A 144,179-nucleotide genomic window follows, 5' to 3' on the forward strand; every position below is an offset into this window, starting at 1 on the left:
GGGGGTCATCCCAATCCTGCCTAGCCTCCCTCTCGTAGAAAATGTCCTGAAGTCTGGACTGTGCAGGGCTCCCGAAGTCAGGCTCTGCAAAGGACTCCCATAACAGGCCAGGACCATCAAACTCCTCTCCCTCTGGCTTGTCATGCACAGCTGTCCAGGGTATATACTGTGCCATATACCACCAGAGCGCCTTGTAGGCATCCTCCAGCCATAGCTCCTGCCATACCCGGTGCTCTAGTTCCTTCACCCATTCCTCCAGGGGCTGCTCTCCCAGGAAGGGCATCCGCAGGGCCACTTGCTTCTGCAATCGCTGCTCTTCATTGGGGAGACTCTCGCCTCGCTGGTATTGTACATTATCCAGGGCCTGGTACCAGATCCCTTTCCTTAATGCATCCCGGCCATCCAGGTCTTCCTCATCGTACTCCACTGCTGGTTCCATTCTGTTGCTGTCAGGGTCGCTGTACTGGGACATGCGTTGCTCTTAAATTGTAAAGTCCATGGAATGGTGTCTCCTGTAGCTGTCCTTCTGGCTGTGGGAACGATCCCGCCGCTTGCCACCAATTGTAACGGCATACAAGGGAATGCTCCAAACTCCGAACAGAACCTCACGAATAGCTGCTAGCAGACGAATAGGAAACGCACCCAAGCGGCTTACACTCCTAGCAATCAGTCTCTAACAGCATGCAGTGAATCTCCCCCAAGAACGAGACGAGGCTCCGTGTTGAGGGTCAAGCAGTGGTCACCCATAGCTGTGTGTTTATTGATCTTATATAACATTGTTACACACCAGTACCACCCACAGGGTTTTGTAAAAACAACCAATAAACACGTACAATACAGTAAAACACTCCCACACAAAATCCTCCGCTCTGCCTGTGATACAATTACCTTACACAATGGGTTGATGTAATTATCACAGGCAGGAGAATACACAATGTCTTCTGACCTGGAGACAACCGAGGAGTAATTCAATTATCTCTCAGGACAAAGTGAAATCGCCAATACACATGTGGAGGCAATAGGACAGACATCACTACTCAAATATACAATGTCCCACCCATTACAGTACACATAGACATTTAACATATCCCAAAATGGCACGAATTAGACCCGGGGTTCAAAAGTTAGTAAAAGTCCTTTGTGAACAAAGGAAGCATGGCGTTTTTTTGCCCAGAACCAGTTTTTACAGAGTTAGGCTGTGTGAGATAATTGGCTTAACTGGGTGTGGTAAGCCAACTAGGTACAGAAAATACCTCTATTCACAACAGCAAAACTACACAAAAATACATAACGCCTATCAAACTGAACAGAACCCCCACATTCAAATTATCCCCAGATGGCTTGGATCTGAGCGCTCAATATATCTGAACAGCGCTCAGATGCCACAAACACAGTCAAATCGCCATGGGGTTTAAGTTCAGCATGGGCTGATGAGAGGGCCCATAATCCTGGGGCAAGAGGCTGGCAAACAGGCCCCTCCAAAACCCAGTGGCGAGGTTAGTTTCGCCACAGCGTTTAAGATGGCGGAGCACCATATTGCGCTTGTGTGGAGAACGGAGACCCTTCACATTCCATGTTATTACCTTAACCATGATATATAGTACCTAGTTCTGACTTGTAGAACTTAAGAAACAATGAGGTAAATTCTGGTAATTTCCTGAAAATGTAAGATAACAAACAAGAAAAGAATATACTAATGCACTTCACTTTTTTTCTGGCATTAAACATCCCTCCGCCCCTCCATAGCTGATCTGAAAGTGCGGGTAAATTAACATACAAATCAGAAGAATATAGACCCTATATGTGTGAGAGGGGTATTCCCCACCTAGGCCAAAAGATGTACAGATAGAGAGTACATAAGAAATCTCACGGCAGTCCTTGCGTTAAGATGGCCTGAGCTGTTCTCCACGTCATAGAGTCTGTCACAAGGACCCCAATGAGACTGTGAATAAACGTCTTGATGTAGAAAGCGAGGACCCGTGGAGAGTCCTATCCCGCTAGTGTTTCAATCCTCATTGACGTTGTTTCCTCTGTTCTTTGGAAGCAGTATTCCCCAGACCCGTTTCTTGCGCTCTTGGCGCTTGCGATGGTGTAGACGGTGGGTATCGCGGCGGGCGCGACCTGTCATTACTTTGATCCCCAGAGGCGTCTTTTTCAGGGAGGTAGGGGCCTTGTGCGAAGAAAATCTCTGCCTCTGAAGGTGATTCAAAAGTCTTAAAGGAGCCATCGGCACATTTAGCCCTCAGCAGAGCCGCGTACAGCAATTGGAAGCGTATGTTACGTTTGAAGAGTGATGATCAGATGCCGCTGAAAGCTCTCCTCTTTTTGGTAACTGCCGTTAAAGACCATGACCTTGTAGCCTCTGAAAGTAAGCAGTTCCTTGCGCACGCGATAAGCACGGATTATCTCCTCTTTATCCGTATAGTCAAGGTACTTCATTATGACTTGTCTTGCTTTGGGAGACGTTGTGTTGCTATCTGGCGTGCTTCAGGGAGCATTTAAGTTTGGGCCCAATCTGTGCGCCCTCTCCACTTTTCTAGGAGTAGAGAGTCCCAGGGCTCTGGGTAAGTCTATTTCGCAGATCCATCGCAGCTCTGAAGCCGGTACCTCCTCAGGTAAGCCCACAAGACGGAGATTGCTGCGGCGGGAGCGATTCTCCAAGTCGTCCAACTTCTCTCTCAGTTCCCAGATCTCCCTTTGCATTTTTTCAACTTTTGTATGGGTGCCGCCTAGATCCTCTTCCATGCACGAGGTCCTTTGCTCCAATTCATCTATGCGGCAGCCCTGTTGGGTAAAGGCGTCCTGCAGATCCGTTAATGCTGACTGGATAGTTACAGCCAGGGATTCTTTTAAATCTGGAGCCAGGCGATTGGCCACCTCTATGGCCATCTGTTGGAGGTCCACAGCAGGGATCGGGCTAGAAGAAGCGGCTGCGGGTCCTGTTGTGTGGAGTGGGACGCTGCACTTAATTCCTCAGTCGCCGCCATCTTAGCTGCTGCCCCGTACGGCGCGGCCCCCTGGTCTTCTCCCTCTTCTGACATCTTATCCATGTGTCTCGGAGTGGTGTTGTAAGCGTCCCAACCTTTCGGCAGGGGAATAGAGCCTTTCGGCGGTGTTAGGCCTCTTTCACACGGGCGTCACGGATTTGGGCCGGATGCGTTCAGGGTGCGTTCAGGGAAAATTGTGCGATTTTGCTTGCGAGTGCTTCAGTTTTGTATGCAATTGCGTCGCGTTGTTGTTTTTCCCGCGCGTGTGACATGCGGATGGCATGCGTTTTTCACGCACGTGAAACAAACCTGATCCATCCTCTACATTCACCTGTGACTGCAAACACATATAAATACCCCCAGCGTGCATAGTTTTGTTGGACAGCGCCATTTTCTTGTCGTGTGGTTGTTGTGTATGTGTGTCTGGTGTTGGATTTCCCTTTGCAGGACGTCCACTTTCACCGTGTCATCCACTGACCGTGTCTTCTTGCACTGCCTGGTCTTCCGTTGTTTTGGAGAGCGGCCAGAAATGATGGAGGAGGAACCGCGGAGGAAGCGGGTGTGGGTGCAGCCTATCATTTCGCAGCGGGCCGGCACAGGTCTCTTTGTTGGCTTGTACTCTGACCTCCGTGCGCACCCTCCGAAGTTCTTCAATTATTGCCGCATGTCGGGGGCTACCTGCGATCGGCTGTTGGGGGAGTTGCGGCCTTGACTTTCCAGGACACCAACATTCGGCGGAGTGCGTCCCCTGAGGAACATCTCATTACTACTTTAGGGTAAGACTATATTATCAGACTCAGACATGAATACACAGCAGTTCTGTCCATGGCCGGTGTCCTCAGAACTTTACCTCCTCTATGTAGAAGTACTTCATAGTAATAAACACGGATTGTATATAGTTATATTTATACATAAACTGCGTGTGGTTTTGGGGCCGCCACTTTGTATAAAGTCACTTGGTGCACTAACAAGTCGTTGATTAGTCACAGCAGATTCCAGTTCCGCGGGGGTTAATTATTCTAATCCTGCCAGTAATGATGAGGATAGTCACCTGTGTGTATCTGCCAATGGTCTGGAAGTATCTATGACTATAAAGTATTGAGTCCCAGTCTTGGAGTTTGGGGTATTTTAATTTCAACTTGCCCGACACATCGCTATTAAATGATGTAAAGTAATGTACTCGATTTTTAAACTTGTGCTAAGTAGTGTATTCATTTGTTTTTGTTTTTTTTCAGATATCTTGCGGCAGGAACTTCTTTTCCGTCGTTACATTTTGTTTTTAGAATGGGGACCTCCACAATTGCTGGCGTGGTACGGGCTACATGTGCCGCCATTTGGTTGACACCGAAGGCTCCAACCAGGCCGCAGTGGCTGATACAGCCCAGGGCTTCCTGGAGAAAGTGTATTGGTGCCCTTGACGGGGGCACATACGGGTTAAGACGCCACCGAACCAGGGTCCCGATACTATAAGTATAAGCAGTTTTTCTCTGTAGTTTTGTTGGCCTTGGCTTATACAGCCAGGTTTATAACTGTAGATATTGGGTCCTATGGAAGTTCTGCAGATGCTCGCATCTTCAGGGCTTCCAGAATGGGTCGGTGGCTTCAGTCCAACCAACTGGACGTACCACAGCCAGCAGACCTTCCTCCTCTGGCCCAGCAGCGCCTTATGTGGTTGTAGGGGACCAGGGTTTTGCCCTTTATACCCACCTCATGCGGCCCTTTCCTAGGCGAGGTTTGGATGCTGAGGCGCAATTTTAATTATCGGTTAACCACTTGCCATCTGGGCCATTTGCCCCCTTCCTGACCAGGCCAAATTTTGCAAAACTGACATATCTCACTTTATGTGGTAATAACTTTGGAACGCCTTTATTTATCCAAGTTATTCAGAGATTGTTTTCTCGTGACACATTGTACTTCATGATAGTCATAAATTTGAGTCAAAATATTTTACCTTTATTTATGAAGAAATCCCAAATTTACCCCAAAATTTGAAAAATTTGCAATTTTCTAAATTTCAATTTCTCTGCTTTTAAAACAGAAAGTGATACCTCATAAAATATTTATTACTTAACATTCCCCATATGTCTACTTTATGTTGGCATCATTTTGGAAATGTCATTTTATTTTTTTAGGATGTTAGAAGGCTTAGAAGTTTAGAAGCAATTCTTCACATTTTTAAGAAAATTGCCAAATCCCACTTTTTAAGGACCAGTTCAGGTCTGAAGTCACTTTGTGGGGCCTACATAGTGGATACCCCCATAAATGACCCCATTGTAGAAACTACACCCCTCAAGGTATTCAAAACCGATTTTACAAACTTTGTTAACCCTTTAGGCGTTCCACAAGAATTAAAGGAAAATGGAGATCAAATTTTTAAATTTCACTTTTTTGGCAGATTTTCCATTTTAATCAATTTTTTTCTTTAACACATCGATGGTTAACAGCCAAACTAAACTCAATATTTATTACCCAGATTCTGCGGTTTACAGAAACACTACACATGTGGTGATAAACTGCTGTATGGGCACACGGCAGGGCGCAGAAGAAAAGGAACTCCACATGGTTTTTAGATGCCATGTCCCATTTGAAGCCCCCTGATGCACCCTTACAGTAGAAACTCCCTAGAAGTGATCCCATTTTGGAAACTAGGGGATAAGGTGCCAGTTTTATTGGTAATATTTTTGGGTACATATGATTTTTTGATCATTCATTATAACACTTTATGGGGCAAGGTGACCAAAAAATTGGTTGTTTTAGCACAGTTTCTATTTATTTATTTTTACAACGTTCACCTGAGGGGTTCAGTCAAGTGACATTTTTATAGAGCAGATTGTTACGGACGTGGCGATACCTAATATGTATACTTTTTCTCATTTATTAAAGTTTTACACAATAGCATTTTTGAAACAAAAAAATTATGTTTTAATGTGTCCATGTTCTGAGAGCTATAGTTTTTTTTTTTTTTGAGAGATTTTCTTATGTAGGGTCTCATTTTTTGCGGGATGAGGTGACGGTTTTATTGGTACTATTTTGTGGGACATACGTGTTTTTGATCACTTGGTGTTGCACCTTTTGTGATGCAAGGTGACAAAAATTGCTTGTTTTGACAGTTTTTTTGTTTTTTTTACGGTGTTCACCCGAGGGGTTAGGTCATGTAGTATTTTTATAGAGCTGGTTTTTACGGACGCGGCAATACCTAATATGTATACTTTTTTTTATTTGTTTCACTTTAACACAATAATAGAATTTTTGAAACCAAAAAAATGATGTTTTAGTGTCTCCATGTTCTAAGAGCTATAGTTTTTTTATTCTTTGAGAGATTATCTTATGTAGGGGCTCATTTTTTGTGGGATGAGGTGACGGTTTTATTGGTACTATTTTGTGGGACATACGCATTTTTGATCACTTGGTGTTGCACCTTTTGTGATGCAAGGTGACAAAAATTGCTTGTTTTGACAGTTTTATTTTTTTTTTACGGTGTTCATCTGAGGGGTTAGGTCATGTGATATTTTTATAGAGCTGGTTTTTACGGACGCGGCAATACCTAATATGTATACTTTTTTTTATTTTTAACTTTTTTTTCATTCCTTACTTGGGGACTTTTTTTTTTTACATGTGAAACTTTTTTTTATTTTTTTATTTTCAACCTTTTATTTTTTTTATTTTACACTTTTCGTCCCCCATAAGGTCATACAAGACCTCTGGGGGACATTTAGTTCACTTTTTCTTTTTTTTTTCACTGTTGATTTCTCCTGTAACTGGGGCTGACATGGTAGCCCCAGTTACAGGACAAATGCACCCCTATAGAGGCTGTACAGCAGCAATCCAGCGCTGTACAGCCTCAGAGCAGGGCTGATCGAGGTCTCTGAGAGACCTCACACAGCTCCTGCACTCTCCGGTCACGGCGGTCACATGACCGCCGGGCCGGAACAGGAAGCGCATAGCTGTGTCTGCAGCGATCCAGAAGTCAGGGACACCTGGGCACTGTCCCTGCCTTGTCTTAGGGTTGCCCTGCTGTCACTGACAGCGGGCAACCCGATCAGCAGCTGCACGATTAGCGTGCAGCTGCTATTTCTGAAAGGACGTTCTAAAACGTGCTTTCAGAAATAGAGGTCCACCCATAGGACGTTTATATCCTATGGGCGGACGTAAAGCGGTTAAGTAGGACCAGAAGGTTTGTGGGATTTTTTCTCATAAATGGCGTGTTTTCCTGTCGCCCATCCAGCTGGCCCCACAAAATGTCAATGTGATCAAGTGCTGCACAACTACATACGCACCTATGAGTCAACACCCAAGTCTCCAGTCCTCCATCAGAAAGAGACACTTTACCACTTGGAGGATCTGGATCTGCTGGACTGAGAGTGCGGGAGTTATTTTCGGATTATTTTATGTCCCCTATCGGTTCTTTCCCTTTCAGCAGTAGACCTCGACTCATGGACGTGTATTTTTGCCAGTTTTTTGTTTTACCTGGATGGATATCTTTTAGTCAGCTTTTGTTTTTGGTCGTTATGGACTCGAAAAATAATGAGGACCCTTGACGTGGGTTGCGAGCTTAGATATTTTGCTGACATATATATTGGTTACAACACAGTATGTGAAATATGTACTAATACCTCATTCATACACATTTAGTAAATTTCGCTACACATGTATGCATGCTTTCCCATCATCATTACTAAAGTTGGACTTGGGCGCATTATGATGTACCACAAAAATATCAATAACATGTGTCATGGCACATAACTCCATCTGTATTGTGTTTACTATAGTGTGCCTAAAAGGACATTATATTGTGGAAAACATGTTATGTATATATGTATAAAAATTAAAAAAATGTTAAATAAAGTTTAGAAAAGTTAAGATATAGGTGAAATATACATTTATAATAGTCTGTGTACAGTTATCCTCAAAACAATCTACACAACAAGTACATAACTATATATATATATATATATATATATATATATATATAGTTAAGTGTATTTGGGTAAGATTACTGTATAGTATATTACTATACAGTATACTTAGAGTCCTACAGTATTGTACTTTAGTAATAAACAATACACCACTATACAGTAGACTGTTATTAATGTTGTGTATGTGTTGCTGATACATAAATATAAATATGCAATGTATATAATAAAGAGAAGTTACAATATAATTCAGTTAAATAAAACTCTGTTTATTATAACATAAACTTATTAGTTATATCGACTTTTTTTTAAATAATACTGTTTTGTAAATAAAAGAAAGATATTTTACATTTACAAATTTGTATAACGCCCAGATGGCGAGGGTGGGGCCTGAAACTGTGGCCCAGGGTAGGCTGGTTGGGGAGGGGGGCCCCCGAGTACTGCGATGGGCCAGGTTGAGATGTGATGGGTGCAGACTGCCCATATGCCAACTTCACATTATAATGTGGGTCATATGGGCGAGTAGGTGGCCCATAATGTCCCCTTGGAGGGTGGAATTGTGGAGGAGGTGGTGGTGGAGGCTGTGAGGCCTGGGAAAATGGCATTTTCTGGGGGCCATACAAGTTCCCATGGAGGCGCCAATTTTCTAGGGCCCAGTAAATGTCGGTCAGGTCGTTGGGGTGAGTGGCTGCATCCAGAACAATATTGAGAGCTGACTGTGTTCTCAATACTCGTTCTGAAGGCAGCCGGCGCAAATACGAGGCCAGACTATGGGCATAAAAGTCAAACTCATCCTCCTGCCGGGCTCTCGATAAAAATATCAAGAACCCGAGTACTGATATTAGTCTCGGCAGGAGCCATTGCCCGTCGTCTGGCCCTGCTGGGTAGAGCCAAATGGGTGGGGGGAATCTGCTCCCGAAACAGGTGGTGGTCTGGATGGTGCGGTGCTTGGTCCTGGTGCAGTATCCACCTGGACAGCTTTGGTGCTGACTTCTCCAATTCCTCCTTAGGTTGTCCTCCGTTCTTTAAAAATAATACAAAAATAGTACATTAGTAGATGAACAGTATTTTCGCTTATTACTATTCACGTCACATATTACTATAAACCTCAAATTATTTATAGCACATAGTACTACATGAACTACCCAACATATTACGTTTTGGAAATTAGAAGTGTCACAGCTGCCCATAAAAATCCTAATCCACTTGTCATGTTGTTCAACAACTTTTGCTCATGATAAGGAGTAATTTCTATGGTTGCTAGTGATTTGCAAATATGCCTTTTGAACATGAACATATTTAACCTATATAACATTAAAGGGGATTTATTATCTCAGACAATGGGGGCATATCGCTAGGATATGCCCCTATTGTCTTATAGGTGGGGGTCCGACCACTGGGACCCGCACCTATATCGAGAACGGAGCGCCGAAAGTGAAGTAGAGCGCACTGCGCATGTGAAGCCGCCCTGCATACATTTCTACGGGAGAGGTGGGGATTAGCGCTTGGTGGTGGACGGACCCCGGGAAATCTGAGGTCCTCCAGCCACAGCGCTCCCCGCTTTGTTCTCAATATAGGTGCTATCAGAAAATGGGGGCATATCCTAAAGATATGCCCCCATTGTGTAAGATGGGAATACCCCTTTAACTACATAGTCTACAAACAGTGTATATGGATAAACATGTAGTGGTCATTGTGTAGAATTGACTTACGGACGCAGCTCCATGACCTCATGGAGGAACATCAGTTGGTCCCGAAACATATATGGTCTTTTCTTGGTGGCCCCAGAACCACTCTTCGCCTGGTGTTGCATTTCCTTGCGGAACTGATCCCTGCAGCTCCGCCAACGATTCTTTACCTCATCCACTTGTAATAAAAAGACAAGAAAGGAAAATTAACCAAAATATACAATCCTACAAATGATAACATATGACATGTGCTATGCTAGGGAGGATAACATATGAGATGTGCTGTGCTAGGGAGGATAACATATGACATGTGCTATGCTAGGGAAGATAACATATGACATGTGCTATGCTAGGGAGGATAACATATGACATGTGCTATGCTAGGGAAGATAACATATGACATGTGCTATGCTAGGGAGGATAACATATGACCTGTGCTATGCTAGGGAAGATAACATATGACATGTGCTATGCTAGGGAGGATAACATATGACATGCTATGCTAGGGAGGATAACATATGATGTGCTATGCTAGGGAGGATAACATATGACGTGCTATGCTAGGGAAGATAACATATGACATGTGCTATGCTAGGGAGGATAACATATGACATGTGCTATGCTAGGGAGGATAACATATGACATGTGCTATGCTAGGGAGGATAACATATGACATGTGCTATGCTAGGGAGGATAACATATGACATGTGCTATGCTAGGGAGGATAACATATGACCTGTGCTATGCTAGGGAAGATAACATATGACATGTGCTATGCTAGGGAGGACAGCAAGGATCACACATGTATACATTGGGTACTTACCCAAATTCTGGCGACTTTTCCCATGTGTTTTATCCCACATGGTTGCAAAAAGCTCCTTGGTCATTTCCACCCAGGCCTCATCTTTTTTGTAACGATCGTGGTAGTCCCCACTTCGCGTATCCCAGATGCAGGGCCTCTCTTGGATGAAGACTATCAGCCTCTCTACATCCATAGGCCATGGTGTCCTCGGAATGGCTTTTTTGATAAAGCAATGGTCCGCAAGGGCTGGAAAAGTGTGCTGCAAACAAACGCCTGCCTCATGTGCTGCCTGGAGCCAGACACTGAGCAACTCAACTTCCTGTCTTAAATCCATTCTGTGTTGCCAAGTTACTTGCGCTAAAAACGCAACGCAACGCATGCCATCCGGATGAAATGCGATTTTTCACGCAGCCCCATTCATTTCAATGGGGCCTGTGTTGCGTGAAAAACGCACAAAATAGAGCATGCTGCGATTTTGACGCAACACACAAGTGATGCATTAAAAACCACGCTCATGAGCACAGCCCCATAAAAAATGAATGGGTCCGGATTCAGTGCGGGTGCAATGCGTTCACCTCACACATTGCACCTGCGCGGAAATCTCGCCCGTGTGAAAGAGGCCTTAGGAGGGTATCGGGTTCTTGAGGGTAGCGGAGCTCAGCTGGATGCTTCACTCCATGCCAGCGCTGGAACCGGAAGTCTAAAGATTTTAGTCAATCAATAAATTGTCCCGGAATACCGTACTTTGACAAAGTGGCCCATAGATTTTTGCCAAAATCTTTGTAGTGTCCCACTAGGTAAAGGTGGGCACTACACAAGGGTCAATTGGTGTGTGCGTTACTCCTACTCACAAGGGACAGAAATGTTATATTTAAGTGTGCATTCAATGTATTTTATAATGTGTTTTTATATGCAATGTTCCCCTGTATGATGCAATAGCAGGCCTAGCTGGGTGTAGTTAGACATCCCAGACACTAGAGGGAGATAGGGAGCCCCTAGTATAAATGTCCAGGCCCAGACAGGGAGAGTTAGTTCAGAGTCAGGAGTCCGCAGAGACAGAAGTTAGAAGGCACCAGCCAGAGACAAGCTGACGGCCTCCTCCTGTCATGCAGCTAGACAGCCCAGGCTACTAGTTGTTACCAGGAGGCTAGTAGAGGGATCCTAGCCTACCTGCGGATCAAGAGAGCCTTAGTAAGCTCTGAAGACACCCCAGTGGCAGGACAGCACCTCCTGGGAGAAACCACAGCCCGTCATCAGTAAAGCAAGTATATTACAGGCAAAGATAAGTAACCCTGATAGGCAGATGCTTTAGGAAGAAAAGCAAGGATTTAATACGAGAGGAAGCTATATATATACCAAGGATTTACCCTCTGAGTATCTTGCATAATTAATACCTGCCATCTTGTGGAATAAGCCTGCTTGTAAAGCTGTGATATAAAGGGACTGTATAACTACCTTACTGTACAAAGTTGGACTGTTCAGTAAAGAAACGTTTGGTTCTCTATACCATCTGTGTACCTCAGTTATTCCAACCATAAATCGGTGTGCCACCGTTACAGGCACTGGCGTCACGAATCCAAAAGGGACCTTGCCCCAGGCACTCAAAATACCTGCAACATCCAGGGCACCTCATCCACCATCAGGCCTGGTCCCTACATACAGAGTGTGCCCCAGAGGAACTGTGTCTACCTCTCCTTCACTGCCGCATGCCTGCCCAGGGTTCTCCAATACAGTGAGCAACCCTCGATTGCCCATAACCGTGACCTCGCTTCGCTATACCCTGCAGGTCTGGCGTGCTGCATCTTCATGTCGACATTCAAGAGGGCAATCGGCCTCCAGTTCTTGATGTCACTCGGCTCTTTACCGTTAGACAGCAGATTTAGGCTAGTTTCACACTAGCGGCAGCCTTCTCCGGCAGGCTGTTCAGGCGGATGAGCTAGATCCATGTTGCCACTAGTGCACACGTGCCGCAGGAGGTCCACTCCGGCCCCATTGACTATAATGGGGGCGGACCGGAGTATAGCAAACATGCCAAGAGGTGGCCGGAATAAAACTACGACATGTCCACTCTCTGTAGCTGAACCTGAAAAAGGCAGTGGACACATTCCTGGACACAGACATCATCCAGGATGCTGGAATTAAGCCTCCATAGCCCCCTACCAATATCAGAGCGTTAAGTGGCTCCCAAGCAGAAAACCAAAGCCAGGTGGTCAGAGTAGGGGACGACCTTCTCACTCATCCCGATAATAGTCTCTGTAGGATTCACAAACGCCATGTCTATTCTACTGCTCCTGTCAGCACAAGGATAAGTGAAGTTTGGCTTCCTACCACCCAATGAGAAGACATCACTTAGGCCAGCCTGAAGTATTATGTTATGTAAGACTCTGGAGTCTCTGACCACCGCTCTGCCCGAGGACCTATCACCTGATGACAAAGTAACATTAAAGTCCCCCGCCATCACCACAGGTAAAGAGCGGCAAATATACTGCTTCATGTCATTGAATAGCTGGATTCTCTCAGCCACTGTCTATGGGCCGTAGATGTTAATGAAGCGGAGCCGTCTACCATGGATGGTCACTTCCAGCACCAGGCACCTTCCCATAGCTACCTCCGTTAACCTGTGTCACGTCATTGGTATTAAACAATATGGCCACCCCGGCATAAGGCTCCACAGCCAGTGACCAGTAAGAAGGACCAGACCGCCATTCACTCTTAGCCTCTCGTAGATGCCCTAAGGTGGTCAAACGTGTCTCCTGTAGAAAGATTACATCTGCATCTAGATATCTGAGGTGATCGTTTACCGCGTGTCTGGTCCTTCTTACTTTGATGCTGTTCACATTGCTTGAAGCAACTTTTAGAGAAAACCCAGCCATCATAAGACAGAGAAAGAGCAGATAAGTGACTCCCATCATCATAGGTCAGAATCAGAGGCTCCCTGCCTACCACCAGTCTCCATATCTGACTCTATAGGAGCTTCTACAGGAGGGGGCTTCTTCTTTGTGGGGGGTCCCCTGTGTCTGCTTCACATTCGTTATCTATTCTCTGCAGCTTATGCTCATAATCACCATCTGACTCTGATAAAGCCTCATATCTGTTTGATAGGACCACGACTCCTGCACCGTTACTGACTTTTTCCTGATGTTTTGGCCCAGGTTATGTTCCTCCTCAGACTTACGGGAAGACTTATCTTTTTTCCTTCTTTTGTTCCTCTTGGCCTCTTCATATACAGAAGGTGACACATGTCCGCTGGAGAAAACCCCATCTGGTGGCACATGAGTTTCCTCACCACAAACCTCCTATCTGGGAGGTCTTCTTTGGTGCCTTGGTGTTTAAACCTCATCACGTTCCTCCTCTTAAACGCCTGGCCTGTATAGCCTGCGGCAGAGGTGAAGGATGGAGCGCCGCGGCTCCAGGCGTTTCTGGGAGGATCCTGACGGTGCTCACTACATCTGTGTATTGGGGTGTGTGTCTGCACTAGAGGGGCTCATCTCATCCGGTATGGGTTTTGTTAAAGGGGTATTCTCATGACGCCGTTTAATACTTACCTGCTCCCGGCGCGCTGTCCACTTCCTGGTTTCGGCACTCGGCGGGCTCCATCTTGATTGATGTCTTCTCCCGACCAGGCCGCGCGCTGTACTGAACGCGCATGCCCGAGACCGCGCATGCACCCTGGTGACTTCTTCCTGGCAAGTATACTATACTGGCCAGGAAGAAATCACCATAGCGCATGCGCGGTCTCGGCGTGCGCGTTCAGTACAGCTCGCGGCCGGCCGAAGATAAGAAGTCGTCGGCACACGCGCGGCCACCGCGATTCCTGAGAAGAGCGGTGGCCGTAACCAGGGGAGACGGAAGACAACAGTCAGGTAAGTATAGGTTTATTTTCTTCTAAGAGGTGGGAATTTGTTAATTAAATATATTTAGAAAAATGATCATTGTTAAATCATTAACAGATTAAGATGATAATACCCCTTTAAGGGGAAGAATTTACACACATCGTTATGTACACTTTCCTGCCCCCCGTCCACCTCAGATGGCTGCACATCCCACACCGACTGTACGTTATCACCAGCAGTGATGGCCAGTTCGCAGTGTTCGCCAGCGAACACATGCGGGCTGCCATCTTTTTTCACAAGTCTGGCGATGCACAGGTAAGTCCTTACCTGTGCCGCGAGCCGATCTGAAACAAATGCGGTCACCGGGAGCAGGCAGTTCCGAGAACAGCCAGATAAAGGCCCCCGGCGGCTGATCTCGGAACTGCCTGCTCCCGGTGACCGCATTTGTTTCAGACCGGCTCGCGCACAGGCACAGGTAAGGACTTACCTGTGCATCGCCGGACTTGTGAGTTAAGATGGCAGCTCGCATGTGTTCGCGGGCGAACAATGCAAACTGGCCATCACTGATCACCAGCCCCCGACCAGGGTACATTATCACTGTCCCCTGTCTGTGCCCCAGTAACAGATCTCTCCTGCGTCTCCGCATCACCCTGACCCATTGATACATGTCCACTGTCCTGCTGTTTCACTGTCTCTGCTGGGACTTGTGGTGCCACAGCTTCATGATGTTGCTCAGGGACAGCTGAAGGTGTTTGCTGATCTTGCCCACCTCCCTTCTGGAAAGAGAAACTTACAGGCTTCAGTATTGGTTGTGTGACACGCCGGGTCTCATCTGGGGACACAGACCCTGATTGTGCTCTAGAGGAGCCAGAGTCACAGCTCTGTCTCTGCTGGGAGAACCGTTCCTGGTTCCTGTAGGACTCGGCCCCATCCTCTCCAGGACACAGTCCATCTCCTTCACCACCTCCGCCAGCTCTATGCTCAGTGAGTGCAGCTTGGTATCGTACAAGGTGTTACTATCGGGGTGCGCAGTTTTCAGGTTGTTTGTGGTGCTCTAACTCCCCTATTCTCCTTACCAGTGCTGGGATCATCTCCGCCATCTGCAGCTCAGGTGCTCGCATGTAGGGTGACCACGTGTCCCGGATCGCCCGGGACAGTCCCGCCTTTGGAGAGTCTGTCCCGGGGGCGCTGTCAGAAGGGGGGCGCCGGCAGGGCCTAGCAGGAGATGAGCACTGCGCTTCCATTGTGGTAGCGCTCACTCATCTCCATAGTCATCTGTATCGCCATCCTCAGGACGGCGATACAAATGTCTGTGCTGCGGCAGCCGGCAGGGGAGGGAGAGGTGTGTCCCCTCCCTGTTCCTCTGATAGGCTGCCGGCCTAGTGCTGCCAGCCTATCAGAGGCTGGTGCAGGCGGCGCAATGACGTCATCGCGCCGCCTGAGCCAACGAGGGACACAGGCCGGAAGAGGCCTGCATCGCATCCTGGAGGAGGTAAGTATACGTTGTTTTTTTTATATATAATATATATATATATATATATATATATATATATATATATATATACGAATTACAATACTGGCACAAAAGGGGGGCTGCTGGCACAGACATAAGGGGGGCTACTGGCACATGATAGGGGGGGCTACTGGCGCATAAGGGTGACTACTGGCACATAAGGGGGACTACTGACACATAAGGGGGACTACTGGCACATAAGGGGGGGCTACTGGCACATAAGGGGGGGCTACTGGCACATAAGGGGGGGCTACTGGCACATAAGGGGGGGCTACTGGCACATGATGGGGGGCTACTGGCACATGATGGGGGGCACTCTGGCTACTGGCACATGATGGTGGGGGGGCTCTTATTACTGGCACATGATTGGGGGCATCTATAGGGGCACATCTTACTGGCACATGATTAGGGGGCATCTATGGGGGCACATCTTACTGGCACATTATTGGGTGGCACTATAGGGGCATCTACTGAGGCTAAAAAGAAGGGGTATTTTATATGGGGGGTTCTGTATAGGGGCATTTTATACTGGGACACATTATGGTGACTGGGACACTATGGGGAAGGGGGGAGAGGAGCACTATGGGGTCATCTACGGGGGGCACTAAGAAGGAGTGTTTTATACTGGCACATTATGGGAGCATTAGTTCAACTGGGGGCATTACAAGGGGGTATGTTTTTCACATTATAAGGAGAATTATTTCTACTGGGGGGGGGGGGGAGCATTATGGTGGGCTTTATTACTCCCCCATGGTATGACCCCCTAGTAGCAGCACCAGCCTCTCCCTGCTCTGCTATCCCTCTCCCTCTTCTCCAAATCCTTATTATTAAATCTTTCTCATTAGGATAAAACACATCAGCTCCGCCGAGTCGCCGGCCAAAGTGTGGAAGTGGCGTCCGAGATCCCCAAGGGCCAAGTCAAGTAATTGTAAGTATTCATGTGAAATATGTTTGCTATACACATATAGCATACACTGTGCCACACAATATACAGTATACCTCTACACTGTGCCACACAATATACAGTATACAGCTACACTGTGCCCCACAATATACAGTATACCTCTACACTGTGCCCCACAATATACAGTATACCTCTACACTGTGCCACACAATATACAGTATACAGCTACACTGTGCCACACAATATACAGTATACCTCTACACTGGGCCACACAATATACAGTATACCGCTACACTGTGCCCCACAATATACAGTATACCGCTACACTGTGCCACACAATATACAGTATACCTCTACACTGTGCCACACAATATACAGTATACAGCTACACTGTGCCACACAATGTACAGTATACCGCTGCACTGTGCCACACAATATTCAGTATACCTCTACACTGTGCCACACAATGTACAGTATATCGCTACACTGTGCCACACAATATACCTCTACACTGTGCCACACAATATACCTCTCCACTGTGCCCCACAATATACAGTATACGGTATAAATCTATTTCTTAAGAGATGTCTAAATATCCAGTTAATGTGTGCAGAAATACTGAACAATGCACAGGCAGATATGTTTTTGCCAGTCTCAAGTATAAGTTTGACGAAATGCACTTGTGAAAGTAAGTGTCCCTGAATGGCAGTTAGGAAATGTGGTCACCCTACTCGCATGGTCTCCTTCACCTGCTGTCCTGGTCGGGGCAGGGTTGTAGGCTGTGTGGAGTCACTGGTCTCCTGCAGCTTTGCCTTTCCAGCTTTGCTGCTTACACCTCCAGTTGCATCTGCTGAGGCCAGTTCACACTTTGCAGTGTTTGCAGACAAGGGATGTTTGGGAACTCTTTGAGGCATTGCTACCGGTCTAGTGCGGCCTTGGCAGGCCATGCTGGAAACCACAACTTGTTGTTTTAGGTTTTCTTGCAAAGTCTGTTTCTCCAGAGATACAGAGATGTCCGTCTCTGTCTGTGTGCAGGAGGGGGGAGCTGCTCACCTGCTGCATGGCCTGTGCTCATCATCACCTCTGCACCTTGCTGGCTGGGCCTGGAATCTGCTGCAATCTTCACTGCACTCACCTTCTTTCTTCAGAATAACAAGTCATCCATTCTTTTCCTTCTGCTGCTTACTGGGAGCTCTGGGATTTGCATCCACATTAGGAATAGTTTGGGAGTTTTCTCCCAGTGTAGGCCTGGAAGCCTGGGCCTTGCTGAGGGAAGTTCCCTGCCCAGGGTGACCCCTCCCTGGGCTTTCTCCAGACATCAGGAGAACACTAACACACGTCCTCACAGCTAGGAGGCAGTATTATAGTAGTTATATTCTTGTACATAGGAGGCAGTATTATAGTAGTTATATTCTTGTACATAGGAGCAGTATTATAGTAGTTATATTCTTGTACATAGGAGCAGTATTATAGTAGTTATATTCTTGTACATAGGAGGTAGTATTATAGTAGTTATATTCTTGTACATAGGAGCAGTATTATAGTAGTTATATTCTTGTACATAGGAGGCAGTATTATAGTAGTTATATTCTTGTACATAGGAGCAGTATTATAGTAGTTATATTCTTGTACATAGGAGCAGTATTATAGTAGTTATATTCTTGTACATAGGAGGCAGTATTATAGCAGTTATATTCTTGTACATAGGAGCAGTATTATAGTAGTTATATTCTTGTACATAGGAGGCAGTATTATAGTAGTTATATTCTTGTACATAGGAGGCAGTATTATAGTAGTTATATTCTTGTACATAGGAGGCAGTATTATAGTAGTTATATTCTTGTACATAGGAGGCAGTATTATAGTAGTTATATTCTTGTACATAGGAGGCAGTATTATAGTAGTTATATTCTTGTACATAGGAGGCAGTATTATAGTAGTTATATTCTTGTACATAGTAGTTATATTCTTGTACATAGGAGCAGTATTATAGTAGTTATATTCCTGTACATAGGAGGCAGTATTATAGTAGTTATATTCTTGTACATAGGAGGCAGTATTATAGTAGTTATATTCTTGTACATAGGAGGCAGTATTATAGTAGTTATATTCTTGTACATAGGAGCAGTATTATAGTAGTTATATTCTTGTACATAGGAGCAGTATTATAGTAGTTATATTCTTGTACATAGGAGCAGTATTATAGTAGTTATATTCTTGTACATAGGAGGCAGTATTATAGTAGTTATATTCCTGTACATAGGAGCAGTATTATTGTAACAATCCTACAGGCTCACCTGAGTCAGAGGACCGCTGGCTGGAGGTAGGAGTGGAGCCCAGTGGCAAGGACCGCAGGCAGGTAGTAGGTAGGGACAAGCAGAAGAGTAGTCGGCAGGCAGGCGGTGGGTCAGGGCAGGCGGCAGTAAGCGTGGTCAGACAATCCGGATGGCAACGGTGGTAGCAGTTCAGTAGGTAGGGACAAGCAGAAGAGTAGTCGGTAGGCAATTCCTGGTCAGCAGTGGACTTTCAGTAATAGCAGGAGCAGCAGATGAGGAGAAGCTTGATCAAGGCTCAGGAGCTCAATAATCAGCAAGCTAGAGTGCAAGGGGCTGGACTTATATAGGGAAGTACCAGGTGTGGGGAATCAAGGGTGATGAGCAAGGCTTGGCAAGACTGAGGTTACATAATAGGTTTCAGGGAGTAATGTCCAGAGAGGACGGTAGCCTAGTAAGCAGGGCTACCGCCTGGGATGTGGCTGGTCATGGGTTCGAATCCCGACAGTACTCCCCCCCCTTCCAAGGTGACCTCTGGGCACCGCAGGGGCAGGCTTACCGGGGTGCCGTTGGTGGAACTCTTTTACCAGTCTGGGGGCGTGGACATTTTCTTCTGGCTCCCAGGAGTTATCCTCGGGAGGGTAACCCTCCCACCCAATTAGGTATTGTAGTCTTCCCCGGTGGATCCTGGAGTCGAGGATCTTTGCGACAACGTATTCTTCTTCACCCTGTACCCTCACGGGTGGTGGAGGGGGCGAGTGGCGGCCTGTGAAGGTGTTCTCCACGTATGGCTTGAGGAGTGAGCAATGGAAGACAGGGTGCACCCTAATGGAGTCCGGAAGGTCGAGCCGGAACGTGACCTCGTTGATTTGTGCGGTGATCCGAAATGGACCCATGTATCTTTGGGCCAACTTTTTGGAGGGGACCTTCAATCTGAGGTTCCTGGTGGACAGCCACACCTTGTCTCCCACATGGAAGCCCGGGGTGGGTTTGCGACGTCTGTCTGCTCCCTGTTTAAAACGCCTCTGGGCGAGCTGGAGGTTTTCTATAATGTTCTTTTGTGCCTCCTGTAGGGTTGTTAGGCGTTCGGCCACTGCTGGGAGGGTGGAGGCGACGGGCAGGTGGGGAATGAACACCGGGTGCGAGCCTGTGTTAGCAAAGAAGGGGCTGTGCTTGGTTGAGCTATGCTCAGCATTGTTGTAGGCGAACTCGGCCGTGGGGAGATGGTCAAGCCAGTCATCCTGCAGGTGGGAGCTGAAACAGCGTAGGTACTGCTCTAGGGTCTGATTAGTTCTCTCAGTCTGCCCGTTTGACTGAGGGTGGAAAGCGGAGGATAGGTTCACTTTAACCCCGAGCGCCAGGCAGAAGTTCTTCCAGAACTTTGAGGCAAATTGTACGCCTCGGTCGGAGACCACGTCGTCCGGGATCCCATGCAGCCTGAAGACCTCTCTGAGAATTAGATCGGCCGTCTGTTTGGCGGTGGGTATGCCTTTGTAGGGGATGAAATGGGCCATCTTGGTGAGACGGTCGACCACGACCAGGATAGTGTTCATCCCTTTTGAAGGAGGAAGGTCTACCACAAAGTCCATGGAGATCGAGCCCCAGGGGCGGGAGGGAATAGGGAGGGGTTGTAACAGACCCACGGGGGAGGAACGAGGAGTCTTATTGCGGGCACAGACCGCGCACGAGGAGATGTACCTCTTGATGTCCTCCTTGTATGTTGGCCACCAGAAGGAGCGGGAGAGAAGCTCCTGGGTCTTTCTTGTGCCAAAATGGCCGGCCAGCTTGGAGTCATGGTTGAGTTTGAGCACTTCGAACCGTGCGATTTCTGGTACATATAGTTGTAGGTTCTGATGAAACCAATGACCGTTCTTAAACGTAAGGCTGACATTCCCTGTGGGGTGGGCGAGGAAGGGGTCATTTTCGTATCCTTCTTTGATTGTGCCCAGGAGTTCTTTAGAGTAGGTGGCCCCTACGACCCTTCTCTCAGGTAAGATGTTATTTTGGCCCTTGTTACTCTGTGAGGGCTCGGAAAACATTCTGGAGAGGGCGTCAGCCTTGCCGTTTTTTGATCCAGGGCGATAGGTGATGAGATAGTTGAAGCGGGAAAAGAATAGGCTCCATCTGGCCTGTCTGGCTGAGAGTCTCTTAGCGCTGCGGATGAACTCGAGGTTCTTGTGGTCAGTTAGTACGATTATGGGGTTGGTGGCTCCCTCCAGCAGGTGTCTCCACTCGGAGAAGGCATCCTTGATCGCCAGTAGTTCTTTGTTCCCGATGTCATAGTTCTTCTCGGAGGGGGACATCTGGCGGGAGAAATGTGCGCACGGGTGTAATAGCATCCTCTCCCCTGTCCGTTGTGACAAAACTGCCCCCACCGCAGAGTCTGATGCATCCACTTCGACTATAAATGGGAGCTCGGGGTTCGGGTGGATTAGGATTGGGGCAGAAGTGAAAAGGAGTTTCAACTTGGTGAAGGCCTCCTGGGCCTCGGGTGTCCAGGAGAAGGGGACTGCCTTCTTGGTGAGTTGGGTGATTGGTGCTATGACCTTGGAGAAGTTCCGGATAAACTTCCGATAGAAGTTGGCGAAGCCAATGAATCTTTGTATCTCCTTCTCGTTTTTCGGAACGGGCCAGTTCATCACAGCTTGGACCTTCCCCGGGTCCATACTTAGGCCCTCTGGGGAGATGATGTATCCGAGGAACTGAGTGGTGGTTCGCTCAAACTCGCATTTCTCTAGCTTGATATAGAGAGAGTTCTGTCTGAGTCTCTGCAGTACCCTGCCGACGTGTTCGCGGTGCTGCTCGAGGTCTTCAGAGAAGATCAAGATGTCGTCCAGGTAAACGACTACAAACAGATCCAGCATGTCCCTGAGGACGTCGTTAATGAAGTGCTGGAAGGTGGCGGGAGCATTGCAGAGTCCGAAAGGCATGACCAGGTACTCGAAATGACCATAACGTGTCCGGAAGGCAGTCTTCCATTCGTCCCCAGGGCGGATTCGGACGAGGTTGTAGGCCCCTCGAAGGTCGAGTTTGGTGAAAATCTTCGCTTCCCGGAGTCTCTCAAGGAGTTCGGAAATCAGTGGGAGTGGGTACCGGTTTTTTACGGTTATGTCATTAAGCTTTCTGTAGTCTATGCAGGGACGCAGGGAGGAGTCTTTTTTCTCTACGAAGAAAAAGGGGGCTCCCGCGGGGGAGGTGGAGGGCCGGATGAACCCCTTCCTCAGGTCCTCGTCCAGGTACTCTTTCAGAGCCTCGAGTTCAGGCTCTGAGAGGGAGTAGATACTGCCAAAGGGTATTTCGGCCCCGGGCAACAGTTCTATAGGGCAGTCGTAGGGTCGGTGTGGTGGCAGCTTGTCTGCGTTTTTCTTGTCGCAGACATCCTGGAACTTGCGGTATTGAGGGGGTAGCAGATCCTTGACGGATAGTTTTGAGATGGTGGTGTCTTCGGGTGGAAGGACGGGTTTGTGGGAGAAATTTAGCGTGCAGAACTCGGATGGGAATCGTATGCAGCGGGTTTCCCAGTCCACCGAGGGGTTGTGGGTGGCCAACCATGGGATGCCCAAGATCACTGGGAACTTAGGGGAGGCGATCAGAGAGAAGTGGATCTTTTCACAGTGATCTGGTTCTATGAGGAGTTGTAGTTCGGTGGTCTCGTGAGTGGCCGGCCCCGAGGAGAGTGGGGATCCGTCGACGGTTTCCAGGTCAACAGGGGCTGCCTTGATTGTCAGTGGAATGTTCTTTTCGCGGGCGAAGGTTAGGTCCATGAAGTTGCCTCCCGCCCCGGAGTCTAACATCGCTGAACAGGGGAGTTGTCGCCCCTCAATGTCGATGAGGATGGGGACGATGAAGTGGGATCCATGAGCCGCCGTGTTGTTATTTTCAGGGGCTGCTGGCGGGGTTGGAGTCTGTGGTTGCTCCTTTAGCTCCGTGACGGCAATAGTCTTTCGGATCTTATGAGGACATTTGATGGCAAAATGACCCGGCTCCCCACAGTAGAGGCAGAGGTTTTCGGCCAGCCTTCTCTCCTTCTCAGCTGTGGATAGAGACCTACGTAGAGCGTCGACCTGCATAGGTTCAGTTACTGACTGGGGGTCGCGCTGGGCGGTGGAAGAGAAGGAGTAAGTGGGTCTGTGGTCCGAGGACCAGAGTCTTTCTTTCTTCCTCTCGGAGAGTCTTTGATCTACCCGGATGCATAACTGAATGAAGTCATCCAGATCGTCCGGGGCCTCAACTCTGGCGAGTTCGTCCTATATTAATTCTGACAGGCCTCGCCGGAATTGGCTTCTCTGTGCCGCTGGGTTCCAGGTGGTGTCCGTGACCCAACGGCGAAACTCGGCGGTGTATTCGGCGACGGAGCGTCTCCCTTGCCGCAGACCATGTAGTCGCGCCTCGGCTGTCGCACAGCGGTTGGGGTCATCGAAGACTTTGCTCATGGCGGTGATGAAGTTGTTTAGGTTGTCCAGGAGCTGACTGTTAGTCTCCACGTATGGTGATGCCCATGCTAATGCTTCATCTGTCAGGAGATTGACCACGAATAGCACCTTCTTTTTCTCGGTGGTGAAGGGGGCCGGGTACATCTGAAAATAGATGCGGCATTGGTTTAGAAACCCCCGATACTGGCGTCTGTCGCCGCTGAATCTTGATGGGAGTGGCATGCGGGTGTCTGCGGGTGCGCCGCGGACGTCCAGGAGTTGCCTCTGTAGTTCAATAATCTCCCTCTGTTGGCTTTGGACTACGCCTTGGAGCTGGGCAAATTTCTCCTGATATGTAGTACCAAATTCTTGAAGTTCGGAGACCTGCTTACGCAGAGTGGCCATTGCGGACTCCATAGTGGGGCTGATTATTCTGTAACAATCCTACAGGCTCACCTGAGTCAGAGGACCGCTGGCTGGAGGTAGGAGTGGAGCCCAGTGGCAAGGACCGCAGGCAGGTAGTAGGTAGGGACAAGCAGAAGAGTAGTCGGCAGGCAGGCGGTGGGTCAGGGCAGGCGGCAGTAAGCGTGGTCAGACAATCCGGATGGCAACGGTGGTAGCAGTTCAGTAGGTAGGGACAAGCAGAAGAGTAGTCGGTAGGCAATTCCTGGTCAGCAGTGGACTTTCAGTAATAGCAGGAGCAGCAGATGAGGAGAAGCTTGATCAAGGCTCAGGAGCTCAATAATCAGCAAGCTAGAGTGCAAGGGGCTGGACTTATATAGGGAAGTACCAGGTGTGGGGAATCAAGGGTGATGAGCAAGGCTTGGCAAGACTGAGGTAAATAATAGGCTTCAGAGAGACATGTCCAGAGAGGACGGTAGCCTAGTAAGCAGGGCTACCGCCTGGGATGTGGCTGGTCATGGGTTCGAATCCCGACAATTATAGTAGTTATATTCTTATACATAGGAGCAGTATTATAGTAGTTATATTCTTGTACATAGGAGGCAGTATTATAGTAGTTATATTCTTGTACATAGGAGCAGTATTATAGTAGTTATATTCTTGTACATAGGAGGCAGTATTATAGTGGTTATATTCTTTTAGCTACGGACAGTATTATAGTAGTTATATTCTTGTAGTTAGGAGCAGTATATTTTTTCTTATACTTTGATACTGAGGGGTCAGTAGTTACCTCCCATTACATTGGGGGTGCATGTTTGGTGCACCATTTTATACTCACAATTTACATTTTCTCGTGACACAGTGCTGCCCATAAAAATTCATACCCCTGGCAAATTTTGACTTAAAGTTACTTTTATTCAACCAGCAAGTAATTTTTTGACGGGAAATGACATAGGTGTCTCCCAAAAGATAATAAGACGATGTACAAGAGGCATTATTGTGGGAAAAAAAAACATTTCTCAGCTTTAATTTACATTTGAGAAAAAAGTGTCAAGTCCAAAATTATTCCTACCCTTCTCAATAATCAATAGAAAAGCCTTTATTGGCTATTACAGCAATCAAACGCTTCCTATAATCACAGACCAGCTTTTTGCATGTCTCCACAGGTATTTTTGCCCATTCATCTTTAGCAATGAGCTCCAAATCTTTCAGGTTGGAGGGTCTTCTTGCCATCACCCTGATCTTTAGCTCCCTCCACAGATTCTCAGTTGGATTCCAGTCTGGACTCTGGCTGGGCCACTCCAAAGCGTTAATGTTGTTGTCTGCTGACCATTTCTTCACCACTTTTGCTGTGTGTTTTGGGTCATTGTCATGTTGAAATGTCCACTGGTGCCCAAGGCCAAGTTTCTCTGCAGACGGCCTGATTTTGTCGGTAAGAATCCTCACGTATTGCTCTTTATTCATGGTGCCGTTTACTGTGATTAGGTTCCCTGGTCCATTGGCTGAAAAACACCCCCAAAGCATTAGGTTCCCACCATCATGTTTGACAGTGGGGATGGTGATATTTGGGTTAAAGGCTTCTCCTTTTTTACGCCAAATGAAGGAAACATCATTGTGACCAAACAATTAAATTTTTGTTTCATCTGACCATAACACAGAAGACCAGAAGTCTTCTTCTTTGTCCAGATGAGCTTTTGCAAAGGCCAAGCGATCTTTTGTGTGCCTTATCTGGAGAAGTGACGTTGTGGCGAAAGCCACTTCGCCACGGTGTTTTGGAGGGGGCTGTTTGCCCGCCTCCTGCCCGAGGATTATGGCCCATACTAACTTTGAAGGAGAAGACAGACCAGCCGCACAGCTTAAATCTGTGGAACTGTTTTGGGCAGGAAAGCCATGCTTGCGGCCGGCCAAATGCGACTTCCATGGAATTCGGGAACCCCTGCTTGGATCTGGGTGATTTTTGGATATGTTGTTCACCCAGATCAGAGCTATCCATGGATGTATACATTATGGGGATATGTGGGGTTTTGGGGTGTTTTCTGTGTTTGGGGGGAAAATGTGTGTTTTCTGTCTGTGAGTGATTAAGTTAGCCCATTACGTTTGGTAATTGTATTTTGTGGATTGCGTCTCAGACAATGCGAGTGTGTTAGTTAATTGCGTCACAGACAATGCTCATTGTATTTTGTTGATTGTGTTACAGACAGAGGGAAGGGGATTTTGTGTATAATTTCTGGTAAGGTTTCAATACTGTAAATGCGTGTGATTGGCTAAAATATAAACTGTCACAGTCTTTTACAAGGGCCCCAGGGAGAGTGTCCCTTGCTAGGAGACTTGCATAAAAGGCTGAAAAATAACCCATTACAGAGTTCTGCTTAACCCTCAAGTGAAGTGTCGTCTCGTTATTGGGGGAATTAGATTGTATGCTGATTGCCAGGAGTGTAAGCCGATTGTATGCTTTTCCTGTTCCGCGGTTTCCAGTGTTCGTGTAGTTTGCAGTTCGGCAGACTGGTGCTTGTAGTAGCTCCCTGTCAATCTGAAAGGAGGATATCGTCTGAACGGAGTTGTGTGCTGAACGGTCCGTTACAGACGTCCTCCTTGGTCTGCATTGTGCAGTGTCCGTTGGATTGTCTGCCTTGAGACATTGCCACCAGCAGAGCCCAGATTCACCAGGATGGCCTTGGTGGTGATCCTTGGATTCTTTTTCACCTCTCTAGTTATCCTCCTGGCAGCACAGGTGTCACTTTTGGCTTCCGACCATGTCCTCTTGTATTTTTTGCTCAAATGTTTTTTTTCCACAATAATGCCTCTTGTACATCGTCTTAATATCTTTTGGGAGACACCGATGTCATTTCCCATCAAAAAATTACTTGCTAGTTGTATGAAAGTAACTTTAAGTCAAAATTTGCCAGGGGTATGAATAATTATGGGCAGCACTGTATATACGAAAGGGTTGAAGGTGGATGTGCCTCTACATCATTGTACACACCGTGCAGTTACTATGTAATCATATGTAGCTCCATTCGTCCTCTAGTGCATAGTTAATCCGTGTTGTGTGTTGCAGGCCTGATTGTGTACGATATAGTATCAGTATGGAGTTAAACTTGGTAATTGAGCGGTTTAACAAATGACTCACGTTCCTCATTTACATTCAAGTATTCAGACCCAACCTGTGATTGATTTCTAATTTGCATTTTGTCATATTTATAGCATTCTCTAGGATCAGTCAGTATGGGGTGTGAGGACTTATGAATGGTTTATTATTATCAGAGCGACAGGTAAGAAATATTGTATCATTCAGGAAGTGAATTCTCTAGAATTATTTCATCTTCCTCTAGAACAGCTAGATTTGAACGTCATATGATAATGATCATCTTTAACGGATCTCACTGCCATAAATGATCAGAGAAGCAGCCAAGTTCTACCTTCAGAAATTAAAGGGATTATTGGGTTCAAAACAAAATAACAAAAGAAAAAAAGGAAACATTGGACAATGCAAAAATGCTAAAAGCAGCGCTACTTACGCAATAAACCCAGTGGCCCCTCCAGTTCTCCCCACTGCGCTTTGTTTGCATGTCTTCAGTGATGATGCAATGTTGAAAACATGAGACCTCTTCAACCAATCACTGGCCGGTGCTTGGCTGTTGCTGTCATGTGTTTTTTTTTATGCTTTATTAAACAAAAGGTAAGAATACATACATCGGAGGTGTAAACCGAGATCCTCCAAAAAATTGAATAGAGACATTAACAACAGGTGGAGGATCACGAAACTCCAATAGGAAATATTATTACTAAACCATAACATGTCGGTAAGTCAATGGAAAGTTGCAGGTCATATGGTAATTCAAAAATGATCACTGTTCTGGAGCGGGTCAGGCATTAGTTATCCAGCGATCACTCTTATATGCAGGGTTGACAGCAGCATGTCGGAATATTTTCCATAAGTGTTAATATCGTATTTTGGGTTTACTGTACTCCAATACCTCTGTAAGTTTTCCAGTTGTGCCAGATTTTTGTGAATTTGTGAATCGATCTCTTTTCCCAGGAAGAAATTTCTTCCAATCTGTATATCTGATCTACTTTAAGTAACCAATGTTTGCTAGATGGGATGTCGGGGGAGAGCCAGTGCTTCGGGATGAGAAGTCTGGCTGTGCTGGTTAAATGCCTGAACAGACCTACGTTTGATACTCGTGGGCCCCGTGTGAATAAGTATAAAAGGGCTATTTCCGGGGAGGGTTGGAACGTTGTTCCACATATTTGGTTGCTAATTTGGAAAATTCCTTCCCACCATTGAAGTCTTTTAGGACAGCTCCACCAGATGTGGAAATAAGTGCCCCTAGCTCTTGAGCATCTCTAGCATGTATCCGAGGCCGACATGGAGTATAGGCATGTTTTGTCTGGGGTCTTATACCATCTTGTGATGGTTTTATATCCATTCCCCTGTACTTTTACGCATCTGGACATTTTGTGTGGCGAGATAAAGATATTGTCTACTTCCCGGCTGTTGACAGTTTTTTTTTTTAGGTCTTTTTCCTCTAGCCTAATAAAAGCCGGAGTGGTAGAGTTAGCTGGGGTTCTCAATCTGCTATAAAGCTGTGAGATGGTTTTGGTAGGAGATTGTGCTTGACTAATCAGGCTTTCAAACCAAGTAAGGGGCCGGAGTAGGTTTCTCAAATCAACCTATTGGTTTATGTACGCCTGGAAAAAATATAGTGAATTAATATTAGGTGAAGAAGTGCCCAGAAGACAGCTCATGTCTTCTATGGAAAGGAGGTGATTGTCCCGGTATAGGTCAATAATCCGGAGGTCAGAGTTCTTGATAAAAGATGGAAGACTGTCGCGAAGGGCCTTAGGGGCTAGTTAAAGTACATCTCTGACTAATAATGTTGGGGAGGGGTGAGGAATCCTGTATTGTGAACCCTGTAATCTATCCCAAACTTAATAGGTAGCCTTCTGTCACGGAACCATGAACCAGACGTACAACAAGAGATAAGTGAAAATAAGAAGGCTTTATTGAAAATAAAGCTGTAAAGCAAAAGTCCAAACGAATGGTGAAACCGAAGCAGAGTCTTTGAGAGGCCAGAGATCAGGAACCAGAAGGGTAGTCAGACGAAGCCAGGATCAGGAACCAGCAGGGTAGTCAGACGAAGCCAGGATCAGGAACCAGCAGGGTAGTCAGACGAAGCCAGGATCAGGAACCAGAAGGGTAGTCAGACGAAGCCAGGATCAGGAACCAGCAGGGTAGTCAGACGAAGCCAGGATCAGGAACCAGAAGCAGCAGCAGTCTTAGAAGCATGTGAACACAGGAGGACCAAGCAAGGAACTGAAGCCACAGACCTCCTATATATATGAGCTAGGCATCCAGCTCCTCCCAGTGGGAAGGAGGAGCCGCAGGGTGGAAGGCTACAAGAAACCCAGAAACCAAGATGGCCGCCAGCACATGTCAAACGAAGGAGAACAGCAAGAAGGTAAGACCATGACAGTACCTCCCCCTCAAAGGCCCCTCCTCCGCGGAGCAAAAAACGGTTTCTGAGGGAAGCGTGCGTGGAAGGCTCGGAGCAAGGCAGGAGCATGGACATCTGCGGAGGAAACCCAGGAACGCTCCTCTGGACCATAACCACGCCAATGGACCAAAAACTGCACCCGACCGCGGACCAGGCGTGAGTCCAGGATATTGCTCACCTCATACTCCTCATGATTGCCCACTCGGACCGGACGAGGCCGAGGAACCGAGGAAGTGAAACGATTGCACACCAGTGGCTTCAACAGGGAGACATGAAACACGTTAGAGATCCGCATGCCAGGAGGAAGCGCAAGGGCATAGGCTACCGGGTTTACCCTGCGAAGCACTCGGAAGGAACCAACAAAGCGAGGCGCCAGCTTGGGAGTGGGCACTCGAAGGTTGAGGTTGCGGGTGGACAACCATACACAGTCTCCGACCTGGTAGGAAGGAGCAGGCGCTCGTCTGCGATCAGCCTGGAGTCTCTGGCGCTGCGCAGAGGCCTCAAGGGACTTCTGGATCTGTACCCAAGAAGCACGTAGGACGGAAAGGTGATCCTCCACAGCCGGAATATCCTGGGGAGAGAATACCTCCGGTAACACGGCAGGTTGGAACCCATAATTGGCCATGAAGGGAGACGTCCCAGAGGAAGAGTTCACCGCCGTGTTCCTGGCAAACTCAGCCCAAGGCAGAAGGTCAACCCAATTGTCTTGGTGATCGGAGACATAGCAACGAAGGAATTGCTCCAAGGCCTGATTGGATCGTTCTGCGGCCCCATTGGACTGAGGGTGGTAGGCCGAGGAGAAGGAGAGATGAATCCCCAACTGGGAGCAAAAGGCGCGCCAGAACCTGGACACAAACTGACTCCCCCGATCCGACACAATCTCCTTGGGCAAACCGTGCAACCGGAAGACCTCCCTGGCAAAAATCGTGGCCAACTCTTGTGCAGAGGGTAACTTCTTGAGAGGAACACAGTGGCACATTTTGGAAAACCGATCCACAATCATGAGAATGACCGTATGGCCTCGGGATGCAGGGAGGTCCACAATGAAATCCATCCCCAGGTGTGACCATGGGCGCTCCCCGGTGGCTATGGGTTGCAGAAGACCCAACGGAAGGTGCCGAGGGGACTTACTCTGGGCACAAACGGAGCATGCCGCTACATATGCGGCGATGTCGGAACGTAGGGAAGGCCACCAGAACAGACGTGAAACAGCCCAGGACAGCTGATTCTTTCCAGGATGCCCCGCGGTCTTGGAGTTATGGTAGGTTCGCAACAACCGAGTGCGCAAGGCACAAAACATCTGCCGTTGGGTCTCCCAGAGGGAGCACCAGATTGAGCCGCCAAAATCTGCTCACCCAGGGGAGAGGTCAGGCTGGTGCGAATGGCGGCCAGGATCTGATTCGGAGGTATGACCGAAGTCGGAATCGACTCCTCCCTGGACAGCTCGGAGTACTGCCGTGATAGGGCATCCGCCCTGATGTTCTTGGAACCGGGTAGGTAGGAGACCACGTAATTAAAACGTGACAAGAACAGAGCCCATCTGGCCTGACGTGGTGTCAATCTCTTGGCCTCAGAAAGGTAGGTCAGATTCTTATGGTCCGTCAGGATGAGAACCGGAACCACCGAACCCTCGAGCAAGTGCCTCCATTCTTTAAGGGCCTGCACGATGGCCAATAACTCCCTGTCACCAATCTGATAGTTGCACTCCGCGGAAGACAGTTTCCGGGAGTAAAACCCACAAGGAAGCAGAGGACCCTCTGGTGTTCTACGCTGAGACAGAAGGGCGCCTACTCCCGTCTCAGACGCGTCCACCTCGAGGACAAAGGGAAACCCAGGGTTGGGATGCGACAGAATCGGAGCCGACACAAAAGCGGACTTTAGGGCCTCAAAAGCTCGGATGGCCTCGAGCGGCCAGACCTGGGAATTACTGCCCTTCCTGGTCAGATCCGTGAGAGGCTTGGCCAGCATGGAAAAGTCCCTGATGAACTTCCGATAATAATTGGCGAAGCCCAAAAAGCGCTGCAGGGAACGAAGACCACTGGGCTGGGGCCACTGTAAGACAGCCGAAACCTTCTCAGGATCCATGGAGAACCCCTCAGCGGAAATTATGTAACCTAAGAAGGTTACCTGGGATCGGTGAAATTCGCATTTCTCAAGCTTACCGAACAGCTTGTTCTCTCGTAACCGTTGCAACACTCGTCTGACATCCAGAATGTGGGCCTCCATGGATTCAGAATATACCAAGATGTCATCCAAATAGACCACCACACACTGCTGCAACAGGTCACGGAAAACATCGTTGATGAATTCCTGAAAGACTGCGGGCGCATTGCACAACCCAAAGGGCATAACCAAGGATTCATAATGACCGGTCCTGGTGTTAAACGCGGTCTTCCACTCATCGCCCGCCTTGATCCTTACCAGGTTATATGCCGCCCTCAGGTCGAGTTTGGTAAAGACCGTGGCCCCTTTAAGGCGATCGAACAGCTTGGAAATCAAGGGTATCGGGTAAGCGTTCTTGATCGTGATGCGATTGAGACCCCTGTAATCGATGCAAGGCCTCAACTCACCGCCCTTCTTTTTCACAAAGAAAAATCCAGCCCCTGCCGGGGACGAGGATTTGCGAATGTGTCCGCGTGAAAGCGCCTCCCTCACGTACTCCTCCATGGCCTCATTCTCCGCTACCGACAGTGGATAGACTTTGCCACGAGGAGGAACGGCACCAGGTTGTAACTCTATGGCACAATCGTATGGGCGGTGCGGAGGTAGGGCAACCGCGCGCACCTTATCGAATACATCCCGGAACTCCTCGTATTCAGGGGGCAACAGAGAGTCCGAGGAAGTACACAGCAACTTGACAGACCCATGGATGCAACTAGCCCCACACTGCGGTGACCACGAGAGGATCTCGGCCGATCTCCAATCGAAAGTCGGATTATGCTTCTGGAGCCAGGGGTACCCCAAGACCACCGAGTAGTGTGGAGACGAAATAACCTGGAGGCAGACCGACTCTCTGTGAACGGCACCAATGGCTATCCCCACTGGAAGGGTCTCATGAGTCACGTGTGACGACAGAAGGGGTCTGCCGTCTATCGCCTCAAGAGCCAGTGGGGAACCTCGAGCCTGCAGAGGAATGGAATTGGCGGCCGCGAACACACTATCAATGAACAAACCACCAGCACCAGAGTCCACCAACGCCTGGGTCGTCACTGAGCCCCCGACCCAGGAGAGGACAACAGTGATCAGTGGTTTGTCAACACGGGAAACCGGGGACGAGGAGACTCCACCCAAGATCTGCCCCCGACAGGATCTCAGGTACGAGCGTTTCCCGGACGGTTCGGACATGCCAACCGAAAATGCCCACCGAGACCACAGTACATGCATCGACCCTCGCGTCTCCGGAGTACCCTCTCCCCCTCGGACAGGCGAGCAAACCCCAGCTGCATGGGTTCACCCCCAGACAAGTCATCCCCAGGAGGCGTGGGAGGAGAGGGAGGCACGGGTGGGACAGCAAACGTAGGCGCCAATCTGTTAGAAGACCTCCGCAGGCTCTCCTTAAAGGAAGGTCTCTCCCTGAGTCTGGTGTCAATCAAAATCAGGAAAGAAATAAGAGACTCGAGCTCCACTGGTAGGTCCTTAGCTGCAACCTCATCCTTCAAGGCATCCGAGAGACCATGAGAGAAAGCAGCGACCAGAGCCTCATTATTCCAGCCCACCTCTGCTGCCAGGGTACGAAACTCAATGGCGTATTCAGCTAAGGATCGTGAACCCTGTCTGATGGACATAAGGAGCTTCGCGGCAGAGGCAGCACGAGCCGGCACATCGAATACCTTCCGAAGAGAAGCAACAAAACCGGAAAACTCGGCAACCACCGGATTGTTGTTCTCCCATAAAGGTCTGGCCCAGGCCAAGGCCTTGTCCGAGAGCAGCGAGATCAAGAAGCCCACCTTTGATCTCTCAGTAGGAAAGGCATGTGGCAGCAACTCAAAATAAATGCCCACCTGGTTAAGGAAACCTCGGCACAGAGTTGGCTCTCCCCCAAAGCGCTGTGGAAGAGGGGCAGAACCGGTCATACCCCGAAACACCGCAGGCGCAACAACAGGTGCCGGGGTAGACTCTGGCGCAACAACCGGAGCGGCAGTAGGAGCGACAACCGACCCATCGGCAACCGGAGCGAAATGAGCCGTGCGTTCAAGCAGGGTTTGCAACACCACAGCGAACCGACCCAACAGGTGATCCTGCTGATCAAGTCTGGCAACCAGCATGGGTAGCGAGGATGGCCCTGTACCGTCAGAACTCATGGCTTGGTCCTAATGTCACGGAACCATGAACCAGACGTACAACAAGAGATAAGTGAAAATAAGAAGGCTTTATTGAAAATAAAGCTGTAAAGCAAAAGTCCAAACGAATGGTGAAACCGAAGCAGAGTCTTTGAGAGGCCAGAGATCAGGAACCAGAAGGGTAGTCAGACGAAGCCAGGATCAGGAACCAGCAGGGTAGTCAGACGAAGCCAGGATCAGGAACCAGCAGGGTAGTCAGACGAAGCCAGGATCAGGAACCAGAAGGGTAGTCAGACGAAGCCAGGATCAGGAACCAGCAGGGTAGTCAGACGAAGCCAGGATCAGGAACCAGAAGCAGCAGCAGTCTTAGAAGCATGTGAACACAGGAGGACCAAGCAAGGAACTGAAGCCACAGACCTCCTATATATATGAGCTAGGCATCCAGCTCCTCCCAGTGGGAAGGAGGAGCCGCAGGGTGGAAGGCTACAAGAAACCCAGAAACCAAGATGGCCGCCAGCACATGTCAAACGAAGGAGAACAGCAAGAAGGTAAGACCATGACACCTTCATGATAGAAGAGGTATTAGGTTAGGAGAGGTGAGGAGTTTTTTGTCCCAATAAGAAGGCTCTAAACGTGGATCCTAACATAGCTTGTTTCATAGGGACCCACGATTTTTGAGGAGGGGCTCTCAGCCAATCGACCATTCCGGCGAGAAGGACTGCTCTACCGTATAAATCAGGGTCTGGGAGCGCAATTTCCCCTTTCTCTCTAGGGTAGGTTAAGGCTTTATAAGATATACAGGCTTTTTTCTTATTCCAGATGAAGGTCCTAAAAAGGGATCTCAACGTTGCATAGAATGAAGATGGGACAGGGATTGGTAGTGCTTGTTGCAGATATGTTAGTTTAGGTAGTTTAGTAGGATGTTTTTTCTACCGAACCATGATAGTATGGGTACTTAACGGCATACAAGGGAATGCTCCAAACTCCCGAATGGAACCTCACGAATAGCTGCTAGCAGACGAATAGGAAACGCACCCAAGCGGCTTACACTCCTAGCAATCAGTCTCTAACAGCATACAGTGAATCCCCCCCAAGAACGAGACAAGGCTCCATGTTGAGGGTCAAGCAGTGGCCACCCATAGCTGTGTGTTTATTGATCTTATATAACATTGGTACACATCAGTACCACCCACAGGGTTTTGTAAAAACAACCAATAAACACGTACAATACAGTAAAACACTCCCACACAAAATCCTCCCCTCTGCCTGTGATACAATTACCTTACACAATGGGTTGATGTAATTATCACAGGCAGGAGAATACACAATGTCTTCTGTCCTGGAGACAACCGAGGAGTAATTCAATTATCTCTCAGGACAAAGGTAAATCGCCAATACACACGTGGGGACAATAGGACAGATATCACTACTCAAACATACAATGTCTCAACCATTACAGTAAACATAGACGTTTAACATATCCCAAAATAGCACAAATTAGACCAGGGGTTCAAAAGTTAGTAAAAGTCCTTTGTGAACAAAGGAAGCATGGCTTTTCTGCCCAGAACCAGTTTTTACAGAGTTAGGCTGTGTGAGATAATTGGCTTAACTGGGTGTGGTAAGCCAACTAGGTACAGAAAATACCTCTATTCACAACAGCAAAACTACACAAAAATACATAACTCCTATCAAACTGAACAGAACCCCCACATTCAAATTATCCCCAGATGGCTTGGATCTGAGCGCTCAATATATCTGAACAGCGCTCAGATGCCACAAACACAGTCAAATCGCCATGGGGTTTAAGTTTAGCATGGGCTGATGAGAGGGCCCATAATCCTGGGGCAAGAGGCTGGCAACCAGGCCCCTCCAAAACCCAGTGGCGAGGTTGGTTTCGCCACAGGGTATATCAAGGTTGGTAAGTTCTTCCATGATCTTCTTTAGGACAGGTGAATAATTTAGAGTGAAAAGTTTGCTAGGATCTGTGCTTATCTTCACCCCTAAATTAGTCAGGTGGGGAGAGGACCAGTTAAGGCTACTTTCACACTGGTGTTTTGGCGTTCCGTTTCCGAGATCCGTTCAGGGCTCTCACCAGCGTCCAAAACGGATCAGTTTTGCCCTAATGCATTCTGAATGGAAAAAGATCCGCTCAGAATGCATCAGTTTGCCTCCGTTCATTCTCTATTCCGCTCTGGAGGCTGCCTGCAGCGTTTTGCTGTCCGATTGACGAAACTGAGCCAAACGGATCTGTCCTGACACACAATGCAAGTCAATGGAGACGGATCTGTTTTCTCTGACACAATCTGGCAAAATAGAAAACGGATCCGTCTTCCATTGACTTTCAATAGAGTTCATGACGGATCCGTCTTGGCTATGTTACAGATAATACAAAAGGATCCGTTCATGACAGATGCATGCGGTTGTATTTTTGCAACAGAAGTATCTGTGCAGATCAATGAACGCTAGTGTGAAAGTAGCCTTAAAGTTGAGTCTTGTTCCAGACGTTGTTTCTGAGATGCGAGTGCATATTATCAGGGATTTATTGTGGTTAACTTTGAAGTTAGAATGGAGCCTATAATTTTCTAAATGTTTTTAAGTCTTGTGAAGTGCTGTATCTGGATTACTAACCATTATTAACATGCAGCTATTTTGTGCTCTTGATCACCCAGTACTATCCCTTTAATATCTGTATCTAGTCTAATAGTTTGTAGTAAAGGTTCAAGTGTCAGAACAAAAAGAAGGGGAGAAAGAGTGTCATTGCTAATTCTGAAGGGGTCAGAAATAATATCATTAGCTGATATTGAAGCAGAGGCATTTGAATACATGGCATCTATTGCGTGTATGAAAGGGTCTGGAAAATTTAGAGAACGTAAAATTAGATTCATGAAAGACCAGCGAACCCTGTCAAAAGCCTTCTCAGCATCAGTGCTGAGAAGGACTAGAGGCAAGGATTCTTTTTAACGTAGTGCAGAATATTGAGAATGTGACGTCATTGATCCGGCCTGGAAAACTGCAGTGGCACAACTGGATTTAAAGGGGTTTCCCAATGAGTTTAACACTGATGGCGTATCCTCAGGATAGGTCATCAATAGCTGATTGGTGGGGGTCAAATACCCGGAACCCCCGGTGATCAGCGTTTGAAGGAGGTTGCAGTGATTGCAGGAGCGCAGCGGGATCCTCGCAGCGAACCCGGTACGGCGCTGTCCATTAGATATCGGCTGTGCTTGTCTCGGAGTCCTGCTCTCAGCTGTTTCTGCATCCATAGCGCACTGATTCAGCTTATCTGCCGGCTCCTCCTACAACGCCCAGCAGCGTGCTGTGTATCTTGCTACCGCTGGAGAGCGCAGATCATCGGAGGAACTAGGTGAGAATTTACTGTTTACTTCCTGTGAAGGGGGCACATATCTGGGCATCACTATTGTGAAGGAGGCACAATGTGGCATAAAGGGAGAATAATTACTATGTGGGGTCATTAAAGAGACTGGGCGGGATTGGGTTTGTATAGTTATGTTTTAGGCGTAGATAGAAGCGTTTGGCACGGCGAGCTACGCTCCCTGCACATATTGTCCCTCCTATTGTGAACACGTGCAGCACCCTCACTATGTGCCCAGATACAGAAGTAGGGGCTCCTTAACTGGATTACAACCCTTAACATCCATCCCTATAGAGAGAGAGATTTGTTACATGTCTTGAAACATTGTATTCCATGACCCAGCAACCAATCAAATACTTCCCTGAATCCAATTCCTGATTGGTTGACATGTCACCCCTGTCTGATTGGCCGACGCTCAGCCCTGGCTCCTCCAAGCTCGGCTGAGTGTTGTTTCTGTAGGGGACAAGGGGCGGCCAGACACATGACACCTCTTATCTCAGGGGGAAAAAAAGGATTGAATGGTTGAAATCCAACTTACCAGACCCTTTCTCGTGATTTAAGATAAAGAGCTTCTAGACAATGGATATTCACTAACCCCCCTCCACAATGTAGTCAGAGGACAGGAGATCCCGCTTCACAAGGTGTCACAGGAATAACACTATTGATTAGAATATTGATTTCCAGCCACAAATTGTCATGTTACCCTCCCCCCCCCCCCCCCCCCCCCCCCCAACTATGTCTGTAATGATGAATCTTATTATACAAATCCGGCTCCTGGGGACAAAGATAAATAATCCTGGAATCACTGCGCAGGGAAACCTCACGCAAACTGGTCCAGAGCCGACCGCTCTAATGAGATGCCATCTTAAAGGGACAAGCCCGGCAGTCTGCGTTCCCATAAACGTCTGTGCAGTTCAGTATCAGCTATTGCTCCCTGTTATCAGACATTTCAGGGGAGAGGATGACTGTAGGACAGGAGAATACAGTCTATTGCCCCCTGTTATCAGCCATTTCAGGGGAGAGGATGACTGTAGGACAGGATAATACAATCTATTGCTCCCTGTTATCAGCCATTTCAGGGGAGAGGATGACTGTAGGACAGGAGAATACAGTCTATTACCCCCTGTTATCAGCCATTTCAGGGGAGAGGATGACTGTAGGACAGGAGAATACAGTCTATTGCCCCCTGTTATCAGCCATTTCAGGGGAGGATGACTGTAGGACAGGAGAATACAATCTATTGCCCCCTGTTATCAGCCATTTCAGGGGAGAGGATGACTGTAGGACAGGAGAATACAGTCTATTGCCCCCTGTTATCAGCCATTTCAGGGGAGAGGATGACTGTAGGACAGGAGAATACAGTCTATTGCTCCCTGTTATCAGCCATTTCAGGGGAGAGGATGACTGTAGGACAGGAGAATACAGTCTATTGCCCCCTGTTATCAGCCATTTCAGAGGAGAGGATGACTGTAGGACAGGAGAATACAGTCTATTACCCCCTGTTATCAGCCATTTCAGAGGAGAGGATGACTGTAGGACAGGAGAATACAGTCTATTGCCCCCCTGTTATCAGCCATTTCAGTGGAGAGGATGACTGTAGGACAGGAGAATACAGTCTATTGCCCCCTGTTATCAGCCATTTCAGGAGAGAGGATGACTGTAGGACAGGAGAATACAGTCTATTGCCCCCTGTTATCAGCCATTTCAGGGGAGAGGATGACTGTAGTACAGGAGAATACAATCTATTGCCCCCTGTTATCAGCCATTTCAGGGGAGAGGATGACTGTAGGACAGGAGAATACAATCTATTGCTACCTGTTATCAGCCATTTCAGGGGAGAGGATGACTGTAGGACAGGAGAATACAGTCTATTGCTACTTGTTATCATCCATTTCAGGGGAGAGGATGACTGTAGGACAGGAGAATACAGTCTATTGCTCCCTGTTATCAGCCATTTCAGGGGGGAGGATGACTGTAGGACAGGAGAATACAGTCTATTGCCCCTTGTAATCATCTATTTCAGGGGAGAGGATGACTGTAGGACTGGAGAATACAATCTATTGCTCCCTGTTATCAGCCATTTCAGGGGAGAGGATGACTGTAGGACAGGAAAATACAGTCTATTGCTCCTTGTTATCAGCCATTTCAGGGGAGAGGATGACTGTAGGACAGGAGAATACAGTCTATTGCCCCCTGTTATCAGCCATTTCAGGGGAGAGGATGACTGTAGGACAGGAGAATACAGTCTATTTCCCCCTGTTATCAGCCATTTCAGGGGAGAGGATGACTGTAGGACAGGAGAATACAGTCTATTGCCCCCTGTTATCAGCCATTTCAGGGGAGAGGATGACTGTAGGACAGGAGAATACAATCTATTGCTCCCTGTTATCAGCCATTTCAGGGGAGAGGATGACTGTAGGACAGGAGAATACAGTCTATTGCTCCCTGTTATCAGCCATTTCTGGGGAGAGGATGACTGTAGGACAGGAGAATACAGTCTATTGCCCCCTGTTATCAGCCATTTCAGGGGAGAGGATGACTGTAGGACAGGAGAATACAGTCTATTGCTCCTTGTTATCAGCCATTTCAGGGGAGAGGATGACTGTAGGACAGGAGAATACAGTCTATTGCCCCCTGTTATCAGCCATTTCAGGGGAGAGGATGACTGTAGGACAGGTGAATACAATCTATTGCCCCCTGTTATCAGCCATTTCAGGGGAGAGGATGACTGTAGGACAGGAGAATACAGTCTATTGCCCCCTGTTATCAGACATTTCAGGGGGGAGGATGACTGTAGGACAGGAGAATACAATCTATTGCTCCCTGTTATCAGCCATTTTAGGGGAGAGAATGACTGTAGGACAGGAGAATACAATCTATTGCTACCTGTTATCAGCCATTTCAGGGGAGAGGATGACTGTAGTACAGGAGAATACAATCTATTGCTACCTGTTATCAGCCATTTTAGGGGAGAGAATGACTGTAGTACAGGAGAATACAATCTATTGCTACCTGTTATCAGCCATTTTAGGGGAGAGAATGACTGTAGGACAGGAGAATACAATCTATTGCTACTTGTTATCATCCATTTCAGGGGGGAGGATGACTGTAGGACAGGAGAATACAGTCTATTGCTCCCTGTTATCAGCCATTTCAGGGGAGATGATGACTGTAGGACAGGAGAATACAGTCTATTGCTCCCCTGTTATCAGCCATTTCAGAGGAGAGGATGAGTGTAGGACAGGAGAATACAATCTATTGCCCCCTGTTATCAGCCATTTCAGGGGAGAGGATGACTGTAGGACAGGAGAATACAGTCTATTGCCCCCTGTTATCAGCCATTTCCGGGGAGAGGATGACTGTAGGACAGGAGAATACAATCTATTGCCCCCTGTTATCGGCCATTTCAGGGGAGAGGATGACTGTAGGACAGGAGAATATAATCTATTCCCCTATGTTATCAGCCATTTCAGGGGAGAGGATGACTGTAGGACAGGAGAATACAGTCTATTGCTCCCTGTTATCAGCCATTTCAGGGGAGAGGATGACTGTAGGACAGGATAATACAGTCTATTGCTCCCTGTTATCAGCCATTTCAGGGGAGAGGATGACTGTAGGACAGGAGAATACAGTCTATTGCCCCCTGTTATCAGCCATTTCATGGTAGAGGATGACTGTAGGACAGGAGAATACAGTCTATTGCCCCCTGTTATCAGCCATTTCAGGGGAGAGGATGACTGTAGGACAGGATAATACAGTCTATTGCTCCCTGTTATCAGCCATTTCAGGGGAGAGGATGACTGTAGGACAGGAGAATACAGTCTATTGCCCCCTGTTATCAGCCATTTCATGGTAGAGGATGACTGTAGGACAGGAGAATACAGTCTGTTGCTCCCTGTTATCAGCCATTTCAGGGGAGAGGATGACTGTAGGACAGGAGAATACAATCTATTGCTACTTGTTATCATCCATTTCAGGGGAGAGGATGACTGTAGGACAGGAGAATACAGTCTATTGCTCCCTGTTATCAGCCATTTCAGGGGAGAGGATGACTGTAGGACAGGAGAATACAGTCTATTGCTCCCTGTTATCAGCCATTTCAGGGAGAGGATGACTGTAGGACAGGAGAATACAATCTATTGCTCCCTGTTATCGGCCATTTCAGGGGAGAGGATGACTGTAGGACAGGAGAATACAGTCTATTGCCCCTTGTTATCATCTATTTCAGGGGAGAGGATGACTGTAGGACTGGAGAATACAATCTATTTGTCATGCCCCACTCTGACGATGTGCGGAGATCTGCCAGGATAGCAGCACGAGTTTAGTGTTTGTTTTGGAGCCGTGATGGATCCGCCTCTCATCAAGTGCACTGGGTGGGGTCATTAGTTTAAATAGTATACCAGCCCAGTGCTCTGAGCGGATTATACTCATCATTGTGGTCTTGGAAGCTAGGAAGGAAGGTTGGCTGTCTGTTCCAGCTCAGAAATGTTATTTCAAGTTTGGTTGTTTTGTGTCATCAATCCCATCCAGGTTCTGTGCGAGCAGGCTGCTCCTATTTCCCCACTTCACCATTTCAGGGAATTAAGGGTTTTGTCAGCCCAGGCACGGGGACACCTCATACCTACCTTAAAGGTCTGTAGGTGGGCTGAGCAGTGCAGGGAAAGAGGTCAGGGATTAGCTAGGAAGCGACCCTTACCCTGTCTCTCGCCCAGAGCCTGGTTTGTGCGTTTTCTGTTACACTATGTGCACGCCCATCGTGACATTATAATCCGCCATACTGTGACTGCCATCACTCAGCGCTTTTGTGATAGCGTCGATTGATGCACTGGGTGACTGCATGCAGGGTTTATCCCTAGAGGTTGCGGATCTGCGTAGTTCGGTCACACAGTGTCAGAGGGTTCTGGCATCAGGTACAGGTCAAATTGGTGGGGAGCATAAAGTCGCTCTTCCCGAGAGATTTACAGATGATTTTTTCCGCTTTAAAGAGTCATGCAAATTGTACTTTCGACTGCGTCCATTTTCGTCAGGTAATGAAGATCAGAGGGTTGGTATCGTCATGTCTTTGCTTAAAGGGGGCGCGCAATCCTGGGCTTTTTCTCTGCCCCCCGGTTCTCTGGCTCTCCGGTCGGTGGAGAAATTTTTCTAAGCCCTGGGATTGATTTACGATGACCCAGATCGGGTCTTGATGGCAGAATTGAAATTGCGTAACTTACTACAGGGTAAACATACTGCAGCTGGTTACTGCACAGAGTTTAGGAGGTGGGCTACTGAGTCGGGGTGGAATGACCCCGCCTTACGTAGTCAGTTTTGTCAGGGGTTATCTGAAAGGTTGAAGGATGCCCTGGCTTTTCATGAGTATCCGGATACTTTAGAGAATGCAATGTCTTTGGCTATACGGTTGGATAGACGTATCAGAGAGAGGTGTAAGGGTCCCTCCGTGCAGGGGATCCCTCCTGTGTGTGGTTTTGTTTCTCCTACTGCCCAGGGTGATATTACTTATAACTCTGGGGTAAGGGAGGAACCCATGCAGTTAGGTCAGATATCTTGCCATTCTGATAGTAGAGACTTTAGAAAAGTGCACAATCTGTTACTATTGTGGAAAGAGGGGTCATTTTATTTTTTCTTGTCCTTATGTTAAAAGGTATGCAAGCTCCCTGCAGTTCCCGTTTTCTCCTTTCAGCTATGGTGGCGCTAGAGTCAAAAAATGTGTTTGTTGATGTATTACTTGATTGTGGTGCTGGGGTAAACTTAATTGACTTTCTTTTTCTTCAAGGCCTGGGACTAAGTACTTGCACGTTAGAGAACGAGATTCGTGTTTTTGCAATTGATTCTTCCCCTCTTTCTCAAAGGAGCCTTACTCACATTGTTCATGGTATTCACTTAAGGGTGGGTGATTCACATGCGGAAATTATTTCTTGTTTTGTCATGAAGGATTTGCCAGCTCCTATAGTTTTGGGGTTGCCATGGTTGACTAGACATAACCCAATTATAGACTGGCAAGCGAAACAAATCATTGGTTGGAGCGAGTTTTGTTCGGATAATTGTCTTGGCACATGTATCTCTGGTGTGTCCATTACGGCTTTACCTCAGTATCTCTCGGATTTTGCGGATGTCTTTTCGGAGGGTGGGGCTCAGGAATTGCCCCCTCATCGAGACTATGATTGTCCAGTTAATCTCATTCCTGGGGCTAAGTTGCCAAAGTCTTTACAACCTCTCTCAACCCGAAAGAGAGGTCATGCGAAAGTATGTCGCCGAGAGTTTGGCAAAGGGTCATATTAGACCATCTAAGTCTCCAGTGGCAGTAGGTTTGTTTTTTGTAAAGAAAAAAGATGGATCGCTGAGACCGTGTTTGGATTTCCGGGAATTGAACTGTATTACAGTCCGGGATCCATATCCCCTGCCCTTGATCACTGATCTTTTTGATCAGATTGTTGGAGCCAAGGTGTTCTCCAAGTTGGATTTGAGAGGAGCCTACAATCTGATCAGGATCAAGGAGGGGGGTGAGTGGAAAACGGCCTTCAATACGCACGAGGGTCATTTTGAGAACCTGGTGATGCCTTTTGGGTTGACGAACGCGCCAGCAGTATTTCAGCGATTCGTCAATGACATTTTTCATCACTTGGTGGGGAGGTTCGTAGTAGTTTACCTGGATGACATTTTAATTTATTCTCCTGATCTGAAGACCCATCAGGTTCATGTGAGACAGGTTTTGACGATCCTTTGGGAGAATAAGTTATATGCCAAATTGGAGAAATGTTTGTTTGCGGTGCAAGAGCTTCCGTTCTTGGGATACATGCTTTCTGATTCCGGTTTTCGTATGGACCCCGAAAAGGTCCGGGCGGTTCTGGAGTGGGACCGACCAGAGAATCAGAAAGCTTTGATGCGGTTCTTGGGGTTTACGAATTATTATAGAAAATGTATTTCGAATTATTCTACCCTAGTAAAACCTCTTACTGATATGACCAAGAAGGGCGCCGATGTCTCTGTCTGGTCGGATGAGGCATTGCAGGCCTTTTCGGCGGTTAAGGAGCGTTTTGCGTCTGCTCCCATTCTGGTGCAGCCGGATGTGTCTCAGCCATTCGTAGTAGAGGTTGATGCATCAGAGGTGGGGGTTGAGGCGGTGCTGTCACAGGGTTCATCTCCTGGCAAGTGGGTCCCGTGTGCCTTCTTCTCCAAGAAGCTCTTGGTCGCCGAGAGGAATTATGATGTTGGAGATAGAGAGTTGTTGGCCTTTCAGGAATGGCGTCACTGTTTGGAGGGGGCGTCTCACCCCGTTACGGTGTATACTGACCATAAGAATTTGGCTTACCTGCAATCTGCCAAGCGTCTGAACCCTAGGCAGGCCAGATGGTCACTGTTTTTTACCAGGTTCAATTTCGTGGTTACTTTTCGCCCAGGGGTCAAGAACGTCAAGGCAGATGCCTTGTCTCGCAGCTTTCCTGGGGGAGGTGATTCAGAAGATCCGGCGCCGATTTTGGCGGATGGGGTGGTGGTCTCCGCTCTGTACCCTGAATTGGAGATGGAGGTGTTGGGAGCCCAGGAGGGGGCTCCTGGTTCTTGTCCCCCAGGGAGGTTGTTTGTTCCTGAGGGCCTACGATACAAGGTGTTCAAGGAACATCACGATACTGTTCTCGCTGGACATCCTGGTGGTAAGTCCACCTGTGATCTAGTATCCCGGAGGTTCTGGTGGCCAGGGTTACGTAAGAGCATTGAGAATTACGTGACAGCTTGTGAAATCTGCGCTTGGTCAAAAGGTTGCTCATACGCGACCGCCTGGTTCACTTCTTCCATTGTCTATTCCATCTCGTCCTTGGACGCATTTGTCTATGGACTTTATTACGGATCTGCCGAGTTCCTCCGGGAGAACAGTGATTTTGGTGGTAGTTGACCGTTTCAGTAAAATGGCTCACTTTATACCACTAACGAGTCTGCCTAACGCTAAGACTCTTGGGCAGATTTTTGTGGATAATATTGTGAAATTGCATGGTATTCCTTCGGATGTGGTCTCTGATAGGGGCACGCAGTTTGTCTCCAGGTTTTGGGGGGCGTTATGCTCTCGGCTTGGCATTCAACTTTCATTCTCTTCGGCTTTTCATCCGCAGTCGAATGGTTAGACGGAGCGTACTAATCAAAACCTGGAGACCTACTTGAGGTGCTTTGTGGCTGAGAATCAGGAGGACTGGTCCTCATTTTTGTCTTTAGCAGAATTTGCGTTGAATAACCGTAGGCAGCAGGGCCGTCTTTAATATTGATTGGACCCTGGGCAAGGATTTCCTTGGGCCCCCTGGATCCCGCCTTCCCACACCCTAGCATGCAATCACGCCCTCCACCACAACATATTATATGTGCACATTGAGCAGCAGTAGTGTATGGTTGCTAATCACTGCAGTATTATTCATTTAGGGACTGTAAGGCCTCATGCACACGACTGTGCCGTTTTTTGCGGTCCGCAAAAAACATAAGCCGCACGTTTGCCTTCCACAATTTGCGTAACGGAACGGGCATCCCATTGTAGACATGCCTATTCTTGTCGGCAAAACGGACAAGAATAGGACATGTTCTATTTTTTTGGGCGGGGCCAGGGAACGGAGCAACAGATGCGGACCCAAACAACGGCCGTGTGCATGAGGCCTAAGCACATGCAGTCTCAGGAGTGGTCCAAACCACACCCCTGCCTTGCAGCCTCACAGGAGTACAGGACCAGTATCTGCACACGTATTTATGGCATAATTGGGATGCACATCACACATGACACAGGTCTTTACCAGACACATTATTATTGCCACATGTGTCACATGCCACTACCGACTGTACAGCCATTCAGAGTTCAGACAGTTCACAGTTCCACTGCCTGCCGTGCACTCCAGCGACTTACAGATAGAGGCAGTGCCGTTGCTATGGCTGGTGTCACCCTTTGCTCAGGGGGGGCCCTCATGGTGTGGACTTGTCATTTTTTTCTAAGGAATATAGTTTAACCGTTTATGTTCAAAAGAGAAAAAAAGAGGTCACTAAGTCAGCTCCAATCAGATATCTGCATAGACCCAGAGTCTTGGTCTATGTGCAGATATCTGATTGGAGCTGACTTCTTATTTTCTCTTTTGCACATAAATGGTTAAACTATATTCCTTAGTGAAAATGACCAGTCCAGTCCACATCATGAGGGCCCCCCAGGCCACCCCTGAGCAAAGATTAGTAAATGTGGCAGGTGGTGGCCCCAGGCCACAGTTCAGCAGACAGAGAGAACCCAACTCCTTTGTCTCCCGTCTCTCTAATAATCCACCAGTAATTTAAATAACCCCATTAGTGGGGGATTATTATAGAGATGGGAGACAAAGGAGTTGGGTTCTCTCTGTCTGCTGAACTGTGGCCTGGCCTGGGGCCACCACTTGCCACATTTACAAATCTTTTCTCAGGGGGGCCCTCATGGTGTGGACTTGTCATTTTTTCTAAGGAATATAGTTTAACCGTTTATGTGCAAAAGAGAAAAAAAGAGGTCACTAAGTCAGCTCCAATCAGATATCTGCACATAGACCAAGACTCTTGGTCTATGTGCAGATATCTGATTGGAGCTGACTTATTATTTTCTCTTTTGCACATAAATGGTTAAACTATTCCTTAGTGAAAATGACCAGTCCAGTCCACACCATGAGGGCCCCCCCTGAGCAAAGATTAGTAAATGTGGCAAGTGATGGCCCCAGGCCACAGTTCAGCAGCAGAGTCAGACAGAGAGAAGAACCCAACCCCTGCCCTTGTCGCCTGGGGCTCTCTATAATATTCCCCCATAAATTTATGAATGGTCGGATCTGGTGACCTGACCGGTTTCTTCTAATATAAAATAAAGTCAATCAGTGGCGTAACTAGAACTGACTGGGCCCCACACCAAATTATTGAATGGGCCCCCCCCCCCTCATGGGCCCCAGTCCTGCAGCTAGTCAAAATCACTCACTCAGACCAGGCCCTGCTGCGACTTCGTCCATTTCCCACACATATACTGCATATCATGTCACTGTATATAATACTATTGTGGGGGCCCTTTTACAATTTAGTCCTCATCTCAGGTGGGCCCCTTTTGAGTTCAGGCCCCGCAGTAGCTGCGTCCCCTGCTTCCACTATAGGTACGCTCCTGCCTTTCACAATATTACAGCTATACACACTATACAATGCCAATAAATATAATTAGGGAGAGTTTACATTTCCGTTTCATTTTCCGTTCTTATGATGTGTCTGAAGAATGAAAAAAAAAAAAAAAATGGATGTATCTTGTAATAAAAAATATAAAAAAAGGATCCTGTGAACAAATTGATCCTGTTGCATCCATTATGCACATTTGGCATCCGTTTGAGCCATTTCTGAGATCTGTTCTATCAGACGGAAAAAAGTACTGCGTACAGGAGTTTTCTTTCTGTCCAAAAAAACGGATCTCAGGTAGAAATGGCTCAAACGGATGCCAAATGTGCATAATGGATGCAACAGGATCCATTTGTTTACAGGATCCTTTTTTTCTGTTCTTCTGACGGATCAGAAGAACCGAAAATGAAATGGAGATGTGAACTCTTGCTTACTTGAATACACAGAATAAAATAGCATAACCAATTTCAAGCAAGTACAGGAATAGCATCCACTGGGCGGTGTATTTCCCCTATGCATCCTCAGTATGGGGCTGAATGTATAGATATACACAGACAGTCATTATATAGTCTTAGGCCTGTTTCTTATTTCACATATGCATTTTATGCATTGAAATTTCCACCAAATGCCTCCACTGGTGAGATAACTAGGTTCTGTTACATATATATATACAGTATAATAGATAGATAGGAGATAGATAGATAATCACATCCATACACTTGCCTTTTATGCAGGCTAGATGGATTTGTCAGGCTGTGGAGGATCCAGAAGAGTTTCTAACCCCCCCCCCAGCACATGGCTGGTGTCTCCTCCTCAGAGAGCAGTGCAGCCCCCCCCCCTCACTCTGTCCCGACTAGACACTGATAGAAGAGCAAAGAGCATTACTACTGCCCTGCCGTAATATGACAGTAAGTGAAGAGGAGCAAACTGGGGAGGGGGGGGGGGGTCTTAAGGAAGCTCCAGGGAGATTTTTTTAAGGTAGCAGCATAAGCTGCTGCTGACAAGAGCTGCTGTTATCTTCAGTGCGGCCCTCCATTATACACTGCCTGAAGTTTACATCATAGTACATGCAACCCTGCCCTGCTGACACCCCTGCTACTGCTCCCGGGCCCCTTCTAAGCTCGGGGCCCCGAAGCAGCTGCTTCCCTGATAGTTACGCCCCTGAAGTCAATATATGCCTATGCGCAGCGTGCCACTACTTTTTGCTTACCTCCTCCTCAGTCCTGTCCTCCCCTCCTGGCGCGGCAGTGTCAGGTCGACTCTGGCTGGCTGCCTGACTGTACTATTATTAGGTAGGTCAGGTCAGCAGGTCAGTGACTTGAGACTGGTCTGGTTCTTGTCTGGTAGTAAGTGGTCACGTGAGGCTGTGACTCACTCACCACCGCCACCCAATCCCTTTAGCCTCCGGACCGGAGGCGGGGACTTAGTCCCTACTGATGCCTGCTCCGCCGTGGCGCTTCACCAGGCTGCGGTGACTCACACAAGACACACCCCCTTTTACCACGTGAGTGACGGGGGCTGGGGGCCGAAGTGCTTCGCCTTCGCTGTAAGTTCAAGTTGTCTAGTCTGTGAAGAGTAGACTGTGCTGCGCTGCTGCATATTAGATACATAGAGTCAGAGTCGCGAGTTGGGCCAGGGCCCCAATGAGCAACTGGGCCCGGGGCAGCTGCCCCTTTTGCCCTGCGGCAAAGACGGCCCTGGTAGGCAGGAGTCCACGGGTAAGTCGCCATTTTTTGGCGCATACGGTTTCCATCCTCAGTTTGGTACCTTTTCTGGGTCTGGTTCCTCTGGGATGCCAGAGGAGGAGAGATTCTCTTCTGCCTTATCCTCTATCTGGCGGAGGATTCAAGGGAATTTGGAGAAGATGGGTGAGAGGTATAAACGAATGGCTGACAAGAGACGTATGACTGGTCCGGACCTGTGTGTGGGTGATCTAGTTTGGTTTTCCACTAAGAATATCAAATTGAGAGTGCCATCTTGGAAACTGGGTCCAAGATTTATTGGTCCGTTGTCATATATCTTCTATATGAAAAAGACTCTTCATATAAAAGAGAGGATAAAAAAATAAATAAAAATATATTATCCTTCAGGCGGACATAAAAAAAACGCCTCTAAGTTCTTTTTATCAAGTATCTTAATTTGATTTGTGCAAGCAGTGAAACAAAGGAACAATTGTATATGCAAAAATATATAATCGTTTATTATAACAACAAAGAATATAAAAACAATACGATTGCAAAACAAATGATGAAGTTACAACGTAACATCTAAAATGTACCACACGGTGGTGTTCACACACCCCTATCTGATCAGCACAGTATGATTTATTGATTCATGACAACCAGTGTCATACTTTTAACAAACGGACTCATATACCTAGAGAAACTTAGGATCTTCTGTTATCAAACAGGCTATAACAATAAAACACGGATTTACAGGAAAATTAACTTGACTCTGTTTTCCTATGACCAATCAAAAATATATGATATTAATATGATAAAATATTCAGCTCGGTAATCAGACTAAGGAAAATAACTTTCCAAGGGTTTAGTCCTCTTTTCAAATAATGTCAGATCTTCCATTAACAATATGCATCTTTGCTAAGAGAATAATCAGCATTATGGAGGCACCTATCACTATATATTCCCACAATATGGGAACTCTTGACTATATACCGAGAGAAATATCTTATTAATATCACGAGTAGTAAACAAAATATACGTTACCGGGTCAAAGGTAGACAGAGTTCAGATGGGACCAGTTCTGAAGAACTTTCCTAGTAATCCAAAAAGAATAATCCAAGTTTCTTCTGGTAAAATTTTCTTTTTGATTGAATGAATGGATGGATCAATGGATATATGGATCTTTTCTCTAGCTTTCTTTTTTTCTCTTGCTAACCTCCCATGCTACCCCGCACACGAGTAATTATTCCCTCCCTTATCTAAGAATCATCCCCTTTAGATTATGGATTCCCAATCAGGTAGGGTGGGTGTATTCGCATGCTAATAACCTCATGACGTTATCTCAACTCCTAATATGGTATAGGACAAATAACGAAATAATATAATGTTGCCCATCTGCCTCCAGATGGCACTGCGGTACCGTAGGTGAACATCCCAACTTTTAAGCATTAAAATTAAATATCTAATAATACGTTCTCAGGACCTCGTTGACCTTTCCATATAAATCATCGAGGAAGGTCTTTCCCTGACACTTTTAATTACCTATATCCTGGACTTGTTGGAGTTGACTGTCTTCTCCTATCTTTTGAAATATAGGTTGACTTGATGAAAATTTTATATAGCGGCTTTGATGCTTGGCATTGGAACTTGTACATTTCATTTATCTACATCCATGAATAACTACTATTTTGAAATGGCATTTACTTCTCCCAGAAACCCAATTAACATAAACTTACTGGTTTCTGTATCTTCTACAGTACCTTTTAAATGGTAAATGCATGGTATGACATATATATAAATCGATACATTGTTACACATAGATAACACATTATATGAATTATTGATTAACATATGTTGTAAACTAAATATACCATGCAAAGATATATATATATAATATAATTATGAATATATAAATTGAATCTCATGCAGCAGGTGTGTGATACGGACATGAGTCCTTATCAAGTAACCTTGTTCCCTCCAGACAGACATGTTTTAGGGAGTTGACTTACTCCTTAACAGATGGTCTCATATCTTTAGTAATAACTTTTATGTCCGCAATTATTTTTTTTTTTATATAGACTGAACTTGCCATGAACTCATCTTGGCTTCCTCAGCCACATAATATAACTTTGGTTCAGGCTGATCTTATTCTTAAAGGCAATGAGATGAGCATTCATTTTGATTATAATGTCATTAGATAATATTGTATACGTATGAAAATGCACAACAAATCCCCCTTCATTCCAAAATGTTCCATAACGTGTGAATATATTTGGAATGCATAAAAGGGCTTTTCATATGTCTTCTTCTAAAGGTTGGGTGCGTGAACCTTGTTTGTACCATAACTTGGCCAAAATCTTTTTGAAGAATCTTATCCAACGCACCACTTGGATGGTTAACAAACTTAACCATCCTATTATGATAATAAACAATATGCCCCATATATAATCTCCCCCCCGTGTCCAAACGGAGGGATACAATATATCATTGTCCGCTGGCGAATACTGTAATGTGTCCATGGTGACGTTGTCCTTCCTGATTACCATTCGAATAGTATGGCTAGGTTTGTTATCTAGCAAAAATCTTAAGTCTGGGTTTATGGCAATCTCCTGGTTTTGGAAGGCATCAATACTCTCCACTTCTCCCTCAATGTCCTCTAGGTCAACAGGATATAGAGTACGATTTCCAATCATAATCCTGGAATTTTGAGGTACTTTTATAATAGATACACGAGAAGGCAGGGCGATGACTTTCACCATTACGTGGTCATTTGAGAAAACAGTCATGTCTGGTAGGCGAGTACTAACAAGCCACTTATTTTTAATTAAGACCGCATTTACCACGTTTCCCTCCTCGATTTTTGACAGGGTCACCTGGCATTTTTCTGATCTATGTTTCTCATATTCGAGGCCACACAACGCGTTAGTCGCATCATAGTTAAATGGATCACCCTCGCATTGAAAATTGTTGTCCCGGAACATCACACAATTATCCAGAATTGGGACAGAAAACCACTCCGGTTTCCATGGTTGGTAGGCTACAATATCAGGAGCTTGGATTCTAACGTGAATGTTCTCTTTCCAGGTGCCTACGTTATGAATCTTTTTCATCTGGTATACATTGTTCTTAGTAACAACGGGAATCGACAATAAGAAACAAATCTCAATTTTTATGGGATCGACATATAATGGTATGGCAATCCCCATGTTGAACGCTAGGTTCAATTGAATATATTCTATCTTATCCTTACTGATGTTCTGTAACATCCTACGAATGACGTCATAGGATACGAAATAAAGGGGAATGCGTCCTTCCCTCAGATCTTGCATCCCACTCTGCACTTCGTCATGGTAAACTTGAGTTCGAAAGTCAATACGCTCTTTCAATAATATAAGTTCCTGTTTAAATTGTTCATTACTTTTGTGCAGATTTATTGAATGAGATAGCAATTCAGAGTGTAAGTTTGTGGTGACGACAGTATCTTGCACAACAGTATATAAATCAGATAAGTGCTTCTTCTGCTTCTCCATCTCCGCATGTATACTTAGTAGGTTACTCTTTAATGCACCGATTTCAAGTTCCAATGTTTTGATAGAGATGGAATTGGCAACTGTTACACCTGTGGCAATGACAGCGCCTATTACGCTAAAAATTATAGCAGCTACGATTGCAGAAATGAATCGCTTTGGTCTCTGGTTTGTAGAAAACGTCTCTCTGGTCAAGGTCTTTCTCGCTTGCTCCAGGATTTGCGTAATCCGTTCTTGGGAATACCCGATGTGCGTCTGGTACCAGGCTTGGATTTCCGGCGACATGATCTCAGACACGTTGAATTGTCTTTCAACGAAAACGTGTGGATCCAGACTGATGTAGATCTTTTGGGATAGAATCCTCTTGTTCGTCAGTATGAATCCTGCGGTGTCCAGCAGCATGATCCCGGATGAAGGACCTGGCACAGCAATCGGCTCAGCGTGGAACTCCTTTCCCAAGATTAGGATGATATAAACGATGGCGATCATCTTAGTCGGCATCTTGTACCTATAAAATTATATGACACATATGAATACATACATCTTTCACTTTTTATCCTGCAAGAAAAGAGTTAATGCTATCATGTATCTTTGATTGGCATAGGTTATTTTCTTGAACAGAGCAAGTTCTCAGTTTTAGAGGTAAGTTAAGAGATGTTTTGTTACGGAGGAAATACACATGAGGATGGTTAGTATACATGTTTGTTCATACAATACCAATCCTGGTTTCCGTCTTTAGCTGGAACCGTAAAATCTTTTCACCTCTCTTCATCCAACTCCTTCTATCTCGCGAAGTCGTGAGCTAGGATGGCAAACACGTAACTGGTTAATGTGCACCCATTTTTCTACAAATTCATCCCCCTTAGGGATTTTTATCTTGTAGACCACAGGTGACAACTTGTCAGTGATTACATAAGGTCCTTTCCAGGAAGGTAAGAATTTTCTCTCCTTCACTTGATCCCGAGCAAAGTTATAGAGATAAACCTGATCGGAAATTTGATATTCCTTTTGTGTAGTCTTCAGATCGTAGTACGTCTTAGCACTGATTGCGGCTCTCTCTATATTCTTCTGGGCGAATGCAAAAGCATGTTGAAGGTGCTTGCGTAGATTTTCCACACATTGATGAGATGTTGTAGCATTTATTAGATTGTGGTCTGTCGTCCGGTATAGCAAATGTTGGGGTAACACCATCCTCCTGCCTGTGATCATTTCGAAGGGAGAAGTTTGGTTGCTGCGCTTGGGGTGGCTCTGATGGCCATAAGAACCAAAGGCAATTTGACATCCCAGTCCTTACCAGATTCATTGACAAACTTTTTTAGGATGTTCACAATGGATTGGTTGTAGCATTCCACTCCACCACTAGAGGCTGGCCGATAAGCTATATGTAACTTTCTTTTTACCCCCAGTATCTCCCACATCTTTGTCATCACCTCACTAGTGAAATTACTTCCACGATCAGACTCGATGCGTTGGGGAAGACCAAACCTGGAAAATATGTGGTTAATGAGAAGAGATGCACATTCGCTTGAACTGCATGTTTTACAAGGCAAACATTCCACCCATTTTGTGAACAAGCAAGTCACGGTTAGCATATATCTGTTGCCTTTTGATGAGGTTGTTACTGGTCCGATGAAGTCAATTTGGATGTCTGACCATGGCATGGACATCCCCCTTTTCATCAACGGTGCTCGATGAGTGGGTGTCTGTGGCTGGAATTGAGGACAGATTAGACATCCTTGACAATACGTGCGAACATCTTGCAACATATGTGGCCAATAAGCATAGTCCTGTAACAATTCGTACGTCAATTTCTCACCTCGGTGACCAGCTGTCGGGGCATCATGGGCGTGTTGTAGCATCAAACCTCGGTATGTTGCGGGCACTACCCATTGCGTGATATCATTCTTCGAGGTCCTGAGAACGTATTATTAGATATTTAATTTTAATGCTTAAAAGTTGGGATGTTCACCTACGGTACCGCAGTGCCATCTGGAGGCAGAGGGGCAACATTATATTAGGGGCTATACCATATTAGGAGTTGAGATAACGTCATGAGGTTATTAGCATGCGAATACACCCACCCTACCCTATTGGGAATCCATAATCTAAAGGGGATGATTCTTAGATAAGGGGGGGAATAATTACTCGTGTGCGGGGTAGCATGGGAGGTTAGCAAGAGAAAAAAAGAAAGCTAGAGAAAAGATCCATATATCCATTGATCCATCCATTCATTCAATCAAAAAGAAAACTTTACCAGAAGAAACTTGGATTATTCTTTTTGGATTACTAGGAAAGTTCTTCAGAACTGGTCCCATCTGAACTCTGTCTACCTTTGACCCGGTAACGTATATTTTGTTTACTACTCGTGATATTAATAAGATATTTCTCTCGGTATATAGTCAAGAGTTCCCATATTGTGGGAATATATAGTGTTAGGTGCCTCCATAATGCTGATTATTCTCTTAGCAAAGATGCATATTGTTAATGGAAGATCTGACATTATTTGAAAAGAGGACTAAACCCTTGGAAAGTTATTTTCCTTAGTCTGATTACCGAGCTGAATATTTTATCATATTAATATCATATATTTTTGATTGGTCATAGGAAAACAGAGTCAAGGGATAACAGTTAATTTTCCTGTAAATCCGTGTTTTATTGTTATAGCCTGTTTGATAACAGAAGATCCTAAGTTTCTCTAGGTATATGAGTCCGTTTGTTAAAAGTATGACACTGGTTGTCATGAATCAATAAATTATACTGTGCTGATCAGATAGGGGTGTGTGAACACCACTGTGTGGTACATTTTAGATGTTACGTTGTAACTTCTTCATTTGTTTTGCAATCGTATTGCTTTTATATTCTTTGTTTTTATAATAAACGATTATATATTTTTGCATATACAATTGTTCCTTTGTTTCACTGCTTGCACAAATCAAATTAAGATACTTGATAAAAAGAACTTAGAGGCGTTTTTTTTATGTCCGCCTGAAGGATAATATATTTTTATATTTTTTTTTATCCTCTCTTTTATATGAAGATTCTTTTTCTTATAGAAGATATATGACACCGTATAAAATTTCTGCGGTGATCAATCCTGTGGCGTTTCGGCTGGATCTTCCGCAGACTTGGAGGATCCATGATGTGTTCCACAGGTCTTTACTAAAAAAATATGTGAGACCGGTGGAACCATCGCCATTGCCTCCTCCTCCTGTTCTAGTCGAGGGAAACTTGGAGTTTGAGATCTCCAGGATTCTCGACTCGAGAGTTCTTCGGGGTTCCCTTCAGTACCTGGTGCACTGGAGGGGATACGGTCCTGAGGAGAGGATGTGGGTTCCGGCGTCGGATGTCAACGCCAGCCGACTGGTGAGGGCCTTTCATAGGTCCCATCCGGATAAGGTTGGTCTGGGGTGTCCGGAGGTCACCCGTAGAAGGGGGGGGGGGGGGTACTGTCATGCCCCACTCTGATGATGTGCGGAGATCGGCCAGGATAGCAGCACGAGTTTAGTGTTTGTTTTGGAGCCGTGCTGGATCCGCCTCTCATCAAGTGCACTGGGTGGGGTCATTAGTTTAAATAGTATACCAGCCCAGTGCTCTGAGCGGATTATACTCATCATTGTGGTCTTGGAAGCTAGGAAGGAAGGTTGGCTGTCTGTTCCAGCTCAGGAAGATAAGTGTTATTTCAAGTTTGGTTGTTTTGTGTCATCAATCCCATCCAGGTTCTGTGCGAGCAGGCTGCTCCTATTTCCCCACTTCACCATCTCAGGGAATTAAGGGTTTTGTCAGCCCAGGCACGGGGACACCTCATACCTACCTTAAAGGTCTGTAGGTGGGCTGAGCAGTGCAGGGAAAGAGGTCAGGGATTAGCTAGGAGGTGACCCTACCCCTGTCTCTCGCCCAGAGCCTGGTTGGTGCGTTATCTGTTATACTGAGTGCACGCCCATCGTGACACTATTGCTCCCTGTTATCAACCATTTCAGGGGAGAGGATGACTGTAGGACAGGAGAATACAGTCTATTGCTACCTGTTATCAGCCATTTCAGGGGAGAGGATGACTGTAGTACAGGAGAATACAATCTATTCCTACTTGTTATCATCCATTTCAGGGGAGAGGATGACTGTAAGACAGGAGAATACAGTCTATTGCTCCCTGTTATCATCCATTTCAGGGGAGAGGATGACTGTAGGACAGGAGAATACAATCTATTGCCCCCTGTTATCGCCCATTTCAGGGGAGAGGATGGCTGTAGGACAGGAGAATACAGTCTATTGCTCCCTGTTATCGGTTATTTCAAGGGGGGGGGGGTGACTGAAGGACAGGAGAATACAGTCTATTGCACCCTGTTATCAGCCATTTCAGGGGAGAGGATGACTGTAGGACAGGAGAATACAGTCTATTGCCCCTGTTATCAGCCATTTCAGGGGAGAGGATGACTGTAGGACAGGAGAATACAGTCTATTGCACCCTGTTATCAGCCATTTCAGGGGAGAGGATGACTGTAGGACAGGAGAATACAGTCTATTGCCCCTGTTAACAGCCATTTCAGGGGAGAGGATGACTGTAGGACAGGAGAATACAATCTATTCCTACTTGTTATCATCCATTTCAGGGGAGAGGATGACTGTAGGACAGGAGAATACAGTCTATTGCTCCCTGTTATCATCCATTTCAGGGGAGAGGATGACTGTAGGACAGGAGAATACAATCTATTGCCCCCTGTTATCGCCCATTTCAGGGGAGAGGATGACTGTAGGACAGGAGAATACAGTCTATTGCTCCCTGTTATGGGCTATTTCAAGGGGGGGGGGGGTGACTGAAGGACAGGAGAATACAGTCTATTGCACCCTGTTATCAGCCATTTCAGGGGAGAGGATGACTGTAGGACAGGAGAATACAGTCTATTGCACCCTGTTATCAGCCATTTCAGGGGAGAGGATGACTGTAGGACAGGAGAATACAGTCTATTGCCCCTGTTAACAGCCATTTCAGGGAAGAGGATGACTGTAGGACAGGAGAATACAGTCTATTGCTCCCTGTTATCAGCCATTTCAGGGGAGAGGATGACTGTAGGACAGGAGAATACAGTCTATTGCCCCCTGTTATCAGCCATTTCAGGAGAAAGGATGACTGTAGGACAGGAGAATACAGTCTATTGCCCCCTGTTATCAGTCATTTCAGGGGGGAGGATGACTGTAGGACAGGAGATTACAGTCTATTGCCCCCTGTTATCAGCCATTTCAGGGGAGAGGATGACTGTAGGACAGGAGAATACAGTCTATTGCTCCCTGTTATCAGCCATTTCAGGGGAGAGGATGACTGTAGGACAGGAGAATACAGTCTATTGCCCCCTGTTATCAGCCATTTCAGGGGAGAGGATGACTGTAGGACAGGAGAATACAGTCTATTGCCCCTGTTAACAGCCATTTCAGGGAAGAGGATGACTGTAGGACAGGAGAATACAGTCTATTGCCCCTTGTTATCAGCCATTTCAGGGGAGAGGATGACTGTAGAACAGGAGAATACAATCTATTACCCCCTGTTATCGGCCATTTCAGGGGAGAGGATGACTGTAGGACAAGAGAATACAGTCTATTACCCCCTGTTATCAGCCATTTCAGGGGAAAGGATGACTGTAGGACAGGAGAATACAATCTATTGCCCACTGTTATCAGCCATTTCAGGGGAGAGGATGACTGTAGGACAGGAGAATACAGTCTATTGCCCCTGTTATCAGCCATTTCAGGGGAGAGGATGACTGTAGGACAGGAGAATACAAATTATTGCTCCCTGTTATCAGCCATTTCAGGGGAGAGGATGACTGTAGGACAGGAGAATACCGTCTATTGCTCCCTGTTATCAGCCATTTCAGGGGAGAGGATGACTGTAGGACAGGAGAATACAGTCTATTGCTCCTGTTATCAGCCATTTCAAGGGAGAGGATGACTGTAGGACAGGAGAATACAATATATTGCTCCCTGTTATCAGCCATTTCAGGGGAGAGGATAACTGTAGGACAGGAGAATACAGTCTATTGCCCCCTGTTATCATCCATTTCAGGGGAGAGGATGACTGTAGGACAGGAGAATACAATCTATTGCTCCCTGTTATCAGCCATTTCAGGCCGGGGAGATGATGACTGTAGGACAGGGGGTGGAGATGGAGGTTAGTTAGGCAGGGCGTCTGGTCCATCTGCCCCCCCAGTGGCGGCAACGGCTCCTAAAAGGAGGTATGCAAGCAGGGGCTCATGTACCCTGGTGCAAGAGTTCAGCTTGGGCCCTTCACTCAGCACTAGTGCACCTAGCTTTTCTGCTGCCCAAGGCAAATATTGAAATGGCCCCCCCATGCTAAATTCTCAACCTAACCCCTTCCCTCCAGTCCTACTGTTAAAGGGGTCATCCTCTTTTTACTATTGATGACCTATTGTCAGGATAGGTCATCAATATCAGATTAGCCGGGGTCCTCCGGCGCCCCCGACGATCAGCTGTTTGAAGAGAGGGCAGCGCTCATATGAGAGCCGCTTTCTCTGTTCTGTTCACCTGCTCAGATATCATAGCTGTATGCCTGGTTAAGCTGGAGGGAGCGGCAGTGTGATCTATTCACCAAAAGTGACAAGAGGACCCTATGGGGGAAAGGAACAAACTGTGGGCATTAAATAGATGATGAATTCATAAAGAAAATAATGAAAGAATGTGGTCACTGATTAAATAATAATAAAATAAATAATAATAATTAGTATTAATAATAATATATATATATATATATAAAAAAAAAATTATTAATAATTAGGGATGAGCGAATAGACTTCGGATGAAACATCCAAAGTCGATTCACATAAAACTTTGTTCTAAGGCTACTTTCAGACTAGCGTTCAGAGAGGATCCGTCTGGTGTCTGCACAGACGGATCCTCTCTCCTAATGCAGACGTTTGGATCTGTTCAGAACGGATCCGTCTGCATTATAGTTTAGAAAAAATTCGAAGTCTGAAAGTTGTTCAGACGGATCCGTCCAGACTTTACATTGAAAGTCAATGGGGGACGGATCCGTTTGAAAATTGAGCCATATTGTGTCAACTTCAAACGGATCCGTCCCCATTGACTTACATTGTAAGTCTGGACGGATCCGCTTGCCTCCGCACTGCCAGGTGGACACCCGAACGCTGCAAGCATCCGCATCCACTCAGAATGCATTGGTAGCTGGACGGATGCGTTCGGGGCCGCTTCTGAGACCCTTTCAAACGGAGCTCACAAGCGGAGCCCCGACGCTAGTGTGAAAGTAGCCTAAAACTGTACGGAGCAGGAGCTCCGTAAAGTATTAGAATGTATTGGCTCCGATGAGCTGAAGTTATTGCTTTACGAAGTCTCGCGAGACTTCGCCCAATATACAGTTGCAAGAAAAAGTATGTGAACTCTTTGGAATGATATGGATTTCTGCACAAATTGGTCATAAAATGTGATCTGATCTTCATCTAAGTCACAACAATAGACAATCACAGTCTGCTTAAACTAATAACACACAAATAATTAAATGTTACCATGTTTTTATTGAACACACCATGTAAACATTCACAGTGCAGGTGGAAAAAGTATGTGAACCCTTGGATTTAATAACTGGTTGAACCTCCTTTGGCAGCAAAATTTCAACCAAACGTTTCCTGTAGTTGCAGATCAGACGCGCACAACGGTCAGGAGTAATTCTTGACCATTCCTCTTTACAGAACTGTTTCAGTTCAGCAATATTCTTGGGATGTCTGGTGTGAATTGCTTTCTTGAGGTCATGCCACAGCATCTCCATCGGGTTGAGGTCAGGACTCTGACTGGGCCACTCCAGAAGGCGGATTTTCTTCTGTTTAAGCCATTCTGTTGTTGATTTACTTCTATGCTTTGGGTCGTTGTCCTGTTGCAGCACCCATCTTCTGTTGAGCTTCAGCTGGTGGACAGATGGCCTTAAGTTCTCCTGCAAAATGTCTTGATAAACTTGGGAATTTATTTTTCCGTCCAGGCCCTGACGCAGCAAAGCAGCCCCAAACCATGATGCCCCCACCACCATACCTCACAGTTGAGATGAGGTTTTGATGTTGGTGTGCTGTGCCTCTTTTTCTCCACACATAGTGTTGTGTGTTTCTTCCAAACGACTCAACTTTGGTTTCATCTGTCCACAGAAAATTTTGCCAGTACTACTGTGGAACATCCAGGTGCTCTTGTGCAAACTGTAAACGTGTAGCAATGTTTTTTTTGGACAGCAGTGGCTTCCTCTGTGGTTCCTCATATGCCAGAGACTTTTGTAAGTCTTTAGCTGACACTCTAGGATTCTTCTTCACCTCATTGAACAGTCTGTGCTGTACTCTTGCAGTCATCTTTACAGGACGGACACTCCTAGGGAAAGTAGCAGCAGTGCTGAACTTTCTCCATTTATAGACAATTTGTCTTACCGTGGACTGATGAACAGCAAGGCTTTTGGAGATACTTTTATAACCCTTTCCAACTTTATGCACGTCAACAGTTCTTAATCGTAGGTCTTCTGAGAGCTCTTTTGTGCGAGGCATGATTCACATCAGGCAATGCTTCTTGTGAAAAGCAAACCCAGAACTGGTGTGTGTTTTTTATAGGGCAGGGCAGCTGGAACCAACACCTCCAATCTCATCTCATTGATTGGACTCCAGTTGGCTGACACCTCACTCCAATTAGCTCTTGGAGATGTAATTAGTCTAGGGGTTTACATACTTCTTCTACCTGCACTGTGAATGTTCACATGGTGTGTTCAATAAAAACATTGTAACATTTAATTCTTTGTGTGTTATTAGTTTAAGCCGACTGTGATTGTCTATTGTTGTTACTTAGATGAAGATCAGATCACATTTTATGACCAATTTGTGCAGAAATCCATATAATTCCAAAGGGTTCACATACTTTTTCTTGCAACTGTATATATACAGTACAGACCAAAAGTTTAGACACACCTTCTCACTCAAAGAGTTTTCTTTATTTTCATGACTATGAAGGCATCAAAACTATGAATTAACACATGTGGAATTATATACATAACAAACAAGTGTGAAACAACTGAAAAAAGTCATATTCTAGGTTCTTCAAAGTAGCCACCTTTTGCTTTGATTACTGCTTTGCACACTCTTGGCATTTTCTTGATGAGCCTCAAGAGGTAGTCCCCTGAAATGGTTTTCACTTCACAGGTGTGCCCTGTCAGGTTTAATAAGTGGGATTTCTTGCCTTATAAATGGGGTTGGGACCATCAGTTGCGTTAAGGAGAAGTCCGGTGGATACACAGCTGATAGTCCTACTGAATAGACTGTTAGAATTTGTTTTATGACAAGAAAAAAGCAACTAAGTAAAGAAAAACAAGTGGCCATCATTACTTTAAGAAATGAAAGTCAGTCAGCAGAAAAATTGGGAAAACGTTGAAAGTAAGGGCTATTTCAGGCTGCAAAGTTTCTGGACATTATGAGGAAAAATATGAAGCAGAACATGTCTCCATCACATATCAGAAGTATAGATAGAATATAGGTAGATGTAAAAATAGACAGAATCCGGCCTAAGAAGACTCAAACATCATATACATGCAAAAAAAAGCAAAGATACTCTTTATGACGAACGCAGAAAATTACATGTATTGTTTAAACCGTATCATATGATAAAATCAGTCACAGATACCAACTATAAATGAACATAACTCTCAGTGTAAGCAATCTACAGATAGACCGACTCCAGAGCAGGATCTACAGAGGGAACAAGGTCAGATTTCTGAGGTAGATACCAGTCTAGAGGTCAAAAGTAAAGACATTCTGTTATGTCTCTCCAAATATAAAATAAATATGTATGAAAAATATCAAACTGATCCAAATATAGTAACATAGTACCAGTTCGGCCTGTTATCCTGCAAGTTGATCCAGAGGACGGCAAAAAAAACTGTTGTGAGGTAGAAGCCAATTTTCTCCACTTAAGGGGGAAAAAATTCCTTCCCGACTCCAATCAGGCATCAGAATAACTCCCTGGATCAATGACCCCCCTCTAGTAGCTATAGCCTGTAATATTATTACGCTCCAGAAACAGATCCAGGCCCCTCTTGAATTCCTTTATTGTACTCACCATCACCACCTCCTCAGGCAGGGAGTTCCATAGTCTTACTGATCTTACCGTAAAGAATCCTCTTCTATGTTTGTGTACAAACCTTCTTTCCTCCAGACGCAGAGGATGTCCCCTCATTACAGTCATAGTCCTGGGGATAAATACATGATGGGAGAGATCTCTGTACTGACCCCTTATATATTTATACATAGTAATTAGATCTCCCCTCAGTCGTCTTTTTTCTAAAGTGAATAACCCTAATGTTTATAATCTTTCAGGGTACTGTAGTTGCCCTATTCCAGTTATTACTTTAGTTGCCCTCCTCTGAACCCTCTCCAGCTCTGCTATGTCTGCCTTGTTCACAGGAGCCCAGAACTGTACACAGTACTCCATGTGTGGTCTGACTAGTGATGTGTAAAGTGGTAGGACTATGTTCTCATCACCGCCATCTATGCCCCTTCTGATGCAACCCATTATCTTATTGGCCTTGGCAGCAGCTGCCTGACACTGGTTTCTACAGCTTAGTTTGCTGTTTATTAAAATTCCTAGGTCCTTTTCCATGTCAGTGTTACCGAGTGTTTTACCATTTAGTATGTACGGGTGACTTGCATTATTCCTTCCCATGTGCATAACCTTACATTTGTCAGTGTTAAACCTCATCTGCCACTTATCTGCCCAAGCCTCCAATCTATCCAGATCCCTCTGTAGCAGTATACTGTCCTCTGTAGTATATATACAGTATACTGTCCTCTGTAGTATATATACAGTATACTGTCCTCTGTGGTGTATATATATACAGTATACTGTCCTCTGTAGTATACAGTACAGACCAAAAGTTTGGACACACCTTCTCAGTTTTCTTTATTTTCATGACTATGAAGGCATCAAAATTATGAATTAACACATGTGGAATTATATACATAACAAACAAGTGTGAAACAACTGAAAATATGTCATATTCTAGGTTCTTCAAAGTAGCCACCTTTTGCTTTGATTACTGCTTTGCACACTCTTGGCATTCTCTTGATGAGCTTCAAGAGGTAGTCCCCTGAAATGGTCTTCCAACAGTCTTGAAGGAGTTCCCAGAGATGCTTAGCACTTGTTGGCCCTTTTGCCTTCACTCTGCGGTCCAGCTCACCCAAAACCATCTCGATTGGGTTCAGGTCCGGTGACTGTGGAGGCCAGGTCATCTGGCGCAGCACCCCATCACTCTCCTTCATGGTCAAATAGCCCTTACTTTCAAAGTTTTCCCAATTTTTCGGCTGACTGACTGACCTTCATTTCTTAAAGTAATGATGGCCACTCGTTTTTCTTTACTTAGCTGCTTTTTTCTTGCCATAATACAAATTCTAACAGTCTATTCAGTAGGACTATCAGCTGTGTATCCACCTGACTTCTCCTCAACGTAACTGATGGTCCCAACCCCATTTATAAGGCAAGAAATCCCACTTATTAAACCTGACAGGGCACACCTGTGAAGTGAAAACCATTTCAGGGGACTACCTCTTGAAGCTCATCAAGAGAAAGCCAAGAGTGTGCAAAGCAGTAATCAAAGCAAAAGGTGGCTACTTTGAAGAACCTAGAATATGACATATTTTCAGTTGTTTCACACTTGTTTGTTATGTATATAATTCCACATGTGTTAATTCATAGTTTTGATGCCTTCAGTGTGAATCTACAATTTTCATAGTCATGAAAATAAAGAAAACTCTTTGAATGAGAAGGTGTGTCCAAACTTTTGGTCTGTACTGTATATACAGTATACTGCCCTCTGTAGTATATATACAGTATACTGTCCTCTGATGTAGTATACTGTCCTCTTCAGTGTTAATTACTTTACACAGCTTAGTGTCATCTGCGAAAATTGATATTTTACTATGCAAGCCTTCTACAAGATCATTAATAAATATATTGAAGAGAATAGGGCCCAATACTGACCCCTGAGGTACTCCACTAGTGACAGTGACCCAATCTGAGTGTGTACCGTTAATAGCCACCCTCTGTTTTCTATCCCTCAGCCAGTTACTTACCCACATACAGACGTTTTCTCCCAGTCCGAGCATTCTCATTTTATATACTAACCTTTTATGTGGTACAGTGTCAAATGCTTTGGAGAAGTCCAGATATACGACATCCATTGATTCGTTGCTGTCAAGTCTAGAACTTACTGATCCCTCATGAAGCCATGCTGATATGATGTTATTTGCTTGTTTTCATTGAGATCCTCCAAGAAAGCATCTCTTAGAAAACTTTCAGTTTACCCACAACAGATGTTAAACTTGCTGGCCTATAATTTCCGGGGTCTGTTTATGGACCCTTTTTAAATATTGGCACCACATTTGCTATGCGCCAATCCTGTGGGACATTCCCTGTCAGTATAGATTCTGTAAATATCAGAAATAAGGGTCTGGCTATTACATTACTTAATTCCCTTAGGATACGGGGGTGTATGCCATCCGGTCCTGGCGATTTGTCTATTTTAATCTTTTTAAGTCGCTGTTGTACTTCTTCCTGGGTCAGACAGGGCACTTTTAATGGGGAATTTACTTTTACATTCTGCATTTTATCTGACAGTTTATCTTCAGTGAATACAGTGGAGAAATAAATATTTAATAGCTTTGCTTTCTCCTCGTCGCTCTCTGCAACTTCCCCCTCATTGCTCTGTAGGGGGCCGACACCTTCAGATTTATAATTTTTACCATTTATATAATTGAAAAACATTTTAGGGTTAGTTTTGCTCTCTTTGGCAATTAATGTCTCGGTCTCTAGTTTGGCGGCTTTTATTTGTTTTTTACATATTCTATTTTTTTCCTTATAGTTTTTCAGTGCTTCCTCGCTCCCCTCCTGTTTTAGTGATCTAAATGCTTTCTTTTTGTCATTTAGTGTATGAGTTATTTGGAGTTAAGAACACCCGGAAGACTTATCACCAGGATTCAACAAGAGTTATATAAAAAATGAATAATGCGATTTATTTTCAGTCTTCATAAAAGTTGATTACTTACAAAAATAGGTTAGGAAAAGTCTTAGTCCTTTTGTCCATGCGTGAATATGAATGTCCTTAAAGTGTCATTGTTGAAGGGTAGGAACTTCTTCTAAGGCACCATGTGTCTTCCATCCTCTAACAGCAACCCCTTACAGAGTGAGTAAAAAGATGACCCCGTCTTTAGCCAGCAACAACAACCCCCAACAGACATGAGAGTGAGAAGACCACCACCTTGTCTGTCTCTGTCAGTCATTTATACCATAGATACAGGCATGTCTTAACTAATATATGGCTTATACATTGTCATATATGGAGACTTCAAATATAGGTCTTGACGTCCTCATACGGACCTCCCATTGCCAAGTGTATTATTATAGATGGTGTCAGTGTGTAGTGTAATAAAGCCGTTATATTAAATACTAATTAATTTTATATCACATATTATTTAACATTTCCCCCTCTTGAGGGTGAGATAATCTTTTAGAACCCACAACATCAAATTTTACAATTATCTTGGACTCTTCATTCTTCTTTATAAATTAATTGTCCATCAATTATTTATTTGACAACAAAATAATATTTGCTGAACATATGGTAAACTGTGACTGAATACTAATGAAATAGATTTAAGAATTAATCTATAATATCTTATTAAGCATCTCTTCCTCTGGTATCGATACTGTAATTTCACTTATTCATCTTAAATTTGACTTACATAAAGTCTATGATAGGATTGATAGAACTGTATGCAGATGATATGATGTCCTTAAATTGAATTGCATCATATTTTCCAATGATGTTCATATACAAGATCTATCGCTTCTTTCTACTTGTGGTGACACAACTTTCCTGAGCACAGATTTTTACTTGCATATCAGGAATTCCTTGGTCTTCTTCAGAAGCGTTTGTGAACAGCTGTGACTCCCTTTCTTTCTCACCAGTTATAATTTAGTAAAACTTTATAAGGAATTTGGATTAACTGTCCATTTTGCCTCATCTGAGGTTTTTCCGCTCTCAGCATGATTGTTGACAATCAAGTGAAATGAACGTAGTCCTTTTAAAAAGCATTTAGCTTTAGTATCACAAGTAGCAGATTCCTGAACTTCACAGAGATGTTTATGGCAATCCAATGGAATAGCTTTTTTCAGAAAAAAAACTAACAACCTAGGCCGTACATAGGCGCTAAATATCTCACTTCTTGAACCCTAGCTATTCTAAATCTAAATCACTTACTGAAGCTCTTCAGCACTCCTTCTGTCACAGACCTCCTTTCTTTGTAGACAGAACTTTCTTGTTATGAACTTTACCTCTGGAGATGTGCTCCAGGTGCTCTTCTCCCTTGTCTTGGGTCACTCTCCAGTGCCCTCTATTTTCACACCTTTCCCAGAATATAACACAGATTTGTTAACCTCCAAGTCTTTTTCCTGGGACTCTGTGCACATCAGTCTTTATGTTTATAGACTTCATGAATATCACAATCTCTAGAAAACATGACATTTCCTGCTGACTTTAGTCTTGATTAAGATATCTTCTTCTTTCCTATTGCTATACCAAAGTTGGTGATTATACCTAATCTATAGTATCACAGTGCACCATACCATTCATGTATTGCCTTATTATATTTCAACATAATATAGATGTTTATACATTATTGAAAATATTATCCTAATTCAAAATTACCTTTATGTAAGTGTAACCTTTTTATCTTAATTCCTTCAGTCATGTATCTTTGTGTATGTTTGTGGAATTTTTATAAATAAAAATTATATTGATTAATTTAATTGATCACGCAAAATATATCTTTCTACAAACCAAATCTTTACCTTTTTAATAAAGTAATATTCTGCAGGAGATATGACATATTACTCTATTAAATATCATTGTATTCTTCTTTAAAATATAACTGTAAATATAAACCTTTGTTTATAAAAGCAACAAATATGTATTTACATACTCCCCATAGCTGGATATGCTTTCCAATATAGTTGACCCTTATATTTAAATGACCATTAATGAGTTTCAATTCCTATCACTGATCGAGGATTAACTCCTTCCATATTTGAACCTCTCTTGAATACAATATCCCAAATAACATTTACATTAACTCCATGATCACCATGTAGTTCATGTATGTCATACTCACATATCCTGAATTAGATGATTCATACAATTGTGTAATTGATAACTATATAATATTTCATTATGCACTTGTATTTGCATACTTTCTTCCATATACCAATACTTATTGACACAAATTGACTAAATTTGACTATTATTCTTAGACTTAAACTCTTGGGAGACAAGAGTATGCGTATAAACAGAGTATAAACAAAACATGAGTGCTTTACCATAAGTAACGTAAGAATCTTGAAAACCTTACAAATGTTCAATTTGAGGAAGATATATATATATATATATATATATATATATATATATACATAATATTCATTCACATTAAGACCAATATATTACTATATTACTATCATGTATATCATGTATAAAATATATAATATCTTCCTATATATGAGGATATAGTCCTGTATAGTCCTGTATATGAGAATATAGTTGTGTATGTAGTATCAAAAATAAATCATCACTATAAATGAATAAAACCACTTTTGAAAAATAAAAAAAAAACAATCTTATAGAAAGTATATCCCATAAAGATATTGACATGAAACATTTATAAATTAAATTGAAAAATGTACCTCAGAATTTTTATGATTATATAAACTGGATCATCAAATATTTAACTTAATATAACTTAAAATGTTATAGAACATTTAACCTGTAACATTAGGATCAAGTGTCTTCTTGGATATACACTCACCTAAAGAATTATTAGGAACACCTGTTCTATTTCTCATTAATGCAATTATCTAGTCAACCAATCACATGGCAGTTGCTTCAATGCATTTAGGGGGGTGATCCTGGTCAAGACAATCTCCTGAACTCCAAACTGAATGTCAGAATGGGAAAGAAAGGTGATTTAAGCAATTTTGAGCGTGGCATGGTTGTTGGTGCCAGACGGGCCGGTCTGAGTATTTCACAATCTGCTCAGTTACTGGGATTTTCACGCACAACCATTTCTAGGGTTTACAAAGAATGGTGTGAAAAGGGAAAAACATCCAGTATGCGGCAGTCCTGTGGGAAAAAATGCCTTGTGGATGCTAGAGGTCAGAGGAGAATGGGCCGACTGATTCAAGCTGATAGAAGAGCAACGTTGGCTGAAATAACCACTCGTTACAACCGAGGTCTGCAGCAAAGCATTTGTGAAGCCACAACACGCACAACCTTGAGGCGGATGGGCTACAACAGCAGAAGACCCCACCGGGTACCACTCATCTCCACTACAAATAGGAAAAAGAGGCTACAATTTGCACGAGCTCACCAAAATTGGACTGTTGAAGACTGGAAAAATGTTGCCTGGTCTGATGAGTCTCGATTTCTGTTGAGACATTCAAATGGTAGAGTCCGAATTTTGCATAAACAGAATCAGAACATGTATCCATCATGCCTTGTTACCACTGTTCAGGCTGGTGGTGGTGGTGTAATGGTGTAGGGGATGTTTTCTGGGCACACTTTAGGCCTCTTAGTGCCAATTGGGCATCGTTTAAATGCCACGGGCTACCTGAGCATTGTTTCTGACCATGTCCATCCCTTCATGACCACCATGTACCCATCCTCTGATGGCTACTTCCAGCAGGATAATGCACCATGTCACAAAGCTCAAATCATTTCAAATTGGTTTCTTGAACATGACAATGAGTTCACTGAACTAAAATGGCCCCACAGTCACCAGATCTCAACCCAATAGAGCATCTTTGGGATGTGGTGGAACGGGAGCTTCGTGCCCTGGATGTGCATCCCTCAAATCTCCATCAACTGCAAGATGCTATCCTATCAATTTGGGCCAACATTTCTAAAGAAAGCTATCAGCACCTTGTGGAATCAATGCCACGTATAATTAAGGCAGTTCTGAAGGCAAAAGGGGGTCCAACACCGTATTAGTATGGTGTTCCTAATAATTGTTTAGGTGAGTGTATGTGTCACATTACTATTATAAGGCCTCGATATTATCCTTATTTTTAACATAATTTAGACAAATTTCCTTTATCTCATTTCCAGCATACATGTTAGATATACTGAATAATTGTCAATACAAATAATGAAATATGTTGTATAATCCTACAATATATCTGACATGTCATTATAAATAATATGACCTCATTTAACTAGTAATTGAACACAATTTCTAACTCAAAATATTGTATGCTTGTATATCTTAGAATAGCATTCATGCATACTCACATGGCACCTACTCACATAACACAGCAGCTGCTCACATCGCTCTTACATCATCACATGCTCATATAGCCAATTAACTTCAATTAATAAAATGATATAATAGAACCCAAACGTATGTATATTTTGTAATGCGCATTATAAATTAAATTTCAGTTATAAACCTGAAATACTTTATTTGTGGATCACACATAAACAATAATTTCACTATTTTGCATAAACTTAAGATCTTTGCACTCTAGAATTTTGCCTCTCCATTAACATAGACACACCATTAACCTATTCTTAGACAAAAGATCGCAAATGTCATCATGTGCTCTTGTCAATCACTGACCACATGCTTTTTACCATGGCTAAACACAAGAAGAAACATGCTTTTCCAAAAGTAAGTTACCTCTTTAATATCTTACATTTAGTATTATTCTGTTAGACAAAAATTTGTACATAAATTAACAATATGATTACTAGACTTTCCATGCAATTATGAAAGTTATTTAGTAATGTGAAGAAAATTGCTATGGAAGGATTTTATTTATTTTTTTCCGGTCAAATGCTTCTCAAGAAAATTTCTACTGGAGAAAATAGAAAATATTAGATACAACAGAAACATATTTCCCAACAATATTATCTGTATAAAGAATACACAAAAAACATATTCTTCTATTCTCTAATCTCCTGCAGTATATAGAGAAATGTCTAGACTCAAGACAAAATAGAGAATAGGATCCTGTTAATTCTATAATTAGCTTCTGTCTTCTATATCATAGAATCACAGCTACTAAAACTCTATCAATTTTATTTCTTGTTGCCTTTAACATATATATGGAGCCAACCTCTATGTGTCCTTGTACAAAAATAGAAAAGAGAGAATGGAGCCATAATTTAAATACATGTTTTATCCTACAATGTGCTAACCTTACAATAAGTATCGCATTCCTCTGTATATACATATGTATACCATATAATAATTATGTCATACATTGTCTTATAATTAATCAGAACTTTTATGTAGCTAACTTTAATGGGAAAAACAAAACCTATCCTTATCCAAGCCAAAACCATTACCAATATATCTGTCCTCAATAGACTTATTTCTAGCCAATACTTAACCCTATTCTCAAACCTTCTCTATTGATGAGATCCCGGAATATCCTACTCAATGTGACTGGTTTAGAAATTTCAAAATCTCTTAATTCATTTAATAAATCCATTGACTGCATTTTCTTAAATTTTTCGTCAATAATGACGACAGGATAATTACATTTAAAACCCATCTGGTTCTGAATGACTATACCTTTGTCCTCTAGACTGGTATCTGCCTTAGAAATCTGACCTTGTTCCCTCTGTAGATCCTGTTCTGGAGTCGGTGTATCTGTAGATGGCTGACACTTAGATTTATGTTCAATGACAACTGGTGCCTGGGAATTTGTGTCGGTGACTGATTTTAACATATTATAGGGTTTAAACATTACATATAATTTTCTACATTCCTCATAAAGAGTATCTTTGGTTCTTTTACATCTCTCTGCCTTTATATGTGATGGAGACATTTTCTGCTTCATATTTTTCCTCATAATGTCCAAAAACCTTGCTGCCTGAAATAATGTTTGTTTGTCTGATGCCAACACCAATACAGAAGGCTCTAAAAATGTGAACTTTCTGATAAACATGTGGATGATATGTGAAGGTTTGGCATTCTCAATAACCCCTTTATATGTCCGTTCAAACATGAACATAAATCCAAATATGGATTCCTTTCTGCCAATTTTTAATTCCTTTAGAATTTCATATGTGGGCATGCTGTCACTTCTAGTGCACCAAATCAGCTCTTTTAATGTTTGTAAATCATTATGATAAATCCATTAGTTTGAAACCTCATTATCATCATCCTGTTTCATTGCTAGACTCTTAGAAAAATTCACAGGAAGCCACAATCTAAATAATCGATTCCTTTGTGCATTTGATAATTCAAATCTGTCTGCGTGGCTCTCAAAAATCTAAGAATTCCTGCACACATGGAGGTTTGCATCATATGTGGGGATTTCTTTGCATATTTTCCTAACTGCTTCTGCAATTTTAATTGTAAGCTGGCCGCTTTAATATGCAATGCCTGCTGGTGTATAGACTTGTCATTGTCTACTGACACAAAGTCACCTTCAGCAGAGATCTTCAATGTCTTCTCTAGCTGTACTGACCCTTCCTCATCTGTACGATTATGGTCACCTTCAGCAGAGATCATACATATGTGTTTCATCTCATTCTGCTGAGTTCTCAAATCATCATTATTCTTATTTCCGTCTACTTTATTGCAAATTCCACCCTCAGCACAGATCACAGCATCAGTGGTTGGAACTTCACTAGTACAATTATCTGACACTAGTCTGTGAAAGACCTTCACCATATGGAAAATATTTCTTATTTTCTCTTTCTCTTTATTGACTAAAATACGTTTACATTCTATCTTCTTATTTTCCTGTTCACATGCTGCATATAAACTAAACCATATCTTCTGCAGATCTAACTGTTCACTAGGCATAAACTTAAATTGTAAGCTACTCTTATCAGCAATAGAATTTATTATTTCCATACTCACAACCTCAGTAGATTCAAGGCTGGGCTTCTGTCATCAGCACGTCTTAGTACGTCTGGCACTTGTCCTCCTTCAGAAGATTCTTAGATTCTCTGACTTATTAAAGCTTGATAATTCTTTTAGAGTTCACTCTTCCCCCTCTTCAAGCTTTAATATAGCAGTATCGCACTAGCTCGCCAATTGTTATATGTCTCTCCAAATATAAAATAAATATGTAAGAAAAATATCAAACTTATTTGGTAATCCAAATATAGTGTATGAGTTATTTGGAGTTAAGAACACCCAGAGGACTCATCACCAGGATTCAACAAGAGTTATATAAAAAATGAATAATGCGATTTTGAGAAGACCACCACCTTGTCTGTCCCTGTCAGTCTGTCTGTCTCTGTCCCTGTCAGTCATTTAAACCGTAGATACAGGCGTGTCTTAACCACCTCCGGACCGCCTAACGCAGGATCGCGTTCCGGAGGTGGCAGCCCTGCGCAGAGTCACGCATATACGCGTCATCTCGCGATGGCCGAGATTTCCTGTGAACGCGCGCACACAGGCGCGCGCGCTCACAGGAACGGAAGGTAAGAGAGTTGATCTCCAGCCTGCCAGCGGCGATCGTTCGCTGGCAGGCTGGAGATGTGTTTTTTTTAACCCCTAACAGGTATATTAGACGCTGTTTTGATAACAGCGTCTAATATACCTGCTACCTGGTCCTCTGGTGGTCCCATTTGTTTGGATCGACCACCAGAGGACACAGGTAGCTCAGTAAAGTCCCACCAAGCACCACTACACTACACTACACCCCCCCCCCCGTCACTTATTAACCCCTTATTAGCCCCTGATCACCCCTGATCACCCCATATAGACTCCCTGATCACCCCCCTGTCATTGATTACCCCCCTGTCATTGATCACCCCCCTGTAAAGCTCCATTCAGATGTCCGCATGATTTTTACGGATCCACTGATAGATGGATCGGATCCGCAAAACGCATCCGGACGTCTGAATGAAGCCTTACAGGGGCGTGATCAATGACTGTGGTTATCACCCCATATAGACTTCCTGATCACCCCCCCCTGTCATTGATTACACCCCTGTCATTGATCAACCCCCTGTAAAGCTCCATTCAGACGTCCGCATGATTTTTACGGATCCACTGATAGATGGATCGGATCCGCAAAACGCATCCGGACGTCTGAATGAAGCCTTACAGGGGCATGATCAATGACTGTGGTGATCACCCCATATAGACTCCCTGATCACCCCCCTGTAAAGCTCCATTCAGATGTCCGCATGATTTTTACGGATGCACTGATAGATGGATCCGATCCGCAAAACGCATCCGGACGTCTGAATGAAGCCTTACAGGGGCATGATCAATGACTGTGGTGATCACCCCATATAGACTCCCTAATCACCCCCCTGTAAAGCTCCATTCAGATGTCCGCATGATTTTTACGGATGCACTGATAGATGGATCCGATCCGCAAAACGCATCCGGACGTCTGAATGAAGCCTTACAGGGGCATGATCAATGACTGTGGTGATCACCCCCCCTGTCATTGATTACCCCCCTGTAAAGCTCCATTCAGATGTCCGCATGATTTTTACGGATGCACTGATAGATGGATCGGATCCGCAAAACGCATCCGGACGTCTGAATGAAGCCTTACAGGGGCATGATCAATGACTGTGGTGATCACCCCATATAGACTCCCTGATCACCCCCCTGTAAAGCTCCATTCAGATGTCCGCATGATTTTTACGGATGCACTGATAGATGGATCCGATCCGCAAAACGCATCCGGACGTCTGAATGAAGCCTTACAGGGGCATGATCAATGACTGTGGTGATCACCCCATATAGACTCCCTGATCACCCCCCTGTCATTGATTACCCCCCTGTCATTGATTACCCCCCTGTAAAGCTCCATTCAGACGTCCGCATGATTTTTACGGATCCACTGATAGATGGATCGGATCCGCAAAACGCATCCGGACGTCTGAATGGAGCCTTACAGGGGCGTGATCAATGACTGTGGTGATCACCCCATATAGACTCCCTGATCACCCCCCTGTCATTGATTACCCCCCTGTAAAGCTCCATTCAGATGTCCGCATGATTTTTACGGATGCACTGATAGATGGATCGGATCCGCAAAACGCATCCGGACGTCTGAATGAAGCCTTACAGGGGCGTGATCAATGACTGTGGTGATCACCCCATATAGACTCCCTGATCACCCCCCTGTCATTGATTACCCCCCTGTCATTGATTACCCCCCTGTCATTGATTGCCCCCCTGTAAAGCTCCATTCAGACGTCCGCATGATTTTTACGGATCCACTGATAGATGGATCGGATCCGCAAAACGCATCCGGACGTCTGAATGAAGCCTTACAGGGGCGTGATCAATGACTGTGGTGATCACCCCATATAGACTCCCTGATCACCCCCCTGTCATTGATTACCCCCCTGTCATTGATTACCCCCCTGTAAAGCTCCATTCAGACGTCCGCATGATTTTTACGGATCCACTGATAGATGGATCGGATCCGCAAAACGCATCCGGACGTCTGAATGAAGCCTTACAGGGGCGTGATCAATGACTGTGGTGATCACCCCATATAGACTCCCTGATCACCCCCCTGTCATTGATCAACCCCCTGTCATTGATCACCCCCCCTGTCATTGATCACCCCCCCTGTCATTGATCACCCTCTGTAAGGCTCCATTCAGACATTTTTTTGGCCCAAGTTAGCGGAATTATTTTTTTTTTTTCTTACAAAGTCTCATATTCCACTAACTTGTGTCAAAAAATAAAATCTCACATGAACTCACCATACCCCTCACGGAAACCAAATGCGTAAAATTTTTTAGACATTTATATTCCAGACTTCTTCTCACGCTTTAGGGCCCCTAGAATGCCAGGGCAGTATAAATACCCCACATGTGACCCCATTTCGGAAAGAAGACACCCCCAGGTATTCCGTGAGGGGCATATTGAGTCCATGAAAGATTGAAATTTTTGTCCCAAGTTAGCGGAACGGGAGACTTTGTGAGAAAAAAATTAAAAATATCAATTTCCGCTAACTTGTGCCAAAAAAAATAAATTTCTATGAACTCGCCATGCCCCTCATTGAATACCTTGGGGTGTCTTCTTTCCAAAATGGGGTCACATGTGGGGTATTTATACTGCCCTGGCATTCTAGGGGCCCCAAAGCGTGAGAAGAAGTCTGGTATCCAAATATCTAAAAATGCCCTCCTAAAAGGAATTTGGGCACCTTTGCGCATCTAGGCTGCAAAAAAGTGTCACACATCTGGTATCGCCGTACTCAGGAGAAGTTGGGGAATGTGTTTTGGGGTGTCATTTTACATATACCCATGCTGGGTGAGATAAATATCTTGGTCAAATGCCAACTTTGTATAAAAAAATGGGAAAAGTTGTCTTTTGCCAAGATATTTCTCTCACCCAGCAAGGGTATATGTAAAATGACACCCCAAAACACATTCCCCAATGTCTCCTGAATACGGAGATACCACATGTGTGACACTTTTTTGCAGCCTAGGTGGGCAAAGGGGCCCATATTCCAAAGAGCACCTTTAGGATTTCACAGGTCATTTACCTACTTACCACACATTAGGGCCCCTGGAAAATGCCAGGGCAGTATAACTACCCCACAAGTGACCCCATTTTGGAAAGAAGACACCCCAAGGTATTCCGTGAGGGGCATGGCGAGTTCCTAGAATTTTTTATTTTTTGTCACAAGTTAGTGGAAAATGCTGATTTTTTTTTTTTTTTCATACAAAGTCTCATATTCCACTAACTTGTGACAAAAAATAAAAACTTCCATGAACTCACTATGCCCATCAGCGAATACCTTGGGGTCTCTTCTTTCCAAAATGGGGTCACTTGTGGGGTAGTTATACTGCCCTGGCATTCTAGGGGCCCAAATGTGTGGTAAGGAGTTTGAAATCAAATTCTGTAAAAAATGACCTGTGAAATCCGAAAGGTGCTCTTTGGAATATGGGCCCCTTTGCCCACCTAGGCTGCAAAAAAGTGTCACACATCTGGTATTGCCGTACTCAGGAGAAGGTGGGGAATGTGTTTTGGGGTGTCATTTTACATATACCCATGCTGGGTGAGAGAAATATCTTGGCAAAAGACAACTTTTCCCATTTTTTTATACAAAGTTGGCATTTGACCAAGATATTTATCTCACCCAGCATGGGTATATGTAAAAAGACACCCCAAAACACATTCCCCACCTTCTCCTGAGTACGGAGATACCAGATGTGTGACACTTTTTTGCAGCCTAGGTGGGCAGGGGGCCCATATTCCAAAGAGCACCTTTCGGATTTCACAGGTCATTTTTTACAGAATTTGATTTCAAACTCCTTACCACACATTTGGGCCCCTAGAATGCCAGGGCAGTATAACTACCCCACAAGTGACCCCATTTTGGAAAGAAGAGACCCCAAGGTATTCGCTGATGGGCATAGTGAGTTCATAGAACTTTTTATTTTTTGTCACAAGTTAGTGGAATATGAGACTTTGTAAGAAAAAAAAAAAAAAAAAAATCATCATTTTCCGCTAACTTGTGACAAAAAATAAAAAGTTCTATGAACTCACTATGCCCATCAGCGAATACCTTAGGGTGTGTACTTTCCGAAATGGGGTCATTTGTGGGGTGTTTGTACTGTCTGGGCATTGTAGAACCTCAGGAAACATGACAGGTGCTCAGAAAGTCAGAGCTGCTTCAAAAAGCGGAAATTCACATTTTTGTACCATAGTTTGTAAACGCTATAACTTTTACCCAAACCATTTTTTTTTTACCCAAACATTTTTTTTTTATCAAAGACATGTAGAACAATAAATTTAGAGCAAAATTTATATATGGATGTAGTTTTTTTTGCAAAATTTGACAACTGAAAGTGAAAAATGTCATTTTTTTGCAAAAAAAATCGTTAAATTTCGATTAATAACAAAAAAAGTAAATATGTCAGCAGCAAAGAAATACCACCAAATGAAAGCTCTATTAGTGAGAAGAAAAGGAGGTAAAATTCATTTGGGTGGTAAGTTGCATGACCGAGCAATAAATGGTGAAAGTAGTGTAGGTCAGAAGTGTAAAAAGTGGCCTGGTCTTTCAGGGTGTTTAAGCACTGGGGGCTGAAGTGGTTAACTAATGTATGGCTTATACATTGTCATGTATGGAGACTTCAAATATAGGTTTTGATGTCCTCATATTGCCAAGTGTATTACTATAGAATAGATGGTGTCAGTGTGTAGTGTAATAAAGCCGTTATATTAAATACCAATTAATTTTATATCACATATTATTTAACACATTCAAAACCAGATGGGTTTTAAATGTGATTATCCTGTCATTATTGATGAAAAATGTAAGTAAATGCAGTCAATGGATTTCTTAAATGAACTAAAAGATTTAGAAATTTCTAAACCAGTCACCTTCAGCGGGATATTACAGGATCTCATCAACAGAGAAGTTATAAGAAGAGGGTTAAGTATTGTCTAGAAATAATTCTATTGAGGACAGGCATATTGGTAATGGTTTTGGCCTGGATAAGGATAAGATTTAGTTTTTCCCATTAAAATTAGCTAAATAAAAGTTCTGATTAATTATAAGACAATGTATGACATAATTATATGGTATAAGTATATACAGAGAAATGTGATACTTATTGTAAGATCACCACATTGTAGGATAAAACATGTATTTGGATTATGGCTCCATCTTCTCTCTTTTTGTAGAAGGACATGTAGAGTTTGAGCATGCCTGGTATAGAAGACAGAAGCTATAATTATAAAAATAATAGGATCCTATTCTCATGTCTTGAGTCTAGAGACATTTCTCTCCTTATATTGCAGAAGGTCAGAGAATAGAAGAGTATGATTTTTGTATATTCTTTATACAGATAATATTGCTGGGAAATATGTGTCTGTTGTATCTACGGTAATGTTGTTTTCTATTTTTATATTTTCTCCAGTCGAAATTTTCTTGAGAAGCAGCAATTGACCGAAATCTAAATTTTCCTTCCATAGCAATTTTCTCCACATTACTAAATAACTTTCATAATTGCATGGGATATCTAGTAATCAAACTGTTAATCTATGTAACAATGTCTGACTAACAGAATAATACTAAAGTTAAAGAGAATAAAGAAGCATACTTACATTGTGCATGAAGCATGGTTCTTGTGTTTAGCTATGGTAAGGAAAGCATGTGGTCAGTTGATGGACAGGAGCAAATAATGACATTTGAGATCTTTTGTCTAAGAATAGGTTAATGGTATGGAAAGGCCAAATTCTAGAAATTCAAGGATCTTAAGTTTATGCAACATACTAAATTATTGTTTATTTGTGATTCACAAATAAAGTATTTCAGGTTTATAACTGAAATTTATTTTTATAATGCGCATTACAAAATAATATATACGTATGGGTTCTATTACATCATTTTATTAATTGAAGTTAATTGGCTATATGAGCATATGATGATGTAAGAGCGATGTGAGCAGCTGCTGTGCCATATGAGTATGTGCCATGTGAGTATGTATGAATGCTATTCTAAGACCGAGCATACAATATTTGAGATAGAAATGAATAAACAATTAGTAGTTAAAAGAGGTCATATTACTTATAATGACATGTCAGATATATTGTAGGATTATACAACATATTTCATTATTTGTGTTGATAATTATATATCTAACATTTATACTGGACATGAGATAAAGGAAATTTGTCTAAATTGTGTTAAGAATATAGATAATATTGAGGCCTCATAATAACAATGTGACACATTCTGAGCGGATACTGAACGGACCCCATTATAGTCTATAGGGTCTTTAGGCTCCGTTACGCTCAGTTAGGTCTCAGTTATCTGCAGAATCCATCTTTTCCGTTCTCCTGCTCCTCAACGGAGCCGGAGAACGGAAAGGAGAAATGGTGATGCGAAAGGAGCCTTAGTTGAATATTTGATGATCCAGTATATAGAACCATAAAGATTCACAGGTAATTTACTTTCTATAAGATTGTCTTATTTTGGTTTTCAGAAGTGGTTTTATTTATTTATAGTGATGATTTATTATTGATACTACACACACATGCACAACTATATTCTCATATACAGAACTATATCCTCATATACAGGAAGATATTATATATTTTATTCATGGTAGTAATATATTGGTCTTAATTTGTATGAATATTATGTGTTTATATATATATATACACAGTGGATATAAAAAGTCTACACACCCCTGTTGAAATGTCAGGTTTCTGTGATGTAAAAAAATGAGACAAAGATAAATAATTTCAGATCTTTTTCCAACTTCAATGTGACCTATAAACTGTACAACTCAATTAAAAAACAAACTGAAATCTTTTAGGTGGAGGGAAGAAATAATATAAAAATAAAATAATGTGGTTGCATAAGTGTGCACACCCTAAACTAATACTTTGTTGAAGCACCTTTTGATTTTATTCCAGCGCTCAGTCTTTTAGGGTATGAGTCTATCAGCATGGCACATTTTGACTTGGCTAGATTTTCCCACTCTACTTTGCAAAAACTCTCCAAACCTGTCAGATTGCGAGGGCATCTCTTGGGCACAGCCCTCTTCAGATCACCCCACAGATTGCGAGGGCATCTCCTGGGCACAGCCCTCTTCAGATCACCCCACAGATTGCGAGGGCATCTCCTGTGCACAGCCCTCTTCAGATCACCCCACAGATTGCGAGGGCATCTCATGGGCACAGCCCTCTTCAGATCACCCCACAGATTGCGAGGGCATCTCATGGGCACAGCCCTCTTAAGATCACCCCACAGATTGCGAGGGCATCTCCTGGGCACGGCCCTCTTCAGATCACCCCACAGATTGCGAGGGCATCTCCTGGGCACGGCCCTCTTCAGATCACCCCACAGATTGCAAGGGCATCTCCTGGGCACTGCCCTCTTCAGATCACCCCACAGATTGTCAATCGGATTCAGGTCTGGGTTCTGGCTGGGCCATTCCAAAACTGTCATCTTCTTCTGGTGAAGCCATTCCTTTGTTGATTTGGATGAAATGATTTATCTTTGTCTCCTTTTTTTACAGAAACCTGACATTTTAACAGGAGTGTGTAGACTTTTTATATCCACTCCTATCTAGTGATAGACAAACATCGGCCTGGACGTTTCGCGAACGCGCCGTATATTAGACGGTCAGTGGATAACAATTTTACTGTAAGCCAGTACAGGCCCCCAAAATTACGCATTCACCTGACAGAAAAAAAAAAGTGATTATGTGGCTAGAGGTACATTAGGCAGTCACTGAATAACAATTTTACTGCAGACCAGTGGAATACTGGCCCCCAAAATTAGGCATTCACCTGATAGAGAAGGCCTTTTATGCCACTGTATATACATAAGGCAAGGACCATTCTTTGTTCTGGGTGGTGTCGGATATGTGTGGACTGGCATGAGGAAATTCAATTACACGTGGTCGTCACAGGTGTTGAATTCCTCCGAGATCCATGCCTCATTCATTTAAAAAAATGTGAGGTAGTCCACATTGTCGTGAGCTAGGCGAGTGCGCTTATCGGTCACGATCACCCCTGCTGCGTTGAACGTCCTTTCGGACAGGACACTCGACAAGGGGCAAGCCAAGAGTTCCATGGCAAATTGTGCCAGCTCTGGCCACAGGTCAAGCCTGCACACCCAGTTGTCCAGGGGTTCCTCACTTCTCAGAGCGTCCACATTGGCCGTTAACCTGATGTAGTCGGACACCTGTCGACGTTCCCTGAGGCTGGATCCTGAGGGCGGCTGTCGATGGGTTAGCTGAAAGAATAATCTTATATCCAAAGTGACCAACACATCTTCAAACCGCCCTCTTCTTGCAGGCTCGGTTGGATTGGTACCCGCGCCTGTTTCGCTGTAGGTGGAAATTCCTCTGCCAGCGCCCGCAACAGCAGAATGCAGCATCTCTCGCAGCAAGGCCTGGAAATGCTGCATTCTGCCAGCCCTCTGTGATGCTGATAACATGTCCGCCATTTTGTGTTTGTACCGTGGGTCTAAGTACGTTGCCACCCAGTACTGGTCCTTTCCCTTTATTTTTTTTATAAGGGGGTCCCTCTTCAAACACTGGAGCATGAAGGCCCCCATTTGCACTAAATTGGAAGCGGTGGATCGCCCTGGCTCCTGCTCATCGCCCAGGAGAATGTCATCCTCGGTCTCCTCCCCCCAGCCATGGACAACACCAGGGATCCCCGAAAAGTTTAAAGTCCCCCTCAAAGCCTGCTATTATTGCTCCTTCTTATCTCCCCAGCCACCATCCTCCTCTGACTCCTCTTCAGACTCCTGCTGACTTGTCTCAGATGCAGTAGTCCCCCCTGGAAATTCATCCAGCATTGCGACTTCCTCATCTTCCAGCTCCTGCTCCTCGACGGCTTGATCAATGACACAATGCAATGCACGCTCCAGAAAGATGGCGAAAGGTACGATGTCACTGATGGCGCCCTGGCTGCGACTGACCAGTTTGGTGATCTCATCAAATGGCCGCAGAAGTCTGCATGCGTCGCGCATGAGCAGCCACTGGCGCGGTGAAAAGAAACCAAGCTCCCCAGAACCTGTCCTGCTGCAGAATTCGTACAGGTAGTCGTTAACGTCACGTTTCTGCTGGAGCAGCCTATCAGGCATATTCAAGGTGGAGTTCCAGCGCATCGGGCAGTCATAAATCAGACGTCTGACGGGCAGGTGGTGTCGCCGCTGAACGTCAGTAAGGCGAACCATGGCCGTGTAAGATCTTCTAAAATGGCCAGAGATTTTCCTGGCCTGCCGCAAGACGTCCTGGACCTGGGGTATTTGGCAACAAATCGCTGCACGACTAAGTTCAGACGTGTGCCATGCACAGCACGTGTCATTTTGCCCTGTTTCAGCTCGCTCAGCAGATTGGCACCGTTGTCGCACACCACTTTACCAACTGTCAAATTTAGCGGGGTTAGCCACTGATCGGCCTGTGACCGCAGAGCTGAAAGCAGTGCAGGACCAGTGTGGCTCTTGGCTTCCAGGCACAACAGCCGCAGCACAGCATGGCAGCGTCTCACCTGGCACGTCTAATAGATTCTGGGGAGCTTGGGGGGCGCAGTGGAAGAGGCGGTAGCAGTGAAAAAGGAGGAGTCAGCTGAGGAGGAGGCGTAGGATGGAGTAGGAGGAGAAGAAGAGGGAGGCCTGCATGCAATCCATGGCGGTAACACCAAATCCACACGGGTGCCATGGGTTACATGCTTGACTGCCGTCAGAAGGTTTGCCCAGTGGGCAGTAAAAGTTATGTACCTTCCCTTCCCGTGTTTGCTACATCATGTGTCTGTAGACAGATGTATTTTGGCACCGACACTGTGCCAGAGATATATTCACTTGCCGCTGAACATGGCCATATAGCTCTGGGATGCCCTTCTGGGAGAAATATTTCCTTTCGGGGACTTTCCATTGCAGTGTGCCAATGGCCACAAATTTTCTAAAGGCCTCCGAGTCCACCAGTTTATATGGCAGTAGTTGGCGGGCTAGCAGTTCGTACAAACCAGCGGTCAGCCGTTGGGCAAGAGGGAAATCCGGCATCATCAACTTTTTACGCTAGAACATTTGGGCCACAAAAGCCTGCCTTCTGCCAGTTGAACGCGACGACGGCACTGTGGAAGGTGGAGTGGAGGACAAATAGGAGGAGAGAGGAGAAGGAGAAGAGGCAGGACGTGGAGCGCCGGGAGTGTGGCTTTGTGGGTTCTGACGGCGTTGCTCCTACTGGGCTCGGTGATGGGAGGCCAGGTGCCTTCTTAAGGCGGTTGTCCCTAGGTGAGTGTTGGGCTTACTGCGACTTATGCGTTGACAGCACAGGCTCCAGATGGCAACACTATTGTCAGCAGCTGACACGTTAAAAAAAGCCCACACTGCGGAGCCATGTGCCGGCGTCCTGGGAGCGCAAGATGTGACCGTGCATGGTGGATGGCTAGCAGATACATTTGCAGTATGCTTTCTGCCTCCGGTGCACTGCGAGTTCTGCCTGCTTCTCCTCCTTCTCCTCCCTATCTGCTGCTCCATCTCTCCCTCTGTACTCCCCTCCTCTTCCTCTCTTGTGGGCACCCACGTGACGTCCATAGACACGTCATCATTGTCACCTTCACCACCACTGACAATAGAGATCTCAGAGTAGGCAGCAATAGTGGGGACCTCCCTCCATGGGCTGATCTGGTTACTGTCGTCAGACCGCTGGGTTGCGGCCGTTGCTACCTCCTCTTCCTCATCCGATGCCAAGAATGGCTGCGCATCGGTAAGGTCTGGGAATGGATAGGAAAAGAATTCCTCTGATTTGAGTGGAGGGGCTATGGTGGTGGTGGTGTCTTTGGGGGTGCACACAGCAGAGTGAGGAGGGTGCAGATACAGAGGATGAGGAGGGTGCAGAAGCGGAAGACTGAGTGAGCCACTCAACCAACTCTGGTGACGTAATCGCACGCACCTTCTCCAACTTCCCACTTAGGCTCCGGCCTGGTGCACCTGCCCGACCCCTACCACCCCTGCGGAACAGCCTGTCTCTTCCTCTGCCTGTCATTTTTAAAATGACCCTGTGCCAAAGTCCCTATAGAAGAGCAGTATTTGTGGAAACGGGTATATCGCAGGTCTCAATCAGTATTTGGTGGAAGCTGGTATATCAAACACCTTAATCAGTATTTTGTGGAAGCAAGTGTATCGCAGGCCTCAATCAATATTTGGTGAAAACAGGTATATCAATCCCCTTAATCAGTATTTTGTGGAAGCAGGTATATTGCACCCCTCAATCAGTATTTTGTGGAAACAGGTATATAGAAGCCCTCAATCAGTATTTTGTGGAAGCAGGCATATCAAACCCCTTAATCAGTATTTTGTGGAAGTAGGTATATCAATCCCTTTAATCAGTATTTTGTGGAAGCAGGTATATAGAACCCCTTAATCAATATTTGGTGGAAGCAGGTATATCGCACCCCTCAATCAGTATTTTGTGGAAGCAGGTATATAAAAAACCCTTAATCTGTATTTTGTGGAAGCAGGTATATCGCACCCATCAAACAGTATTTTGTGGAAGCAGGTATATCGCAGGCCTCAATTAATATTTGGTGGAAGCAGGTATATCGCACCCCTCAATCAGTATTTTGTGGAAGCAGGTATATCGCACCCCTCAATCAGTATTTTGTGGAAGCAGGTATATCAAACTCCTTAATCAGTATTTTGTGGAAGCAGGTATATTGCACCCCTCAATCAGTTTTTTGGGGGGCAACAGGTATATCACACCCGTTGCAAATAGTTGTTCCAATAGGGCTTGTCCCTCTATATACCTGCAGTATCACAGCAGAACCGCACACAACTGCTGCACAATACAAATGCACTATATACTTTCTATGTTAGAAAGTATATTATAGGTATAACACACTCCTCAATCAGTTTTTGGTGGAAGCAGGTATATCACACCCCTCAATCTGTATTTTGTGAAAGCAGGTATATCAAACCCCTTAATCAGTATTTTGTGGAAGCAGGTATATAGAACCCCTTAATCAATATTTTGTGGAAGTAGGTATATCGCACCCCTCCATCAGTATTTTGTGGAAGCAGGTATATAAAAAACCCTTAATCAGTAATTTGTGGAAGCAGGTATATCGCACCCCTCAATCAGTATTTTGTGGAAGCAGGTATATTGCACCCCTCAATCAGTTTTTTTGGGGGCAACAGGTATATCACACCCATTGCAAATAGTTGTTCCAATAGCGCTTGTCCCTCTATATACCTGTGGTATCGGAGCAGAACCGCACACAACTGCTGCACAATACAAATGCACTATATCGTTTCTATGTTAGAAAGTATATTATAGGTATAACATACCCCTCAATCAGTTTTTGGTGGAAGCAGGTATATTGCACCCCATAATCAGTATTTTGTGGAAGCAGGTATATAGAACCCCTTAATCAATATTTTGTGGAAGCAGGTATATTGCACCCCTAAATCAGTATTTTGTGGAAGCAGGTATATAAAACCCCTTAATCAGTATTTTGTGGAAACAGTTATATCGCACCCCTCAATCTGTATTTTGTGGAAGCAGGTATATAGAACCCCTTAATCAATATTTGGTGGAAGCAGGTATATCGCACCCATCAAACAGTATTTTGTGGAAGCAGGTATATCGCAGGCCTCAACCAATATTTGGTGGAAGCAGGTATATCGCACCCCTCAATCAGAATTTTGTGGAAGCAGGTACAAACCGGATTCCAAAAAAGTTGGGACACTAAACAAATTGTGAATAAAAACTGAATGCAATAATGTGGAGATGGCAAATGTCAATATTTTATTTGTAATAGAACGTAGATGACAGATCAAACGTTTAATCCGAGTAAATGTATCATTTTAAAGGAAAAATACGTTGATTCCAATTTTCACAGTGTCAACAAATCCCAAAAAAGTTGGGACAAGTAGCAATAAGAGGCTGGAAAAAGTAAATTTGAGCATAACAAAGAGCTGGAAGACCAAATAACACTAATTAGGTCAATTGGGTATAAAAAGAGCTTCTCAGAGTGGCAGTGTCTCTCAGAAGCCAAGATGGGTAGAGGATCACTAATTCCCACAATGTTGCACAGAAAGATAGTGGAGCAATATCAGAAATGGTGTTACCCAGCGAAAAATTGCAAAGACTTTGCATCTATCATCATCAACTGTGCATAACATCATCCGAAGATTCTGAGAATCCGGAACAATCTCAGTGCGTAAGGGTCAAGGCCGTAAAACCATACTGGATGCCCGTGATCTCCGGGCCCTTAAACGACACTGCACCACAAACAGGAATGCTACTGTAAAGGAAATCACAGAATGGGTTCAGGAATACTTCCAGAAACCATTGTCAGTGAACACAATCCACCGTGCCATCCGCCGTTGCCAGCTGAAACTCTACATGTCTGGAAAGGCACCATGAATGCAGAAAAATATATTCAGGTTCTAGAACAACATATGCTCCCATCCAGACGTCATCTCTTTCAGGGAAGACCCTGCATTTTTCAACAAGATAATGCCAGACCACATTCTGCATCAATCACAACATCATGGCTGCGTAGGAGAAGGATCCGGGTACTGAAATGGCCAGTCTGCAGTCCAGATCTTTCACCTATAGAGAACATTTGGCGCATCATAAAGAGGAAGGTGCAACAAAGAAGGCCCAAGACGATTGAACAGTTAGAGGCCTGTATTAGACAAGAATGGGAGAGCATTCCCTTTTCTAAACTTGAGAAACTGGTCTCCTCGGTCCCCAGATGTCTGTTGAGTGTTGTAAGAAGAAGGGGAGATGCCACACAGATTTGTTGACACCATGAAATTCTGATTTTCTTTCAACATACAGTTGCAAGAAAAAGTATGTGGACCCTTTGGAATGATATGGATTTCTGCACAAATTGGTCATAAAATTTGATTTGATCTTCATCTAAGTCACAACAATAGACAATCACAGTCTGATTAAACTAATAACACACAAATAATTAAATGTTACCATGTTTTTATTGAACACACCATGTAAACATTCACAGTGCAGGTGGAAAAAGTATGTGAACCCTTGGATTTAATAACTGGTTGAACCTCCTTTGGCAGCAATAACTTCAACCAAACGTTTCCTGTAGTTGCAGATCAGACATGCACAACGGTCAAGAGTAATTCTTGACCATTTCTCTTTACAGAACTGTTTCAGTTCAGCAATATTCTTGGAATGTCTGGTGTGAATCGCTTTCTTGAGGTCCTGCCACAGCATCTCAATTAGGTTGAGGTCAGGACTCTGACTGGGCCACTCCAGAAGGCGGATTTTCTTCTGTTTAAGCCATTCTGTTGTTGATTTACTTCTATGCTTTGGGTCGTTGTCCTGTTACAACACCCATCTTCTGTTCAGCTGGTGGACAGATGGCCTTAAGTTCTCCTGCAAAATGTCTTGATAAACTTGGGAATTAATTTTTCCTTTGATGATAGCAATCCGTCCAGGCCCTGACGCAGCAAAGCAGCCCCAACCCATGATGCCCCCACCACCATACTTCACAGTTGGGATGAGGTTTTGATGTTGGTGTGCTGCGCCTCTTTTTCTCCACACATAGTGTTGTGTGTTTCTTCCAAACAACTCAACTTTGGTTTCATCTGTCCACAGAATATTTTGCCAGTACTGCTGTGGAACATCCAGGTGCACTTGTGCAAACTGTAAACGTGCAGCAATGTTTTTTTGGGACAGCAGTGGCTTCTTCTGTGGTATCCTCCCATGAAATACATTCTTGTTCATTGTTTTACGTATCGTAGGTTCGCTAACAGGGATGTTGGCATATGCCAGAGACTTTTGTAAGTCTTTAGCTGACACTCTAGGATTCTTCTTCACCTCATTGAGCAGTCTGCGCTGTGCTCTTGCAGTCATCTTTACAGGACAGCCACTCCTAGGGAGAGTAGCAGCAGTGCTGAACTTTCTCCATTTATAGACAATTTGTCTTACTGTGGACTGATGAACAGCAAGGCTTTTAGAGATACTTTTATAACCCTTTCCTGCTTTATGCAAGTCAACAATTCTTAATCGTAGGTCTTCTGAGAGCTCTTTTGTGCGAGGCATCATTCACATCAGACAATGCTTCTTGTGAAAAGCAAACCCAGAACTGGTGTGTTTTTTATAGGGCAGGGCAGCTGTAACCAACACCTCCAATCTCATCTCATTGATTGGACTCCAGTTGGCTGACACCTGACTCCAATTAGCTCTTGGAGATGTCATTAGTCTAGGGGTTCACATACTGTTTCCACCTGCACTGTGAATGTTTACATGGTGTGTTCAATAAAAACATGGTAACATTTAACTCTTTGTGTGTTATTAGTTTAAGCAGACTGTGATTGTCTATTGTTGTGACTTAGATGAAGATCAGATCACATTTTATGACCAATTTGTGCAGAAATCCATATCATTCCAAAGGGTTCACATACTTTTTCTTGCAACTGTATTTTTCCCTTAAAATGGTACATTTTCTCAGTTTAAACTTTTGTTCCGTGATTTATGTTATATTCTGAATAAAATATTAGAAGTTGGCACCTCCACATCATTGCATTCAGTTTTTATTCACGATTTGTATAGTGTCCCCACTTTTTTGGAATCCGGTTTGTATATCAAACCCCTTAATCAGTATTTTGTGGAAGCAGGTATATTGCACCCCTCAATCTGTTTTTTTTGGGGGGCAACAGGTATATCACACCCGTTGCAAATAGTTGTTCCAATAGTGCTTATCCCTCTATATACCTGTGGTATCGCAGCAGAACCGCACACAGCTGCTGCACAATACAAATACACTCTATACTTTCTATTTTAGAAAGTATATTATAAGTATATCACACCCCTCAGTATTTCACACCTATTGATAGCACACCTATACAAGTCCTTAAAAGGACTTTTGTGGCCCTATTAGCCAGCGTTTGGTGTCCCTAACAGTCTGTCACTGCTCCACACAGCAACCTCTCCCTACACTGGCAAAACACAAAATGTAAAATGGCTGCCAGATCGGGTTCTGTTATAGGGTGGGGGTATGTCCATGTGCTGAAATGTTTCAATTGGCTGTCCTGTCCCACCTGATGGATGTGTCATGGGTCAAAGTTTGGCGCAATGCAAAAGAATATGGTGCATGCGAACATCATTATATGTTCGCATGTTCGGCGAATCGCGAACAAGCAAAGTTCGCTGCGAAATGACCGCCGGGCGAACTGCAAGGCCATCTCTATATATATCCTCAAACTGAACATTTGTAAGGTTTTCAAGATTCTTAGGTTATTTTATGGTAAAGCACTCATGTTTTTTTTTATACAGGAGTGATGTCCACAGGTGGTCAAGGCATACTCATGTCTCCCAAGAGTTATAGTCTAAGAATAATAATCAAACTTAGTAAACTTGAGTGTCAATACGTATTGGTATATGAAAGAAAATATGCAAATACAAGGGTATAATGAAATATTTATATAGTTATCTATTACACAATTGTATGAATCGTCTAATCAGGAAATGTGAGTGTGACATACAGTAACTCCATGATTACCATGTAGTCCATGTAACTGTTATTTGGGATATTGTATTCTAGAGAGGTTCCAAATATGGAAGGAGTTAATCCTGGATCAGTGATAGGAATTGAAACTAATTAATGGTAATTTAAATATAAGGGTCAACTATATTGGAAAGCATATCCAGCTATGGGGAGTATGTTAATACATATTTGTTGCTTTTCTAAACAAAGGTTTATATTTACACTTTTATTTTAAAGAAGAAGAATACAATGATATTTAATAGAGTAATATGCCATATCTCAGGCAGAATATTACTTTATTAAAATGGTAATGATTTGGTTTTACTGTAGAAAGATATATTTTGTGTGATCAATTAAATTAATATAATTTTTATTTATAAAAATCCCACAAACATACACAAAGATACCTGACTGGAGGAATAAAGATAAAAAGGTTACACTTACATAAAGGATTTTGTATTAGGATAATATTTTCAATAATATATAAACATTTATATTATGTTGAAATATAATATGGTAATAAATGAATGGTATGGTGCACTGTGATACTATAGGTTAGGTATGATCACCAACTTTTGGTGTAGCAATAGGAAAGAAGAAGAAGATATCTTCAATCAAGACTAAAGTCAACAGGAAATATCACGTTTTCTAGAGGCTGTGATATTCATGAAGTCTATATAAAAATAAAGATTGATGTGCACAGGAAAAGACTTGGAGGTTAACAAATCTGTGTTATATTCTGGGAAAGGTGTGAAGATAAGGGGCACTGGAGAAGGGGCACTGGAGAGTGATCAAACAAGGGTGAAGAGTATCTGAAGCGGACCTGTCCATAGACGGCTCCAGAGGTAAAGTTCATAGAAAGAAAGTTCTGTCGACACAAAAAGAAGGTCTGTGACAGAAGGAGTAAGTGATTTAGATTTACAATAGCTAGGGTTCAAGAAGTGAAATATTTGGCGCCTATGTACGGCCTAGGTTGTTGTTTTTTCTTTTCCTGAAAAAGCTATTCCATTGGATTGCCATAAACATCTCTGTGAAGTTCAGGAATTTGCTACTTGTGATGCAGAAGCTAAAAGCTTTGTTAAAGGACTACGTTCATTTCATTTGATCAGCAACAATCTTGCTGAGAGATTGAAATTCTTCAGATGAGGCTGAATGGACAGTTACTCCAAATTCCTTATAAAGTTCTACCCTGTTAAACCTGGTGAGAAAGAAGGGGAATGACAAAGATGTCACAGCTGTTCAGAGTAAATTGCATGACGCTTCTGAAGAAGACCAAGGAATTCCTGGTATGTAAGTCAAAATCTGTGCCCAGGAAAGCTGTGTCACCACAAGTAATAAGCAGTGATAGATCTTGTACATGAACATCATTGGAAAATATGATACAATTCAATTGAAGGGACTGCACATCATCCACATACAGTTCTATCAATCAGTGCTATCAAAGACTTTAAGATGAATAAGTGAAACTACAGCATCAAGACCATGACGAGAGCATAGGAAGAGGATGAAGAGAGGAAGAAGATGCCTAATAAGATATTAGATTAATTCTTCAATCTACTTCGTTAGTATTCAATCACAGTTTACCATATGTTCAGCAAATATTATTATTTTGTTGTCAAATAAATAATTGATGGACAATTCATTTATAAAGAAAGAAGATCTTATCTTTACCCGCCTCTGCTCCCTATCTAACCTTTTTAATTCGCCTCTCCCCCTATCCGACCACAACCTACTCATCTTTTCTTCACTCGTCTCTTCTGCTGCTCCCCCGGTCCACACACTAGCGCCCCACCCCCCACCGCAGGAACCTTAACCACTTGCCATCTGGGCCATTTGCCCCCTTCGTGACCAGGCCTGATTTTGCAAAACTGACATATCTCACTTTATGTGGTAATAACTTTGGAACGCCTTTACTTATCCAAGTCATTCAGAGATTGTTTTCTCGTGACACATTGTAATTCATGATAATCATAAATTTGAGCCAATATATTTCACCTTTATTGATGAAAAAATGCCAAATTTACCCAAAATTTTGAAATATTCACAATTTTCTAAATTTAAATTTCTCTGCTTTTAAAACGAAAAGTGATACCTCATAAAATATTTATTACTTAACATTCCCCATATGTCTACTTTATGTTGGCATAATTTTGGAAATGTCATTTAATTTTTTTAGGACGTTAGAAGGCTTAGAAGTTTAGAAGCAATTCTTAAAATTTTTAAGAAAATTGCCAAAACCCACTTTTTAAGGACCAGTTCAGGTCTGAAGTCACTTTGTGGGGCCTACATAGTGGATACCCCCATAAATGACCCCATTGTAGAAATTACACCTCTCAAGTTACTTAAAACCGATTTTACAAACTTTGTTAACCCTTTAGGCGTTCCTCAAGAATTAAAGGAAAATGGAGATCAAATTTTAAAATTTCACTTTTTTGGCAGATTTTCCATTTGAATCCAATTTTTTCTTTAACACATCAATGGTTAACAGCCAAACAAAACTCAATATTTATTACCCAGATTCTGCGGTTTACAGAAACACCCCACATGTGGTCATAAACTGCTGTATGGGCACACGGCAGGGCCCAGAAGAAAAGGAACTCCACATGGTTTTTAGATGCCATGTCCCATTTGAAGCCCCCTGATGCACCCTTACAGTAGAAACTCCCAAGAAGTGATCCCATTTTGGAAACTAGGGGATAAGGTGCCAGTTTTATTGGTACTATTTTTGGGTACATATGATTTTTTGATCATTCATTATAACACTTTATGGGGCAAGGTGACCAAAAAATTGGTTGTTTTAGCACAGTTTTTATTTATTTATACAGCATTCATCTGAGGGGTTCGGTCAAGTGACATTTTTATAGAGCAGATTGTTACGGACGTGGCAATACCTAATATGTATACTTTTTCTTATATATTAAAGTTTTACACAATAATAGCATTTTTGAAACAAAAAAATAATGTTTTAATGTGTCCATGTTCTGAGAACTATATATATACCTAATATGTATACTTTTTTTTATTTATTTCACTTTAACACAATAATAGCATTTTTTAAACCAAAAAAATGATGTTTTAGTGTCTCGATGTTCTAAGAGCTATATTTTTTATTTTTTGAGAGATTTTGTTATGTAGGGGCTCATTTTTTGCGGGATGAGGTGACAATTTTATTGGGACAATTTTGTGGGACATACGCCTTTTTGATCACTTGGTGTTGCACTTTTTGTGATGTAAGGTGACAAAAATTGCTTGTTTTGACACAGTTTTTTTTTTTTTTTTACGGTGTTCACCCGAGGGGTTAGGTCATGTGATATTTTTATATAGAGCTGGTTTTTACGGACGCGGCAATACCTAACAGTGGCGGATCCAGAACCTGGTCTCGGGAGGGGCACTTTCAGATTATTTTCTGTCCGCCGCCACAAAACAATGGTGCTTATAGAACAGACTACACAGTGTAGAGGTATACTGTATATGCTATATGTGTATAACAAACATATTCCACATGAAAACTTACAATTACTTAGCTTGGCCCTTGGGGATCTCGGACACCACTTCAACACTTTGGCCGGGGGCTCGGTGGAGCTGATGTGTTTTATCCTAATGAGAAAGATTTCATAATAAGGATTTGGAGAAGGGGCAGAGGGATAGCAGAGCAGGGAGAGGATGGTGCTGCTACTAGGGGGTCATACCATGGGGGAGTAATAAAGCCCACCATAATGCCCCCCCAGTAGAAATAATTCTCCTTATAATGTGACAGTGCAAAAAATACCCCCTTGTAATGCCCCCAGGTGAGCTAATGTCCCCATAATGCCCCCATAATGTGCCAGTATAAAATACCCCTATATAGTGCCCCCAGTAAATGCCCCCATAGTGCTCCACACCCTCCTTCCTCCTAGTGCCCCCCATAATGTAACAGTATAAAATGCTCCAGTAGATGCCCTCAGTGTCCCCCATAATTTGCAAGTATAAAATAGCCCTTCTTAGTGCCCCCCGTAGATGACCCCATAGTACTCCTCTCCCCCCTTCCCTATAGTACCCACTATAATGTGTCCCAGTATAAAATTGTACTGTACAGAGCGCCCATATAAAATACCCCTTCTTTGTGGCCTCAGTAGATGCCCCTATAGTGCCCCCAATCATGTGCCAGTATTAATAACGGCCCTCCCATGTGCCAGTATTAATAACAGCACCCCATGTTCCAGTATAAATAACAGCCCCCCATGTGCCAGTATTAAATAACAGCCCCCCCATGTGCCAGTATTAATAACAGCCCCCCCATGTGCCAGTATTAATAACAGCCCCCCCATGTGCCAGTATTATTAACAGCCCCCCCATGTGCCAGTATTAATAACAGCCCCCCCATGTGCCAGTATTAATAACAGCCCCCCCCCCCATGTGCCAGTATTAATAACAGCCCCCCCATGTGCCAGTATTAACCGCCTCCGGACCGCCTAACGCAGGATCGCGTTCCGGAGCGGCAGCTCTGCGCAGAGTCACGCATATACGCGTCATCTCGCGAGACGCGAGAGTCGATCCAGAGGCTGTTTTGATAACAGCGTCTAATATACCTGCTACCTGGTCCTCTGGTGGTCCCTTTTGCTTGGATCGACTACCAGAGGACACAGGCAGCTCAGTAATAAGTAGCACCAAACACCACTACACTACACTCCCCCCCTGTCACTTATTAACCCCTTGTTAACCCCTGATCACCCCATATAGACTCCCAGATCACCCCCCTGTCATTGATCACCCCCCCATCATTGATCACCCCCTTGTAAGGCTCCATTCAGACGTCCGTATGTTTTTTACGGATCCACGGATACATGGATCGGATCCGCAAAACACATACGGACGTCTGAATGGAGCCTTACAGGGGGGTGATCAATGACAGGGGGGTGATCACCCCATATAGACTCCATAATCACCCCCCTGTCATTGATCACCCCCCTGTAAGGCTCCATTCAGACGTCCGTATGTTCTTTACGGATCCACGGATACATGGATCGGATCCGCAAAACACATACGGATGTCTGAATGGAGCCTTACAGGGGGGGTGATCACCCCATATAGACTCCCTGATCACCCCCCTGTCATTGATCACCCCCCTGTCATTGATCACCCCCTGTAAGGCTCCATTCAGACGTCCGTATGTTTTTTACGGATCCACGAATACATGGATCGGATCCGCAAAACACATACGGACATCTGAATGGAGCCTTACAGGGGGGTGATCAATGACAGGGGGGTGATCACCCCATATAGACTCACTGATCACCCCCATGTCATTGATCACCCCCCTGTCATTGATCACCCCCTGTAAGGCTCCATTCAGACGTCCGTATGTTTTTTACGGATCCACGAATACATGGATCGGATCCGCAAAACACATACGGACATCTGAATGGAGCCTTACAGGGGGGTGATCAATGACAGGGGGGTGATCACCCCATATAGACTCACTGATCACCCCCATGTCATTGATCACCCCCCTGTAAGGTTCCATTCAGACGTCCGTATGTTTTTTACAGATCCACGGATACATGGATCGGATCCGCAAAACACATACGGACGTCTGAATGGAGCCTTACAGGGGGGTGATCAATGACAGGGGGTGATCACCCCATATAGACTCCCTGATCACCCCCCTGTCATTGATCACCCCCCTGTAAGGCTCCATTCAGACATTTTTTTGGCCCAAGTTAGCGGAAATTGTTTTTTTTTTGTTGTTTTTTCTTACAAAGTCTCATATTTCACTAACTTGTGTCAAAAAATAAAATCTCACATGAACTCACCATACCCCTCACGGAATCCAAATGCGTAAAAATTTTTAGACATTTATATTCCAGACTTCTCACGCTTTAGGGCCCCTAAAATGCCAGGGCAGTATAAATACCCCACATGTGACCCCATTTCGGAAAGAAGACACCCCAAGGTATTCCGTGAGGGGCATATTGAGTCCATGAAAGATTGAAATTTTTGTCCCAAGTTAGCGGAAAGGGAGACTTTGTGAGAAAAAACAAAAAAAAAACAATTTCCTTTAACTTGTGCTAAAAAAAAATATTCTATGAACTCGCCATGCCCCTCATTGAATACCTTGGGGTGTCTTCTTTTCAAAATGGGGTCATATGTGGGGTATTTATACTGCCCTGGCATTTTAGGGACCCTAAAGCATGAGAAGAAGTCTGGGATCCAAATGTCTAAAAATGCCCTCCTAAAAGGAATGTGGGCCCCTTTGCGCATCTAGGCTGCAAAAAAGTGTCACACATCTGGTATCGCCGTACTCACGAGAAGTTGGGGAATGTGTTTTGGGGTGTCATTTTACATATACCCATGCTGGGTGAGAGAAATACAACTATGTCAAATGCCAACTTTGTATAAAAAAATGGGAAAAGTTGTCTTTTGCCGAGATATTTATCTCACCCAGCATGGGAATATGTAAAATGACACCCCAAAACACATTGACCAACTTCTCCTGAGTACGGCAATACCACATGTGTGACACTTTTTTGCAGCCTAGGTGGGCAAAGGGGCCCACATTCAAAGATCACCTTTAGGATTTCACAGGTCATTTTTTACACATTTTGATTTCAAACTACTTACCACACATTAGGGCCCCTAGAATGCCAGGGCAGTATAACTACCCAACAAGTGACCCCATTTTGGAAAGAAGACACCCCAAGGTATTCCGTAAGGGGCATGGCGAGTTCCTAGAATATTTTATTTTTTGTCACAAGTTAGCGGAAAATTATGATTTTATTTATTTATTTTTTCCTTACAAAGTCTCATATTCCACTAACTTGTGACAAAAAATAAAAACTTACATGAACTTACTATGCCCATCACAAAATAACTTGGGGTGTCTTCTTTCCAAAATGGGGTCACTTGTGGGGTAGTTATACTGCCCTGGCATTTTAGGGGCCCAAATGCGTGCAAAGTAGTTTGAAATCAAAATCTGTAAAAAATGGCCGGTAAAATCCGAAAGGTGCTCTTTGGAATGTGGGCCCCTTTGCCCACCTAGGCTGCAAAAAAGTGTCACACATCTGGTATCGCCGTACTCAGGAGAAGTTGGGCAATGTGTTTTGGGGTGTCATTTTACATATACCCATGCTGGGTGAGATAAATATCTTGGTCAAAAGCCAACTTTGTATAAAAAAAAATGGAAAAAGTTGTCTTTTGCCAAGATATTTCTCTCACCCAGCATGGGTATATGTAAAATTACACCCCAAAACACATTGCCCAACTTCTCCTGAGTACGGCAATACCAGATGTGTGACACTTTTTTGCAGCCTAGGTGGGCAAAGGGGCCCACATTCCAAAGAGCACCTTTCGGATTTCATTTGTTACAGATTTTGATTTCAAACTACTTCGCACGCATTTGGGCCCCTAAAATGCCAGGGCAGTATAACTACCCCACAAGTGACCCCATTTTGGAAAGAAGACACCCCAAGGTATTTCGTGATGAGCATAGTGAGTTCATGGAAGTTTTTATTTTTTGTCACAAGTTAGTGGGATATGAGACTTTGTAAGAAAAAAAAAAAAAAAAAAATCATCATTTTCCGCTAACTTGTGACAAAAACTAAAAAGTTCTATGAACTCACTATGCCCATCAGCGAATACCTTAGGGTGTGTACTTTCCGAAATGGGGTCATTTGTGGGGTGTTTGTACTGTCTGGGCATTGTAGAACCTCAGGAAACATGACAGGTGCTCAGAAAGTCAGAGCTGCTTCAAAAAGCGGAAATTCACATTTTTGTACCATAGTTTGTAAACGCTATAACTTTTACCCAAACCATTTTTTTTTTACCCAAACATTTTTTTTTGTCAAAGACATGTAGAACAATAAATTTAGAGACAAATTTATATATGGATGTCGGTTTTTTTGCAAAATTTTACAACTGAAAGTGAAAAATGTCATTTCTTTGCAAAAAAATCGTTAAATTTCGATTAATAACAAAAAAAGTAAAAATGTCAGCAGCAATGAAATACCACCAAATGAAAGCTCTATTAGTGAGAAGAAATGGAGGTAAAAATTCATTTGGGTGGTAAGTTGCATGACCGAGCAATAAACGGTGAAAGTAGTGTAGTGCAGAAGTGTAAAAAGTGGCCTGGTCATTAAGGGTGTTTAAGCTAAGGGGGCTGAAGTGGTTAATAACAGCCCCTCATGTGCCATTAATAACAGCCCCCCATGTGCCAGTAATAACAGACCCCCATGTGCCAGCAATAACAGCCCCCCCGTGCCAGCAATAACAGCCCCCATGTGCTAGCAATAACAGCCCCCCCTTGTGTCAGTAATAACAGCCCCCCCCCTGTGCCAGTTATAACAACCCCCCGTGCCAGTAATAACAGCCCCCATGTGCCAGCAATAACAGCCCCCCATGTGCCAGTAATAACAGCTGCCCATGTGCCAGTAATAACAGCCCCCCCGTGCCAGTAATAACAGCCCCCATGTGCCAGCAATAACAGCCCCCATGTGCCAGTATTAATAACAGCACCTCATGTGCCATTAATAACAGCCCCCCATGTGCCAGTAATAACAGACCCCCATGTGCCAGCAATAACAGCCCCCCCGTGCCAGCAATAACAGCCCCCATGTGCTAGCAATAACAGCCCCCATGTGCTAGCAATAACAGCCCCCCCTTGTGCCAGTAATAACAGCCCCCCCCTGTGCCAGTTATAACAGCCCCCATGTGCCAGTAATAACAGGCACCATGTGCCAGCAATAACAGCCCCCCATGTGCCAGTAATAACAGCCCCCATGTGCCAGCAATAACAGCCCCCATGTGCCAGTAATAACTGAGGACAGCGATACAGATGACTATGGAGATGAACGCTTCCACAATGGAAGCGTTCATCTCCCTGTGCCCCGCCGCCGCCATCTCAGGGGGGGCAATTGCCCCGTTGCCCCCCCCCCTGGATCCGCCACTGATGCCTAATATGTATACTTTTTTTATTTATTTCACTTTAACACAATAATAGCATTTTTTAAACCAAAAAAAATGATGTTTAAATGTCTCCATGTTCTAAGAGCTATATATATTTTTTATTTTTTTAGAAAATTTCTTATGTAGGAGCTAATTTTTTGCGGGATGAGGTGACGGTTTTATTGGTACCATTTTGTGGGACATAGGCCATTTTGATCACTTGGTGTTGCACTTTTTGTGATGTAAGGTGACAAAAAATGGCTTTTTTTGACAGTTATTTATTTAATTTTTTTATGGTGTTTATTGGACTGGATCGATTATGTGATATATTTATAGAGCAGACCGTCACGGACGCGGCAATACCAAATATGTCTATTTTATTTTTTCTATTTTTAACTTTTTGTTTTATTTCTTTGGGGAATTATTTTTTTTTACATGTGAATTTTTTTTATTTTAGTTTTTTAACACCTAATTTTTTTTATTTTTTATTTTACACTTTTCGTCCCCCATAAGGTCATACAAGACCTCTGGGGGACATTTACTTCACTTTTTCTTTTTCACTGTTGATTTCTCCTGTAACTGGAGCTGATATAGTAGCCCCAGTTACAGGAGAAATACACCCCCCAGAGAGGCTGTACAGCAGCAATCCAGCGCTGTACAGCCTCAGAGCAGGGCTGATCGAGGTCTCTGAGAGACCTCACACAGCTCCTGCATTCTCCAGTCCAGGCGGTCAAATGACCGCCGGGACGGAACAGGAAGCGCATAGCGCTTCCTGCTCTGTATACACAGCGCTCGGTGAGCTCTGTGTATGCAGCGATCTAGAAGGCAGGGACACCTGGGCACTGTCCCTGCCTTCTCTCTGGGTTGCCCTGCTGTCACTGACAGCGGGCAACCCGATCAGCAGCTGCACGATTAGCGTGCAGCTGCAGTTTCTGAACGGACGTTCTGGAACGTCCATTCAGAAATAGAGAACCACCTCCCGGACGTTTATAGTCAACGTGCGGACGGGAGGTGGTTAAACATCTCGACTTTCGCTTGCTTTCTGACTCTCTTCTCCCACTCTCTACTATTTGTTTCTTCCAAGACCCAGATACTGCCACCACCCTGTATAACACCACAATAAGTACAGCTCTGGACATTGTTGCCCCCCTCACACACAACAAAACCCGAAAAATCATCAGACAACCCTGGCACACCAACCTGACCAAAAAACTCAGACAAGCTTCTAGGGCTGCTGAGCGGCGATGGAAGAAATCCCATTCTAAAGATCAATTCACCGCATACAAGCAATCCCTCCTCATATTCAAATCTTTACTCGCTGATGCAAAACAGGCCTACTTCTCATCTCTTATATCTTCCCTGGCCACAGCCCTAAACAACTTTTTAACACTTTGAACTCCCTTCTCCGTCCCCCATAGCCCCCACCCTCTCCTCTCATCTCAGCTAAGGACTTAGCCGCATACTTCAATCAAAAGATAGTCAACATCATAGAAAGCTTCAGTACACAGTCCCCACAGACCCTCTACACAACTGCTCGGTCCTCTTCTCCCAAAACCCGCTTCTCCACCATTACAGAAAAAAAACTCTCCACCCTGCTCTCCAGATCACATCTGACCACCTGTGCACTTGACCCAATCCCATCCCACCTCATCCCTAACCTCACCACAGTGTTTATCCCAGCCCTAACTCATCTCTTCAACCTATCACTAACTTCTGGTGTCTTCCCCTCTGGTTTTAAATATGCTACCATTACACCCATCCTCAAAAAGCCTTCACTTGACCCATCTTCTTTGTCCAGTTATCGCCCCATATCACTTCTTCCGTATGCCTCAAAGCTACTTGAACAACATGTCCATTCTGAACTGTCCTCTCACCTCTTCTCCTGCTCCCTCTTTGACCGCCTACAATCTGGCTTCCGATCCCACCACTTAACTGAGACTGCTCCTACCAAAGTCACCAATGACCTACTAACAGCAAAAACCAAAAAACATTACTCTGTCCTCCTTCTCCTTGACCTGTCCTCTGCCTTTGACACTGTTGACCACTCCCTTCTGTTGCAAACTCTCTCATCTCTTGGCATCACTGACCTACACTTTTGGCCTGGGACATCTCATAGAGTCTCATGGCTTTCAGTATCACTTCTATGCTGATTCTATGCTGATGACACACAAATCTACCTCTCCAGTCCAGACATCCCCACCTTACTATCCAGAATCCCACAATGTCTATCTTCTATATCCTCCTTCTTCTCCTCTCGCTTTTTAAAACTTAACATGGATAAAACAGAATTCATCATCTTTCCCTCATCTTTCTCAACCCCCCCAACATACCTATCTATCACGATCAATGGCTGCACACTCTCCCCAGTCAACCAAGTCCGCTGCCTTGGAGTGACCTTGGATTCTGCCCTCTCCTTCGGACCGCACATCCAAGCCCTTTCCACCACCTGCCGCCTCCAACTCAAAAACATCTCCCGCATCCGCGCTTTCCTCAACTTTGAATCTGCGAAAATGCTTGTACATGCCCTCATCATCTCCCGCCTAGACTACTGCAACACTCTCCTCTGTGGCCTTCCATCTAGCACTCTCGCACCCCTCCAATCTATCCTCAACTCTGCTGCCCGACTAATCCACCTCCCACCCTATTACTCCTCTGCCTCTCCCCTCTGTCAATCCTTTCACTGGCTCCCCATTGCCCAGCGAATTCCGTTCAAAATACTAACAAATACATACAAGGCCGTCCACAACCTGTCCCCTCCCTACATCTCTGAGCTACTTTCCCGATACACCCCCACACGAACTCTCTGATCCTCTCAAGACCTCCTTCTCTCCTCTCCTCTTATCACCTCTTCCCACAATCGTCTCCAAGATTTCTGCCGCGCATCCCCCACACTCTGGAACTCGCTACCCCCAACATATCAGACTCTCACCTACAGTGGAATCCTTCAAAAGAAACCTAAAAACCCACCTCTTCAGACAAGCCTCCAACCAGTGACCCTGCTGCCTCTATACCGCCATGACCAGCCTTACCCTCTCCTACTGTGTCCTTCTCCCATACCATGTAGATTGTAAGCCTCAAGGGCAGGGCCCTCTCTCCTTCTGTACCAGTCTGTAACTCGTCTTGTTTATGCTTAGTGCAATTGTCTGTATTATGTATGTGCACCCCTTTTCATATGTACAGCGCTATGGAATGAATGGCGCTGTAATAATAAATAATAATAATAATAAAGAAGAAAAGAAGAATGAAGAGTCCAAGATAATTGTAAAATTTGATTTTGTGGGTTCGAAAATAAATCTCTAACTCTCAAGAGGGGGAAATGTTAAATAATATGTGATATAAAATTAATTGTTATTTAATATAAAGGATTTATTACACTACACACTGACACCATCTATAGTAATACACTTGGCAATGGGAGGTCCGTATGAGGACGTCAAGACCTATATTTGAAGTCTCCATATATGACAATGTATAAGCCCATACATTAGTAAGACACGCCTGTATCTATGGTATAAATGACTGACAGAGACAGACAAGGGGGTCGTCTTTTTATTTACTCTGTTGGGGGTTGCTGCTAAGAAGATGGAAGACACACAAGGAACATTAGAAGAAGATTCCTAACCTTCAACAATGATACTTTATGGACTTTTCATTTTCACGCATGGACAGTAGACTAAGACTTTTCCTAAACTATTTTTGTAAGTAATCAACTGCTGTCTGAGAGTGAGCTGTTCAAAAGGACATCCCTGCATGAGATATTCCCCAAAAATGCATTAGCCAATAGAAGCCTGGTCACATGAACCTTATTAGCCAATAGAAGCTCGCAGCCCCTTAGTCTCCACATACACAGTTTTACACCAGGTTTCCATAACAACCCAGCCATTTCTCTTCACTGCTGTAGGTCAGCTTTAAAGGGGCAGGGTGCTGTGGATGACACTGTTATGGGGGATACTGTTGATATCTTTTAATGACATACACAAATATTAAATGAAATAGATGAAATATACCTGTGCGAAGCCGGATCCTTCTGCTAGTAACTTCATAAATAACTTCACAATAATAACTTTATAAATTGATAACGTAATAACTTCATGAATTAATTTGTACTGTAAAAAACATTTCCCGAACTCTGGTTCGGTTCCAAGGTACCACTTGGAACCGAAGCCGAGTTCGGGAAATGTTTTTTTACAGTACAAATTAATTTATGACGTTATTACGTTATCAATTTATAAAGTTATTATTGTGAAGTTATTTATGAAGTTATAACTTTATAAATTAATTTGTACTTTGAAGCAATAACTTTGGTTCATCAGAGCCAATACATTCTAATACTGTACATAGCTCCTGCTCCGTACAGTATTAGAACAAAGTTTTATGCGAATCGACATAAAAAAAAAATTAATAATGTTCGAGGGGTTATACTATATTCGCAAATGTGGGTTAAGAGTGTAGACTAGGGACATAAGCTCACAGAAGGAAGGAATGAAGGGATGGCTGGAAGGATTATAAAGGAACAGGGATGATGACTGATAATAATAATGATGGAGGTGACGAGTAGTAAATAAGAGTAAAAATATAATAATCGTGACAGTCAGTCAATTGGTAAACTATGACAGGTCAAATTGTTACATGGTTGGATAAATTATTGCAAGAATAAATGAGATGCGAGGGAAATTATCAATAAAACGATATTATCAAACAAGGTGTTACGTGATTGGTGAATTAATAGTAGTAATGATAGTTGTTGTGAAGACAAATAATGAGACAATGCTAATAAAATCATGATAATAGCAAAAAGTATTACGTGGTTGAATGAAAAATAATATTAAAAACAGATAAGTAAATAAATGAATAAAAAATGAATAAAAAATGTTCGGAAGTGGAGGTCATTTCTTACAGATTGATTTCTAATATAGTTTTTTATAGATTATTATTAATTTATATTTTTTATATATATTATTATTAATTATTATTATTAATTATTATTTAATCAGTGCCCACATTCTTTCATTATTTCCTTTATGAATTCATAATCTATTTAATGCCCACAGTTTGTTCCTTTTCCCCATAGGGTCCTCTTCACACTGCCGCTCCCTCCAGCTTTACCAGGCATACAGCTCTGACATCTGCGTCAGATTGCCTAGCAACGTGGTATCCACATGACCGCCACCTCTTCCTCCCAGGCCCTCAAATCAGATGGTACATTGTACCTGTCCAGCCTAGCCTGCATACTATGCATCTGGCAACCAAGGTAACCAGACGTCACGTGATCCCTACTGCGGTCACATGATCCCAACTTGATCATGTGACCCTTCTCAAGATTTTTTTATACTGATTTATTTATTGAGTATAAATAATTCTTATGTTTGACCATTTGAACCACCAATGTCTTAGTGTATTTTATCGATGTGCATGTTTATTTTACTATTTTGGTCTGCATTTGGTGTTTCTTCTTGGGGGACCACACCCCTGGACCACCCACAAACACCCCCCGACCTTTGACCCCTTTTTTGGTGTTCTTTTTATGTGTATGTCTGCTTGAAATGTTAATATGTATGTTATACATGGAGTTTTTACCTGATGAAGGGGAGATAACTCCCTGAAACACGTTGTATCATTCTGCTTAATAAACTACTGACAACCTACATCAATCTGGATCTTCCAGCTGGTTTCTTGCGCCGAGGGATGTTTTCCTGAACGTGTTTACTTCCAAATCTTCTTGGGGAACCAGGCATTTTATAAGAAGAGCAACATCAGTGGCTGCAGACCGACCTTTCTTGGGATCCACCCTCTACCACTCAGACAAGCTTCTTCTAGAGTTGTGCCTAAGGTTTGCACAACTCCTTAAGGTGAGCCTTCTATTTGGAGCCCAATACTTACCTTTCCAATACGTTATTACCCTAAGGGGCGCCTCTATTTTCTGTTTACCAACAGAAGACACCTGTACTATTGAAAAACTTCGATAACATCAGATGCCACAGTTGTGTCCTCTTCATATGGCGAGAGTTTGGATGAGGACTACAAAAAGTGGCTAGAGGGAAAGCGTAAAAAGCGGGGTGCAGGGAGAAAAAAGAAGAGGAAGAAGAGAGTGGGATTCATCTGTACCTCTCACCTTGGACCAAGTACCAGAGGAATTTTACAACTTGTATCATGGCCCTCATAACATCTCTCCCTCCTCTTCGGAAGATGAGGGTGAGGGCAGGGTACCGAAGAGCGTAAAGGAGGCTCCTCCAGGGGGCGCCAAGTCTCCTCCCTCAGAGGGTGTAATGCCCTTAAGGGAGGGGGCTAAACCAGGGCCAGCAGGCAAAGATGTTATGGATACCTCTGCTTGTCTGAAAAGACAGAAGGAGGACAGGGCGTCATCTTCAGAGGGTGGTGGGGGTGGTAAGAAGAAGGCCATCTAGTTCGATCACCAAGGATGGCGGCACTTACCCCGTTGATGCTGGCGAGTATTAATCTCTCCAGCATAAAGTCAGATACGGCAAGATTTATGGCCTTTGATTTTTTTCAGCCAGGTTGAAGCAGATATTTTATTTTTGCAAGAGACCAGGCTGTCAAGCTTGGCAGATCTTCATAAAGCCAAGCGGGAATGGCGGCTAGGGCCATCATATTGGTCACTTGCAGCCGAGCCGTATAGTGTGGTGGCGGTGCTTTTTAACCACCTCCGGACCGCCTAACGCAGGATCGCGTTCCGGAGGTGGCAGCGCTGCGCAGAGTCACGCATATACGCGTCATCTCGCGAGACGCGAGATTTCGCTCAAAGCCGGCCCGCGCATGCGCATCGCGGGCCGGCAAAAGTTAAAGAAGAAGTTCGTCACCAGCCTGCCAGCAACGATCATTGGCTGGCAGGCTGGCGATTTTTAAAAAATCCAATCACTGGCCATATAACAGATCATATTAGTAAATATGATCTGTTATATGGCTTCTCTGCTTCTCTGCTGGTCCTTTTCGTCGGTTGGATCCAGCAGAGAAGCAGACTGAACTGTGAGTAGCACCAAACACTTCACTGTAGCCCCTGATCACCCCCCTGCACCCCAATTAACCCTTTGATCACCCCTTTGATCGCCCCTGTCAATCACTAGTGAAAGACAAAAAGTGATCAGTGTAAACTGTCACTTTTTTTTTTCACTAGTATTGGCTGTTGGTTTTAGGGATAGTTTAGGCCCCTTGGTTAGGTAGTTAGCGTCAGTTAGCGCCCACCCCACCGCACCGCAGTCACTTTTATTTGCTGATTAGCGTATCGCTAATCAGCATTTGTTCTTTTATAGTATCTGTAAGTGATCAAAACTGATCACGGTCAGATCTATAATAGTATTAGTGTCACCTTAGCTCGCCCTCCACCCAAAACGCAGTGTTTGCCCGATCAGGCCTGATCGGTCGCCCACACGTGCGTTCACCCACGCCCGCCCCACCGCAGTGACAAAAAAATATTTTTTTTTGATCACTGCACATTCACTTTACACGCACTGCGGCGATAAAAAAATCAGTTTTGATATTTTTTATCAACCGCAGCAGCCTCCGGTACTTCGCTAGCCTCCCCTTTGTAAGACAGGCTTGCTTTTTTTCTTGGGTAGTCTCAGGGAATACCCCTAAATGTAGTAGTCCAAAATGTCAAACAGGGGGTATTCTTCTGAAGAGGCCTACAGGATTCTGACCCAGTCGGATGAGGAGTGGGAACCCTCATCTGACGAATCTAGCGGGTCAGAATATGAACCTGTGGAAAGCAGTGGCTCTCTGACCCAAAGTTCGGACGAGGAGGTGGAGGTCCCTGGCAGCACCAGGCGTACCCGGCCCCATGTCGCTAGACCACAGGTTGTGCAGCAGGTTAAGCAGCAGAGTGGGGCTGTCGCTGACGGATCACGTGGTGAGGCATACACCAGCAGCGCAGCCCTTCCTGGACCTAGTACCAGCACTGCCGTACAACATGGTGAAGTAGCGAGCACCAGAAGGGCAGTTGAAGCTGGTACGGTGGCACGTGCAATAGTTACCCCGTCGCAGCCACCGCACAGACAGGCCCGTAGACCCCCTAGAGTCCCTGAGGTGCTGGCAAATCCTGATTGGCAGTCACCAACTTCAGCCGCACCAGTAGTTCCCCCTTTCACCGCCCAGTCTGGAGTTCGGGTTGAGACGGCTCAAATCGGTTCGGCCCTGGGATTTTTTGAGCTGTTCTTGACTGCGGAGCTCTTGGACTTAGTCGTGGCAGAGACAAACCGGTATGCCACACAATTTATAACCGCAAACCCGGGAAGCTATTATGCCCAGCCTTTCCGGTGGAAACCAGTCCAAGTTTCCGAACTTAAAATTTTTCTGGGCCTTCTCCTCAACATGGGCCTGACAAAAAAGCATGAATTGCGGTCATATTGGTCAACGCACCCGATTCATCACATGCCCATGTTCTCTGCTGCTATGTCCAGGACACGATTTGAGACCATCCTGCGTTTTCTGCATTTTAGCGACAACACCACCTCCCGTCCCAGAGGCCACCCTGCTTTTGACCGGCTCCACAAAATTCGGCCCCTCATAGACCATTTCAACCAGAAATTTGCAGATTTGTATACCCCTGAGCAAAACATCTGCGTAGACGAGTCCCTAATACATTTTACCGGGCGCCTTGGCTTCAAACAATACATCCCAAGCAAGCGTGCCCGGTATGGGGTCAAATTGTATAAGCTCTGTGAAAGGGCCACAGGCTATACCCACAAATTTCGGATCTATGAGGGAAAAGATCAGACCCTGGAGCCGGTCGGTTGCCCTGACTACCTGGGGAGCAGTGGGAAGACAGTCTGGGACTTGGTGTCACCCTTATTCGGCAAGGGGTACCATCTTTATGTGGACAATTTCTACACAAGTGTGGCCCTCTTTAGGCATTTGTTTCTAGAACGGATTTGCGCCTGTGGCACCGCGCGAACTAGTCGCGTGGGCTTCCCCCAACGGCTTGTAACCACCCGTCTTGCAAGGGGGGAGAGGGCTGCCTTGTGTAACGAAGAACTGCTCGCGGTGAAATGGAGAGACAAGCGTGACGTTTACATGCTCTCCTCCATTCACGCAGACACGACAATCCAAATTGAGCGAGCAACCCGTGTCATTGAAAAGCCCCTCTGTGTCCACGACTATAATGCGCTCATGGGAGGGGTGGACTTCAATGACCAGATGTTGGCTCCCTATTTAGTTTCCCGCAGAACCAGACGCTGGTATAAGAAGGTGTCTGTATATTTAATTCAATTGGCGCTGTACAATAGTTTTGTTCTCTACAGTAAGGCTGGGAGAACACGATCTTTCCTCAAATTCCAGGAAGAGATCATCGAGAACCTCCTTTACCCAGGAGGTTCCGTGGCCCCATCCACCAGTGTAGTTAGCCGTCTACACGAGCGACATTTCCCCAGTGTCGTTCCTGGTACCTCAACCCAACCGTCACCCCGAAAAAGATGTCGTGTCTGTAGCAGGAGTGGAATAAGGCGTGACACCCGCTATTTCTGTCCTGACTGTGCTGGCCACCCTGCCCTATGCTATGGAGAGTGTTTCCGGAAGTACCACACACAGGTACACCTAGCATAGGGATTGCATCTCACAGGACAGGCACACAGGGCTATTAGGGCCCTTTTACTCTCAGCTGCTGCAAACCTCTCCTTTCACCTGGGATAAAGTGCATAACGTACTTTGCCACATCTTTGGGCGATTTGCGCTTTGCACATTGTCCCATGGGGAAGGAGAGGTTTGTTCTATAAAGGTAAAAAAAACGAAACAAAAAAAAAATTACCGGTAAGTAAAAAAAGTTAAAAAAGTTTAAAAAAAAGTTAATATGTTCTGTTCTAAAGTTAATAAAGTTATTGCTTTGCGGCCTGGTTTTTTCTTTTTTGTTTTGTTTTTTTTACCTTTCAGGTGGACCAACCGATCGACTAGCTGCAGCACTGATGTGCATTCTGACAGAAGCATTGCGCTGCTGTCAGATTACACGCAAGTCGGTGTATGCGGCGCTGCAAGACGAGATTTCTCCTCTGCAGTAAAAGATACGTTTGCCGAGGCATATGAGCTGAGGAGGTGGCGGTGTTCATATACTTTGGCAAACACTTTGTATATATATAAAAAAAAAAATCCCGGCAATGATTTATTCATCCACATCGATTGATGTGAATGGAGAAATCGGGTTTGCCAGGGCATACGAGCTAAGTGGGTATGGATGTTGGGCGGAGCTCCTATGTCCTGGCAGACGCCTTTCCCCTCCTTTTTTTTTTTTGGCAGAGATTTTTTCATCCACATTGATCGATGTGAATGAAGAAATCTGTGCCGTTCATTTTTTTCTTTCAGCCCAGAGGCTGAACGGAAAAAAAAAATCTCATTACCCGTATGCTCAATATAAGGAGAATAGCAGAAACTCCTAATGCTGGGCATACATGTAATGATTGCGGAGACCCTCAAATGCCAGGGCAGTACAAACACCCCACAAATAACACCATTTTGGAAAGAAGACACTCCAAGGTATTCACTGAGGGGCATATTGAGTCCATGAAAGGTTGAAATTTTTGTCCCAAGTTAGCGGAAAGGGAGACTTTGTGAGAACAAAATCAAAAAAATCAATTTCCGCTAACTTGTGGCAAAATTTATTTTTTTCTATGAACTCGCCATGCCCCTCATTGAATACCTTGGGGTGTCTTCTTTCCAAAATGGGGTCACATGTGGGGTATTTATACTGCCCTGGCATTTTAGGGGCCCCAAAGCGTGAGAAGAAGTCTGGTATCCAAATGTCTAAAAATGCCCTCCTAAAAGGAATTTGGGCACCTTTGCCCACCTAGGCTGTAAAAAAGTGTCACACATCTGGTATCTCTGTATTCAGGAAAAGTTGAGGAATGTGTTTTGTGGTGTCTTTTTACATATACCCATGCTGGGTGAGAAAAATATCTTGGTCAAATGCCAACTTTGTATAAAAAAATGGGAAAAGTTGTCTTTTGCCAAGATATTTCTCTCACCCAGCATGGGTATATGTAAAATTACACCCCAAAACACATTCCCCACCTTCTCCTGAATACGGAGATACCACATGTGTGACACTTTTTTGCAGCCTAGGTGGGCAAAGGGGCCCACATTCCAAAGAGCACCTTTCGGATGTCACAGGTCATTTACCTACTTACCACACATTAGGGCCCCTGGAAAATGCCAGGGCAGTATAACTACCCCACAAGTGACCCCATTTTGGAAAGAAGACACCCCAAGGTATTCCGTGAGGGGCATGGCAAGTTCCTAGAATTTTTTGTCACAAGTTAGTGGAAAATGATGATTTTTTTTTTTTTCATACAAAGTCTCATATTCCACTAACTTGTGACAAAAAATTAAAAACTTCCACGAACTCACTATGCCCATCAGCGAATACCTTGGGGTCTCTTCTTTCCAAAATGGGGTCACTTGTGGGGTAGTTATACTGCCCTGGCATTCTAGGGGCCCAAATGTGTGGTAAGGAGTTTGAAATCAAATTCTGTAAAAAATGACCTGTGAAATCCGAAAGGTGCTCTTTGGAATATGGGCCCCTTTGCCCACCTAGGCTGCAAAAAAATGTCACACATCTGGTATCTCCGTACTCAGGAGAAGGTGGGGAATGTGTTTTGGGGTGTCATTTTACATATACCCATGCTGGGTGAGAGAAATATCTTGGCAAAAGACAACTTTTCCCATTTTTTTATACAAAGTTGGCATTTGACCAAGATATTTATCTCACCCAGCATGGGTATATGTAAAAAGACACCCCAAAACACATTCCTCAACTTCTACTGAATACAGAGATACCAGATGTGTGACACTTTTTTGCAGCCTAGGTGGGCAAAGGGGCCCATATTCCAAAGAGCACCTTTCGGATTTCACAGGTCATTTTTTACAGAATTTGATTTCAAACTCCTTACCACACATTTGGGCCCCTAGAATGCCAGGGCAGTATAACTACCCCACAAGTGACCCCATTTTGGAAAGAAGAGACCCCAAGGTATTTCGTGATGGGCATAGTGAGTTCATAGAACTTTTTATTTTTTTGTCACAAGTTAGTGGAATATGAGACTTTGTAAGAAAAAAAAATCAAAAAAAAAAAATCATCATTTTCCGCTAACTTGTGACAAAAAATAAAAAGTTCTATGAACTCACTATGCCCATCAGCGAATACCTTAGGGTGTGTACTTTCCGAAATGGGGTCATTTGTGGGGTGTTTGTACTGTCTGGCCATTGTAGAACCTCAGGAAACATGTCAGGTGCTCAGAAAGTCAGAGCTGCTTCAAAAAGCGGAAATTCACATTTTTGTACCATAGTTTGTAAACGCTATAACTTTTACCCAAACCATTTTTTTTTTTTACCCAAACATTTTTTTTTTATCAAAGACATGTAGAACAATAAATTTAGAGCAAAATTTATATATGGATGTCGTTTTTTCTGCAAAATTTGACAACTGAAAGTGAAAAATGTCATTTTTTTGCAAAAAAATCGTTAAATTTCGATTAATAACAAAAAAAGTAAAAATGTCAGCAGCAATGAAATACCACCAAATGAAAGCTCTATTAGTGAGAAGAAAAGGAGGTAAAATTCATTTGGGTGGTAAGTTGCATGACCGAGCAATAAACGGTGAAAGTAGTGTAGGTCAGAAGTGTAAAAAGTGGCCTGGTCTTTCAGGGTGTTTAAGCACTGGGGGCTGAGGTGGTTAAAACCACCGAAAGAGTTAAATGCAGATGGGTAATAGAGCTAGAAATGGGGAGGTGCCTGATCCTGGATGTTCTCATGAGGTGACGGGAGCTTCAGTTCATAAACATCTACGGTCCTCAGACTAAGTAGGACCGTAAGTGTCTTCTTATGAGAATCAAGCACTTTCTTTTTACCAGCCGACAGGTGGTCTTTGGAGGGGACTTTAATAATATCACTAAAGTCCAAGATAGGGGAGGTTCCAGAGACTATACTGTCCAGATCGCTCTGAACAGTATAGTTAGTGAGGCTCGTCTGGTGGATGTCCAAATCTGGCACACCCTAGGCCACAAGGTGTTCACTTACTTTAGAGGTAGTCAGGTCAGGTCTAAAATACATAGGTTTTATTTGAAAGAGGAAGCCGTCTTTTCTGCCTTAACGTATGTGGAGGTGGAGTTGCAGAGACTCCTCGGCTGGGTAGAGGTCTGTGGAAGCTGAATTCAGTACTCCTGGAAGATGCGGAGATCAGAGAGTCTTTTGAGGTCTTTCTGCAGAGTCAGGTACCCTTAATGGACCTTTGCAGTAGTAAGTCGGAGTGGTGAGAGATGTTCAAACATCGGGTTTCGTCCATAAGCTCTCTAGCCTCAGGAGTCTGGACAAATATAATTTGTGCCAGGCCCTAAGGAAGAAACTTGAGCATCTGGTTTCGACAAGAGGTAGCTGTGTGAAATCTTTGCTCATGAGATGTCAGTATGATAGACACGCATCTTTGGTTTTTGAGAGGGATTTCGGGAAGTACCGCTCGCCCGACCCTTACAGAAACTGTAAGATGGCCGTGAGTTGTAAGTATGTGGCTGGACTAATTGATTGTACGGGATCCCTGAAGAAGTCCAAGTCAGGGATCTTGGAAGTAGTCAGATCCTTTTAGTCATATCTCTTGGATAAGAAGGAACTGGATAGGGGTCAGATGTCGGCTTTCCTGGCTCAAATTGTCCCTGAGCCAAGAGGTGATTTTTCTCTTGATATTTTGGTAGAGCTGATCAGGGAAGAGGAAGTGAGACTGGCCATTGAGGGGCTTCTGCTCAAAAAAAAATCGCCAGGTCCGAATGGCTTAACTTCCGAATGGTATAAGACCTTTAAGGACTTTTTGGTTTCCCTCTTGACCGAGGTATTAAACAAGTGTCTATCCTCAGGCACTCTGTCAAAGTCAATGAGGAGGTCGGCCTGATTATTCTATCAAAGGGAAAAGATCCGTGCCGTATTGAGAATTGGCGTCCCATAGCGCTTCTCAATACGGATAGGAAGAATTTGGCCAAGATACTGTTCAGTCGTATGGCGAAATCTGACCTAGGCCTCCTCTCGGGGACCCAGCACTGTTCTGTTCCCAGTTGGAGAGCTTTAAGCGCTGTCTCTAGTGTCCAGGAGGCTGTCGAGCAGAGCAGGGAGGGTCTTCGGAAGGGTATCTGCTGTCTTTGGATCAGGCTAAGGCTTTTGACCGGGTTGATCATGAGTACCTGTGGTCCATCCTTTTGAAGTACGGCCTGGCAGGGAGGTTTGTTAGCCGGCTACAAACTTTGCATGTGGGGGCAGAGAGTTTCCCATTGGTGAACGGTTGGATTGGCCGCTCTTTTGAGATGGGTTCCGGTGTTCGTCAGGGATGTCCTTTAAGCCCTTTGTTGTACATTTTCGTTATTGACCCTTTCCTTAGAAGGATAGATCGTGGACCGTTGGCAGGGGTTGGGATGGACCTGGCGGTTCTCTGAGAGTGGTGGCTTATGCCGATGATGTCACTGTCTTTACCTCTTCGCAAGAGGAGGTGGGATCGGTGATGTCAGAGGTAAATTGCTACTCGGAGTCTTCCAGGTCAACCAGGAGAAATGTGAAACTCTCTGGCTGGGAGGAGAGCCTGATTTTAGTCTCCAGGGCATCCTCCCAGAACCCCAGGGTAGGGCAAAGATTCTAGGCATCAAATTCGACCCCCGATGATTATCATCAGACAAATTAGGAAAGCAGGCTGAAGGATGCCACCCAAAAGGTGGACCAAGGGTCAATCTCAGCAAAACTTACCCTTTGTTGATATACTTGGGCAGCGTCTGTATCTTGCCAGAGTCTCTCTGGCCACGGGTTAACAGGGGGAACAGACTGAACCTAATCAGGAGGGAGATCACATACCACACAAGGAGACAAGGCTGGTTGGGTATGGTCAACCCAGTGGTATTCTTGCTGAATACCTTTCTTAAAGCAAACATCGCAAACCTCTGGAAAGAGAGGGCTCCTTTGTGGGTAGTCTCTTGTGATTATTATGAAGATAACGATAAGACAGCACTACTCACTGGGCTTCCAGCTGATCCAGTCTGTGGCAGTGCCTGTAGCGTAGGATCCCGGCCTCTTGGTCCCCGCAAATGTCAAATGATGATATAAAGCCACGGCACTCCAATATTTCTTAATCTTCTCTTATTTTATTGCACCAAACACAGCAACGTTTCGACCTTACGGTCTTTATCAAGCTCACCAGCTTGATAAAGACCGTTAGGTAAAACGTTGCTGTGTTTGGTGCAATAAAATAAGAGAAGATTAAGAAATATTGGAGTGCCGTGGCTTTATATCATCATTTGACTCTTGTAAAGGATGGTTTCAACCTTTCTTCCAGGAATGGGAGAGAGGTGGGCGAGTTAAGGATCTCTGTACACCACATGGGCATATCCTGGCTTATGCTGCCCTGACTCTGAAGATCATGCGGCGGTGGGGCTTGGGAGTGAGGGAGATTAGGACCATGTCGAGGAGACTCCTTGACAGTAGGGTCCTGTCTTCTCATTTCCAGGTCCTGCTGCCCAGGTCGGGATCTGGAGGTAGGATTGTTGCTTTTTAGGGTTAGGGTTAGGTTAGGTTAGGTAATTGGCCTTGGCTGGCTGCTCTGTCCTATGCAGAGTGGGTCTACGGGGCGTTCAGAGACCTGGGTGGTAGGGACTGCTGCACTTCTTTCTTAGTTAGTGTAGTGGTTAGGCACCACACATTGAACACACGGTGTCTAGTCTCGACGCGTCATAAAACCTTCCCTGAGGAAGAGGTATGTAGGAGCATCCTCGGTGACCTGGTGAAGGTTCGCTTTCTGGAGTGTGGAAGGCTGGGTGCTGCCAGAGCCTCCCGTCTTTGGATTGGTTTTTGCTTTGGGGTGCCTTAGCTGACTAATCCTCCAGTTCCTCCTAGTGATGGGCTGATCTCACACTTGTAGCTTTTTGTTTTGCAATTAAATTATGAGAAGCAAAAAGGGCTTCCAAGGGCCAAACCTGGGCCTGGTGTATGTGTACTATTATTGTATATATTGTAGATGATATTGGCTTTATTGTATATGTTGTATATAATGCTTATATTATATTATATTATATTCTGGGTGTTAGGTTGGTTGGGGAACTTTGAGTGATGGGGACAGTGATCCAATGGACTGTTTTGGCCTCAGCCTGACCTGGGAATTTTTCCCCTTGAACTTTGAGCAGAACAGTTTTTCAAGTGAATTTAGATAGATGTATGGGTGTGAAAAAATATATAATTACAGGGAGTGCAGAATTATTAGGCAAGTTGTATTTTTGAGGATTAATTTTATTATGAACCCAAAAAACTCATTAATATCAAAGCTGAATATTTTTGAAAGTAGTTTTTAGTTTGTTTTTAGTTTTAGCTATTTTAGGGGGATATCTGTGTGTGCAGGTGACTATTACTGTGCATAATTATTAGGCAACTCAACAAAAAACAAATATATACCCATTTCAATTATTTATTTTTACCAGTGAAACCAATATAACATCTCAACATTCACAAATATACATTTCTGACATTCAAAAACAAATCAGTGACCAATATAGCCACCTTTCTTTGCAAGGACACTCAAAAGCCTGCCATCCATGGATTCTGTCAGTGTTTTGATCTGTTCACCATCAACATTGCGTGCAGCAGCAACCACAGCCTCCCAGACACTGTTCAGAGAGGTGTACTGTTTTCCCTCCTTGTAAATCTCACATTTGATGATGGACCACAGGTTCTCAATGGGGTTCAGATCAGGTGAACAAGGAGGCCATGTCATTAGATTTTCTTCTTTTATACCCTTTCTTGCCAGCCACGCTGTGGAGTACTTGGACGCGTGTGATGCAGACTTGAAGGATGCAGACTTCTTCCTGTACCACTGCTTGAAGAAGGTGTCTTCCAGAAACTGGCAGTAGGACTGGGAGTTGAGCTTGACTCCATTCTCAACCCGAAAAGGCCCCACAAGCTCATCTTTGATGATACCAGCCCAAACCAGTACTCCACCTCCACCTTGCTGGCGTCTGAGTCGGACTGGAGCTCTCTGCCCTTTACCAATCCAGCCACGGGCCCATCCATCTGGCCCATCAAGACTCACTCTCATTTCATCAGTCCATAAAACCTTATAAAAATCAGTCTTGAGATATTTCTTGGCCCAGTCTTGACGTTTCAGCTTGTGTGTCTTTTGTGTGTCTTGTTCAGTGGTGGTGTCGGGATTCGAACCCATGACCAGCCACATCCCAGGCGGTAGCCCTGCTTACTAGGCTACCGTCCTCTCTGGACATTACTCCCTGAAACCTATTATGTAATCTCAGTCTTGCCAAGCCTTGCTCATCACCCTTGATTCCCCACACCTGGTACTTCCCTATATAAGTCCAGCCCCTTGCACTCTAGCTTGCTGATTATTGAGCTCCTGAGCCTTGATCAAGCTTCTCCTCATCTGCTGCTCCTGCTACTACTGAAAGTCCACTGCTGACCAGGAATTGCCTATCGACTACTCTTCTGCTTGTCCCTACCTACTGAACTGCTACCACCCTTGCCATCCGGATTGTCTGACCACGCTTACTGCCGCCTGCCCTGACCCACTGCCTGCCTACCGACTACGCCTCTGCCAGACTTCCTGCACCTACTACCTGCCTGCGGTCCTTGCCACTGGGCTCCACTCCTACCTCCAGCCAGCGGTCCTCTGACTCAGGTGAGCCTGTAGGACTATTACAGAATAATCAGCCGCACTATGGAGTCCGCAATGGCCACTCTGCGTAAGCAGATCTCCGAACTTCAAGAATTTGGTACTACATATCAGGAGAAATTTGCCCAGCTCCAAGGCGTAGTCCAAAGCCAACAGAGGGAGATTATTGAACTACAGAGGCAACTCCTGGACGTCCGCGGCGCGCCCGCAGACACCCGCATGCCACTCCCATCAAGATTCAGCGGCGACAGACGCCAGTATCGGGGGTTTCTAAACAAATGCCGCATCTATTTTCAAATGTACCCGGCCCCCTTCACCACCGAGAAAAAGAAGGTGCTATTCGTGGTCAATCTCCTGACGGATGAAGCATTAGCATGGGCATCACCATACGTGGAGACTAACAGTCAGCTCCTGGACAACCTAAACAACTTCATCACCGCCATGAGCCAAGTCTTCGATGACCCCAACCGCTGTGCGACAGCCGAGGCGCGACTACATGGTCTGCGGCAAGGGAGATGCTCCGTCGCCGAATACACCGCCGAGTTTCGCCGTTGGGTCACGGACACCACCGGGAACCCAGCGGCACAGAGAAGCCAATTCCGGCGAGGCCTGTCAGAATTAATAAAGGACGAACTCGCCAGAGTTGAGGCCCCGGACGATCTGGATGACTTCATTCAGTTATGCATCCGGATAGATCAAAGACTCTCCGAGAGGAAGAAAGAAAGACTCTGGTCCTCGGACCACAGACCCACTTACTCCTTCTCTTCCACCGCCCAGCGCGACCCCCAGTCAGTAACTGAACCTATGCAGGTCGACGCTCTACGTAGGTCTCTATCCACAGCTGAGAAGGAGAGAAGGCTGGCCGAAAACCTCTGCCTCTACTGTGGGGAGCCGGGTCATTTTGCCATCAAATGTCCTCATAAGATTCGAAAGACTATTGCCGTCACGGAGCTAAAGGAGCAACCACAGACTCCAACCCCGCCAGCAGCCCCTGAAAATAACAACACGGCTGCTCATGGATCCCACTTCATCGTCCCCATCCTCATCGACATTGAGGGGCGACAACTCCCCTGTTCAGCGATGTTAGACTCCGGGGCGGGAGGCAACTTCATGGACATAACCTTCGCCCGCGAAAAGAACATTCCACTAACAATCAAGGCAGCCCCCGTTGACCTGGAAACCGTCGACGGATCCCCACTCTCCTCGGGGCCGGCCACTCATGAGACCACCGAACTACAACTCCTCATAGAACCAGATCACCGTGAAAAGATCCACTTCTCTCTGATCGCCTCCCCGAAGTTCCCAGTGATCTTGGGCATCCCATGGTTGGCCACCCACAACCCCTCGGTGGACTGGGAAACCCGCTGCATACGATTCCCATCCGAGTTCTGCACGCTAAATTGCTCCCACAAACCCGTCCTTCCACCCGAAGACACCACCATCTCAAAGCTATCCGTCAAGGATCTGCTACCCCCTCAATACCGCGAGTTCCAGGATGTCTGCGACAAGAAAAACGCAGACAAGCTGCCACCACACCGACCCTACGACTGCCCTATAGAACTGTTGCCCGGGGCCGAAATACCCTTTGGCAGTATCTACTCCCTCTCAGAGCCTGAACTCAAGGCTCTGAAAGAGTACCTGGACGAGGACCTGAGGAAGGGGTTCATCCGGCCCTCCACCTCCCCCGCGGGAGCCCCCTTTTTCTTCGTAGAGAAAAAAGACTCCTCCCTGCGTCCCTGCATAGACTACAGAAAGCTTAATGACATAACCGTAAAAAAACGGTACCCGCTCCCACTGATTTCCGAACTCCTTGAGAGACTCCGGGAAGCGAAGATCTTCACCAAACTCGACCTTCGAGGGGCCTACAACCTCGTCCGAATCCGCCCTGGGGACGAATGGAAGACCGCCTTCCGGACACGTTATGGTCATTTCGAGTACCTGGTCATGCCTTTCGGACTCTGCAATGCTCCCGCCACCTTCCAGCACTTCATTAACGACGTCCTCAGGGACATGCTGGATCTGTTTGTAGTCATTTACCTGGACGACATCTTGATCTTCTCTGAAGACCTCGAGCAGCACCGGGAACACGTCCGCAGGGTACTGCAGAGACTCAGACAGAACTCTCTCTATATCAAGCTAGAGAAATGCGAGTTTGAGCGAACCACCACTCAGTTCCTCGGATACATCATCTCCCCAGAGGGCCTAAGTATGGACCCGGGGAAGGTCCAAGCTGTGATGAACTGGCCCGTTCCGAAAAACGAGAAGGAGATACAAAGATTCATTGGCTTCGCCAACTTCTATCGGAAGTTTATCCGGAACTTCTCCAAGGTCATAGCACCAATCACCCAACTCACCAAGAAGGTAGTCCCCTTCTCCTGGACACCCGAGGCCCAGGAGGCCTTCACCAAGTTGAAACTCCTCTTTACTTCTGCCCCAATCCTAATCCACCCGAACCCCGAGCTCCCATTTACAGTCAAAGTGGATGCATCAGACTCTGCGGTGGGGGCAGTTTTGTCACAACGGACAGGGGAGAGGATGCTATTACACCCGTGCGCATATTTCTCCCGCCAGATGTCCCCCTCCGAGAAGAACTATGACATCGGAAACAAGGAACTACTGGCGATCAAGGATGCCTTCTCCAAGTGGAGACACCTGCTGGAGGGAGCCACCAACCCCATAATCGTACTAACTGACCACAAGAACCTCGAGTTCATCCGCAGCGCTACGAGACTCTCAGCCAGACAGGCCAGATGGAGCCTATTCTTTTCCCGCTTCAACTATCTCATCACCTATCGCCCTGGATCAAAAAACGACAAGGCTGACGCCCTCTCCAGAATGTTTTCCGAGCCCTCACAGAGTAACAAGGGCTAAAATAACATCTTACCCGAGAGAAGGGTCGTAGGGGCCACCTACTCTAAAGAACTCCTGGGCACAATCAAAGAAGGATACGAAAATTACCCCTTCCTCGCCCACCCCACAGGGAATGTCAGCCTTACGTTTAAGAACGGTCATTGGTTTCATCAGGACCTACAACTATATGTACCAGAAATCGCACGGCTCGAAGTGCTCAAACTCAACCATGACTCCAAGCTGGCCGGCCATTTTGGCACAAGAAAGACCCAGGAGCTTCTCTCCCGCTCCTTCTGGTGGCCAACATACAAGGAGGACATCAAGAGGTACATCTCCTCGTGCGCAGTCTGTGCCCGCAATAAGACTCCTCGTTCCTCCCCCGTGGGTCTGTTACAACCCCTCCCTATTCCCTCCCGCCCCTGGGGCTCGATCTCCATGGACTTTGTGGTAGACCTTCCTCCTTCAAAAGGGATGAACACTATCCTGGTCGTGGTCGACCGTCTCACCAAGATGGCCTATTTCATCCCCTACAAAGGCATACCCACCGCCAAACAGACGGCCGATCTAATTCTCAGAGAGGTCTTCAGGCTGCATGGGATCCCGGACGACGTGGTCTCCGACCGAGGCGTACAATTTGCCTCAAAGTTCTGGAAAAACTTCTGCCTGGCGCTCGGGGTTAAAGTGAACCTATCCTCCGCTTTCCACCCTCAGTCAAACGGGCAGACTGAGAGAACTAATCAGACCCTAGAGCAGTACCTACGCTGTTTCAGCTCCCACCTGCAGGATGACTGGCTTGACCATCTCCCCACGGCCGAGTTCGCCTACAACAATGCTGAGCATAGCTCAACCAAGCACAGCCCCTTCTTTGCTAACACAGGCTCGCACCCGGTGTTCATTCCCCACCTGCCCGTCGCCTCCACCCTCCCAGCAGTGGCCGAACGCCTAACAACCCTACAGGAGGCACAAAAGAACATTATAGACAACCTCCAGCTCGCCCAGTTTTAAACAGGGAGCAGACAGACGTCGCAAACCCACCCCGGGCTTCCATGTGGGAGACAAGGTGTGGCTGTCCACCAGGAACCTCAGATTGAAGGTCCCCTCCAAAAAGTTGGCCCAAAGATACATGGGTCCGTTTCGGATCACCGCACAAATCAACGAGGTCACGTTCCGGCTCGACCTTCCGGACTCCATTAGGGTGCACCCTGTCTTCCATTGCTCACTCCTCAAGCCATACGTGGAGAACACCTTCACAGGCCGCCACTCGCCCCCTCCACCACCCGTGAGGGTACAGGGTGAAGAAGAATATGTTGTCGCAAAGATCCTCGACTCCAGGATCCACCGGGGAAGACTACAATACCTAATTGGGTGGGAGGGTTACCCTCCCGAGGATAACTCCTGGGAGCCAGAAGAAAATGTCCACGCCCCCAGACTGGTAAAAGAGTTCCACCAACGGCACCCCTGCCCCTGCGGTGCCCGGAGGTCACCTTGGAAGGGGGGGGAGTACTGTCGGGATTCGAACCCGTGACCAGCCACATCCCAGGCAGTAGCCCTGCTTACTAGGCTACTGTCCTCTCTGGACATTACTCCCTGAAACCTATTATGTAACCTCAGTCTTGCCAAGCCTTGCTCATCACCCTTGATTCCCCACACCTGGTACTTCCCTATATAAGTCCAGCCCCTTGCACTCTAGCTTGCTGATTATTGAGCTCCTGAGCCTTGATCAAGCTTCTCCTCATCTGCTGCTCCTGCTACTACTGAAAGTCCACTGCTGACCAGGAATTGCCTACCGACTACTCTTCTGCTTGTCCCTACCTACTGAACTGCTACCACCCTTGCCATCCGGATTGTCTGACCACGCTTACTGCCGCCTGCCCTGACCCACCGCCTGCCTACCGACTACGCCTCTGCCAGACTTCCTGCACCTACTACCTGCCTGCGGTCCTTGCCACTGGGCTCCACTCCTACCTCCAGCCAGCGGTCCTCTGACTTAGGTGAGCCTGTAGGACTGTTACAGGTGGTCGCCTTTCTTACCTTGGCCATGTCTCTGAGTATTGCACACCTTGTGCTTTTGGGCACTCCAGTGATGTTGCAGCTCTGAAATATGGCCAAACTGGTGGCAAGTGGCATCTTGGCAGCTGCACGCTTGACTTTTCTCAGTTCATGGGCAGTTATTTTGCGCCTTGGTTTTTCCACACGCTTCTTGCGACCCTGTTGACTATTTTGAATGAAACGCTTGATTGTTCGATGATCACGCTTCAGAAGCTTTGCAATTTTAAGAGTGCTGCATCCCTCTGCAAGATATCTCACTATTTTTGACTTTTCTGAGCCTGTCAAGTCCTTCTTTTGACCCATTTTGCCAAAGGAAAGGACCCTAATAATTATGCACACCTGATATAGGGTGTTGATGTCATTAGACCACACCCCTTCTCATTACAGAGATGCACATCACCTAATATGCTTAATTAGTAGTAGGCTTTCGAGCCTATACAGCTTGGAGTAAGACAACATGCATAAAGAGGATGATATGGTCAAAATACTCATTTGCCTAATAATTCTGCACGCAGTGTATATATATATATATATATATATAATTTCTAAACCAGGATGGATTTATTGTTTTACTTATTGTTTTATTTATTGTTATTTTCTTTAAGGTTTGGCGGTGGACAGTTTTTTGTTTTCAGTTAGTTTATATGATTTGGTTCTGATATTGTTAAAGGGGTTTTCCAATCTCAGACAATGGGGGCATAACGCTAGGATATGCCCCCATTGTCTGATAGATGCGGGTCCCACCGTTGGGACCCGCACCTACAATGAGAACAGAGCCGGGAAATGAACGGACTGCGCATGCGCAGCTGCCATCAATCCATTTCTATGGGGCCGCCGAAAATAGCCGAGCGCTGGCTCGGCTATTGCCATCTGCCCCATAGAAATGAGTAGGAGCATGGGCCGTGCATGTGCGGTGCGCCCCCTTTTCACTTCTATGGGAGCAGTGCTTGGTGGTGGACGGACCCCGGGAAATCCGTGGTCCTCCAGCCACAACGCTCTCCGCTTTATTCTCGTTGTAGGTGCGGGTCCCAGCTGTGGGACCCGCACCTATCAGACAATGGGGGCATATCCTAGTGATATGCCCTCATTATCTGAGATAGGAATACCCCTTTTAGTATAAAAAATAATATTTTTTTAAAATGTTGTGGGGGGATGGTGATGGATCTGTATATAGTATATTATACAGTATGTATATAGTGTATATATTATGTGTGTTGGAGATAAAAGGGTGTGTGTGGTATATGTAGGAGGTATGAACTGGCTGGAAGGGAAGAATATGGTTCGAATTATATTTTTATGTAATTATTATCTGGTTATATTTTAGTTTGTTTTTACTTTTTGTTATGTTTTCAAACAATTTCATAATAAAAGAGTTACAATCTATTGCCCCTGTTATCAGCCATTTCAGGGGGGAGGATGACTGTAGGACAGGAGAATACAGTCTATTGCCCCCTGTTATCAGCCATTTCAGGGGAGAGGATGACTGTAGGACAGGAGAATACAGTCTATTGCTTCCTGTTATCAGCCATTTCAGGGGAGAGGATGACTGTAGGACAGGAGAATACAATCTATTGCCTCCTGTTATCAGCCATTTCAGGGGAGAGGATGACTGTAGGACAGGAGAATACAGTCTATTGCCCCCTGTTATCAGCCATTTCAGGGGAGAGGATGACTGTAGGACAGGAGAATACAGTCTATTGCCCCCTGTTATCAGCCATTTCAGAGGAGAGGATGACTGTAGGACAGGAGAATACAGTCTATTGCCCCCTGTTATCAGCCATTTCAGGGGAGAGGATGACTGTAGGACAGGAGAATACAGTCTATTGCTCTCTGTTATCAGCCATTTCAGGGGAGAGGATGACTGTAGGACAGGAGAATACAGTCTATTGCCTCCTGTTATCAGCCATTTCAGGGGAGAGGATGACTGTAGGACAGGAGAATACAGTCTATTGCTCCCTGTTATCAGCCATTTCAGGGGAGAGGATGACTGTAGGACAGGAGAATACAGTCTATTGCCCTCCCTGTTATCAGCCATTTCAGGGGAGAGGATGACTGTAGGACAGGAGAATACAATCTATTGCCTCCTGTTATCAGCCATTTCAGGGGGGGGGGGGATGACTGTAGGACAGGAGAATACAGTCTATTGCTCCCTATTATCAGCCATTTCAGGGGAGAGGATGACTGTAGGACAGGAGAATACAATCTATTGCCCCCTGTTATCAGCCATTTCAGGGGAGAGGATGACTGTAGGACAGGAGAATAAAGTCTATTGCCCCCTGTTAGCCATTTCAGAGGAGAGGATGACTGTAGGACAGGAGAATACAGTCTATTGCTCCCTGTTATCAGCCATTTCAGGGGAGAGGATGACTGTAGGACAGGAGAATACAGTCTATTGCTCCCTGTTATCAGCCATTTCAGGGGAGAGGATGACTGTAGGACAGGAGAATACAGTCTATTGCCCCCTGTTATCAGCCATTTCAGGGGAGAGGATGACTGTAGGACAGGAGAATACAGTCTATTGCCCCCTGGTATCTGCCATGTCAGGGGGGAGGATGACTGTAGGACAGGAGAATACAGTCTATTGCCCCCTGTTATCAGCCATTTCAGGGGAGAGGATGACTGTAGGACAGGAGAATACAATCTATTGCCCCCTGTTATCAGCCATTTCAGGGGAGAGGATGACTGTAGGACAGGAGAATATAGTCTATTGCTCCCTGTTATCAGCCATTTCAGGGGAGAGGATGACTGTAGGACAGGAGAATACAATCTATTGCCCCCTGGTATCTGCCATGTCAGGGGGGAGGATGACTGTAGGACAGGAGAATACAGTCTATTGCCCCCTGTTATCAGCCATTTCAGGGGAGATGTCTGTGAAGGTTCTTATTTATCCAGGTCATGGTATATCTGTAAGGCCTCATGCACACGACCGTTTTTTTTTAAGGTTCGCAAAAACGGGGTCCGTAGGTCCGTGATCGTTTTTTCATCCGTGGGTCTTCCTTGATTTTTGGAGGATCCACGGACATGAAAAAATATTTTAACTTGAAGCGTCCCCATCACCATGGGAACGCCTCTATGTTAGAATATACCATCGGATTTGAGTTAGATCGTGAAAACTCATATCCGACAGTATATTCTAACACAGTGATGGGGACGCTTAAGTTAGAATATACTTTGAACTGTGTACATGACTGCCCCCTGCTGCCTGGCAGCACCCGATCTCTTACAGGGGGCTATGATGCGCACAATTAGTGGGCCCCCCTCCCTCCCCTGTTGTACTGTAGATTCATTGGTGGCCAGTGGGCCCCCCTCCCTCCCCCTCCTAATTAAAATCTCCCCCCCTATCATTGGTGGCAGCGGAGAGTACCGATCGGAGTCCCAGTTTAATCGCTGGGGCTCCGATCGGTAACCATGGCAACCAGGACGCTACTGCAGTCCTGGTTGCCATGTTTACTTAGCAATTTTTAGAAGCATTATGCTTACCTGCGAGCTGCAATGTCTGTGACCGGCCGGGCGCTCCTCCTACTGGTAAGTGAAAGGTCTGTGCGGCGCATTGCTTATAGCACAGACCTGTCACTTACCAGTAGGAGGAGCGCCCGGCGGGACACAGGCTTCACAGGTAAGTATAATGCTTCTAAAAATTGCTAAGTAACCATGGCAACCAGGACTGCAGTAGCGTCCTGGTTGCCATGGTTACCGATCGGAGCCCCAGCGATTAAACTGGGACTCCGATCGGAACTCTCCGCTGCCACCAATAATAGGGGGGGAGATTTTAATTAGGAGGGGGAGGGAGGGGGGGCCGCACTGGCCACCAATGAATCTACAGTACTACAGGGGAGGGAGGGGGGGCCCACTGGCCACCAATGAATCTACAGTACTACAGGGGAGGGAGGGGGGGCCCACTGGCCACCAATTAATCTACAGTACTACAGGGGAGGGAGGGGGGGCCGCACTGGCCACCAATGAATCTACAGTACTACAGGGGAGGGAGGGGGGGCCGCACTGGCCACCAATGAATCTACAGTACTACAGGGGAGGGAGGGGGGGCCGCACTGGCCACCAATGAATCTACAGTACTACAGGGGAGGGAGGGGGGTCCGCACTGGCCACCAATGAATTTAAAACTGGGGAGGGAGGGGGGGTGCCCCCTCCTGCCTGGCAGCACATGATCTCTTACAGGGGGCTATGATATGCACAATTAACCCCTTAGGTGCAGCACCTGAGGGGTTAATTGTGCAGGTCACAGCCCCCTGTAAGAGATCGGGTGCTGCCAGGCAGCAGGGGGCAGTCATGTACACAGTTCAAAGTATATTCTAACTAGAAGCGTCCCCATCACTATGGGAACGCCTCTGTGTTAGAATATACTGTCGGATCTGGGTTTTCACGAAGTGAAAACTCAGCTCTGAAAAAGCTTTTATGCAGACGGATCTGCGGATCCGTCTGTGTGAAAGTAGCCTGCGGCCACGGACCACAGACGCGGATGCCAATCTTGTGTGCATCGTGTTTTTTCACAGACCCATTGACTTGAATGGGTCCGCGAACCATTGTCCGTCAGAAAAATAGGACAGGTCATATTTTTTTGACGGACAGGAAACACGGATCACGGATGCGGCTGCAAAACGGTGCATTTTCCGATTTTTCCACGGACCCATTGAAAGTCAATGGGTCCACGAAAAAAAATGGAAAACGGAACAACGGCCGCGGATGCACACAACGGTTGTATGCATGAGGCCTAAAGAATAAATCAAGGCAACTGGATTTACAGTAGATTTCTTGAAAACGTTTCACTCGTTCTTCCAACGAGCTTTCTCAATTCTGAGTGACTGTACAAGAATTCTCTGGGAATAAATATGTAACTGAATCAACATCTGGAAATTATACCCAGCTTAACCCCTTACGTCCTAAGTTTAAAAGAACATTGCGGCGCGGCGGGGGTTATTAGGAACAGGATGCCCGCTAAAATCATTCAGCGGGCATCCTGTCACCATGCCGGGGGGGGGGGGGGTCATGTGTTCACCCCCCCCCCCGAATCGGTGATCGCCGCAAACCGCAGGTCAATTCAGACCTGCGGTTGCGGCGGGCGGTGCCATCGGGTCCCCATGCGGCTGTGGGGGGTCCCGATGGCATGGAGGGCAGCGCGATGTCTAAGGAAGGCATCGCGCTACCTTCCGGTGACGAGCCTGTGAGATCCAGCTCCCTGGATCTCACAGACCGGAAGCTGTATGAGTAATACACACTGTATTACTCATACAGCCAATGCATTCCAATACAGAAGTATTAGAATGCATTGTAAAGGACTAGACCCCCAAAAGTTCAAGTCCCAAAGTGGGACAAATAATAAAGTGAAAAAAAAAAAGTTGAAAAAATAAAGTTTTCCCCCCAAAAAATTAAAGTTTCAAGTAAAAATAAACGAAAACGTCATTTTCCCCAAATAAAGTAAAAAACTAATTGGTAAAAAATAGGGGGGGGGGGGGGGGGGGAACGTATACATATTAGGTATCGCCGCGTCCGTATCGACCGGCTATATAAACATATTACATGACCTAACCCCTCAGATGAACACCGTAAAAAATAAAAAATAAAACCTGCGCTAAATAAACATACTTTTTGTGATGTAAGGTGACAAAAAAATGAACAGCAAGCGATCAAAAAGGCGTTTGCCCACCAAAATAGTACCAATCTAACCGTCACCTCATCCCGCAAAAAATGAGCTCCTGACTGAGACAATTGCCCAAAAAATAAAAAAAACTATGGCTCAGAATATGGAGACACTAAAACATCATTTTTTATGTTTTAAAAAAGCTGTTATTGTGTAAAACTTACATAAATAAAAAGAAGTATACATATTTGGTATCGCTGCGTTCGTATCGACCGGCTCTATAAAAATATCACATGACCTAACCCCTCAGATGAACACCGTAAAAAATAAAAACTGTGCTAAATAAACCATTTTTTGTCACCTTACGTCACAAAAAGTGTAATAGCAAGCGATCAAAAAGTCTTATGCACCCCAAAATAGTGCCAATCAAACAGTCATCTCATCCTGCAAAAATCATACCCTACCCAAGGTAATCGCCCAAAAATGGAAAAAATTATGGCTCTCAGACTATGGAAACACTAAAACATGATTTTTTTTGCTTCAAAAAAGAAATCATTGTGTAAAACTTACATAAATAAAAAAAAGTATACATATTAGGTATCGCCGCATCCGTGACAACCTGGTCTATAAAAATATCACATGATCTAACCTGTCAGATGAATGTTGTAAATAACAAAAAATAAAAACGGTGCCAAAACAGCTATTTCTTGTTACCTTGCCTCACAAAAAGTGTAATATAGAGCAACAAAAAATCATATGTACCCTAAACTAGTACCAACAATACTGCCACCCTATCCCGTAGTTTCTAAAATGGGGCCACTTTTTTGGAGTTTCTACTCTACGGGTGCATCAGGGGGGCCTCAAATGGGACATGGTGTCAAAAAAAACAGTCCAGCAAAATCTGCCTTCCAAAAACCGTATGGCATTCCTTTCCATCTGAGCCCTGCCGTGTGCCCGTACAGCTGTTTACAACCACATATGGGGTGTTTCTGTAAACTACAGAATCAGGGCCATAAATATTGAGTTTTGTTTGGCTGTTAACCCTTGCTTTGTTACTGGGAAAAATGGATTAAAATGGAAAATTTGCCCAAAAATTGAAATTCTGAAATTTCATCTCCATTTGCCAATAACTCTTGTGGAACACCTAAAGGGTTAACGACGTTTGTAAAATCTGTTTTGAATACCTTGAGGGGTGTAGTTTCTTAGATGGGGTCACTTTTATGAAGTTTCTACTCTAGGGTTGCATCAGGGGGGCTTCAAATGGGACATGGTGTCAAAAAAAAATGTCCAGCAAAATCTGCCTTCCAAAAACCGTATGGCATTCCTTTCCTTCTGCGCCCTGCCGTGTGCCCGTACAGTAGTTTGCGACTACATATGGGGTGTTTCTGTAAACTACAGAATCAGGGCCATAAATATTGAGTTTGGTTTGGCTGTTAACCCTTGCTTTGTAACTGGAAAAAACAATATTAAAATGGAAAATCTGCCAAAAAAGTGAAATTTTGAAATTGTATCTCTATTTTCCATTACTTCTTGTGGAACACCTAAAAGGTTAACGACGTTTGTAAAATCAGTTTTGAATACCTTGAGGGGTGTAGTTTCTTAGATGGGAGAATACAGTCTATTGCTCCCTATTATCAGCTATTTCAGGGGAGAGGATGACTGTAGGACAGGATAATACAGTCTATTGCCCCATGTTATCAGCCATTTCAGGAGAGAGGATGACTGTAGGACAGGAGAATACAGGCTATTGCCCCCTGTTATCAGCCATTTCAGGGGAGAGGATGACTGTAGGACAGGAGAATACAGTCTATTGTCTCCTGTTATCAGCCATTTCAGGGGAGAGGATGACTGTAGGACAGGAGAATACAGTCTATTGCCCCCTGTTATCAGCCATTTCAGGGGGGAGAGGATGACTGTAGGACAGGAGAATACAGTCTATTGCCCCCTGTTATCAGCCATTTCAGGGGAGAGAGGATGACTGTAGGACAGGAGAATACAGTCTATTGCCTTCTGTTATCAGCCATTTCAGGGGGGAGGATGACTGTCGGACAGGAGAATACAGTCTATTGCCCCTGTTATCAGCCATTTCAGGGGAGAGGACGACTGTAGGACAGGAGAATACAGTCTATTGCCCCCTGTTATTAGCCATTTCAGGGGAGAGGATGACTGTAGGACAGGAGAATACAGTCTATTGCTCCCTGTTATCAGCCATTTCAGGGGAGAGGATGACTGTAGGACAGGAGAATACAGTCTATTGCTCCCTGTTATCAGCCATTTCAGGGGAGAGGATGACTGTAGGACAGGAGAATGCAGTCTATTGCCCCCTGTTATCAGCCATTTCAGGGGAGAGGATGACTGTAGGACAGGAGAATACAGTCTATTGCCCCTGTTATCAGCCATTTCAGGGGAGAGGATGACTGTAGGACAGTAGAATACAATCTATTACTCCCTGTTATCAGCCATTTCAGGGGAGAGGATGACTGTAGGACAGGAGAATACAGTCTATTGCCTCCTGTTATCAGCCATTTCAGGGGAGAGGATGACTGTAGGACAGGAGAATACAGTCTATTGCCCCCTGTTATCAGCCATTTCAGGGGAGAGGATGACTGTAGGACAGGAGAATACAGTCTATTGCCCCCTGTTATCAGCCATTTCAGGGGAGAGGATGACTGTAGGACAGGAGAATGCAGTCTATTGCCCCCTGTTATCAGCCATTTCAGGGGAGAGGATGACTGTAGGACAGGAGAATACAGTCTATTGCCCCTGTTATCAGCCATTTCAGGGGAGAGGATGACTGTAGGACAGGAGAATACAGTCTATTGCCCCCTGTTATCAGCCATTTCAGGGGAGAGGATGACTGTAGGACAGGAGAATACAGTCTATTGCCCCCTGTTATCAGCCATTTCAGGGGAGAGGATGACTGTAGGACAGGAGAATACAGTCTATTGCCTCCTGTTATCAGCCATTTCAGGGGAGAGGATGACTGTAGGACAGGAGAATACAGTCTATTGCTCCCTGTTATCAGCCATTTCAGGGGAGAAGATGACTGTAGGACAGGAGAATACAGTCTATTGCCCCCTGTTATCAGCCATTTCATGGGGAGGATGACTGTAGGACAGGAGAATACAGTCTATTGCTCCCTGTTATCAGCCATTTCAGGGGAGAGGATGACTGTAGGACAGGAGAATACAGTCTATTGCTCCCTGTTATCAGCCATTTCAGGGGAGAGGATGACTGTAGGACAGGAGAATACAGTCTATTGCCCCCTGTTATCAGCCATTTCAGAGGAGAGGATGACTGTAGGACAGGAGAATACAGTCTATTGCCCCCTGTTATCAGCCATTTCAGGGGAGAGGATGACTGTAGGATAGGAGAATACAATCTATTGCCCCCTGTTATCAGCCATTTCAGGGGAGAGGATGACTGTAGGACAGGAGAATACAGTCTATTGCTACCTGTTATCAGCCTCCCATTTATAAAAAGAGTGTATTGTATGTGGCATAGGGGTCTATGGCCCCCTCAAGCACCAGACTCCAGGTATGATTGTAAACTCTGCATCTCTACCACGAATAATACGTTGTGATATTACCATGAATAATGTTAGATGACAAACTTAGGCTACTTTCACACTGGCGTTTCTGGGTCCGCTTGTGAGATCCGTTTCAGGGCTCTCACAAGCGGCCCAAAACAGATCAGTTCAGCCCCAATGCATTCTGAATGGATAAGGATCTGCTCATAATGCATCAATTTGGCTGCGTTTGGTCTCCGTTCCGCTTTTGAGGCAGACACCAAAACGCTGCTTGCAGAGCCAAACGGATCCGTCCTGACTTACAATGTAAGTCAATAGGGACGGATCCGTTTTCAATGACACAATATGGTGCAATGGAAAACGGATCCGTTCCCATTGACTTTTAATGTAATTCAGGACGGATCCGTTTTGGCTTAGACTTTTTTTTGAAAGAATAATGCAAACAGATCCGTTCTGAACGGATACAAGTGTTTGCATTATCTGTGCGGATCCGTCTGTGCAGATACAAGACGGATCCGCACCGAACGCAGGTGTGAAAGTAGCCTTAGTTCCAGAAAATGTCGATCTCGCTGCCTTATGAGTGTAGAGTTCCAATCTCAGACCCTTCTTTCCAATGTTCAGGTTAATCCACCTTGTAGCCAAACAATCGGTAACCAGAGGCTGGTGCAGTCACGTACAACAGCACCCTGGAGGGAAGTTATAGCACAAATAGTGAAGTTCCACCAAGTAGTTCTGCAATCAACAGGTTTTATTGTACTTACAAAATATGATAAAATTCAAGCCTAAAATCAAATTGCTTTCATTAGAGACCCGCCCAACCCGGGTTTTGCCAGTCCAGCTTCGTCAGGGGAGCCCCTGACGAAGCTGGACTGGCGAAACCCGGGTTGGGTGAATCTCTGATGAAAGCAATTAAAATAGCATCAATTACCTTATAATCTATAAGGTCCTAGTACTGTGCCTCAGGGTCCAAGGGACTGGTAATCACCTCGCTGAATGGTATGATTGTCCTCAGGTATTAGGTTTACTGGTCCTTTAAGAAAAGCCCTTCAGATGCCTTTGTTTGTGGTAATAAATACTTATTCCCCTACAGTTTATTGGCTGCTAAGATGTAAGAGAAATCTATTATTAACTGCGCTGAAATAATAATCCCTGTGCAGGGAAGCTGTGGGCGCATTATATAATCCTTAAAGGGCCCTGGCTGCTTTTGAAATCTTAGTACATAGTAGCACCGCTATACGCGGCTGATGGCGGCAGTGCTAGATTGTTCTTGTTCTTTCTGAACAATGTGACATCTATCAAGCTCTCCCGTTTTTGGCCATAAAATTAGACCGGTGTATTTCATTCTTCTGTCTTTCTTTTGCTGAGTATTAGGCTCCATTCAGATGTCCGTAGTGCATTGCGGATGCGCAAATTGCAGATCCGCAATACACCCGGCCGGCACCCCCAAAAAAATGCCTATTCTTGTCCGCAATTGCGGCCAAGAATAGGACATGCTCTATTTTTTTCCGGAGCTGCGGACCGGAAGATCAGGGCCGCGCTCCGGAAATGCGGACAGCACACTGTGTGGTGTCCGCATCTCCTCCGTCCCCATAGAGAATGAATGGGTCCGCACCCGTTCCGCATAATTGCGTAACGGATGCGGACCCATTCTTTGGACGTCTGAATGGAGCCTAAGTTTCACAGCCGCAGATTAATTGGCATATAGCTATTAGTCTGCCCTCTGGTGGTTGTTTTTCAGTATGACAGGTTCATATTCACTTAGATTGGTCTACTTTATTTGCGCATGAAAAAAGTCGCATCTGTGCTGAGAAAAGTCGCATGTCTCCCGGAAAGTGCGATTTTTTTTTTAATGCACTTCATCACTAAAAACTGATGAAGCAAAGTACGCCAGCCCTGGAGTGGAGTAGAAATGAGACTGTTTCTGCAACAAATTCAGAGGCAAAAAAAAAAAAAAAAAAGAAGCAGCTACATAAATAGGTCAGAAAAAAAGCCGCAAAAGTTATAAAACTTCTGAATTGGTCTAAAAACTCAAAATAGGCAAACGAGGCGCAAAAGCCTCCAAAACAGGCACAAATTCAGTAGTAAATAAAAAAAAAAAATAAGACTGTCTAAAACAGCATTTTGTAGACTGCAAACAGGCGCAAACACTATAGTAAATGTGTCCAATGAGTTCTGCGGTGGATGATGAGATGACAAACAGCTCTGAAAAAACAAGTCCTGCCATCGTCCTCCTCCGTTAAAATCCTATTCAGCCACTTCTTACAGGTTGGGAGCCATTTTATTCTATATTATTTTTGTTCAGGCCTCATGCACACGACTGTTGTTTTTTTCCGTGTCCGTTGTGACGTTTTTTGTGATTTTCTGCGGACCCATTAACTTTCAATCGGTCAGTTGAAAACTCGGCTAATGCACCGTTTGCCATCTGCGTCTGTGATCCGTGGTTCCAGTCCGTCAAAAAATATAACCTGTCCTATTATTTTTCACGGAAAACGGTTTGCGGACCCATTCAAGTCAATAGGACCGCTAAAAAACGCGGAGGCACACAAGATTGCCATCCGCGTCCGCGCCCGTTTTTTTCCTATAATTTGCATGGCAAACTTGTCTTAGACTTTTTTTTACTTTCCTTTATGTCTGGTGGTCCTCCAAAAATAAAGGGAGACACACGGAAACAAAAACGGAAACGGAATAACGGAAAACCGTTTTTGCTGAACAGAATACAACAATGGTCGTGTGCATGAGGCCTAATACTTAGAAGGGTTGTCACCCAGTTTTAACAGAGCCCTGAATGGCCCCAATACGGTCTACTCACAGACAACAAGCAGAGATCTTGAAAATGATGGGGGTCATTTACCAGCTTTTTTACGCCAGTTTTAAAAAAGGTCGCATTTGTGCCTATAGCCTTTTTGTGACTTTTTAAACACCCGTGTGACAGTACTTTGCCACATGGGCATTTTTACATTGTCTTCACCACTTGGGATGGAGTGGGGGGTGGGGGGGGGGGCAGGGCTGGAACTTCAGCTCCGGCAAATTCACTGTCCTTTTACGATTGAAAACAGGCGCTGGAGTAGTGTTTACTGCAGGTACACAGCGCCTCGGAAGTGCGCCCAATTTATGACTGAGCCTGGGGGGAACAAAGACCGGCGTGAAAATCCGGTATCTGCTAGAAAGATACAGAACTCTATTGTATGATAAGCAAGGTTTATATACAGCTGGGAACATTTATAAAGAGAGAGAGAGAGAGAGAGAGAGAGAGAGAGAGGGGCAATACTATACCAGCTGTACATATATAATTATATACAGGAGATACCCAGGTTATACCAGCATGGTCCATATCACTATATACAAGAAGATGTATAACTTATACCAGCTGTACATATATAATTATATACAGGAGATACCCAGGTTATACCAGCATGGTCCATATCACTATATACAAGAAGATGTATAACTTATACCAGCTATACATATATAATTATATACAGGAGATGCCCAGGTTATACCAGCATGGTCCATATCACTATATACAAGAGGATGTATAACTTATACCAGCTGTACATATATAATTATATACAGGAGATGCCCAGGTTATACCAGCTGTACATCTATAATTATATACAGGAGATACCCAGGTTATACCAGCATGGTCCATATCACTATATACAAGAAGATGTATAAACTTATATGAGCTGTACATATATAATTATATACAGGAGATACCCAGGTTATACCAGCATGCTCCATATCACTATATACAGGATGTATAACTTATACCAGCTGTACATATATAATTATATACAGGAGATACCCAGGTTATACCAGCATGGTCCATATCACTATATACAAGAAGATGTATAACTTATACCAGCTGTACATATATAATTATATACAGGAGATACCCAGGTTATACCAGCATGGTCCATATCACTATATACAAGAAGATGTATAACTTATACCAGCTATACATATATAATTATATACAGGAGATGCCCAGGTTATACCAGCATGGTCCATATCACTATATACAAGAGGATGTATAACTTATACCAGCTGTACATATATAATTATATACAGGAGATGCCCAGGTTATACCAGCTGTACATCTATAATTATATACAGGAGATACCCAGGTTATACCAGCATGGTCCATATCACTATATACAAGAGGATGTATAACTTATACCAGCTGTACATATATAATTATATACAGGAGATGCCCAGGTTATACCAGCTGTACATCTATAATTATATACAGGAGATACCCAGGTTATACCAGCATGCTCCATATCACTATATACAAGAGGATGTATAACTTATACCAGCTGTACATATATAATTATATACAGGAGATACCCAGGTTATACCAGCACGCTCCATATCACTATATACAAGAAGATGTATAACTTATACCAGCTGTACATATATAATTATATACAGGAGATACCCAGGTTATACCAGCATGCTCCATATCACTATATACAAGAAGATGTATAACTTATACCAGCTGTACATATATAATTATATACAGGAGATACCCAGGTTATACCAGCATGGTCCATATCACTGTATACAAGAATATGTATAACTTATACCAGCTGTACATCTATAATTATATACAGGAGATACCCAGGTTATACCAGCATGCTCCATATCACTATATACAAGAAGATGTATAACTTATACCAGCTGTACATATATAATTATATACAGGAGATGCCCATGTTATACCAGCATGGTCCATATCACTATATACAAGAAGATGTATAACTTATACCAGCTGTACATATATAATTATATACAGGGGATACCCAGGTTATACCAGCATGCTCCATATCACTATATACAAGAAGATGTATAACTTATACCAGCTGTACATATATAATTATATACAGAAGATACCCAGGTTATACCAGCATGCTCCATATCACAGTATACAAGAAGATGTATAACTTATACCAGCTGTACATCTATAATTATATACAGGAGATACCCAGGTTATACCAGCATGGTCCATATCACTGTATACAAGAAGATGTATAACTTATACCAGCTGTACATATATAATTATATACAGGAGATACCCAGGTTATACCAGCTGTACATATATAATTATATACAGGAGATGTATAACTTATACCAGCTGTACATATATATAATTATATACAGGAGATGCCCAGGTTATACCAGCATGGTCCATATTACTATATACAAGAAGATGTATAACTTATACCAGCTGTACATATATAATTATATACAGGAGATACCCAGGTTATACCAGCATGCTCCATATCAATATATACAGAAGATGTATAACTTATACCAGCTGTACATATATAATTATATACAGGAGATGCCCAGGTTATACCAGCATGGTCCAAATCACTATATACAAGAAGATGTATAACTTATACCAGCTGTACATATATAATTATATACAGGAGATGCCCATGTTATACCAGCATGGTCCATATCACTATATACAAGAAGATGTATAACTTATACCAGCTGTACATATATAATTATATACAGAAGATACCCAGGTTATACCAGGATGCTCCATATCACTATATACAAGAAGATGTATAACTTATACCAGCTGTACATATATAATTATATACAGGGGATGCCCAGGTTATACCAGCATGCTCCATATCACAGTATACAAGAAGATGTATAACTTATACCAGCTGTACATCTATAATTATATACAGGAGATACCCAGGTTATACCAGCATGCTCCATATCACTATATACAAGAAGATGTATAAACTTATACCAGCTGTACATATATAATTATATACAGGGGATACCCAGGTTATACCAGCATGCTCCATATCACTATATACAAGAAGATTTATAACTTATACCAGCTGTACATATATAATTATATACAGGAGATGCCCAGGTTATACCAGCATGGTCCATATCACTATATACAAGAAGATGTATAAACTTATATGAGCTGTACATATATAATTATATACAGGAGATACCCAGGTTATACCAGCATGCTCCATATCACTATATACAAGAAGATGTATAACTTATACCTGCTGTACATATATAATTATATATAGGTGATACCCAGGTTATACCAGCATGCTCCATATCACTATATACAAGAAGATGTATAACTTATACCAGCTGTACATATATAATTATATACAGGAGATACCCAGGTTATACCAGCATGCTCCATATCACTATATACAGAAGATGTATAACTTATACCATCTGTACATATATAATTATATACAGGAGATACCCAGGTTATACCAGCTGTACATATCACCATATACAAGAAGATGTATAACTTATACCTGCTGTACATATATAATTATATACAGGAGATGCCCAGGTTATACCAGCATGGTCCATATTACTATATACAGAAGATGTATAACTTATACCAGCTGTACATATATAATTATATACAGGAGATACCCAGGTTATACCAGCATGGTCCATATCACTGTATACAAGAAGATGTATAACTTAATGATTTTCCTATTTCATGACGTAAAGTCATAGTTTTATTAAAGACACGGAGGCGAGTATTGCTATCTCCTTCTTTACTTCCACCAATAGCAGCAAAGGAGAAATTAACATAATCAAAACAATAAAGGACCCTCCCCTAACAGATCCTATAATAAGCAGTGTCCTCTTTTATATCTTCCTCTTTCTTTGAATCCACGACACCAACCGCCAAACCATAACCGAAAACGAACCGAACTGGAACTGGTTCCGACACCGACCATTCTTGTCCCTCCAACTGAAGAACTCAAGCCAACATGGCTAACATCTCAGGAAACCTGGAACAATACGGAATTCCATCTGCCAAGGAGTTTTCAACCTGAAACAGAATAAATAATATAGCCAGTGTAAACACATGGGTACAAATACGCAATCTCGACCCTATAACGGTCGTACATTAAAAAGGTCGCTGAAACGGAACCATAATAAACCTTAACGGTAAAATGTAATAAATAATAACAGATACAGTGTAATAGTCAAAAATAATACCATAGCAGTAATAATAATAGGGGGGGCAGGAGAAACCTAGGGCGGGCAATACTCGCCTCCGTGTCTTTAATAAAACTATGACTTTACGTCATGAAATAGGAAAATCATTAAGTTTTACAGCAAGACACGTATTGCAAGTTCAAAGCTGCTCAATAATAGCTGAAAACACATGAGGGGGAGGACGGAAATAAAACTCTGTGAACGTCCTGGCCCTAGACCAGTCAGCCAGACGCAGAATGTTCTCCAAACGAGCCCCCGAAACTGCCAGGGCAGTAGCAGCCGCGCCCCTGGCCGAGTGAGCGGTAAAGATCGTCGTATCAATCCCGGAAAGGGACATGACCCACTTCATCCAACGCGCCAAAGTGGGACTGGTCACCGGGCCAAAGGGATGGCGAATAGAGAGGAAAAGCTGCGGAATGTCCGCAGAACGGTGAGACCGAGTGCGCAACTCATATTCCCGTAGACAAGCTACAGGACAGAGCGCCGGAGAAGACGGAAAACTGGGATAGGACACAGACCGAATATTGGTCTTGGTACGCCGCGTGATGCTAAAAGTAACACCCTCGGGAGTAAAGGATCTGGCATCATGATCCAGAGCCCTGACATCAGAGACCCTCTTACAGGAAATCAGACAAAAAAGGGTCAGCAATTTGGCCGACAGTTGACGGAGGGAAAGAGCCGCGTTGTTGGGCCAGGAAGAGAGGAAAGAAAGGACCAGGGAAACATCCCACGTAGTGGTGAAACGTGGCCGAGGAGGCCGAGCCAAGTGTGAGCCACGTAAAAGTCGAGACACCAAAGGGTGTTGACCCGCAGGAACGCCATCAAATCCCTGATGAGTCGAGGAAATCGCAGAACGGAACAAATTGATGGTCCGATAAGCTTTCCCTGCTTCAAAAAGAGATGTCAGGAATTGCAATAAATGGGTTACAGACGCCGAAACGGGATCCAGGTCCCGTTCCATGCACCAGCTAACCCAAGATCCCCAAGCTGCCCGGTAAGATTTTCGGGTGCCGGGAGCCCAAGCGTTGTCCAGGAGGCGTCTAGTTGCCTCCGAAATTCCCTCGACCTCTCCTGGAATCCTGAGATTCGGCACGCAAGAAGTTGAAGGGAGCCTTCGACCAGCAGGGGATGTGGGGCGCCCAGAGGGTCCTGGAGGAGATCCGTCCACGTCGGGAGTAGGAGAGGTACATCGACTAGGAGTTCTAGGAGGATCGGGTACCAGGCTTGAGATCCCCAGAAGGGAACCACCACCACCAGTTCCGCCACCTGACGCCGAGTCTGTAGCAACATCCTCGGAATCATGGCAAACGGTGGAAACGCGTAATGTAGGGCTGCAGACCAGTCCTGTAAAAACGCATCCACCGCTTCTGCTTCCGGGTCCGGCCGCCAGCTGAAGAACCTGGGCAGGTGAGCATTGAGCCGGGAGGCAAAAAGGTCTATGGAGCAAGGACCCCAGATGTCCGAGATTGTGGAGAACATTTCCGGATTCAGCCTCCAGTCGCTGCCGTCCGTGAAGCACCGGGAACTCCGATCCGCTTTGTAGTTGTGAAGACCCGGCAGGTACTCCGCTTGAATCATGATGTCCCTGGACAGACAGTAGGACCAGAACTCCTTCGCCAGTCGGGCTAAGGTGGCCGATTGAGTGCCGCCTAGGTGATTGACGTATCGGACCACCGACACATTGTCCATGCGTAGACGGATGCATGCATGAGCTATGCCCTTGGTAAAACTCCTGATGGCAAACGAACCCGCTAGAAGTTCCAGAGCGTTGATGTGAAGATGGGTCTCGGACTCCGACCATCGACCCCCAGTGGAGATACCCTCGCAGTGGGCACCCCAGCCTTGGAGACTCGCGTCCGACTCTATCGTGAATTCCGGTTGGAATCCGAAGATTGCTCTGCCGTTCCAGGCTTCCAAGTTGCTTAACCACCAACGAAGTTCCTCCTGAGCTTCCTGATCCAGAATCACCGCGTCTGCAAACGAGGCCCCGGCACGGAGGTGGGCGATCTTCAGGCGCTGTAAAGCCCGATAATGGAATGGAGCGGGGAAGACTGCCTGGATAGAGGAGGCTAATAGCCCAATGATGCGAGCCAGGTGGCGTAGAGAAAGGGAGGGAGTTGAGAGAGCGTGTCTCAACTCCTTGCGTATCGTCCGCAATTTCTCTGCAGGAAGACTGAGAGATTCCGCGACAGAGTCCACCGTGAAGCCCAGAAACTCCATACGTCGAGTCGGTGTGAGGCAGGATTTCTCGAGATTGAGTAGAAAACCCAGACCCGTCAGAAGATCCGAGGTCCACTGGAGGTGTTGTAGCAGAGACGACTGGCATTGGTGCATAATGAGGATGTCGTCCAGGTATATGACAAGACGAACCCCACGACTCCGCAGCCAGGCCATAACTGGGCGCAGTAACTTGGTGAAGCACCAAGGCGCTGAGGAAAGGCCGAACAGGAGGCAAGTGAAGCGCCACACTTCGCCCTTCCATAGGAAGCGAAGAAGATCCCTGGAGAAGGAGGCAATTGGGACCGACAGATAGGCATCTTTGAGGTCCAGTTTCACCATCCAGTCCCCCGGAATCAGCAAGTCCCGAAGGAGGTGAATCCCCTCCATCTTGAAGTGGCGGTAGCGCACCACAGAGTTCAGGGCCCGGAGATTTATGACTGGACGAAATTGTCCCCCTTTTTTCTGCACTAGAAAAATGTGGCTGAGAACGCCCCTTTGGGTAGGAGGGGCCCTTTCTATCGCATCTTTGTGCAAGAGGGAAAAAAAGTTCTACATCCACTAGCTCCCTGTCCGGTAGTGCCAGGGGAGGGGGAGAAAGGACGAGATCTGGCGAACCCGTAAGTTCTATGTGGAACCCCTGCACAGTGTTCAGTACCCATGGGTCTGATGTAATGCTGGACCAAACGTAGGAACATAGACGGAGTCTGCCTCCGACACAAGGAGTGAAAGAAGTCCCCACTGGGGAAAGACTTACCGAAAGATTTTCTGTAGTTCGGATTCCCTCTAACCGACCTGGAACGCCATTGGCCGCCTCTGGCCGGGAAGAACGAGGGAGGATTCCTTTGGTCCTGGAAAGGAGGTCTCTGGTTGAAGGAGCCTCTGCCCAAGCTGCGGGCTTGATAACTGGAGCGGCCGGACAGACGGCCCCTACTACTGCCGGCCCTAGTGGAGACCCGTCCCTGAAATACCCTTTTCATGGAGGACTGGGCCTTGTCCAATGCGGTGAATGCTCCTACGTACCTGCTGAGGTCCTTGATGAAGGAATCCCCGAACAGTTGACCCTGAGCATCCTTCCCTGTCTCAGTGAGTGCCAGGTTGGCCAATTTCGGGTCAATTTTAAAAAGAATGGCTTTACGCCTTTCTATGGACAGGGAGGAGTTGGTGCTGCCCGCAATGCAAATGGCTCTTTGTATCCAGCCAGTAAGCTCCTCCGGATCAATCGGAGAGCCGTCCACTCTGGCCGATTCGGCCATCTCAAAGATTTTGGCAAGAGGGCCAAAAATGTCGAGGAGCTTGTCCTGACAACTTTTTAATGCGGAATCAAGCCCTTTGCGGGGGTTCCAGCCAGTTTTCGCCAAAAACTGTGTCATTTTCTAATCTACAGATGGCGTTTCACAGACCTTGTTGGGGATCAATGGTCTGGGACATTCTTCACGGAGCTTGCTGCGCGCCTCTTTGCTGAGAGGACGACGCACCCAGTGCTCCAGGTAGTCGCTCACATGAGCTACCGGCATCCACTCCGCCGACCTAGGGTGGTGGAGGGAATCAGGGTCAAACAGTGGGTTGCCTGAAGGATCCACCAGGGTAGAAGCCCTGTTAGGAGCAGTGGCGGATGCGCCCACGGACCCAGATGTGGAAGGCCTAGGGCCTGAGGTACCTGGAAACTCAGGTTCCATCTCCAACTCCCCATCAGAATGGTCACTTGCCTCCGCATAAGCCTCCATATCAGATTCATTATCCGAATCCATGTCAGTAATTTGTGCTCTAGCACATTTCCACGTTCGCGCCCTTTCTGCCTGGCGCGGTAAGGCTCTTTTGCGCGATCTAAGCGCGCTATCATGGGTGGCTTGGATCACACCAGTCAATGTCTCCTGGGCAGGAGGTTCAATGGTAGGCTGCGGGTTAGTGAGTACAGGCAATTGACTAGAAGGGCCAGGAGTATGGGCAGACAAAGCCTGGGCTATAGTCTGTGAAATCATGGAGGACATGGAGCCCATGGCCTCAATAATAGCGCTGGAGACCGAGCGCTGTAATTCCATGGCCTGAGTATGTAAGTCTGACCTGCTGGGCTCCCCAGTGGATGGGGGGGGATTAGGCCCAGAGGGAGAGCGGTCAGAGGACATGGTAAAGTAACCTGCAGCTGTCGCTAGAATAACTATATGGAACCTAACTAGAGGTAGGCTAAAGGACAGGGGTAAAAAGTCTATCCCACCTGACTATAATGGAGAATAAGGGGTTAGTCACCCCAGAGGCCGCAGAGCAGGAGACCGAGCGATCCGATGCGATGCAGCTAGCGCCGAAATCCCGCGAGAAGACGGGCGGCGCTATCTAAAATGGCCGCCGAGATCTCGCGAGATCACGCGGCCCGCGGGAAAAGCAGAAGAAGCCGCGCCGGAGCGAGGTAAGCGAACGGGGAAGGGCAGAGGGAGGAGGGACGCCTCCACAGAGCCTAAACAGGACGCAAGGAAGCTGTTAGGCAGAAAAAAGGTCAGAGCGCCTCCACAGAAATAAGGGGATCAAACCGGAGACTAAAGGGGAGAGTGGGGGGTAACCCCCAAAACCGTAAGGCGCAGAATAAGCGCAAGGGCACAATAAATCACATAAAACAGGGGGGGGGGGGGACCCCCAGACCAACAACCCAGGAAAATTACCGTTTGCCCTGGGTAAATGAGGCCCAGAGGATATATCTGAGCCACAGACACAAGCACAAAAGGATATAAATGTATAAATGTTACTTAGCTTTGGTGGAGCAGCAAAGAAAGAGGAAGATATAAAGAGGACACTGCTTATTATAGGATCTGTTAGGGGAGGGTCCTTTATTGTTTTGATTATGTTAATTTCTCCTTTGCTGCTATTGGTGGAAGTAAAGAAGGAGATAGCAATACGAAGCCTCCGTGTCTTGCTGTAAAACTTATACCAGCTGTACATATATAATTATATACAGGAGATACCCAGGTTATACCAGCATGGTCCATATCACTGTATACAAGAAGATGTATAACTTATACCAGCTGTACATATATAATTATATACAGGAGATGCCCATGTTATACCAGCATGGTCCATATCACTATATACAAGAAGATGTATAACTTATACCAGCTGTACATATATAATTATATACAGGAGATACCCAGGTTATACCAGCATGGTCCATATCACTATATACAAGAAGATGTATAACTTATACCAGCTGTATATATATAATTATATACAGGAGATGCCCAGGTTATACCAGCATGGTCCATATCACTGTATACAAGAAGATGTATAACTTATACCAGCTGTACATATATAATTATATACAGGAGATGCCCATGTTATACCAGCATGGTCCATATCACTATATACAAGAAGATGTATAACTTATACCAGCTGTACATATATAATTATATACAGAAGATACCCAGGTTATACCAGCATGCTCCATATCACTATATACAAGAAGATGTATAACTTATACCAGCTGAACATATATAATTATATACAGGAGATACCCAGGTTATACCAGCATGCTCCATATAACTATATACAAGAAGATGTATAACTTATACCAGCTGTACATATATAATTATATACAGGAGATACCCAGGTTATACCAGCATGCTCCATATCACTATATACAAGAAGATGTATAACTTATACCATCTGTACATATATAATTATATACAGGAGATACCCAGGTTATACCAGCTGTACATATCACTATATACAAGAAGATGTATAACTTATACGAGCTGAACATATATAATTATATACAGGAGATACCCAGGTTATACCAGCATGCTCCATATCACTATATACAAGAAGATGTATAACTTATACCAGCTGTACATATATAATTATATACAGGAGATACCCAGGTTATACCAGCATGCTCCATATCACTATATACAGAAGATGTATAACTTATACCAGCTGTACATATACATTCACCTAAAGAATTATTAGGAACACCTGTTCTATTTCTCATTAATGCAATTATCTAGTCAACCAATCACATGGCAGTTGCTTCGATGCATTTAGGGGGGGGGCTCCTGGTCAAGACAATCTCCTGAACTCCAAACTGAATGTCAGAATGGGAAAGAAAGGTGATTTAAGCAATTTTGAGCGTGGCATGGTTGTTGGTGCCAGACGGGCCGGTCTGAGTATTTCTCAATCTGCTCAGTTACTGGGATTTTCACGCACAACCATTTCTAGGGTTTACAAAGAATGGTGTGAAAAGGGAAAACATCCAGTATGCGGCCGTCCTGTGGGCGAAAATGCCTTGTGGATGCTAGAGGTCAGAGGAGAATGGGCCGACTGATTCAAGCTGATAGAAGAGCAACGTTGACTGAAATAACCACTCGTTACAACCGAGGTCTGCAGCAAAGCATTTGTGAAGCCACAACACGCACAACCTTGAGGCGGATGGGCTACAACAGCAGAAGACCCCACCGGGGACCACTCATCTCCACTACAAATAGGAAAAAGAGGCTACAATTTGCACGAGCTCACCAAAATTGGACTGTTGAAGACTGGAAAAACGTTGCCTGGTCTGATGAGTCTCGATTTCTGTTGAGACATTCAAATGGTAGAGTCCGAATTTGGCGTAAACAGAATGAGAACATGTATCCATCATGCCTTGTTACCACTGTGCAGGCTGGTGGTGGTGTAATTGTGTGGGGGATGTTTTCTGGGCACACTTTAGGCCCCTTAGTGCCAATTGGGCATCGTTTAAATGCCACGGGCTACCTGAGCATTGTTTCTGACCAAGTCCATCCCTTCATGACCACCATGTAACCATCCTCTGATGGCTACTTCCAGCAGGATAATGCACCATGTCACAAAGCTCCAATCATTTCACATTGGTTTCTTGGACATGACTGAGTTCACTGTACTAAATTGGCCCCACAGTCACCAGATCTCAACCCAATAGAGCGTCTTTGGGATGTGGTGGAACGGGAGCTTCGTGCCCTGGATGTGCATCCCTCAAATCTCCATCAACTGCAAGATGCTATCCTATCAATATGGGCCAACATTTCTAAAGAATGCTATCAGCACCTTGTGGAATCAATGCCACGTAGAATTAAGGCAGTTCTGAAGGCAAAAGGGGGTCCAACACCGTATTAGTATGGTTGCACT

The sequence above is a fragment of the Bufo bufo genome, chromosome 6 (assembly GCF_905171765.1).
Source record: "Bufo bufo chromosome 6, aBufBuf1.1, whole genome shotgun sequence".
Classification (NCBI taxonomy): Eukaryota; Metazoa; Chordata; class Amphibia; order Anura; family Bufonidae; genus Bufo; species Bufo bufo.